Source organism: Ornithodoros turicata, chromosome 7, assembly GCF_037126465.1.
Source record: "Ornithodoros turicata isolate Travis chromosome 7, ASM3712646v1, whole genome shotgun sequence".
In the NCBI taxonomy this organism is placed as follows: domain Eukaryota; kingdom Metazoa; phylum Arthropoda; class Arachnida; order Ixodida; family Argasidae; genus Ornithodoros; species Ornithodoros turicata.
Genome location: NC_088207.1, coordinates 25,060,067 through 25,203,862, shown reverse-complemented (window position 1 = coordinate 25,203,862; position 143,796 = coordinate 25,060,067). Strand labels below are relative to the sequence as shown.

At 47.0% G+C, this 143,796-nt stretch overlaps 5 protein-coding genes across 10 annotated transcripts; 4 read left to right on the top strand and 1 right to left on the bottom strand.

Annotated features, from left to right (window-relative positions):
• The first annotated feature begins 40,369 nt into the window (after positions 1-40,369).
• LOC135399714 (uncharacterized) lies at positions 40,370-54,134 on the top strand. 2 transcript variants are annotated; one of them, XM_064631456.1, is made up of 7 exons: positions 40,370-40,575; positions 42,912-42,991; positions 44,881-45,024; positions 46,308-46,391; positions 49,126-49,158; positions 49,738-49,782; positions 54,065-54,134. In XM_064631456.1, exons 1-7 carry the CDS (start codon positions 40,449-40,451, stop codon positions 54,089-54,091), a joined length of 540 nt encoding a protein of 179 aa, XP_064487526.1. In that variant the 5' UTR covers positions 40,370-40,448; the 3' UTR covers positions 54,092-54,134. The 2 variants fall into 2 exon arrangements, with proteins under 2 accessions (XP_064487526.1, XP_064487527.1); XM_064631457.1 differs by lacking the exon at positions 44,881-45,024.
• A 4,337-nt stretch (positions 54,135-58,471) lies between these two features.
• LOC135399712 (CCR4-NOT transcription complex subunit 3-like) lies at positions 58,472-72,676 on the top strand. Of its 4 annotated transcripts, none has more exons than XM_064631453.1 (16): positions 58,472-58,576; positions 59,706-59,773; positions 61,314-61,388; positions 61,478-61,567; positions 62,550-62,774; positions 63,910-64,165; positions 64,851-65,107; positions 65,534-65,643; positions 65,705-65,811; positions 68,029-68,204; positions 69,963-70,157; positions 70,507-70,609; positions 70,766-71,006; positions 71,088-71,217; positions 72,293-72,418; positions 72,485-72,676. In XM_064631453.1, exons 1-16 carry the CDS (start codon positions 58,552-58,554, stop codon positions 72,581-72,583), a joined length of 2,283 nt encoding a protein of 760 aa, XP_064487523.1. In that variant the 5' UTR covers positions 58,472-58,551; the 3' UTR covers positions 72,584-72,676. The 4 variants fall into 4 exon arrangements, with proteins under 4 accessions (XP_064487523.1, XP_064487522.1, XP_064487521.1 ...); XM_064631452.1 differs by having other exon boundaries at positions 64,845-65,107; XM_064631451.1 differs by having other exon boundaries at positions 63,910-64,171; positions 64,845-65,107.
• Positions 72,677-76,412: 3,736 nt separating this feature from the next.
• Positions 76,413-82,854, top strand: LOC135400541 (uncharacterized). Its single transcript, XM_064632377.1, has 5 exons — positions 76,413-76,639; positions 80,099-80,178; positions 81,724-81,807; positions 82,004-82,036; positions 82,780-82,854. The coding sequence occupies exons 1-5, from the start codon at positions 76,426-76,428 to the stop codon at positions 82,852-82,854; spliced, it is 486 nt and encodes a 161-aa protein (XP_064488447.1). The 5' UTR covers positions 76,413-76,425.
• A 12,176-nt stretch (positions 82,855-95,030) lies between these two features.
• On the top strand, positions 95,031-106,221 carry LOC135399711 (uncharacterized). The gene is made up of 5 exons (XM_064631449.1): positions 95,031-95,153; positions 96,715-96,794; positions 99,541-99,624; positions 103,314-103,358; positions 106,003-106,221. Exons 1-5 carry the CDS (start codon positions 95,087-95,089, stop codon positions 106,027-106,029), a joined length of 303 nt encoding a protein of 100 aa, XP_064487519.1. The 5' UTR covers positions 95,031-95,086; the 3' UTR covers positions 106,030-106,221.
• A 5,029-nt stretch (positions 106,222-111,250) lies between these two features.
• Positions 111,251-132,919, bottom strand: LOC135400674 (proline-rich protein 5-like). Of its 2 annotated transcripts, XM_064632506.1 has the most exons (10): positions 132,787-132,919; positions 129,454-129,840; positions 125,275-125,361; positions 122,326-122,374; positions 119,052-119,106; positions 115,020-115,111; positions 114,559-114,637; positions 114,436-114,500; positions 112,806-112,971; positions 111,251-112,684 (listed from the first exon to the last, which is right to left on the bottom strand). In XM_064632506.1, the coding sequence occupies exons 2-10, from the start codon at positions 129,777-129,779 to the stop codon at positions 112,572-112,574; spliced, it is 1,032 nt and encodes a 343-aa protein (XP_064488576.1). In that variant the 5' UTR covers positions 129,780-129,840; positions 132,787-132,919; the 3' UTR covers positions 111,251-112,571. The 2 variants fall into 2 exon arrangements, with proteins under 2 accessions (XP_064488576.1, XP_064488577.1); XM_064632507.1 differs by lacking the exon at positions 132,787-132,919 and having other exon boundaries at positions 129,454-129,863.
• Between the last annotated feature and the right edge of the window lie 10,877 nt (positions 132,920-143,796).

The following is a 143,796-nucleotide window of genomic DNA, read 5'->3' as shown; positions in this document are numbered from 1 at the left end:
CTAGATAGCACTAAAGTTTATACAGGGTGGGTGCAGATAAAGTAGCCCTACACTTTCGCATTAGCGCGTTCCCTGCATACCGTACGAATTTCCGGCGGCGCAGGACGGTGCATTTATGCGGTGCAAATTGAGAAAAAGAAAAAAAACGTAGTAACCAAACTCTGCGCAATAAAATCGTTAGCAACGTGAACTTCGCTCCGCGTATTTCCAATGGGACATTGCAGTGTGCACGGTTGCATCGCCCTACCGCTGGGGGTGCCACCTACACAGAAACAAAACGTGATCTGTTACGCCTAGCGGTAGCTAGACGCAACTGTGCCGTGACCGCCATATTGACTTCTGCATAGGAAAATCGGGATGCACGGAGAGCAACGTTAGCGTGGAAACATTTTTGTTACGTCGAGTTGAGTTACTACGATTTTTTGTGCGTTTGTACCGGATAAATGCGTCATCCTGCGCCACCGGAAGTTCATGCGGTAAGCAGGGAACGCCATACGCGCAAAAATGTTGGTCTACTTTATCTGCACCCACCCTGTACATATCATTTATTTCGACAGCCTAAATGCGAGTCTACAGTTCAAAATGATAAGGCACCGTGGGGCTGATACTACTCTGCTGATATTACCGCAGTCAAGTCTGTCCTATGGTTATCATGACGATGGTGATGATAGTAGAAAGAATATGGAGGTGTATAGGCACCACAAAAAGTAAAAATAATGCAAAAACGACGTCAAGTCCACGAAAGAGGTGGTCAGAATAAAGATCAACTTCTATAGGAACACCTACACTCTGAAAACAGAACTTCACCGCATAGCACGTAGTGCGCAAATCATTGCCGCGAACGATACGGCTATCTGTTTTCATTCGAGGAAATATTTAGGCGTACGCCTTTTTGTGGCACTTACCACATATATCCAAACTGCCACAAAAAGGCGTACGCTCCCCTCTCTCCTCGAATCAGAAGCGATAACCCTATCATTCGTGGCAATGGTTGGCGCACAGCGTGCTATGTGGTGAAACTCATTTTTAAGAGTGCAGATTGTGGCAGGAAAGCCTTTCAATCTACACTCTAAAAACAGAGCTTCACCGCATATCACACTCCTCGCAAACCATCATCCCGAATGACAACGTTCTCGCCCTTCATTTAGTGAAAACGGGAGGCGGAGCCTATTTAGTGACACTTATGCTGTTCATAATTGTCACAAAAAAGGCGTACGCCTCCCGTTTTCAACAAATCGGGGCAGACAACGATATCATTCGAGATGATGGTTGGCTAGGAGCATGCTACACTCTTAAAAATGGTGGTGGTGGTGGTGGTGGTGATAGGGCTTGCCGTTGTCCTCTTAAAAATGGACTTCACCGCATAGCACGCTCCTAGCCAACCATAATATCGAATGATATCGTTATCTGCCCTGATTTGTTGAAAACGGGAGGCGTACGCCTTTTTTGTGACACTTATGCTGTTCATAATTGTCACAAAAAAGGCGTGCGCCTCCCGTTTTCAACAAATCAGGGGCGAGAACGTTGTCATTCGGGATGATGGTTGGCTAGGAGTGTGCTATGTGGTGAAGTTCATTTTTAAGAGTGTATGTGGTGAAGTTCATTTTTAAGAGTGTGCACTTCATCAGGATAAGTTCAGATTCTGCAGATTCTTCTTCTATGATCTTTTGAACTCTATTTTGACTAGGTGTATTATGTTGACCATGCTTTCCAGATTTCTCCTGTTTTAAGGATAATAGCTGCTGCATGTGTCGTAGCCATCCATTTGATTCTCGTCTTACTCAAGTAATACCCACGACGCAATGGAGAAGGTTATCGAAGCTCCAGCGCTCAAACTCTCCATACCACCACCACCACCACCACCACCACCACCACCACCACCACCACCACCACCACCACCACCACCACCACCACCACCATCATCATCATCATCATCATCATCATCATCATCATCATCATCATTATCATCATTATCATCATAATGTATTTGTCTTGTTTGTATTTGAGTTAGAACCTGATGCTTGGTAACCAGAGATCAACAATACTTACACAAAAGTTTGTATGAGCAAAGTTTGCGTTCAACGTGTTCTCAGGAGACAGGATGCTATGCGTCAAGCAGTGGCACAACTATAGATGCTATTGATATTTTTGTATAGCGTTGGGTAAACTTTCGTGTAACAACAACTTTCATGATGATTAGCCTAAGCAATTACGCGCTTTCGTGATGAATCCTCGCCACAAAAAGACTTCCCCAGCAGAAAGCTTGACGAGTCACATGAACACGCGTAAAATAATTCCCTGCGCAATTGCAGTTGTCGCATTTCTACACGTGCCTGCTCTTGGGACTGCTCGGTATGTGGCTGTAGTGCTTGGTTCACTCCGGACGAAGTCGGGGTTGTCGCAGATTAAATATTACTTGACTTTTCACGCTACAAGTCAGCAAGAAGACTAGTTCATTCCTTCTCTAAAATCACTATACTGAGACGCTGTGCAAAACAGGTACTGAATTCACACGACTCTTTTATTATCACCCGGATCTAAAATCAGCACTATGGATCTTAAATATCAAAGCTCGAGAACATGACTGACATAGTTTTCATTTATTTTTTATTTGTTAAAAAACAGTAAGTGAGTGAGTGAAAAAAAAAAAAAAAACAGAACAAATTGGCACCACCAGCGTGGAAGCCGGCTACTTCATACCACGTAAACAACTACGTAGATAGACACTTGGAGTGCAAACAGTAGTTTTCATAATCAGTGCTTGTATTTGTTGTTGTTAGCAGTTCTCAGCAGATCTCCCACTCACCGTCACTATACGTCCTGGCTATTGTTGTTGTTGTTAGTGGTTCTAAGGAAGAACACAGAAACATTTTATTAGAAATATTATCGATATTTTGAAAAAGACGAGCCGAAGAAATGAATCCCACTGGGTGGTCAAGCAAGTACGTACCGAAGAAACGCGCCGCGGAATGTATCTAGCATGCATCTCGTCCGGCATGCCATTCCACCGCATGCATGCACGTATTTCTTCTTAATTTTTTGTGTCTCCCCTGATTTATTTTCCTCGTTGTTCTGCTTTTGGGAATAGCAAGCCTACGTCATGGCTACCCTTTCCCTTCTTTTTTTATCAGCATTAAACATATCCCCCTCGCATCCCAGCATTCCTCACATTCATGAACCAGGTCCATTCCGCACAAAAATTTTGCACGATCTTTCGACAATCCGCGAATGTGACGACACGTACGTCTCCTCCCTCTGATGGACCTTGCAATATCAACGTTTTTTTTTTTTTTTTTTAATAGCCGAATGTATTCACCTGAAAGAAGGCAACTAAAATGATGCTGCGCATTTTTACAGCCCCGTCAGAATGACTCGAGGGCCACCGCAGGAGATAGAAGCGGTTCGTGAAGGAGCGCAGCGGCGCACTTTGATTGAGGAATGGCTGAGCCCTTTTTATCGGTGCGCGTCTTCTTTTTTTCTTTATTTATCTTTTTCGGAACGGCGATAATCGTAACGCGGTCTGTTTAGTGGCGCTCGTAAATGGAGTGTTTACGACTTTGCCGCATTCGGCAACTCGAACCGGCTCAGTGGGCCTAATGTGAAGGGACCGTCAAGGTTTATGACGCGAACGACTCTGGCAATGGACTAACAAGAGTTTTCTTTTCGTCCTGCGTGGTCCACGCACGATTAAATTATGTTTGAGCGACTATAGTACATGTTGTTTGAAATGCTGTTCATAATTGTCACAAAAAGGCGTACTCCTCCCGTTTTCAACAAATCAGAGTTGATAACGATATCATTCGTGATGATGGTTGGCTAGGAGCGTGCTATGCGGTGAAGTTCATTTCTAAGAGTGTATAATGCTCTTTGTGACGCTTCACTCTAAAAACAGAACTTAACCGCATAGCACGCTTTTACCGAACCGTAATCTCGAATGATATCGTTATCTGGCCCGATTTGTTGAAAACGGGAGGTGTACGCCTTTCTTTTTACAATTACGAACAGCATAAGTGTCACAAAAAAGACGTACACCTTCTGTTTTCGCCCCCTTCTAACCCCCTTTCCCCCTTCTAACCCCCTTCTTTCCCCTTTCTAACAAATTTGCATTTGCAGGTTTATAGGCAGATAACGATGTCATTCGAGATGATGGTTGGCTAGGACTCATGAGCGTGCTCGCCATCACCACCACCACCACCACCACCATCACGTACAGTTATCACTTCCTTACTTACATACTTACTTTGGATGCGCCCTTCGACGACATTGCCGTAAATGACAGGTGTCCCAAAGAGGCGTGCGCCCCGTTTCGTTAGAATGACATCATCCGGTGGTTTACTAGAAATGCCTTATGCTGTGATGTTCTGTGTTGGGGATGTACTGTCCTTGCGCTGTATACAAGACGAATCCTTGGAAACGGCTTGTCACGCAAGCAGGTTTCTGAAGATCCAACGCAGGATCTGCTACTCCGCATTCGCGAGTCGTTGCAGGCAAACGGTTGCAGAATACACGCGTCCTTGTGAGGGGCAGGGATTTCCCTACACCCCCCCAGGGGGGTGTACACCCTCCCTGCATTTTTGCAACACCCCCCCTGACATGTCTCAGGTGACTCCACCTAGCTCAGCCACCAACACGTTCTGGGAGTTCCGTGAGTCCGGCGCAGCGAATTACATCCTGTACTGTCAAACTTATGCTGTAGGACCACAGTCATGCAGATGATAGTACCATGCATTTGTCCAAAATCATTTGAAAGTGACTGTTCAATGGATATATTGCGCACATATACGAGCAAAAATGCGTACAGGCACGCAAACTCAATGTGGATCATCAAGAACCATTTGCGCCAAATGAATCAAGCAAGGTATTCTGCTTTCTTCGTCCGAGGTTTTCACCTTTGGTTGCTAGGTATTCATTGAGCTTCGTGAGATAAGGTGCTAGTCTTTTTTCTTTGGCGGTCGTGTGACGATGCATCTTGATGTTGAAATGTCGTTCATAATGAATCTGCATTCTAATGTACCGAGTTCTAACGTAATAACATGTACAAATAAAACGGGAAAGCTGTGCAGATATATCACAATAGTGTCACGATTCTCTCCGTGTCTAAGAAAAATTCCGTAAGTGGAACCTTCACCAAGTATACCCCCCCCCCTTGAAAGCTCGCCCCCCCCCCCCCCCCCCAGCAGTGAATTTCTGGGGAAATCACTGGTGAGGGGCACGCGATACACAGAAGTTCACCTCAGCGTCGAAAACATGACTGGAGCACTGCAGAGTTACTTTGTGGCCGGCGACTCTACATTTGTTGTATTCATGGAGTATTTGGTGAACTGTTGGTGTCATACAGCCATTTCCCAAGAATGAAAGCATGGCTTGGAGTCCGGCTTTTGAATCGATTCCTGGGCATGTGGGTATAGGAGGGAATCAAGCAGCAGACGAACTAGCGGACATAGCACACCTATCTTCAACACTACATCCGGTGACATACTCAAAGTCAGATGTTACATCTTCATTAAGGTCATTGTCGCAGGAAATGTGCAGACAGAGATGGGTGCAATTGCAGAGCGATTCGTCGCTGCTACATCGCATAGATCCGGAGCTGAAGTTCTGTGTTCCGTCTACGTTACCACGCTCTGTTCAGACGTTCTTACACCGGTGTCGCTTGAATGTGCCTTATGGCCGTCATTTTCTTCATAAAGTTGGAAGAGCCGACTCATCGAATTGTTCAGTTTGTGCAACAGTGGAGGATAGTGAGCATATTATAATGCACTGCACTAGGTATGCATCTCAAAGAGCTACACTGAAAGCTACACTTGATCGGCTAGACAGCAGGGTCTTCGATATAGTGAAGGTGTTGGGACTTTGGGCACCGAACACGAGGGATGCTGCCTTGGCGGCACTTGTGAAATTTGTCCAGAGCTGTGGGATGGATACAACCCTCTAGCATCCTGTGTGCATGATCTTGGGATAATTGTGAATAGTGTTTAATTGTGGACTTCTAGTGAACATGTGGATAGTGGACTTCTGAACAGTGAATAGCGAACTTGAGAGTAGAGGACCTGGAAAGTAGTTTTGGGGGGTGGGGTGGGGTGATAATTTTTGTTAGGAGTAGCAGAACAAGTCGGGAGACGAGTTCAATTTCTCCTTGTTTTTTTTTCTTACAAACAAACAAACAAACAAACATGACTGGAGCACAACCGTGGTCAGGAAGTCCGCCATATGTGCACACATTGCCAGCACGACGATATGACAGTCAATTCTGTACGTTTCATTTATTCTTTCAATCTCACTCTCATCAACAGTTCTGTCAGCTGTCATTAATTTGAAGTTCAAAGGACGACTGATCGAAGGCTGTCCTATAGGTGGAAACACCGTAAAGACAGTTATTCCAGATCAGCACCTGTTGGTCGCGTGCTGCTTTTGACAGAAAGATAGCCCCCCTCTCTTTCCTTGCGAAATAGCAATATTTACGCAGAAAAAAATGCACTCCCTCAGTACCTCTTCTGCCGCGACCACCACTGAAGTGTCGTTTTAACGCGTAACAAACGCATTCCAGAGTGGAGGACCACAGGCAGCGATTCGCACGTGCAATATGTCATCCTCAAGGTCGCAGAAGGCAACTTAAACTGGGCATTTTCTCCTCACAGAACTCTGACCCTTTCACCAAACCCAGCACTCTTCACGCTGACGTGACAATAGCGTTCGGAAAAACACTTCACTGGCGAAAAATAAACCCTGGATGGGTTCGAAATGTTGAGCATATTATCCTTCGCGCCAGGTGCCAGCGCGGGTCAGACCGGAAGTTTGCGAAGAAAAAAAGCTTGAAGTAATGCGTTTATTTACGTGTGCACAGCCTCCGATGGACAGAGAGGGAATATGGAAAGTGTTTGTGGACATTTCTCACGCCTCTAACAGCCGTGACTGGGTACGAATTGTGGCAGAAAATGGGGGGTTGGTCCGAGAAGGTCGAGGGTGTGAATGGCAGTTCCTTCTTGCTTTCTGGCCTTTGGAAAGGAAGGGGAGTATAGGGAAGTCCACGTCTTAACAGAGTTACACCCGATGCCGACTTGCATCCAATAGGAAGGACAGATGGCTATAGATGAGACTGCAGGCTGTCCATCTGCGTCACAATTCCCACGCTAACATTCAAAACCAGGTTTCTGTGTGACTGATTACCACCATCTCAAGTCCCCCTCTTCCCTTCCTATACTCTAGAATTTTAACACACATCATTCAGGCTCAAGGCCAACCAGAATGCGTTATCACAGCTGCGTTATGCGTGGCCAACCAAGCGTTATCACCCCTTCTGATTTGATGGGAGCTGGGCGTGTTTCTTTCAGTGACCACTCCAGTAAATTCATGGTGTCCTAAAGAGGCGTACGTATATATCTCCCACTTTCAACAAATCAGCAATGAGAACGATAGCATTCAGAATTAGTTGGCTGTAGGAAGTGTACTTGTTGGGTGAAGTTCTGTTTTCAATAACTTTGGCAAGCGACTACGTATTTCGATAACAATATCGTTGTGTGGAGCTCACTTCAGTGAAATCAAACAACTCAAGAAAAAAGTGCTGACGCCAGGACTCGAACCTAAACGCTCCTATATATGTTTTGTGCACTCTTATAGAAATGAACTTCATCGCATAGCACGCTCCTAGCCAACCATAATCTCGAAAGATATCGTTATCTGCTCTGATTTGTTGAAAACGGGAGGCGTACGCCTTTTTTGTGACACAAAACAGGAGTACGCCTCCCGTTTTCGACAAATCAGGGCAGATAACGATATCTTGTTGAAAACGGGAGGCGTACGCCTTTTTTGTGACACAAAACAGGAGTACGCCTCCCGTTTTCGACAAATCAGGGCAGATAACGATATCTTTCGAGATTATGGTTGGCTAGGAGCGTGCTATGCGGTGAAGTTCATTTCTAAGAGTGTGAGTAACCGAATCGCTCAGACATTATACCCATTCACTCTTAAAAATGAGCTTCACCGCATAGCACGCTCCTAGCCAACCATCATCTCGAATGATACCGTTATCTGCCCTGATTTGTTGAAAACGGGAAGCGTACGCCTTTTCTGTGACAATTATGAACAGCATAGGTGTCACAAAAAAGGCGTACGCCTTCCGTTTTCAACAAATCAGTGCAGATAACGGTATCATTCGCGATGATGGTAGGCTTGGAGCGTGCTATGTGGTGAAGTTCATTTTTAAGAGTGGTTTGGTGTCTCGACATGTCCCGCTGGACCCGTGGCTGGACCCGTTGGCCCGCTGGATTCGTACGCGAACAAGGTCGATAATTCACCAAGCTCTGGCACCCTATACTTCCAAGAAATACCTCGGTTCAAGCATCTGCCTGCAGCTCCCATTCCCTCCTGGACGGTGAAACTCCCTCCAGTGTCACCAGAGGTGCCAGGCCTCAAGTCAAAGAAGGATACTCCAGGGCCTGTTGTAATACAGCTCGCACGGGATGTGGTTTCTCAGTACTCCGAACTCCAGCAGATATTTACAGATGCGTCCACATCGCAAGAGTCGTCGACATGCGCGTTCGTCATTCCGTCATCGGGAGAGCACCGTGCGATACGTCTGTCTCACAGGACGTCCTCAACTGCGGCAGAGCTCTATGCCATCGAGGCAGCTCTCCTACACATAGCGTCAAAAGAAACCACTTCAGACCAGACCAGATCAGATCAGACCAAGGTTATTTTTTCTGATTCAGAATCTGGCCTCAAAGCAATGCAAGGTTCGACGACATCCTCACTTGCGCCGGTCGTCTACAGCTTTATCGCAGCATACAACTCTGCCGAAACAAAGGGTCACAACATCATCATCCAGTGGATCCCAGGGCACTGCGGTATCAGTGGAAATGAGAAGGCGGACCAGGCTGCTCGAATTGCTCACCATAAAAGAACTACTCACAAAATCTACTTCACGCAATCCGATGCGAAGTACTTGCTGGCCTCCTTACGTGATCGCCTCTCTAAAACCATGTGGACAGGCGACGTCATGAATCACTCGTTCCTCGCGCGAATCGACCCCAACTGCACCTACTGCCTCCCACCGAAGATGCCAAGGCCGTTAGAGTCCGTCATCCATAGCCTGCGACTCAACGTCCCGTTCGGAGCAGCATTCCTTCATAACATAGGTGTCGTTGGATCGCCGAACTGTTCAACTTGCGTAATTGTGGAGAACACGGAGCACGTGCTGGTCACCTGCCGATGCTTCGACTCTAGTCGGCGATAGAGTCACTAAATAAGCTACGCGTTCACTAAATAAGCGTAGCTTATTTAGTGACTCTAGTCGGCGAATACTGGAGAACGCCCTCGCGAAACTTGACAACCGACCATTGAGTGTTGAGAAGGTACTGGGGAGCTGGCCAAGGCAGCACCAGCAACCTGCGCTGTGTGCACTCACGACCTACCTCAAGGACATACGTGCTGACATAATCTTTTAATTCGTTCAGTGCTTCCACACGTCAAGCGTCCTGGAACAGCTGGTCGCACCAGTGCGACCTACGTTTCCATTTTTTTTCTTTCTATTTCTATTCTATTCCATCTTATGTTGATGATGGTAATAGAAAAAGATTTGGAGATGTAAGCCCGCTCACCGCGGGGCAAGCTGATCAAGACTCTCCAGATTTCCGATCAGGGATTCGTTGATTCTGGGCTTTGGAGGCTTACGTGTTATAGTGTCGCCCGTGTTTGTATAGCCTGCCTCGGCTAATACTCGTTGTTTACGTTCACTTCAGAACTGTGCAGTTATGTGCGTATAGTACAGTTTTGTCGCATATTCAAATCGTACAACTCCCAGCTTCCATAAATCAGGAAACCGAACGTTCAGACGGTCAATATCCAATCCAATCCAATCCAACGGTTTCTGCTGAGCGTCTTGCACAGTGAAGTGCTTTGTTTCTAGGGAGTAGTAGTCGTTTCAATGGGGCCTGTTTGGGTGCAGTGATAAGGTGCATTCGAAAGAGTTTTGTTTTAAAACCATTTTCGAGACGCAATTATTTTCGAAGAAACCAATTAGGAACGTATCTTAAGCCCTATAATTAACATTACTGCACAAATGTCACAAGGGTGGTGATGGTGGTGATGGTAACAGCTTGCCGTTGTTCTGGCCTCGCAGCTGTCACAAAAAGGCGAGTGCCCCGCGCATTCCGCAAACTCTGATAACGGCATCATTCTGTGCGATGGTTGGCTTTGAATGTGCCATTTGATGAAATTCTGTTTTACTGACCGCATGAACGTTGCTACGGCTACGGCGACGGCTACGTTGCTTGACTACGGCAAGCAGTCCCATCATCACCACCATCTGTTTTGAACAGCGTAGTATTTTTTTTATTAAGGATCAATGGGGTACCCCGTTACTGTGACGGCAACATACTTACTTTAAGTAACGCCCATAACTATTTTACCTTTTCTTCGGGCAAGCGAGACGTCGTCGAATTGTAACGCTCGTTGAAAAACAATCAAGGGAAGGAGTGCGAGAGCGAGTAATTGAGGGCGTGGTTTTTCTTTAACGCACTAATGAGCAGACAGTCGGCCATGCGAAGAGATGTACCGCCCATTTTTGCACTGCACTTTTCTCTCACACTCGTCGTTCCACTCAAAAACGGGGCGCAGCGAAAGGACTTCCCACAGATATGAGGGACGCGGGGCTAATGAAACGGACGCGCTCTGTTGAAAAAGGCCGCCGATAAGCGCTTGCAGCGTCCGTAATCTTAGAAGACGTTGTTGCAAAAGATGCGAGGCTTCAGCCAAGAATTTGTCCATTTGAAGCAGGCATGCGTTTCAAAGCCGTCACTCTTTAAACAGAACTTCACCACGCAACACGATGATGGCCATACGGTCATCACATTCCGGATTTGTTGAGAGCACCGGGCGTACCCCTTTTTGTGACATTTAAAGTAACTGTTTAAGCATCACAGAAAATGATTGCAGCCAATCAGGGAAGAGAACGATGCCACTTGGGATGATGATTAGCAACACTCTTAGAAATGAGGGGGGGGGGGAGGTGTCGAAGTAGCTTGCCGTTGTTGGCCGCGCTCAAGTGGGCATCGTTACGACTATAGAAAAAGAGAGAGAGAGAAAAAATAAAGGAGGGAGAACTTCACCTCATCGCACGCTCCTAGCAAGCCATCATTTTGAATGATATCGCTATCTGTCCTGGGGGCTTTATCGCTTCATCGTCGTTATACGGTCGTTATGAGCTAACGAGCGGTGGGTAATTCAAAAAAAGCGGGCGGGAAATTCAAAAAGATGGGCACGTGACACGGCCCCGGGGCAAGTGCCCCGTCTGCCCTCCCTAATTCCGGCACTGGCCCCGCCCCTCGTTAGCTCCTAACGCGTGCAAGTGATTAAGCCCCCTGATTTGCTGAAAACCCGAGGCTGCGCTTTTTTTTTTTTTTTCTGCGACAATTATGAACAGCATAAGTGTCACAAAAAAGGCGTGCCCCTCCCGTTTTCAACAAATCAAGGCAAATAACGATATCATTCGAGATTATGGTTGGCTAGGAGCGTGCTATGCGGTGAAGTTCATGTTTAAGAGTGTAGGAGAGCGGGTGACAGGGGACGCTTAAATTAGCCGTGGGCTTTCCCCAGACGCTTCAGACATATGTCCGCACAATTCCCTTAGAAGTCGGCCCATGACGCTCATTCCTCACGGTTAGCAGTGCGTGAGGACGCTTTGAGCACTCGCGCTCACATGACAGCAGGAAGCTATGACGTTTTTCGCGTGTTCCGCTGGAGTATTCTGGGGAATATCGCTCAAGTGAATACGGCTAGGAACGTGCTATGGTGGTAAGGTTCTCTTTCGGAATGCTCATGCTCCCAAACCGAATGTTCACCACGTCACGCCCTCCTTGCCATCATCGTTCTCTCCCCTGATTTGTTGAAAACGAGAGGCGCTCGCCCTTTTGTGACACTTACGCAGTTACCTTGCCACAAAAAGAAGTATGCCCCGCGCTTACTACAAATGAGGAGTGACAAACAATACCGTTCTGTACACAATGGTTTCCCTACGCCGTGCTACGGGGGTGAAGTCCTGTTTTAAGAGCACGGCGGCAGACTCTTCATCCTTTGACGCACACTGGACGTCCTTTGCCAGTCGCTTACGTGGGCCACCATTAGAGGTTGCATCCATCTGGGCAAAACGGTCTGCGAAGCGCCCAAGTCCAGGAATCCCGCGGCCCGCCTCATAACTCAAACAACTTGTCAGCAGGTTTTTTTGCTCTTTTCCTTCCGCTTACGCGTGCGGTTCACGTAACAATGCATCGTGTGCTGAGAATGTGTACCTGCTCCTGGTGGCGATCCGGCCAAACGAGACGAACAAATGAAAACTTGTTTGTTTAACGATTGTCGGCTTCGATGAGGGGATTCTGAGCGGTCAGACCGGGATCAAGGCCATTCCCTCCCTCCGGACCCTCCACCACCGATGAGCTAACATGGGATGTGCTTTTCCTCCTCGCTCTCAGCAGGATATCAAGCGGGCCTCGATTATGGCAATAGCGTGCCGTTTTTGTCAGAGCTAAACGATGAGTCGTTTCGCGAGCAGGGACTGCTGATCTGTCGGACGCTCGGTGGGGTGGTGGTGAATAGGATCTGCACCCTGACAACAGGACTTAACCGCGTAACATACTTCGTGATAACCATCGCGCAGAACGATATGATATGATAAGAGTTTATTGGTGACCAAGAACAGCTACAAGGGCCCAGATATTGGCCGTTATATTGGCTGAAGGTGCCGTTATCGCCTCTAGTTTGAGGACAACGGTAGGCACGCATTCCTGCTTGTACCCACACTGTTAAAATAGAACTTCACCACATAGCACGCTCCTACAGCCAACCACAGGAGTTTGAAACAGGGGGAGGAGCCTATCTGAGACATGCATAATGTGTCACAGATAGGCGCCTCCTCCCATTTTCAGCAAATAAGGGCACAGAATGATATCATTCGGAATGATGGTTGGCTAGGAGCGTGCTATATGGTGAAGTTCTATTTGAACAGTGCGCACTGCCAGTTTTGTTCTGCGTGGTAATTGGTTCCGACCGTGTTATGTGGTGAAGTTATGTTTCGTGACGACGCCCACTTCTGTGTGGCCAACAACGGCGAGCCTATCCTGCCATTACTCCCCCCCCCCCATGTTTTCAAGGTGTATCGTCGGTAGAATCGTCTGTGACAGGCAAGCCTGAGCTATTGGCTTGCTCGGTCCTGCTTGCTTATCGTGGGGTTTCCACCAGCTACACTCTTAAAAATGAACTTCACCACATAGCACGCTGCTAGCCAACCATAATCTCGAATGATATCGTTGTCCGCCCTGATTTGTTGAAAACGGGAGGCGTACGCCTTTTTGCGACACTTGTGCTGTTCATAGTTGTCACAGAAAAGGCGTACGCCTCCCGTTTTCAACAAATCAGAGCAGATAACGATATAATTCGAGATGATGGTTGGCTACACTCTTGGAAATGAACTTCACCACATAGCTCGCACCTAGCCAACCATCATCTCGAATGATATCGTTATCTGCCCGGATTTGTTCAATACGGGAGGCGTACGCCTTTTTTGTAACACTTATGCTGTTCATAATTTCACAAAAAAATGCGTACGCCTCCCGTTCTCAGCAAATCAGTGCAAATAACGTTATCATTCGAGGTGATGGTTGGCTAGGAGCGTGCTGTGCGGTGAAGTTCATTTTTAAGAGTGTAGGAGCGTGCTATGCGGTGAAGTCAATTTTTAAGAGTGTGGCCTGCATCTACGCCATTCTGTGCATAATCGTTCGTCTGCTTCAGCTCACTATATTTTCAATTGTTAGCGTTGTTGCTTTGTCTTGTTTGGAACCAAAGGGGAATCGTTATGTGTTGTATGCATGGCGAATCCTTAGAACGAATCGCCATTCAGAATGGTATCTACAATGTTAAAACAGAACTTCACCACATAGCACGCTCATAGCCAACCATCATTCCGAATGATATCATTCTGTATATTGATTTGTTGAAAATGGGAGGAGGCGCCTATCTGGGACAGATTATCTTGTCCCAGGTTGGCGCCTCCCCCCTGTTTTGAACAAATCGGAACACAGAATGATATTATTCGGAATGATGGTTGGCTAGGATCGTGCTATGTGGTGAAGTTCTGTTTTAACAGTGTACCTGATCCAGGCGGCGAGCTGCGTATAAGCCTCGAGCCTTCCGCTTCAATCTCATGCCCATCAGGGCTTTACAGGAATGGTGGACTTTTTCAGTATGTCACTGCAGGTTGTTGCCCTTCGTGTACACATGTTTTCAGTTTTTTTTTCTTGTTCTGAGCATACGAAGCCAAAACTTTAACTCGCATTCCAACCAACCAACTTCGGCAACTAATTATTCTTCCCCTATTTCCGTACCTCTCCCAAATTTTGCATAAACTTCCCCCACCAGATCATCATCACATTTATGTGTGTGTGTGTGCATAAACTTCCGTTATCTGCAAAGATCTTCATAGTTATAACAATAGATCATTTTCTTTCATCATCCATAATTTCGTTGTTCTAAGACTAGAACTTTACAGTCAGAGAGCATGTCAAAAGAACATGTTCCTCGCACGGTATGCGCTATAGACGAGGTCATTCGGACTTTTGACAAAGAGCGCTGTCTTTAGCTGGGTCAATTGAAACCAATCATATAAAAATATACTTGCGAACTAAATGTTCGATCGGAACTTGTCTCTGTCCCTTGCAACTGAAGCTTGGGTAACGATCGGTAAATTCGGGGAATTATGGCCAATTCAGCGGTTGAATCCCCGGGCATCATTATTATCTCAATAAAGTTGTTGTTCTCAGTGGTTGAATTCTGGACTTCCTAACGATAACAGGCCTACTTCGGTAAACTTGAGCTGGAGTTCGAATGAAAAAAAACAACAAAAAAAAAACTGAAACTAAATTCGAGACCCAACGACTCCCGCTACTCCCATAATGAACCCAACAAGAACAAAACGTAAAGAGAGAAAACCATCACCCCTTCCTCTCTCTGCATATACCGTCTCCTTTTAGTCCACCTGCACTTTTTTTTACAGTCCGTATAGTGGCACTTCAAGAGATGAGACATCCCCGGACACCGTCATGATGTATTTATTTGTTGTTTGTCTCTTTTGATGTCGATGACGCCACACATGAAAAATGCTATACTGCTGCCTCTCTACTTCTACATTCGGGGTAGCCGGCTTCCACGTTGGTGGTGCACATTTCTCAATTCCCCCCCCCCCTTCTTTTTACTCTCTCACTCACTCTACATACGGATGCTGTCGTATACGCTGAGTTTGCAGGTCGCGGGAAAATAATGGCTACAAAGATGCAACTATATTGGTACACAATTTCTTCACTAGTCGTTCCTGAAATTTCTCTTAAGGTACCAACAAGACAGGTACGTCTAAAAATCTCGCGTTTTTCCGGCTCTCGACCACGTTTTCGAGAACTGTTGCCAACTTCCAAGATTTAGCCAGCCAAGAGACCAAGCGTAGGACCACGGGGGTCACCAAGAATCACCGCGGTCCACGCAAACTGGAACGATAAGCGTTCCCCCTCCATGGTCGTATGTGTCGACCAACTTAGCCTGGGGCGTTTCAAAGCTGCATGCTGCGTTAGTGCAGCTTGTTTGTATTGCCTTCAAGGGAGAGGGAGACGAGAGACTGCAGCAGTCCCCAGAGCCAGACGTCACACTGCCCCTGAGACCACAGATATCTATCGCGAACTATCAATCACTTCAGAAGTTGGGGGAAGTTTGGAGCCATCTCGCTTCGTTTCTCTTTCGATATTTTTGAAATTTTCGCTATGCCTGTTTCTTTTAGTGAGATAAAATGCGTTCGGAGAATTGGGTCTGGTTCCTTTCCGTCTTGCAGCGTTTCTTCGGGATGACACGTTCTTCTCTTTCTTTCTCTCTCTCTTTTTTTTGTGTTTGGACAAGTTTATTTCAACAAACAGAAAGAGAGGAGGGAGTATATCAACTGGACTTTCGAATTGGAGCCTGTTCATTGAATACCACACTGAAGATATTATATGGTACCAGACAATTAAAATATATCCCTCGAAATATCTGGTGGTGTTGAGACATTCCATGTCCACTGCAAAGAATTTCCCCGCATCATCTCCATGATTTAGTCGTTCGTTGTGTCCGCTGGACGCCATGTTCCTCCCAGGCGTCCACCAGATGTGTACCACGTTATATTTTCGCCTTCTGTTGTTCCTGGAAGGATCTCGGCCACGGAATTCACGCCTATATTAACAGGGAACATTGACGGTGAAAAACTGCTCGGTCTGTATCGTCACTGGGATATGGCGACCGAAAGGTCCATCCCTTGTTCTTTCAGATCATGAAGACATCACCGTTGTTGTACCACCGTTGTTGTACCTGAATAACGCGATATTTAAGGTAAACCACACTAACCTTTCAACTTGGCAAGCAGATTTTCCGACCACTTTACGTCTCTCTCGTGCGTAGACTGATGGTGAACGTCGCCGTCACCCCTTTGTTTTGGAATAAGTATATAGGGCCTCAGCAACACAATGCTGAGTTTCGGATGCATTTTTGCATGTTTTTGTAAAATAGCGTGCGGCATGAAAGCAGGCTTGCGTTGCCCTCGTTGGCAGCGAGAAATCACGCAAACGTATAGTCTGCAGACGGCCGGCGACAACAACAACAGAAAGGCTTTCTTTTACTATAGCAGTTATTTTTACGTAATATGCTTATAAAGGCTATTTCCATTATTTTCTTGACTTATCAGCTGATCAACTTTTTTTTTCTGTTTGTTCACTGTTAGCCGTAACGGCGCTGCAAGGGCACTGCTGTGCGTTATGAAAAGCCGAAAATCCAATTCCAGTCGGGGTCGCTGCGTTCGTCTCATCCCATGCCATCATCACTTCTCCATCATTTATTGTTGTTGTTATTGTTGTTGCGCTCGTTAGGACTCTTTCGTCTTGGGTTCCCTATTTCTCACGCACGCCATCCCAAACGCCTATATCGTCTACTTTACAGTACATTTAAATTGTGGTTTGTGCGTGCATGTATCTCATTACCAACGGAGGACACAATGTACAAAGACGGCCAACGAACGGAGTCGATATACGACAACGAATGTAATTAATGAAGTCCAAGTAAGTTATACTGTATAGGTCGCTACGCTCCGTAGCAGGTTCCTCCAAGCCGATGTTGCAGGTCAGAGGCAACATTTAACCAAGCGTTGTTTGAGCAAGCATCTTTAATCATATACCTGCTCATGAGAGGTAGTTAGTCGTCCCGGGCTCATCAGCATCTTGAGTGCTGCTTCAGCATGCTTTGGAATGCCGGCAATCTGCCATGGTAATTTGGGGGGCGGGCCTGTGCGTGCATCATGTCTCTCTCTGTTGGTATTTCCTCCTTTCCCCCTACACGTGGGTGAGCGCGAGGAGGAAGTCGGGCCATTGGGCCCGGACGAACCGCCTTCGCGGGAACTGAAGCATTACCCATCTGCTAAAGTCCCCGTGGAAATCCCCGCGTGATACCAGGACATCGTTAACGCCGAAACGCTTGAACGGGGCATCTTGAACGGCAACGACGACAGAACCGCGAAAATCCGACATGTTATGTTTTCCCTTGTCGGAACTATTCCGGTTGTAGGTACACAGAGAGCTCACATCGAAGTTCGCCACATTACGTGTCTTTCACACACTCTTAAAAATGAACTTCACCGCATAGCAAGGGTCCCAGCCAACCATCGTCTCGAATGATATCGTTATCTGCCCTGATTTGTTGAAAACGGGAGGCGTCCGTCTTTTTGTGACACTTATGCTGTCCATAATTGTCACAAAAAAGCGTACACCTCCAGTTTTCAACAAATCAGGGCAGATAACGATATCATTCCAAATGATGGTTGGGTAGGAGCGTGCAATGCGGTCAAGTTCATTTCTAAGAGCGTAGTATCTCACACAAGGACAAAACAAGGACAAAAGTCGGTCTCGTCCTGTCCTTCGCTGTTTCATCGCACAATTTGTCATCGTTCTAAACTGCTGAAACACCAGGAGATGGCACAGTCGTTGCAAAATGTACTACACCATGCAGCTATAGCTTGCATGCTGCTACTATACATTCTGGATCTGGATACAGGATTCTGGATGTCCTGCCTTGTACATACGTCGCGGCAAACGGAGTGAGGACATAGTTCGAAACCCGTTCTGTGAGACAAATTTATTTGAACACTGTCACGACTGGCAAACACTACAAAGGAGGCGAGAACGCGCAGCACAGATAAGTGGAAAGAGAATGTTAGGTATGCATAGGGCAATACATTTGGCCGAGCTCGATTTGCTGGACCCGGTCAGCTCCCTGTGATAGAGTGGCCACGTTTTTTAAACAACTACACTCGTGTCTTGTTTTCGAAAGGCCCATCAATTAGCGTTGAAGCAGCGTTGACCGCCATGCATAGCGCATGCATGGAGCACCGAGGCCCCACCTTCGGTTCAGCGGCGAATTAATTTTCGCCCCCCTTTCCTTCCCCCCTCCTCGCCCCGGGGGGGGGAACGAACTCCCTCTCATGCCCGAGCTCAATTTACTTTGGAGCATTAATGCGTCGTATTTGTTTGCTTTGGGGTGTACATGACAAATTGATCAGACGTTCTGCTCCCACGGGCCTACCTGAAGGTTTCGAGAAAAAGAATCTTTTGGTGTTCGGTTTCGAGCGTTGCAGTATCCGGGATGGCGACTGTCTTACAGTGGTGATATTTTAAAGAGAAGATGCATCGGTGAATGTTTGGTCAGTTTTATTGCGGGGGTAGACCACGGAGTGTCTATGCATAATTTAACACACACACAAAAAAAAAAGAAAAAGAAAGTCGTAAACGGATGAATCTACTTGTGAATCCAATACGTACATCATTTTCCTTTTTATTATTATCATCAGTGTGTTCTGCTCGTTCTCGTCTGCTCTTATTGTAACTGCATATTGTAACGACCTGTCTCTTTTATTGCGGTGGGGACTATTGTATAGTGTGTCTGGTACTGTGTCGTAATTTTTAGTGCGAAATAGTACAATCCAAGGCCAAACAAAATTGAGAAATATACTTTTTACGACGCAAGGCTTTGATAATAGAGCGTCTCAAACGGGGAAGATAGGAAGTGAAAGGTATAGGGGAAATAAGTGATAGGAAGTGAAAGGTGAAAATGGTCCTATTACCGAAAAGGGTGATATAGTAATGGTGATGTTGCTTTACGATGTGCTGGAACTTTCCCACATGACACGCTCCTATATAGACATCCGTCATATATATATATAGACATCGTTCTCTCTCTAACAGCGTGAAAATTGGGGGCATACGCCTTTTTGTAATGCTTTGCACGTATGTTAATGATTATAGAAAGGGTACGTTCCGCTATACTGAAATCACGAGTCATAAAACGGTGTAGGACGAGTGTGTATCTCTATACAAAGGCATAACTCTGTGCGAGTCTTGAAATTCGTAACTGAAAAGATGTTACTCACACGGAATTGCTCCTCACCGACATATGTAGCCCTGTAGACTGAGTTCACGTGCAGTTAATGCGGGCCTGTATTTCGTGCTACTGAACACATCCCCCCAAATCGAGTGCCGCTCTGCGCCTCATAGGTGACATTCTGCTCCACATTAATATGCTTTTCCTCCTATCTCGTAAGGTTCTGCTCTAGGGTCGTACCAATACCGAGTTCCTTTTCTGGAAAGAGCAGTTGAAGAATGTAGAGGGTTGGGTCAAGGTCCACTTGTCAAAAGTAGCAACAAAAATATAAAACACTGAAGCTTTCCCCTTAATGGATACAAGCTTCCATACAGTGGACTGCATTTCGTCAGGTACAAAACAACAGCTATGCAGTTTAAAATATATATACGCTGGGATGGCACACACGTGAACGTACGAAAAGGGAGAGGGTAAACGATACAAATTAACAGGGGGATGACAAATACCACGTCAAGATCCACTTGGCAAAAGTAATAACAAAAATATAAAACAATGAAGCTTTCCTTTAATGAATGCAAGCTTTCATGCAGTGGACTGTGTTTCGTCAGGTTAACAGAGGGGTGACAGAGGGTTAACAAAGGGTTAACAAACTAACGGAGAGATGACAAATACAAATTAACAGAGGGATGACAAATACAAATTAACAGAGGGATGACAAATACTGTATTTGTCATCCCTCTGTTAATTTGTATCCTTTACCCTCTCCCTTTTCGTATGTTCACGTGTGTGCCATCCCAGTGTATATATATTTGTAACTCCAATGCTGGTGTTTTGTACCTGACCAAATGCAGTCCTGCATGAAAGCTCGTATCCATTAAAGGAAAGCTTCACTGTTTTATATTTTTGTTGTTACTTCTGGAAAGGTCATTAAGGCTTATATTGTTTCCACCGCCCTACCTGGAGTCAGATACACACACACACACAAAATGAAAAAAAAAATATACACACACAATCGAAAGGACCAACGAGGAGGGTGGTTAGTGGAAGACGCGAGCTTCGAGATAATGGCGACTATTCTTATAATCGGATGGGAAAGGGAATACTATCTATCTCATAAAAGCATGTGGCGACTATAAGTGGTCTTCGGTGTGGGGTCCTCCGTCGAGAGAGAAGGAGGTTGAGGAGGAGTGCCGCAGGCAGGCAGGCAGGCGGAAAGGGAGACATCCTGGTATAACGCAGTTAACCGAGTGATTAATGGGATGAACGTGCGTGCTCCTTTCCTCATTCCACCTGGATCGGAAAGAAGGGTGGACTGACTGCTGCGCTTGTTGGTTTATGGCTTCTGGCGCGTCCATCTTGTTTGTCATCGGGGATATGGCTTCATAATCGGGATATCTCCTGCAGGCAGTGCTCCATGTGTGAACCGTTCGCTCTTATCGGCAGCATATTTCGTCTCACTTCATTTTCATTTTATTATTTGCAGGGCCAATAAGGAGTTACATAAAGGGAGAACACTAGTCGCGCTGCGAAAGATAAACACAACGAGACAAATAAACACAATAACAACAAACAAACAGCTAAAATAACTATAGTCCAAGACATATTTTTAAAAACATAACCGGGCTATCAAGTATAGAAAGAAAAAAAAAACACTTTAAGACGGTAGATGTTGGTGTTGATACGTTACGACGTGCGAAGCATCTCTGATCAGAGGGTGTGAGTTCGAATTCCACTGCTGGTGCCTTTTCTTCAACTGTCATAATTCGAAACAGCTCCGCCACCAGATGACCTGGTCAAGGCCAAGCACCGCACAGAATGATACGTTGTCGTGAGTGATTTGAGGAAAGAGTGTGAGGGGAGAGAGATGCATATTTATTGAGAGAAAAAGAAGAGAAAAGACGAAAGGTTAAAGTGAAACGCAAGGTCGATTTGCTATTCCATTGGAAACGAAACTAGATACTTAGTGGGCGTACGTCTTTCCGCGCCATTAAAGGAGCAAAAATTTCTCAACGCGGAATGAAATTTTGATGATGCCATTACCTCGACACCAACACAAAAGGAACGGGATTCATCCGCTGCGTCGTTCGTGAGTTATGAGCGAAAGAAACCGCAATTTGTGCTTTCCCCCTTCCTCTCCTTCTCCATAGAGTCACTAAATAAGCTACGCTAAATAAGCTAGCTTATTTAGTGTACTTATTTACTTATTTAGTGTATATAGCGTACTAGTAAACTCCCACAGTTCAAAGCGGCGCTAAGCACTCTGGGATTTTCTGAACTCGTCTATTACGCTTTCCCCCTTCCTCTCCTTCTCCAGAAGGTCGACAATGTGGAGGGGGCTCCCGTTGGTCTCCTCAAACGAGTTGCCCAATCGTCGCGGGATAACGTTTGAGGATACCAATCCAAGGCCTCTCCGCATTGTCGGCCTTCTTGAGAAGGAGAGGAAGGGGGAAAGCGTAATAGACGAGTTCAGAAAATCCCAGAGTGCTTAGCGCCGCTTTGAACTGTGGGAGTTTACTAGTACGAAAGAAACGGGTGGCCTCCAAACCGGTCCGATTTCTCCCCTGCCGGTCCATTGTCCACGACGTGTCAAGGTCAGCGAAAGCAAAATGTGAAGGGTTATTCTTCGTTCCCCCGCTCAGCAAGCGCCCATGATGCAATGTGTGCGCAAAGAGCACTGGGATTTTCTGAACTCGTCTATTGCGGTTTCTTTCGCTCATATATCACAAACGACGCAAGGGATGAGACCCGTTCCTTTTGTATTGCTATCAAGGTAACGGCATCTTTCATTCGGCGAGGCAAGATTTTTACACTTTAATGTCCCTATAACACAAATGCAAAGTATCCGCAAAAGGCGTACGCCTCACGTTTACAATCTGCTAGGGAACGTAACGACGTCATCCGGATTGATGGTTGGCCAGAGTGCACGTTACGCAGCGAAGTTCCGCTTTTGGGCACAGTCGTCGGATGTCGGCACAGTTCCCTGTGAAGTCGGCCCAGGAAGCACGGTCCCTTCCTGCTATAGTCATGATGACGTTGCCCGGCTATAAGCGTGGCCGACTACGGCAAGCAGTTCCACCACCACCTCTACTGTTTTTTCCTTCTTTAATTTTTTTCAGAATGGAAATCTGCATAGACATGTGTTATTAGGTATAGCAGAAATACGTTCTTCTACTATCTGTTGAAGAAGTCTGAAAACGAGGTGTTCTTGAGATCTTATTTTCAGATTTTTGTTATCTATCGAGAAATATATGAAAGGCAGTGGAGATAAGCAAAGCAGTTGAACTCTAGTGTGACTCTACTTGAACCTATCTTTCCAAGTTAATGTGCACTTATTTTTTCTCGAGTTTTATCTGAGCTTGTACACTCTTAAAAATGAACTTCACCGCATAGCACGCTCCTAGCCAACCATCATATCGAATGATATCGTTACCTTCCCTGATTTGTTGAGACCGGAAGGCGTACACCTTTTTTGTGACACTTATGCTGTTCATAATTGTCACAAAAAAGGCGTACGCCTCCCGTTTTCAACAAATCAGGGCAGATAACGATATCATTCGAGATTATGGTTGGCTAGGAGTGTGGTATGCGGTGAAGTTCATTTCTAAGAGTGTAGCGCAACCTACGGCATAGGTGCACTATAAAAACAGAGCTTCACCGCATAGCACGCTGTGCGCCAACCATTGTCAGGAATGATAGGGTTATCGCTTCCGATTCGAGAAGACACCTTTTTGTGGCAATTTGGGTATATGGTAATTGCCACAAAAAGGCGTAGGCCTCCCTCTCTTCTCCAATCAAAAGTGCCTATCGTTCGCGGGAATGATTGGCGCACTACGTACCATGCGGTGAAGTTCTGTTTTTAGAGTGTGGGATCATAAAATATTAATACTCCCTAAGCATCAGTTCGTAAGTGAATAATAGAACGATATACGGATATAGACGCTCCCACGTTACTATTAAAATTGATTCCAAGGTTGCGGGTTTGAAACCCGCTGAGGAAGCAAGTAATTTTGTGACAATTAAGCTACAAGTTGCTTAGCCACGTCGTCTCCGTGAGTGACGTTAAACATCGGGGTTCCATATGGTGGTGCTGGTGGTGGTACATTGTTCAAAGGAAGAAGAGTGAGGTCTGCCTGCTCAGACAACGACTACTTCTTCTCCTTCATCCAATCAAAAGATGTCCAATAAAGGGACTTTATCATGCGAGGCATCGGAGGAGGAGGGCCAGGAGGAAAGATCGCGCCATGAAAATATCACCGAAGAAAAGCCAATACTATTCAAACGATGCTGGAAGAAATTTGGAATAATTTTTAGAAAACGCGAAGGAGAGCGCTCAAAGCAATGGTGCTAGCAGACTACACGAACAGACGAGCAGAGGAAGAAGAAATATTCTGTGTCGAACAGAGAGAATCTTTCCAATGCGCAGGGCATGACGTAAGGCACAAATGGTCACGTGAAGCGACTAATGCCCATTGCCACAGTTGCTTCGCGGCGCTAACGCGCTTGCGGCTCTACCAACATATTTCGCGCAATAGAATCGCTCGTACGGACAAAATGGTGTCGTTCGTGACAACGGTTTTTTTTCCCATACGTAACGTCACAAATTACTATTACTATCATTATCAACCGCGTTTCTGATGCTCCGCAAATTTGGAGGAGAAATAGCCGTCAGAACAAAGTATTCGTAGATTGAATGATATGCAGTGAAGAAAAGGCACCAGCAATGGGATATCCAAAAACAACAACTTTATTAGAAGATGATGACTGGGGAGTTTCATCGCCAGGGGCGATGCTCTACCCCATTACTGGGATATCCAAGAGCTGCAGTATTTTTGCAGCACTATGATTTCTCGGAAACTGAAGTACGCGAGCTTTGTGCTTCACGCAGTTCAACGGTTAACACAAGCACGAGGAGCACTGGTTGGTTGGTTGGTAAAAAAAAAAAAAAGGAAAAATATGGAGATGTTGGCCCAACTCTACATTGGGCCGCCTACTCCAGTGCGCTCATAGAAGCGAGGCGAAAGTCCTAACGAAGGACATCACAGAGTGCGAAACATGTCGATGTGCTGCTGGCTAGTCACCGAGTACCTACTTGAGGTCGAGATGGCCGGTGTCGCGTCTGACCAAGGCATCCTGGAGAACGTCACGACTTGCTGCGAATCACTCGCAGCTCAGTGGTATCTGTATGTGTGTGTATGTGTACTGTGGGTATGTGTGTAGTATATGTGTAGGGGTACTAAAAGACTCATGACCAATCTTTGTTTGCTCGTGGGAGGTTGATGGAGATGGTGGTCAAAAATAAAATAAAATGGATGGTGTTCAATTAAGAGCGCCGACTACTCCAGTTCTCGGAATTGGAATAGGAAAATAAGTAAATACAAGAACGAAAAAAAAGAAGCAGTGCACACAGGGACCACTGAAATCGCGTTCGTGGACAATGTAAATCCACCAACTTGCTGTCTGTAAGAAACCGCACAAAAGCAAGCAGGACTTTGGTATGTTTCATTGCATGTCAGGAACCTATAGAAGCTTCGTCACGGCAGAAAGTCTGCGGTCCTGTGTTGTCAATGTTTCCTGGGAACGTTGTCGATGCTGACGGTATCGTCAGGAAGACAGCAAACTATCTTCGGTGTTGTCAATAGAACCGCGTCACATTTAGCCAGCTGCGAGAGTCCTCCTTCCTAAGTGTATTTAGTGGTCTTCTCCTATATAGGACACATCAGCTGGACACTGGACACACTGTATAGGACACATACACTGTTAAAACAGAACTTCACCACATAGCACGCTCCTAGCCAACCATCATTCCGAATTATATCATTCTGTATATTGATTTGTTGAAAATGAGAGGAGGCGCCTATCTGGGACAGATTATCTTGTCCCAGACAGGCGCCTCCCCCCTGTTTTGAACAAATCAGGACACAGAATGATATCATTCGAAATGATGGTTGGCTAGGAGCGTGCTATGTGGTGAAGTTCTGTTTTAACAGTGTAGGACACATTTGTATAGGACACACGAAGCCGGTGGAACAGCGTGCTGAACGACTTCGAAAGAGATGGCGGCATAAGGTAAGAGTCAATTCTGGGCATACCCAAGTGCATAAGAGAAGGGGCGAGTCTGTGTTCTTTAGCCAGTTGGTGACACAGTTCAAGGGTCTGCATACACTTAGCGCTAGACTTGGGGAAGTACGAGTACATATATAGAGCAGAACTCAGCATGCGAGATGCATCCCAAGCAGCATATCTTGGCCCAATATTTGGCCAAGATGTTGTGCTGCTTGGGATTTCAAGAGACAAGACATGTCATGTGTCCTCAACAGACACACATAATCGGGTACACTGTTAAAACAGAACTTCACCGCATAGCACGCTCCTAGCCAACCACCATTCCGAATGATATCATTCTGTGTCCTGATTTGTTCAAAACAGGGGGGGGGGGGGGGGGGCGCCTATCTGGGACAGATTATCTTGTCCCAGATAGGCGCCTTCTGCCTGTTTTGAACAAATCGATGCACATAATGATATCATTAGGAATGATGGTTGGCTAGGAGCGTGCTATGCGGTGAAGTTCTGTTTTAACAGTGTAGTTACGGAAGCACGCGTTACTGAGTCCATATAGTAGTAGTCTTCTGCTGCAGGGCACATAACCAATCTTCCGTCCTCCGTCGAACGTCCGTTGTCAACGCGGCATTCAAAATCTTCGTAGCCGAAACGAGCCGAAGCCGCTGCCGAAGCAATTAGACGTCCATGAAGCAGAAAAAGAAAGAAAGCGGAGTCGTCCATCAACGAATGCAGCATAAACAAGAACGCGCTCACGCAGAAAGAACGCGCTGGGGGGAAGCTTTGTTTAAACAGTGGGCGGGGTTGAAACGAAAGACGATATTTCACCTGCCGGTTACTCTCGCCGTTCAAGGTTCGTTCACGCTGAGACCGAGGAACATTAATTTCCTCTCCTTTGAACGCCCTTCATCGTCCCAGCTTCAAAAGGGATCGCGTTCTGGGAACGTTTTGGGAACAATAACAACAACGATTACCTAAATAGTCAGCGAGGATATGCGAGAAAATGCGGTTTTGGGGGGAAAGAGCCTTTGCAAGTGCGCCGTGCAATGCGCCCTGCAAAGTCGTTTGATTGTACTCTCTTAAAAATGAACTTCACCGCATAGCACGCTCCTAGCCAACCATCATCTCGAATGATATCGTTATCTGCCCTGACTTGTTGAAAACTGGAGGCGTACGCCTTTTTGTGACACTTATGCTGTTCATAATTGTCACAAAAAGGCGTACGCCTCCCGTTCTCAACAAATCAGATCATCCGTGATGATGGTTGGCTAGGAGCGTGCTATGCGGTGAAGTTCACTTCTAAGAGTGTGCACTCTTAAAAAGGAGGGGGGGGGGGGGCGAAATAGCTTGCTTAAAAATGATGGTGGTGGTGGTGGTGATGAAAGGGTGATGGTGGTGGTGGTGATGGTGAAAGGGCTTGCCGTTGTCGGCCTCACGTAGGGATGAAAGGGTGAACTTCACCATATAGCACGCTCCCAGCCAACCATCATCCCGAATGACAACGTTCGTCTCGCCCCTGATTTGTTGAAAACGGGAGGCGGAGCCTATTTTGTACTGTATTACGTACGTATAGTGGGTACAAAATAGGCTCCGCCTCCCGTTTTCAACAAATCAGGGGCGGGAACGTTGTCATTCAGGATGATGGTTGGCTAGGAGCGTGCTATGTGGTGAAGTTCATTTTTTACCCAACAACAACAAGCCGGTTTTCGTCACCGCCACCACCTCATTTTTTATGTTTTTATTTTTAAGGGATCACGGCTCCATTATGATTACGATTCATTGCTCTAAGAACAGAGCTTCACCGCACGACACGCTCGTGGCATGACCGGCATGATATCGCTCTCTTTTTTGACGTGTGGAAAATAAGAGGCGTAAATAGGCGCGTTTTCGTGGCAATTTGGCCATACGTCCCAAAACATCGCAAAACATTGCCAAAACGAAAAAAATAGGCGTCCATCAGCGTCATGTCCGAGTGAATAGAAGCATCCGTTGGTTGGTCCTCCAAGGTGCTGCTCTGGACTGGTAGGTCGTGAGTTCGAATCCTGACACATAGGCTGTGCATGTCTGAGGTTCCCCCTGGGTTTTACTTTGCAGACGGATGTCGGCACAGTTTCCCCTGAAGCCGGCCCAGGACGCATACTAACCCCCCTTCTCCCTCTGCTTCCTACTGTCCTCTCTTCATATGGCCACGTCAGTACAGCGCTCATAGCCACGGTTGCTTCGCGGCGCTAGCATGGAGTTAAAAAAGGCATCCGTGTTTATGCAGCCTGTCTTGAGAGTGTGCAGTTGGAACACGTTCCTCGCCTCCACAGTCACCACCTTAGTTTGTTCATAATAGGATTCCGATTATTGCTAGTGCCATGACGAAATGCGTAGAGTACCGAAAGCACAAAAAAATGAAAAATAAATAAATAAAATAAACATAAATAAAAACCAAAAAGCTACAGTTTCGTAAGTTTATGCTCTCAGCGAAACGATTAGCGCTTTCACAGCAACTCGAGACATTCCGTTGGTTCACGGTGAAACTTCAAGCTGATGCAGCAACAACAATAATTTTATTTTTGTGATGATGATTGGAGTGTTTCGTCTCTACAGGCGGTACTATGTTTGAATACGACTTTGTATTTTGTGTCGCACATTGCAGCAACTGCCCACAAACTTTGAACGCGTTTCATATTAGGTTTTGTATATAGATTTGTATCTCAAAATATTTTTATTTATTCATTTTCAATATCCTCAGGGCCACAATGGCACAAACAAGGGGAGGGGCTTGATATAATGGATAGAACAACAACAACAAGCATAGATACAATACGGCGCACAGGGAACAAACAACGCATAATGCAACACACTGGGATGGCACAGTGGGCAGGGTCACATAGAGAGCAATTGAGCATGTAAGGATTATAGTGCACACGCACATATTTTTATTCATCTAAGAAATAAAAAGAGAAAAGAAGGAGTGTACGAAGGAAGAAGAGTAACGCAAGACTGGTGGGAGGTGGAAGAAGAAGAAGAAAATGTCTGGTATGCTTGCCATAGCTTGAGTCTACATAGGCTCTCAAGCAAAGACGATACTCCGACTGTCTCTTCTTTACGAAAGGAAAACTGAATCTCTGTTCACCTGCAGCTCGACGTGTACAGAAACGGATGTTTTCTGTTTGCGTAGACTTCTAGGCGACGCCATCTACTGCATCACTTGTATACATAAGAAGAACCCAGAAGAAATTTCACGAAGTCATTCGCTTTCCCGCTGCGTGGCCTGACTTCCAGGCTGGAGTGGCTGTACTTGCAGAAAGACACTCCATCACTGTCACGGAACGAGGACCTCGATCTGCTAAGTTTGTTTTGCCCTCCACTTCGCAGAAACTGTCAATTGAAGAGGCCCCGGCAATGCAGGATACGTTTCATCAACCAACCACGCATATGTATGGCACAAGCATCCGCCGTCGGTCGTACCAGTGTCAATGACTTCGCCATGGCGGAGTTCGATATCGCAGGAAGATTTCGCCACAAAAGGGTTCTGTGTCACAGATGTTTTTTTTTTTTTTTTGTCGGGGAGGGGAGGGGGGAAATTAACAAGGCGTTACGAATCGCTACACAATGTCGCGACATCTATAAGGGGTTACTTTTTATGGAGTGTGTACTGACTCGAGGAGCCCCGGTAGAGAGCAAGAAAGAAAATGTGAATAAGAAAGAGAGAGAGAGAGAGAGAGACTGCCTTCAATACGGCGCATGTAACGTACATGCCAAAATTTCTTTTGCACAAAAAGAACACTTTGAGCTGCGTGCAGTTACGTGTGGAGATGGCACGCTGTTTCATGATTTTGTGATAGTGGACGAGTGGATCCCACAGCAACCCTTTTCGGGAGGTATTGGGGAAAATCAGAGTGTGATTGCGGGTGGCCAGGATGCTCTGATCCTCATCTGATTTGATCGCGCTACCTATATAGCGTACCAAGTAGCCGTTACTACACACAATTGTTTTACGAAACGAATAACCGACTAAGCGAGATAATGTACGTTCCCAAGTTCGAGAATATACCTTCCTGAATTTCAAAGTCCTCCTGAAGAACTGCCAATGCAATGCTAGTATTTCCTTCTTTCTTTCTGTCTCTATCTTTTGTTGTTGTACCACGGTGGTGCCCTCTAAGGCTAGCGTATGGGCACACATCCCTATGTGTCCCACATTATAGAGACGCTTTAGCCTGAATCAGTGGCGAACGGCAACATAGTTTTTTTTCCTTCTTCTTCTTCTTTTCTAGCAACAGCTCAAAAGCGATCACCAACGGCGACAACTTTGTAGGTCCGTACGTAACAGTAGTGGAGAGAGAAGTTCACGAGAAGAGAGAGTGGAGAAGCAGGATCACGGATCGGAATATGGCTCCACAAGAAGTTACGATACATAAACACGTTTAACACATGCCCAAAGACACGGCCAATAACCGCCATAGCAGCCACCATAACCGCCACCCACTCCTTTTTCTTTTTCTTTTTACCCTGATAATACGCCTGCATATTTCACTAACTCCCCCGACTCTTTCTTGCTCGTTCCCATCCCCTTCATAAAACTCGGATGTCCCACGTGACACATGTAAGGAGCACTTGGTGCCAGTGCATACAGACTGTACATTTCAACCGCAAAGGAAAGAAAGAAAGAAAGAAATACATTACTGTCGTCACAGAGCGTGAAGTCGTGTTTGCTTGGTGGGAATGGTGCAGTGACAACTGGTGAGAGTTACGGTGGAATTATGCTACAGCTCAGTGATGTTATAGTCACCTCCCGGTCCGCTCTCCGCATACAAAGTGGCTTCATTACTTTACAAGAAACGCAAACAGCCTGCCATAAATGGAAACACAGGGGTAATGTGCGCTTTTCAAAGCGAAATCTCTTTCCGTTTAGCTCGAAGCCCAGGTAGTCTGGGTTTCTTCTTCTTCGTTTTTCAGTTTTATCACCGCGGATCAACTGTTGCCATGAGCAGCGTCCACACAGCCGGGGGTATAGGATTTGAACTCATCAACACCCAGCCTTTGTGATGACCTCGCACGTACCCCACCAGAGGACGTTCTATTAATTCGGCCATGCCGCTGTACTCGATTGTACCTCATTACGGCCAAAATCTCAATACGGCCGAAGGTAGTCTTCAGTCGAAATGAGACTACTTTTGGTCGTCATGAGACACCTTCGGCCATAATGAGATTTTGGCCGTAATGAGGCACTTGGGGATTAAAGGATTTTCGGCCGTAATGAGACTTCGGCCGTACTCTGTGTCGCGAGTGTCACCATATGCGTGATGGACAATTTTGCGAAGCTTTTATCAAGGAATGCCTGCCTGGGAATGTTGAAACATCTAATCCGCCCTGTTTGAAAGGCGGTTGCATCTTGTCCTGACCTCCCGCTCTCGTTTTATTTACATTATTTGTTTGTTGTACATTTGTTTACAGTACCGTCAGTGGGGATTGGGTACTTGCACAATGTTACTATAGATCACGTTGAAGATTATATTGTACACAAAAATAAAAAATAACAGACTGAATCACGAACCAGGTGGTCAGTGACAATACTTGTGAAATGTAGAGCATCTTGATTGCTTACGACAGTGATACATGGAATGTCATTCCAATCATCGTTGTGTTTTTTTATTGTTTCATTTGCTGCAGTTTTACCTCGATTTTCACAAGACATAAAAAGAAAAGCGGTATGCAATGAGGTTGGTAACAGAAGGTAACAAAAAATTATGATTTCCCGCACCGCATTCATGGGCTGTTTGCTGCTAGTACATGATCCGGCCAGGGATTACGAAATTGAATGTAGGGGCGTGCAATTGCACCAGCATTCACATTATATATTCTGTTAAACGCTAGAGGGCAGTCCTGTACCTCTAAGGAAATGTCCGAGAGCTCCGACTGCAATACACTGTTTTCACCCCTTCATTCTTTTTCATTTTTTATTGTTCGTAGTTTTTACGAAAATATTACCATTTTCGTCGTCCTTCCGGCGATAATAAAACCGTTTCTCACACCGTATATATGCGACACTCCTATAACTGTCACCCCGAATAAATAATTTCCTCCGCCATAAATACATGACTCCGGAACCGAACAGCAACATTCCTCCGTGTTGCTCCGCCAGATGGCAGACTGGTGTTTTTACTGTCGCTCTGTCGCGGTTGGGTCGTTTGTAATAGGCGAGAAAAGTACACAGTTTGCTCTGGTTTAATGCGAACAGGTTGCTGTGTATGCACGCCCTGTGAAATGTTTGCACGACTTATTTATTTCACGTGGCACGTATAACAAAAAGAAGAAAAGAAAAAGGAGGGAGAAAAAAAAAAGAAAAAAAAAGAAACGGGGCTCTCATAAGTGCTATATAGTGACAGGTGTGCTCGCGATATACGACTCGTGAGACTGTCATACGTGAGTCACAGGTAGAGACCACGTCGAGAACTCAAGACCGTATACGCGGCGCTATGGGTGAACGAGCCATATATATTGGCGACGTGTTGTTTCTTTTTTATTATTGCTTTATTTTCTGTGGTGTGTTCTGTGTTTGTGGTTATTTTCTTTTATTCTTCCGTGGTTTGTACGTTTTTGTTCATCCTCCATTCTATCTTCGAATGTGTACACAGTAAATGTTTACACCTTTCGGGTGTAAATGTGTCTAGTTCTTCGGCAGGCACCTTTGTGGCGTAAGTTCAATTACCGCACGGGTGTTACGGGGTGTTCTGTAAACACCGTTCTAATTGGTGTATTCTAGAAAGAGCACCATTTAAAGGGGGGAAGGGGGTTAATTTAAAACATAACACTGTTTCAAGTGGGTGTTTTGTAAACACATCATTTAAACGCTGTTATTGCACCTAGAACACTGCACGGGCTCCTTTTACCCGAAAGCCCTATAGCCGTGTCCGAGCCGTGGGCTGGGCTGGACTACGCCATCTTTTTGCGGGCCTGGGCCACGCTCGGGTTTGACATTATGGCCCCGGGCCGGTCCCGGTCCCGTACAAAGTCGCGCCTAGGTCGGGCTCGAACCTAGGTTACCCCACTGTTGGTTAGCCAAGGTCAACTTTTACAGCCCGCTACAGTGGACCGGGTCTGGCCGGGTCGCGTAGTTTGAAACCCTGACCGATAAGGCCGGACCGGGTAGTCTATACATTTCTCGTGCTCGGGCCGCGCCTGAGCCGGGAAACCTAGAAATTCTTCGGCCTCGGGCCTGGCCAGGTATGGAGCCGTCGGACCGGGTCCGGGCGGGTAAGTCAAAGGAAGGCCTGGCTCGATCGGGCCGGGCACGCGCATAATAATGCGGCCCGTGCAGTGCTCTGGATGATACCATATATACACTACCCTTCAAACCTACGCATCTACGCATAGGCGTGTTTATGCCTTTCTGCTCATATACATACGGCATGCAACGCGACAGCTTTGAAAACAACTGCACAACCTGAAGGCTATGACTTTGTAAATGATGAGCAACGACTGCTGGCCTCATGAGACGGATCTCTCGGACATATCCAAAATATGGTACTTTCCCTTTTGTTTCCTTCGGGTTTCTTTTCGTCCTTTTCTACACTCTCGGTTTTTATCCAACCAAGGTATATATCAATACAATACGGAGTGTGTCATCTGTCTGCGCAGCTCCCCAGTTTCCCTCTTTCCCCTGTTGCCCGTGGAGCGACCTCATTGGTCCCACTTCTCCTCATTGCGGCCTTGTGATTGGACAGACACTTCGTCACGTAGCTTCTTCTAACTTCGCCCTCTCCTCTGCGCAGAGATGAACTGTCGCAGCGTATTGTTGAACTGCACACTCTAAGAACAGAACTTCACCGCATAGCACGCTCTGCACCAACCATTGCCACAAACGATAGGGTTATCGCTTCTGATTCTAAAGAGAGAGTGAGGCGTACGCCTTTTGGTGCAATTATCATATATCCAAATTGACATAAAAGGGCGTACGCCTCCCTGTTTCTTCGAATCAGAAGCGATAATCCTATCGTTAGTAGCACTGGTTGGCGCAGTGCGTGCTATGCGGTGAAGTTCTGTTTTTAGGGTGCAGACAGAGAAGAGCAAAAAAAAAAAAAAAGAAAGAAAAAGAAAAAAATGTGCAAGACATTTGCTAGCCTGACAAAGTTATTTATTGCTTAATGAGAATTTACTGGCCCGCAGAGTTCCATATGTGAGATTTGATCATGCGTATCGTGCACATTTCTTCTTTGCGTCCGCGCTTGCAGACCGGAAGCAGGAGGCCTCTCAAAGTACTACGCATTACCTTGATATGTTTCGGTTGGATGGATGTTGACTGTTATCCCCAATATTTTTGTTTTTTTCAACTGGTGTTAATACATATAAGATAATCCTCTCTGTATTTGCTGTACAGAAACGCGACATATGAAGCTTGACGCACACACACTCACAGAAACATAAAACAGGCTCAGGAACAGCTCGGTCCTGTTCCAGTTCCAATTAATACATAATATGTATACAAAAGCGCAAACTTAAAAAAAGAAAAGAAGGAAATCCTAATTTCACGCAAAAGTGACTGCTACCTGTCTTGCCGGCATTTGTGCAGTAAAGTAGTCATCGCAAAAACCTTCGTTTTGAGCACGCGTTGCACATGCTGCCATAAGCGAAAAGAGAGCCACTTACATTAAAGGGGTATTAAACTGCGAAAGCCCAGTTCGTAACTGTGCAACGTGCACACGACCAAACGGATTCTGTGCAGCATATACGACACACATGCCGGCAACAGAGTTAGCAGTCACTTGTGCAGTAAAATTACGGAAATTTTTCTTACAGTGCAGGAAGAAATGCACTCCGTTATTATTCGGTACACTTATCTGGGCACCGGGAACGTTCTAAAATGTCTTTAGCTGTTTTGCACACCCGTGATCAGCCACCTCGGCAGTGACCCGCTCCCTTCTCGGAAACATTGGGCTTCACCCTCTTGGCGCTAATGTAATTGGTGCAAATAAGCACTGATACGCGGAGGTCTCTACCCTCTATACCAGCGCCCGTGGCTCAGTTAGCGTGCTGGCCATGTCACGTCGAGACTGGGAGGTACCCGGGTTCGAATCCCGGTGCCGGCTGTGCTGTCTGGGGTTTTTCCTGGGTTTTCCTCAGACGCTTACAGACATATGTCGGCACAGTTCCCTTTGAAGTCGGCCCAGGACGCGCATTCCCCCAGGGCGTGAGTCGTGACGTTGCCCACATACGTGAGGCCGACAACGGCAAGCCCTATCGCCACCACCACCACCATCTACCCTCTATACGGCATTTACGTTTGTATTATGATCGTTTGAAACACGCTGTTTGGATCGCGACGCAAATCGATCGACTTTCCCTGTTCGAGTTAACAGCGGTTCTTGGCAATGGGATTCTTCGACATTTGTGGTCTTTAAAAGTGAAACTGCGTGAATATTAATAGTCATATTAATTATGCATACACACACACACAAAAAAAAGGGAATGAAAAAAAAAAAAAAACTCTATGGCCCACGACAGGGGTGGAATACCAACTAAACGAACACCTGAGCGAATATGAAATTGAATTCGGACTAATGACAAGGAGATGCGACTAAAAAAATAGAGTGAGAATAAGTCAGTATATTATTGCTTATATTGGTGCAGTCAACCCACTTTGCTCAATATTGCTCACTGCAAGATAAAGGGGCATTCAGTGCGCACAGAAGCAACATTCCCCAGTGTCCTACCATGCGAAATGTGCTAAGTGCCTTGGCCGACCTGCTCGAATTTTAGTGCTAGGTGACCTGTGTCCCATACTTTCATATCTTTTGTTTGAAATAAATTCAGTTTGATCAATAAATATTGCTTGCTGCTATAATTATCATTTTTTGGCTAATGTGGGACGCCTAAATTGTTTGCATTCGGCGTTCACTTAGACGCACCATATCGGCCCCTGATATGCACACTTCGTGAATCGTGATCAAGATCAATTTTATTTCAAAAGTAACATTTAATGTCACAGCAGAATCAAAAATGTGTCATCGTGCATTAAGCATACAGTTACCCAACGTGGGCTGCACATCCCTGGGTTTGGGATGTGAGGGGTGGTAGATATAGAATAGGCGATATAAACAAAGAAACGAACTATTCTTTGTCGGTGCAACGTACGTCAAATCTGCTTGTGTCTGCTTGCGTACAACTTCTATGTTCATGCGTTATTTATCCCGAGGTGATTGTGCGCACTGCGTATCAGTGCTGCCAAGCGCACCGCGCTCTTCAACATTCTGCTCGGCGCGGCGGAAACTTGCCTACACATACTCAGTGACTCACGCCGTTACACTTCAGCAATTAAACAACACGGGAGAACTGCCAGCACAACCAGTATGCAGAACGTCAAGCATGTGCGCCTAGAAATAATCCAAAGGCAGCGCCGCCCTCTGTCGTAGCGCCATCAAGGCGAGGGCCATGGCGAGGGCCCATCAGTCAGTGAGTTATCCACTAGATGGCGAGCCTTCCACGAATGCTGCTCGAATGCTACCCTGGAATGCTACACTGGCTGCACTGGTTCTTTCCAAGCTCAAACTTTCCAACCAACAAAACAGGAGTTCCCATCTCCCCATGACCCCTTCAAGAAAAGGCAGATGGAAAGTTGCAAACCGGAGACTGCATTGACAAAACTTCCTGCGAAGTAGCGGTTTTCAACTTGTTCAATTAGCGGATTCCCTTACACTGTCAGAACGACTTCAAATGGGGGGAGGGGGGGGATTTGCACTATCAAGTTACCGGACCTTTGGTTGGGAACCACATCATCTAAGGCACTGCGTGGATAGTAAGGTTATTGTTTCCAATACCGCTTGGGGGCGTGATTCCAAAACTCCACCCAGTACAACAGATCGCGTTTTCAGCGGATGGTACCTGATGACCTGGCAACCTGCGTTACCATGGCAACGTCATGACGCTACAGAACTCGCCGAGGTTCGCCGAGGCACGGCCCCTCGATCCTCGATCGGAGCAGAGTGGAGCGATCGAGGCGCCGTGGCCGGGGGGATATCCATGGCGTAGCAAGCAAGCAAGCCAAGAGCGCCAATATCAAAAGCACGGAGGAGAAGTCAGCGGCACCGAGTGAACAAGAGAGAAACTGATGTTCTGAGGCTGGAACCACATAGAAGGGACAGATACAAACAAAGCCTCATCTGGCACCGAGTGTGTTGCCTCTCAGCCGAACTTGTTGTGTGACACGCTGAACAGCGAGCAGCGACAGTGCGGCAGAGTGTGTGTACTTTCCAAACGATGGAGTCTCGGTTGGTGCTGATTGCTGCTGATTTTACTTGTTATGCTACTTGAAGACAAAATGAAGCGTACGCTATCTGTGTGAAACTGATCATATTCGAGGATGGAATTGCAGCTTTCGATGCTTTTAAATGTGATGCTCTGCATACGAGCATTGAGAGCAGTGATTTATCCACACCTCCCCCCCCCCCCCCAACACCTCCCCCAAATGTTTGACAACACCCCCTTTTTTCCCCCTGTGTACTACTGTTAAATGTAACTGCACACCCACCCCCTGAGCTCGCGGTTCTGGATAAACTACTGACTGAGTACGTTGCAGTCGCAATATTAAGCGAGATTTATGTTGTATATAACTGCCAACAACAATACTGAAAAGAATCCTAGTCTAAACCCAGTTGCGCTATACCAGTCTATTCGTCTATACCACTGTGCAATGTCACTCTCAGTGCCCAACTCTCACGCTCAACGCACCTCATGCTTTTCTTTTAAAGTCATCTTCTGTAATCCATCTCATCATTCTTTCACTGTTTCTTACTCATCTTTTCTTTTATCATCTTTGTCTTTAATCTGTCTCATCCTTCTTTCACCATTTGTTGGTCTATCCTTTACTTCCCAGTTCGTTTCTTTTCTTTTTTATTTATTTTATTCTTCTTTTTTCATCTCCATTCTTCTTCATTTCTCTCTTCTTCATTCTTTTCTTTTATTTATTTTATTATATTCTTCCTTCATCTTGATTCTTCTTCTTTTCTTTTTTATTTATTTAATTCTTCTTTCTTCATCTTCATTAATTTTCTTTTTGTTGCGGAATAGCAAGCCGACGTCCCGTTTGGCTGACCCCCGTTTTTTTCCCTTTCGTCTAAGAAATATATCCCCCCCCCCTTCCACTCTGAATCGGAAATTAAAAATGTCACATTGTGTCCTCCGTGTGATATGAAATCATTTTTGTTGCATAACTGAAGAAAATATTGTTACGGATGAAAACAGACGAGCGAGACGGCGAATAATTGGCGAACGCTTTATTCTAGCTGCTTAGCTGGTTAACACAAGAACGGTAGTTCTTAGACAGAACTAAGGTAAAGAATGCTCCGACTGGGAGCTCACAAGGTGATACGTGGCAATATCGCTCTTTCATTCTGAACAGTTTTTATTTTTTTATATATATAGCCTCGAAACAAAGCTAATGTGTTCTTTTCTATTTCCTTTTTATTTTTTTTACACGCATGAGTCTGTTATTACGCTCGAGGTTTGATTGAATAATCTCAGACTGATGCACAAGCTAGCGTCGAGTAAAGTATTCACGATTCCGGACACATGTTGTTATAGCCTTAGTTTGACGCTCATCGTCGTACTATATGCACCACGCGTGCTGAACCGCACGCGAATCTTTTCTCGCAATTCAATTCAATTCTAATGTCGATGAACATATCTAAAGGGCACGCTATATTATACGTCGTTGCAAAAGTACTTTCGAGGGGGATAATTGTAATCCCCTGAGTTATTTCGTATGTACCATGAAAAACTATGGCGTGCTTTTTGAGGTTCTTCCGACTGTTTACATATTAGGGTAAGGTGGGGCAAGATGAGACAGGGGGGACACGTGACATTCTTTGCTCGACGCCGCCTGTCTTAGGGACGCGTTGCTCCATGTGCTTGAAACTTTACTCATAGGTGGCTCTGCATGCTCGTGTTATCGCACGTGAGAATTGTCCGGGTTGGTTTATGCATTGAAGAGAAAGAGAGAGGAACAAAATCGGTTTCTTCTGCCTGTGGAATGGCAAGACCCTCGAAAAAGGCGCGATTTTCTGTTGTTTTTTTCTCGACATCTGTGCAGCGGCGTTTCGCAGGCTTATCCTGTCAATGTAAGTCGACATTCTATTTCTTTATTCATTCATCTAGATAAATGCAAAATATGGGAACTCTTGCTTATCCGGTGTTGAACAGAAAAATTAATGCATCCGATGACATGCACGGGGCAAGACGCGACAATTTAATGTAATTTAAATTTTATGCAATTTAAATTTAATGTAATTTAGAAAGGGACAAGTCAACTATTAGGTGGCTTTATGGTTGTTCCTCAGAGATTTCTTTTTTTGCATATTACCTAGGATTTTCCAGCAAATTTTCGTGTTTCATAGGATATTTCCAGCAAGGCAGAAGCGCACGCACCAGCGACACATCAGACTATAGGCGCATTGTTTGCAAAGGACGATGGAGCAAAATAGCACCGGGTTCTGTGAGGTTTTATGGCACATCATGTGGGCTGTGGGCTCAAGGGGGTTGTGTAGGGGCCAACGGGCTTTACTTTGTCAGCTTGGATTGCAAAATGTAATTTGTATAGTTCATTACCACGGCGTGTCTTATCTTGGCCCCCGCAATGTCTCATCTTGCCCCGACGGTTGGGGCAAGATGAGACAATCTCCATTTTTGAATTTCTTGTTCTGTGTTTATTTTAGACCGGCGACTATCGTTTTGCCGTTAGAAATTAGGTCTGAATGTATCGGTCTTCAACTAAACATGAAGAACTGCAACTTTGCTTTCGACAAAAACAAAATCATAGGCCATGTTGTTTCTCACGCTGTCTCCCTGAATCCAAACGGAGTACAAGCCCTCCTGCAAAGTGCAAGTAAACTACTTTCCTCCCTTCTTTCTTTCTCGATAGCGATGAGCGATTTGATTGTCACGCGGCAGCACGCTGCTCTGCTCTGTCGAGATCGACGATTGTAGCAATGAGTCTGTGGTAGACCCCCAAACAGTACATACGGTGTTGGAATACAAACCAGTGGTTACAGCCCAGTCTTGTCGCTGAAGGCGGTTTTCTTGTGACCCTGAGTTCATGTATGTTTTTGCACGGATTTCGTTCATCCTATCCTAAAACAATGCAAAGTGTTTATGAGACATGGTCATGCAAGGATGCACGGACAAGGGAAGAAGACCAGGTAAGTCGTCCCATGATATAATACACTGCTTTGGATGTACAACATTCGGGAAAATAACTCTCCGAATCATCCAACCTGTGAACGCTTGCAGACGCGGAACATGTGCTCCTCCAATATGTTGGCCACGAACGACGACGGCGGTCCTCTTTGTGTTTGCCCGTAGGCAACGTTCCAGCAAGTCTAATGAGATTGAGAGAGGTATACTTGTCCCTTGGACCATCGCATCGTTTCAGCGTTTGATTAATGGAAGGTCTTGGACACTTCCTTGCTGACACAGGACGGGTCTGTCGTCTTTCAGCGTGCCATATGATGTGAATGCTTGTGCGGTGCATTTAGCTGCATCACACGAACCGGACACACCCGCTTTCATTTTCCCAGCACCTGACTCCATCTGCAAACAGATAACAAACCCCTAATGCAAAGTAGCAGTTCCTAGTTTTGTCTAACCAACCTATTGAACCCTTTGGAGACGTACACTTCCTCCGCGCCGCCTCCTCGCTGCCTTGACCTGAATGAGACTGTCACAGCTGGAAGCACAACTAACAGTTACAGGAAGACAGTCGATGTTTGCACTACTGGAGAAGATCAGGCTATGACACCTAGCGCGCATTTTCCTGAAGGCTTATTGTGTATCCAGATGGTGCCTGGCAAACATCCTCGTGTATTCTCATGGACGGCCTCAAATGTTGTTCATGGATGCCGCCAGCTCATACCTAAGTGCATTTCATCAATATCAACGGTGCTGCAGACGAAAACGTATCGCCCTGTCCAACAAGCAGCTTTATAATGGTGTTTCTGGTTGTTTTAGTTGCTCTGTGCCTGGTGGAGTGCAACGCCAATCACGATGTGAAAGCCTTCACGAAGAGGCTCACGAGCTTCGATGACAGCACGCTGACAAAGAGTTGCAAGAAAGGTGCGTTATGCGTACAGAGTCCACCTGATATGGTGCTCGCACTGCTTTTTTTTTTTAATTTTCGTGTTAGCACAGTGAAGCAACTGTGTTTATGAGCGGCGTACAGACGTGGACAGATGAAGAGAGGACAGCAGGAAGGAGTGGGAGACAGGGGGGTTAGTATGCGTTTTGGGCCGACTTCAGGGGGAACTGTGCCGACATTCGTCTGGAAAGTCTTCGGAAAACCCGGGGAAAACCTCAGACAGCACATCCGGGGCCGGTACCCTCACTGCTTAGGGTCTGACGTCGCTACTGTGCTCAGCAGTCTAGTGCTGTCCAGCGGACACGAGTCTGAAACGGAGGAGAAAAAGACGGTTTGTGGAGTGCGCTGTCACGAAAATATTTGAAGAAATGACTGATTTAAAGAAAGAACAATGTGAAGAGATGATTAAGTTATCGACACCTAAGAGACACCTTAAGAGCTTTCTGAAAGGATGTGTGATCCACGAGAGTCCTAAGCAAAGAGGAAAAAGGAAAGTCTTAAGGAAAGAAATCACAGAGTGGAACACAACTTGGCGATAAACGACTTACCACACATCTCGAGCCTAGACATGCAGGACTAAAGCTCAGCACACATAGACAGTTAACTATTATTATTATTTTGCCGTATAGGCCTAAGTTAAGGTGCCAGTTGTGTAGGACGGTATCCCGTAGGAAGATCAGCAAGTTCCAGGTAAAGTAGCATAAAAGCGTGCGAGCCGGTGAACAACGTGGTGGTGGATCCACGACGACGCAAGCCTGAAGCTGAGGCTGAGCATGAAAATTAAACAGAACGAGCTGTCCAGCGCTCGTTGCGTACTGCTGTTTAATTTTCGTGTCCAAGCTCTGGCTTTGCTCGTCATGGATCACCACGTTTTGTTACGTCTCTTATACGCCTCGTATTCTAGATTATTCATGAGAGGGCTCGAAAAGAAATGTTTCAGGAGGTGTAGAAATTGGGATCACAAGCGCTGGGACGCATATTCGCTCAAAAAAGTATGCGTGCTGCACAAGAGCAGTTTCATTGCGGATTCCATTGGGTGAGCAATTTCTGTCCCGCGCTGGGAAGGGTCTCGTGCATCTCCCAGTGGGGTCGCACACGTTTGATTTGTCAATGGAATGCTAACGTTCAAGATACGATGTGCGCGCTGTGCATATAGCGCGTGACCTGCGTGCTTTCTCGGGTTTGCTTTGGCTACGTGAGGTTCAGTGAACTGCTTCGGAATCGCACACAGCGGGACTTGTACAGTATTTACAGCATCATACACAGCGGTCTATACCTATACCTATACGCGCGACTATACCTGTACTATACCTGTAAGACACACGAGTAAAATGAAAGAGAAAAGAAAGCTCGAACATAACGACCTCACTTATCGCGCGCATGCCTCCTCTTCTCTGTCGCGTTGCTGAGGTAATCGCTGGGTCAAAAACTATTGCTCCTTGCACGGAGCAACATTTTCCCCCCGCTCCACTTATGGAACACTCAACGTATGCCCCACTTCTGCCAATGGAAGAGTTTTTGCCCCTTCCAGGGGCAAAACATTGCCTCAGTCTGCCAATGTAATGAGCCATCATTCTCTGGTCCGGTCAAGATATTTGCCTCCATCGGCTGCCAGTCTGTGGCGTCATCTCATCCGCCCAATAGGGTGTTTTCACATGACGTCAAACGAGCGCGCTTGGCCGCCGTGGTGGTGGTCACTTTTTCGGCGCAGTTTCCAAGATTATTGCTCGAAAACGAAGCTTTGAATGGTGTTTTGAAATCCGGTCGTGTCAGTACCGTTTTTTTTTTTATCGCGAAGACACTTCGTCATTGTCGTTCTTACATTTTCCTTTATGAAAACTATGGTTGTCGTATTGGAATATAGTGCAGTTCGTAATCTTTCAATGCCGTTAGCACGAAAAGTGAGCACCAGTGGCAGGAGCTTACGAGCATGCCACTTCACTGCCACGTCACAATGTGACGTAGGCGAAAACTCCCTAGTGAGGGGCGCGTTTTCTTTCTTTCCTTCTTTTTGCGGTTGTAGTCCGGGGAGCGCGTCTCGCATCTGACGCAGAGCAGTCAGCCGGTCGCCTTGCTCCATCGTTGTAGAAGACGATTCTCAGCAGCCAATAAAAGTGCTCGGATAATCTGACGTCACCGCACGCCATCAGGAGATGGGAGAGAGAGTCGCCGCTGCATGCGAGCACTTTTGTTCGAGGTGCTTCCATGCTTCTTTATGGGAGATATTAGTAAGAAAAGAACAAGAGTCGGGTGTTTAATAAACTTTTTAGAGTTGTACGACGAACTAACTCATCACGGCTTCTTTCTCTTTCAGTTTTCGACAACTGCGCCCTCCGTCTGTTCGGGATAATGAAAGTAGTTGACCTGATCAGCCACAAGCTGGACGAGTTTTCGGTAGAGCCAGTCCCTTATACTTTTATTTGAACTTAAAATATTTGCTAGCACTATAATATTGGTCAGCTCTTCAATAAAACGTAAGTATACTGGCTACCTGTGAAGGGGTAATCGCCCTGGTACTCTCAGAAGTGTGAGGTGTATTGATAGGGAGGGTCACTGCAGTAATGGAAAGGCTTTCAAAGGGCCGATATCATTCCCTGCAAAAAGAAGGGCTGATATTATTTCCTGCACGCCTAGGGCTTAAGACGGAAACAGCGAGCATTTTGTGCACAATGTGGTGCAATGGACATACTTGATGTGGATAATTGTCTAGAGGTAATTTACAGGGTTTATTCACGTGACGTAATCCGCAGGAGCGCGCCACTGCCGAGGTTTGCCGCCATAATGTAGGTCCACAGGTCTTGACCGCCCAGACCTTCACCCACATCGCGTTCACCGTACACTTCGTGTTTCAAAGTCACTGTACTGCATTAATATTATTTGTACCATGATTCAAGTAATTTCCATGTTTTCAGGGCTGTGCGTTGGAATCAGTCTATTAGGACTGTGTGATCCATTGTGCGCTACGTAACCGGTGATTTTGCCTGTGGTCGATAGTTGTTGCGAAAGCGGCGGGTTTTTCTTTACTATTTCTTTCCCTTTGGGGGGAGGGGGTCTGTTTATGGGAGTAGCCGAATTTATCGTGTGACTAATTCAATCTCTCCCTTTTTTTTTTCTCGCAACGTCATTAGTCCTCTAAGTAACAAATGGCTGCGAACTACCACTGGAACCAAACTTCGAGGGGCCTACACCATGGCAGCAATTTCGCCTTTTCGAAGCTAGTGCCCTCTGGAGGAGTGACGTCAACGATTAAACTCTGTTAAGAAGTTTGACATTCAGTGTACCGGTAGGCATAGTGTTGTTGGCTCAACTAGAATAACGACGGACAACAACCGTTCTAGTTTGTAGCCAGAGCCGAACTCAGCTGTTTAATATAGCGCGCCACGATTCGGGGTGCGCTGTCGATGACGGTAGTGGTGCCGCTACAGCTGCCGCCCTCCTAGGGAGTCGCCGTAAAGCGACGACTGGTGACTAGGCGCCTGGACTAGGTTACATGGGGACGGGAAGGGGTCGAAGGGGCTGGCGACGGGTCCCCAGGCTGGCTGGTGGGAAACGGGGTGGAGGGACCAAGCGATGCGACGGCCTGCAAGGTGGAGGCGTCGATGAAGGTAGGTTTTAGACGGTGGAGGGAGTGGCGTCACTAGGGGGGTGCGGTCCGCACCGGGTGAAGCGCCGGAGGGGGTGACGCGCCGCACCAATACTGCCGCTTCCTCCCGTTCTCTGTGGCACGATGACGCCAAAAACAACAAGATGAGCCTTCTGCGAAGCACTTTTTTTTTCTGAGTGTGATGTAATATGTTTATCGTGAATCGCCTGGTACGGAAAGGTATCCATTAATGGGGGCATGGGGTGGGGTGGGGGTGGCGCAAAGAGCTCCCGCCCCGGGTGACGCGTACCCTAGCGACGCCACTGGGTGGAGGGAAACAGTGTCTTCCTTGCCGTTGACGAGGAGCGTGAAGTACGCTGGAGTCCCCCGTTCGACGGGATAGGGCTTGGAGTAGGGTGGCTGTAACGTTTTTTTTTACAGCGTCGCAGCGGACGAATACATGCTAGCAGCGGTCGAGGTCGGGGCGTTGGAAGGAGTTGGAGATGTGACTGGAGCGGGCAGGGGTTGGGCGGAGAGCGTCCATGGCGTGCCGGAGACGGGACAAGTAGTTGGCGGGAGACAGGAGCGGCAGGCTAGGCGAGGCTTCAAGGAAATCGGCGGGAAGGCGTAGGGCGGCACCATAAACAAGATCAGCAGTGGTGCAGCCAAGGTCGGGCTTGAAAGATGTCCGTATGCCCAGGAGGACGAGTGGCAGAGCTTCTGGCCAGGGGGTGTGCTGGACGGCGCGGAGGGCGACCTTCAGCTGCCGATGGAGTCGCTCAATGAGTCCGTTGGATGCGGGATGTGTTGTGCGGGAACGCTTCGTACCGAGGATCCGCATAAGGTTGGTAAAGAGGGCTGAATCGAACTGAGGACCTCTGTCAGTGGTGATGACAGAGGGGACCTCCGAAGCGTGAGATCCACGCGCTGATGAGCGCCTGGGCGATGGTGGGGGTGGTAGAATCAGTGATGGGGAGGGCTTCCGGCCAGCGCGTGTAACGGTCGACGATGGTGAGAATGTACCGGAAACCGTTAATAAATGGTAGGGCTCCAACAAGGTCTATATGTACTATATGATCGAAGCGGCTCGACGGAAGTGAGAAAGCGGAAGGAGCCTGCGAGTGTGACGATGGATCTTGTTCCGCTGACAGGATAGGCAGCACGGTTTCGCACAAATTTTCTTTACTCGAGTGTTGTCTGTCCTCCAAAAATTCAGTCTTGCAACATCTCAACATTGTTCAACAGTATTGTAGACACTTGCGCGCGCTCGATTATCGATAGCGATGCACATATGCATTAGCTCGTACCTACGATATCCAAGACATAATGAAAGCAAGATTTGCACTGACACTCGATCTTTAGTAATGCTTTCCAAATTTTGTAAAATATCACCCTGGAGATGCAATGTTACGCCACCAGGTTGAATGTTCATAGCGCACACCTTTAAAGGTGTGAAAAAGTTTACAGTGTAAGTAGCGCGGATGCCTGGGTGACAAAGGCGGTGGAATGATGTGAAGACGACACGTTGAAGGGGAACGGGGACAAAAGGACGTGGGCGGCCCTGGGACGTGTCGCAGGCGACAGCCGTCGTGGTACCAGGGAGGTTGAGGTTGAAGCGCGAAAGGCGGCGAGTTCACTGTCAACGAGCTGGGCCATGGTGTCGAGCGAGAGTGGTTCATGGGTGGAAGTGCGCTCGACTTGAGTGAGCGAGCTCAGGCGACTGAGGGCGTCGGCAACAGTGTTAACCGCGCCGCTGATATGCTGGATGTCGGTGGTAAATTCTGATATGAAGGAGAGATGCCGGACTTCCCGGGGGTGTACCCAGTACCAGAGGACGACAAGGCGTACGTCAGGTTCTTTTGGTCCGTGAAGACGTTACTTTTTAATTCACGATTTAGTCTACCGTTTGCTATGTACGCTAGTTGAACTTTCAAACATATCCGAGAACAGGAATGCGCAGCACATATGGGTGGCTTGAACGTACACCAAGCTAAGAGGGTAGGTGGCGTAGCTTGATGTTGACAAACTGTGGGAACTGTAAGCGGTCAAGAGCATTGCGTGTCATTATGTTTTCGCTGAAACTGTAAATGAATACACCAATCTATGTCTCTGCTTTCCGCCCCTTAGGAAATCCCGTGCGTGAAAACACTACTTGATGAAGGCTTTCCCGATTACAGCCGTGAGTGTGAGATGGGCAACATATACGGTGAGGTAAGCACGTATCTTTTTGCTCCAAGTAGTAAGTAGCAGCTCAAGATCGCATGGAGTGCGCTCCTTTTTTACTATGAGGTGTCACACCCCTTTTCGGAGCCTGGCAAGCGGAGCAGTTTGCATGTGAGAAGGTTCGAAACCATGTTCCATTCTTCAAGCAGTCTGTCAGGAGCCACGAGAGCCAATCAAATTGACAAAACTGTCAGGAGAAATCAGTCATTGGTTTGGCCCGATCTCCTCTCGTGACGTCAGCAGACCCGCTGGTTGCGTGGAGAGCAGCTATGAGCTCTCATTGGCAACACAAAAAATTCGTCTGCGAACCGCTCTTGCGCTTTTGCTGCGCTGGGCTATGACACGAGCAACACGTCGCAGCCAAAAACTAAAACTAAATAAATAAGTATGGAGGGCGTTTCACTGGTCTTTTAAAGGGGCTATCGCATCCGGAAACGTCGGTATGAGACCGATGCAGCAATGTTTGGCACTGCTTCGCAGTCTTACTTGGCCGAATTCCTCTTCCGAAACGGCTTACACATTAAAAAATCGGGTTCTAAAGATTTGCACTGCCTTTGCAGCTGAGGAAGCCCCAACGGTAGTAACATCATGATGACGTAGCGAGGCACACAAATGGGAGCGCAGCGCAGGCGATTGTGTCTGAGCCCATCTGCTTCGCGTTCGCACCTCAATAAGTGAAGAGTCCTCCTCAAATACGCCGAGTTTCGCTTAAGAGTGTGACTGTTGTGTGACTGTGTGACTGACTCACACTGTGAGTGTGAGTGTTCTGACGCGACCATGTCGCGTGGAACACGGTTCTACCTTCCTGGCTGTATGAATCCAGAAACGACGTTCCACACAAGCCGATCACAGATCTCCGCGGCTTGCAGGCGCCGGCCAGCCCGCCGCTCGCCAAAGGGCGATCCCTGTTTGGACTGGTTCGTGTGAAGTTTTCTCCGATATCCAGAGAGGGAATTCCGGCCATGCTCCCCACGTTCAGCGTCTGCTATTGCCTGCCATACGTTACATCAAACTGCACAGAAACTACACTAATTCGCGTCAGCTTTTGCAAAATATTTTCATTCGATATTTTCATTTTACCATGCAGAATATTCTCGCTTTCCGGTGCGTGATAGCAGTGCAAAAGAATTTACAAAGACAGTCGGAGAAAGCAGCCGTGCACGGCCGACACGATGCTCCCGTGACGTGCTGAAGGCTCCGTGCCTTGTTTCTTTGTTTTTTTCTTCGCAGCTCTCGCACCGCTTGTACATGCTTGAGCTGTGTCGCTGTACGCCACTGGTCACGTGAGAGGAGTAGCATACGTCACGACGTCCTCTGGATCTGCGATGCGCTCCTTTCACGAGGAAAATGACTTTTCCAAGGTGCGCGGAACAGAGACCTCGCGCTCGCTCTGTAAGTCACATACGGTCATCGTTCTTTCGCGGGAACTCATTTTATTCGTTGGAGAACACCCTGCACCGAAAACCGAAAAAAATGTTTGGGGTCACCTCAGCCCTCCTTCAATTTTTTAAGGACGTTTTAGGACGAAAGCCAAATAGCGTAGAAATGATGCTACCCAAATGCGCTTATACAGTACTGCTATAGTTGTCCGCCATACGATCGATGCGGCTAGTGCAGCCTATCACTTTTTTCCCCGCCTCCAGCACCACCAGCACCATCACTGTCTTCGTCGTCATCATCGTCATCATTGCCGTGGCGCATTCCATTGACAGGGCTGGGTTAATGTTTTGCCACGCGAAGGAGCAAAAACTGTTCCATTGGCAGAATCGGGGCTTGCGCTGAATGTTAAGTTGGCGGAGCAGGAGCAAAAAATTTGCTTCAAGGACCAATAATTTTTGACCCGGCGATTTCCTTGGGACAAAGCCAGCGGAGCACGACAGCGAAAAAGAAGCAGTCGCGCGATAAGCGAGGACGTGATGCTCGAGCTTTCTTTTCTTTTAATTTTTACTCGTGTATCGCGCAGGCCGTCCTGCGCACGACCTACTAGATTATAACGACCATGTCACAATCAGAAGACCCTATGAGGAGCCTGTCCGCACGATCCGCTAGGGGCGCTACTGATCGGCACAACACGATTGGACGATGGAAATTTGAATTCTGAACGTGCAGAAGCGTGTGTACGACTACCGAAGCAGACGACAGCGATAGCCCCTATGAAAACGCGTAGAATGATGATGATAATCAACCTCAGAATGAAATATCTGTGGAACGTCCACCGCTTGTACAGAAATACCAAGGTAAGCTGAAGTACAAAGTATTGTAGAAGTTGAGGAAGCAATAACTGGGACGATCAGAAGCGCCACCGCTACCTTCCAAAAATGCGGCGCATAAAAGGGGTGCGCCTGACATGGTCGTTATAATCGAGTAGGTCGTGGTCGTGCGTCCCTTTTGAACAGCGGAAAGATGGCGCATTTCCCTTTGTGCTGTGCGGTTCCGAAGCTGTTTGCTAAACCCCACGTGGCCAAAGCAAACCCGAGAAAGCACTGCTTTCTCGGGTTTGCTTTGTCAATGGAATGCTAGTATTCAAGGTACGATGCGCGCTCTATGCATAGCGCGCATCGTACTTTGCATACTAGCGTTCCATTGACAAAGCAAACCCGTGCGACGCCGCCGGGAGCATGCACTGAAACCCCATCGAGCGCGGGGCATGGTCTTCGCCATAAACTTCATAGCTGCTGTTTGTCAAATTTGAAAGCTGGAATAACGTACTCACTCTTTTCAGGCCCTCGTGTGCTTTGGTGGTCCAGATGTTTCGGTAAGGAAAACAGCCTTATACTGATAGGGTATGACTTTTTCAGGCTAAACACGATTCCTCCCGATTATCCCCTCCCGAGCCAGTTTCGGACCAGTTCGTGTTAAACGCGATTTCTCCACGACTTCCAAACCACGTATTGTGTTGCATTACGTGACGTATGACTTAGGAGTAATCTGTGCACACATCCGGTGAAAATATTATTTGAGTGCAACAATAAACTATGCGAAGCCCATTAATATGCGACAATAATTCGAGAGGAATGCAGGTTTGGCCAATATGTGACCGTTTAGTCTACGGACAGTTTGCTGTGCAGAAAGAAAGAAAGAAAGAAAGAAAAAAAAAACAGATAATACTCGATTGCATCAATAGCACTTGCTCTCAACCCGAATTCCAGGTTTGAAAACAGCACCCGATTTCTATTTATTTTTAATTATTTTTTCCCCCCCAAGGTTCGCAGTCGAATCGGGCCCGTTTTCTAGTCTGCCAAAAGAGTCGCGACGATAACTAAGTTATCTATTGTATAGGGACCTTTGTTTCCTTGCCATGTTGGTGACCTCATTTGTTTCGTTCGCGACGCAGGCGTTCATAGGTGACGAGAACGCTAAGGCCCTCAAGTCTGTTCTGGTAAGGAACTACGCTTCATACGTTGAAACACAGACAGCATGGGATGACACACTGGATTCAGGAACATTTGTCTGATGACACGCCGATTATTGGAATATTATCGCGAGTGTGGTATCCCCGTCAGTTTAGCGTCCTGGGTCGGGACCACAGGGAACTACCGACATTTGCCATGAAGCGACTGAGGAAAGCTCGCAGAAACATGCCGGACTTCTGTGCCGGGAGTCGAACCCCGTTCACCTCCCAGTCTCGGTGTAGAACTTCAGTGTCTACTATTACAGTTCACAAATTGTAAATAGCATTATGGCATTCAACAGTAAACAAATTCACCTCTTTTCTCTTACCAAGCCTCTTTTCTTCTTACCATTTACGTCGAACGCTTTGCAACCCATCCCCTGTGGTGATAGCAAGAGACAACGTTTCCGGTGGTCGTTCCTTCCTCTATCCCCTGTGCCCCTGTATACAGGCTGCTTTTTAAACATTCGTTACAGACTTTATATATATATATATATATATATATATATATATATATATATATATATATATATATATATATGTAATGCTATGAGAGTAGCATACCGTTATTGCAGGTGGGTTACACGGTATCGATATACTATGCAAGTACTAGATGACCAATTACTCAAAATTAATCAATTATCTCTTTAATTAAGCGCATGCAGGCAAAAGTGAGACAGCAGAATGAGAGACAATCCTCGTTGAAAGCCGTTTTAATTTTCCTTAATATGAAACGTGTGCACGTACGTTGAAATGTACATAGTCAAATGTTGCTACGCAAATGAGCCGAAACGGAAACCGTGCGCATCAGGAGCGCAAGGCAGGACAGCGATCATTCCATTGTTTCGGTTTCGGCTCATTTGTATCAAACTTCGGCTACAGTGGCTAGAAGGAGAAGTGTGCCGGGCGCCGGGAAATAAGCCCACAAAACTGCAATGAAAGGTCCAGGTGGCGCTGGTCGCAGTATGCGAGTTACCTCCCGAAGGGCTCCTAGGAGGGAAGTTGCGGAGTTCGGCACTAAACCCGAGGATTTCACGAAAAGGAATCTTGTTGGTACTTGATTCATGTCCTCTTAATTATGCAGCGATAACTACGAGAACACGAGCACGCGCAATTTTTAAACAAAGAAAGAAAAAAAATAGAGTTATGACCGTACAGTACTGAACACATTTATATTTTACCGAGACGTCATAGTGAATATTTTCAAATGGCATATTTTCAAGCAAAAATAGCGTATTTTCGTTGAACATAAGTGAGGAGGCAAGCGAGCTGCTGTATACATGTACGATTGAACGGAAACATCTCGTTGATTTCTGTTCAAGCGTATTTTCAAATGCTTCCGTCGCTCTCTTTTTGACACATTCTCCTTATTCAAGAAAATTTGAGAAAGAAAGAAAAAAGAGATTTTGTAAGAGAATGCAGTCGTGTGACTAAAAAGATATGAAGAACACGTCTAATCAGTTCATTGCAGTGCACGTCACAGCCAATTTGTTCAAGCCTTAGATTGGTCAAGGACTTGCATAAATAACAAACAACGTTGGGCTCATTGGTCACGACATGGTAGGAACCGCACAAAAACACGGACTAGAAGAAGCCGACAACACCAGCGCTGTCTTGTGTCTTCTTCTTCTAGTCCGTGTTTTTGTGCGCTTTCTACCATGACTTGCACACTGAAGTCAAAGATACTGGGGGCGTAGAGCTTCTGAGTGGAAAAATATAACGTAAATGCTGCTTCCAGCACTGAAATGAGCTTGGCCAGTCCATGGCCAGGGTATAGTAGACGTCGAAGCAGCTGGTGAACTCACTTTCTTGGATCTGTGCGGCTTATGAAAATGATCTTCTAGTTTATATACAGCTCTTATAACCATGACCTATCCAGCCTATCCGCTCCCAATCTAGCAGACAGGAACCTGAATAAAGGTGCGTACAGGGTTTATTATGCGCACTGTATACATTTTCTAAACAGGAATTCTTAACCACTTTCTAACCAGCCCTTATCAAATTCTGTATCAAGCACACTGCATACAGCTTTTATACGGCAATTTTTCCGTGTTGTAACCAGTCCAGACTAAGTCTGTGTGCAGCAAAAAGGGAATTTTTAACACGGAATTCCATTTCATTTTTTTCTGATGCGTCATGTCATTGACCATTCTTTCATGCGCCGTACGTTGACAGAGATTGCAAAATCGTTTCCATCACTGTTGATGCACAACAGGTTGAAGTTGTGCACCTGCGCACCAGAATCCAGGTTTATTTTGATGGGCGCACGTCCTTTGTGAAATACTTCGGCGCGTCCGGAAACAGGGCTGGAACGGCATCGTCCGTTAGCAGCGGCCTGTCCCTCGGAATTTCAACGTTTTCGTCGCCAATGATGTGCCGAAGAATCCTCATGGTATACCCTTCCTCGAATTACCCTTCACACACAACGCAGTCAATTGACAGTCCTTTCTCCGCGCGCTTTACGTTACGCGTCGACTCTTCTCTGCGAATAGTTTACTTCGGTGGTCGGAACAGGAAGACCTCATGTTCGTCCTTACGGTGGCATGGACCATGTCGTGAAGACTGGATACCCAGACGAGATTTCAACGTACGTTCGTTTCAGCATTTTTCTTTTCTTTTTTTTTAACAGAATGGTTGTCAACGAGGATCGTCTCCTATTCTGCTGTCTCACTTTCGCCCAAAAGGCCCCGATTATGGAATTAATTATTGAATATTTAATATTTAGTCATCTAGGAGTCACGTATATACTCTCTTCGACAGAATGCCCGTCTGGCCGTATAACTAAGGTTCCTTGTTTTTGGGAGCTTCTTTGTTGGCATATTCGAACGATATTTTTTCACGAGTTTTTTATTTTCAAATAATCGGAGTTTTTCGTCGTTTACTTTTTACATCGAAATTAATATCCGAATATCGGGGAAACGAAGCGACAGCTGTGTAACGACACACTCACAAATGAAATAAGTTATACTTTGCGCGACATCTGTTTCACGATCACCTCGCGGTGTGAACATCTCGAAATCCGGATAATCCTCGTTAAAAAGTCGAAAGGTAGACTACGTTTGCGTCCTATCTTTACTGTCTGCGTTGCAACAACTAGCTGTACTCTCAAGAAGACAATTTCTATATCATCTCTCGTCCACTTTGAGGAGGAGGAGAAGTATGACTCAACGGTACAGGAGAACCTTTTTATAGACGTTGGACGTTTTACAAATACGCGCTGTCATCAAGTTTTCGAAGTAGAATTGGAAAATGGCTGAAATGAACTCGAGAAGGCCTCACGACGAGTCACGACGAGAGTCACCAAATCGGATACCCTCTTCTGTGACTCCAATGTCGAGGTACTTCTAGGCAAGGATGGAGTTCACCCGCATTATATCCCTGAAGCGGAGTTTTTCGGATATATCCGAACTGCTCTAAGTTTTACTGGAATATATCTCTCGCGTTTTTTCGGACTAATCCGAAATCCGGGAACATTTACACCCACCTGTCAAAAAAAAGAACGGGATCGATGCCTTGCTCTCGCAGCTTTTTATAAAAATCTATAACGAATAAAAAGACCCGGTAGATCTCTTCTTCTAGATGTCTTCAGGATGTCCCGATGCTTCACCAATCCTTGGTCGCTAGGACGTTATACACGGCGTCATTCGAACGGTGACCCAGGCAAACCAAAAGTACGAGGTCTCCTACGCTGAAGTTTCGCATATTGTCGCACAGTCTGTAAAATTTTCTCTTCACGCGTCGTCTGTTGTCCCGCTGACACTCTGCAGGGTCGTTTTCTGTGCATGGAGTCGTCAGAAAAATCGAGTGATCAAGCTGCTACACATCAGCACAACTTATCAAGCAACGGATCATTACCTGTTTCCGCCTCCATTTCGCTGCTGTCAGCAGGAAAGCAGTTAAAAAGACAGTAACATATGCCAAAGTTTCTCGCGAAATTAAAGATGTCATAACCTTGACCCCAACACAAAAGGAACGATATTCATCCGTCGGGTCGCAATGTACGCTTTCCCTCTCCCTCTCTTTTTCAACAAACCCGACAATGCGGAGAGACTACGGATTGGTCTCCTCAAATGAACTCCCACGATGATTGGACAAATCGTTTGAGGAGACTAATGAGAGAGCGTTTCGCATTGTTCGCCTTCTTAAGAAGGAGAGTGAAAGCGCGCGTTGCGGTTTTTTTCGCTAATGTGCAGGGCGACAGGTTACTTTCTGGCGATGCTGCGCGTTACATTGGGAAAATGTGCTGACAATTTTATATTATTACTTTCAGAAATGCATGGAGGAAGCTGTGGCCTGAAGAAGAATGGTTCAAACATTCGCAATAAAATTGTGGGACACAATGGAACGGTCTGTTAATGAATCTCAATGGGAAGGGACATGGAGATGCCAGCAAGATAACGATGCGCAGTAAATCCTAACAGTAGCACAACATGCTCCATAGCAGGGAGTGTATTCGCAAACGTATTGTCTCAGCCCAGCAACTTATCCGTGGCAAGATTCCTTTGTGTTACGTCTACTCCACATCAAAGCCAGCGAAGGCCGTTCATGCAAACGGAACAATCAACAACCAGGAGTATAGAAATAACGGCAATCTGTAGGCATGTTATTTGACACTGTGAGGCGTACGATGCAACGGTGACTATGAGCAGCATACAGACGTGGAGAGAAGAGAAGAAGAGACAACAGTGGGAGAGAGTGATTGGAAGGCTTTTGGGGCGTCCGCAATGTTTTTCTTGCTATTTGCACATGATAGCTGCCTTGATTAGGCATAACAAGCCATCTCATCCTTCTTTGACTGATTGTTAGTTTCTCCTTTATTTCCTAATGCCTTTCTTTTTATTCTTATTTTATTTATTTTTGTTCCTTTGCGGAATAGCAAGCCGGCGTCCCGTTTGGCTGACCTTTCTCCCTTTTTCTTTTCCTTTGTTCTAATAAATATATCCCCCGCCTCCCCTAACCAGGACGAAGAAACATAGTACACGTACTGAGACACGTACTGAGGCGTAGTTTAAAGGAACTGTAGCATCCGGAAAGGTGTGTATGGGACCGATACGCTAGTGATCGCCATGGTTTCACAGTCTACTTGGCCAAGTCAAGCAGCACAATGTACTGAAAGTCGAGTGCATTAGGGGTCGAAAGAAGTGACAGGGCGCTGACATTAGGGGTGAACGGGTAAGTGGAAGGCCTTGAACAGACTCGTGAAGCTAAAGAACATTGATAAGATACATACCGCCCACCCCTATTGCACTCGACTTTCAGTACATTGTGCTGCTTGGGGACTTATTAAAACGGATTTTAAAAATTTCGCACTCCCTCTGCAGCTAAGCCAGAATGACGTAAGCTGGGAACACGAATAGGAGCGCAGCGCAGGTGATTGTCTCCGAGGTCGTCTGCTTCGCGTTCGCTCCGAAACATACTAGGTGATCAGACCTCGGTCATACCGAAACCGAAACTGACCCACTGAAGAGTGATAAGCCGACTTTCGCTTACCAGTGTGTGGGTGCTGACATGACCATGTTCCGTGGAACACGGTGTTACACTCCTTGCTGTGCAAACACGAACGCATTCCACTAGCCGATCTCAGACCTCTCCGCGACCTGCGGACGCCATCCATCACTCCCGCCCGGCGGTCGGACGCCAAGGTCTCTCTGACGCTCCCTGATTGGCCTTATCCGAGTCAAAGGGCGCTCACTGATTGGCCTTGTCCAAGCAACGTTTGCAGAGAGGGAATTCCGGAATGCTCTCAAGATCCGTCGTCTGCTCTTGTCATGCGTTGCACCAAATTGCACAGAAACAACTCCACTAATTCGTGTGGGATTTTCGGCGTCATTGTCGGTGATGAACGAGGAGTAAAATGACATTGTAGTTTCGGAATCGATCAGGACCGACGCAATAGTTCCTTTAAAGGTGATTTGCAAGATAACTGCAAGAGAATATACAATTACGGAATAAAATTAGAGTATTTTTGAAAAATATGTGTCATGAAATTATCGCTTCGACGCTCCAAGCTATGCCGTCGTTTTCGGGAAAATTTTGGTAGATTAGATTAGATTAGTAGTAGAAAAAAAAAAGGAAATGTAGGACGCTTGATGTGTGAAAGCACTGAGTAACTTAAAAGCAGTACCAACAACCTGCGCTGTGTGCCCTAGCGAACTACCTCAAGGACAAAATTTCGGTGTCATTGCAGCCCGCATCGGAAACAGCAGACATTGAAAAACGATCAATTTGATTGACAGGTCGAGCCTCTTTTTTAGGCTCCTTCTAATGGCCAGACTAACTTTTAATGCACGACACTGTATTAAACTAGGGTGCACCCTACATTGAGCCAGAGCCATTTATAGGGAGAGTTTGGCCATTCTCTGATCTTTTGCCGCCTCGTGGGTGGAGCCTATTTTGACGTCAGAGTCATCGTTGCGCCGCCCAAAAAGACTGAATCCAAGCAGAATCCGCTTATCAGCCATCTGATGCGCGCCATATTGATGCTGTCCGTCAGCATTGTTGTCGCAATGAATGCAATCTACAGGAATAACCGGCTTATGACCCACAGCCGCCTCTGATAAGGGGGGTTTTGTTGCCAAACTGAAAGAGTTCAAGGACGAAGGGCTTTCGAAGGACAATGTACGCACGTGTCTTCCCTCCTTGCATGGTAAACAACGATCAGCATCAATATGGCGTCGGCGACCGGATGACAACGGAACAACAATAGAGCACGTGCTTAGAGAGAGGTGGCTTAGCCGTGACGTCGCATGACGCGCTTCAAGTGAGGCTCCTCCTAATGGCCAAACTCTCCCTATAAACGGCTCTGCATTGAGCATACGCGTAGCGCCATCAAGCGTGTTACCTGCCAACTTACCAAAAAGCATTCGATCCAGTGCTCATTGACAGATTCAGACGTTACACGCTTGGTGGCGCTGTTCAGTGGCTTCAATCTTCATTGAAGACTGCCCGCTTGACAAGGGTATTATACTCTCTTTACCAATGACTCTCGGTGCTCCTTTCGGTGTTGTCATTTCTTTTCTTTTTTCATTGCATCCTCTTTTCTTTGGCATAGCACAAACAACAAAGAACACCTCAGTTGATGTTGATGTTGGCGGGAAAAAAAATTATAGGGAGAGAACACCTGAGTTGTTCCGTGAACGGCTCCTACTTAGCTCATTTCGCTTGATCCTCATATCTTCACTTATCTAATTACACGTGTGATTGGGTAGGGTATACTGCTCCCCAGCCGTGAAATACCCCTTGTTATAGTCGTCATTTATCTATTGCTGTTGTTAGTGAGCAATCCTGGTGCATTCCTCCTCCCTGTCCTTCCGTTTCCTCTGTATAGAAGCGGACATGAGCGTGTCAATTCAACGCCAAAGTACCGCGAAAGGGTTAATGTGAACGAGCATCTTTGAGAGGGCAACGTATCCTTGAGTGTAGTGTTGGGAACGAGAAAGATAAACGGGGAAGAAGTCTAAACTAGACGGAATAAATACAAATTAACCGTTGGGTACAGCCGCTGCATATCACACTGTCAGATCAGTCCCAGGACGGGTGCAAGGCATGATAAATAGTGTAGTTTTCATTGCACCTCTTTCCCCTTTTCTTTCATGATGTGTCAGCCCCCCCCCCCCCCCCATTGTAGTCAGTTGTTGTCATAGTTGTTGTCAGCCATTGTAGGTGCCCCACGGCGCTTGTGAACTTTTTAGGGACGTGACGTCAAGTAGAATCTCGGTCACCAGCCTTTGTTGTTTAGTGGAGAGGTTGGGACAGTACATACACCTCCACTTTCCACGTACGGCGGTCGTCTTTCCGTGGCACCCGAGATGGGAAGAAAAAGGAAGAGGGCATCGGATCATTTGCGGAAATCAAGATTTTGAACTCCAAGCCAAGGAAGATGTTGTCGTATGCAAGTATTGTCGCGTGACAGTTATGCTGGCTGTGGCTGTGGAAGAGGTGCGGCGCGCATATCGGAGCATGTGCGATCGCGGCGCCACGTAAATCTGAAGAATCCTCGTAACGAACAAGGCAAGCAAACGTCTTCCGGTCATTTCTTGCAGCACTTGTAATTGCTATTCGCCGATAACTCTCGGCGTAAACCATGTACACGCAAGCAAAAACATCGAAAAACTCCGATTTCATGAAAATCAATAAACATGGAAAAACATAAGCCGAATCCGCCCAAACATAAACATCGAAAACGCGGAACCCTAGCTATTATACAGGTAACCAGAATGCACTAAACTGCGATAATACTAATAATGATAAATGATAATACTGTGGTAATACAGGTACCCAGAACGCACTAGTACGCACCACAACCGACAAGCCGACGGGCGATAACGAAACGGCGCAGATGTCTGACGACGCCATAGCCTACTTTCTTTGATAAGACTCGTGACGGTCAAACTCAAAACTCAAAATAGTAAAGGAAAGACAACAATGATCAGCAAAAGATTTCACCTGCTAGCCCGCTCGAGGCTTTCTCAGGTGCACGAGTGCATGGGACTCTTGTTGCCGTTAGTGATGGTGATAAGAAGAAGAAAGAAAATGACGTGTTATCATGGTACGTACAGAGGCACACGATCATAGCAGGTGTGATGCATCGTTGCCAGCACCGAACACCTATGGCCTTTGATAAGCGCTGACCCGAGGTTCTAGCAAGGTCGGAAGATGATGATACCGAATGCCACGCTAGTAGCCGATAGGGTGCGCTAGAACCGACGTGCTTTTCCAGTGGACGCACTAGTCTTGTAGACAGCCTGTCCTGCAGTCATGGGCGATAGAAGAAAGCTGCAAGGTAAGGAACGGATGTTGTCATATGTACAGTGCCACAGACAGAAATAACGGGTTGTCGCCTTATCTATTTCGTTGCATGTGCACCCGTGCATGTGTATGCTATGTGGTAGCTGCAGGAAGATCGGCTTTAATATTCCATCGCTGGCCACCTTTGCACTGTACACTATTGTTCCTTGCAAACACTAGGTGTAAGGCTGTCCAAGGCACGCGAAATTTTGGATTTTCACGCAACCTCTACAGTGAATGTTCGACTTGTTCCAAGATGATGCGCAATGCAGTCGTTGGAGTTTTGTTTGAAGTATGAAGGTCAGATGGATTAAAAGGATTAAGTAGTGTTAAAGGTTTTGTATACTACCCTAAGGAGATGACAAAACTAATCGATTATCACTCATCGACCATTATCCTCGGAAAATTCGAAAGCATTACGACGAATGTCGGCACAGTACGCCTTGAAGTCGGCCCAGGACGCATACTAACGCCCATATCCCCCATTCCTTCCTGCTGTCCTCTCTACATCTGTGCGCAATTGCTTCGCGGCGCGAACACAGAATAAGAAAAAGCTCTTGGGTAAAAATATTATAAGAAATCCTAAAATTTGAAAGGGGCTAATACTTAGTACAAAAGCGAGGGGTCTTAGACAGATGCCAGTGTCTCTTCCTGTGTTGCGATCAGCTGCATCCGTGGCTCGAGCTGTCGACTGATTTAGAGACGTGACTTATATTCCAAAGTAAAATACTTGTAAATGCCAACTACGAAATTTCATTTCAAATTTCATTAAGCAAACCGTGCATTCATATACCAGCGACATCCACGCGGAATATTCTTGTGAAAGAAAAAGCTGTTCACGGGGCGGAACTTTCTCAACCCGAACATTTGCACGGCGCCGAAATATCTGCACTTTCCGTACAGATAGGCCTCTGTCGATCCGTACTAGAGTCTCTAGACCTGTTGACAGCTCTGCACGCTTTTAAATGTCGAGAGCCTACATCAATATTTCGAAGTTCTAGTTTATTGGCTGCACCTGTGCTCAGGTCATAAAGTGTAGTGTGCTTTTGGTGTGTAGTACAAGGTAGAGGTGTTGTGTGAATAAATTACTTTAACGATTTTTTGCTTTTGTTTTCTTTTGATAGGAGAAATAGACCGGTGTATAAAGAAAGTCAACGAGGGCGTGGAACAGTTTGAGGACATTTGGCAAAAGGTGGGTTGTCTGTGCAGTGCGAAGCAGAGTTAACCGGAACGCCGCTTCGACCGGCGGAGCAGGGGGAGAGCCACCCTGGCGGCGCTTAGGAGAAATAAGGGGAGATCTCTTGTGCTACCACTATCGCGCGGATGCGATGCTGTTATCTCATTGGTACAGGCCTCATTGGTACAGGTACTTGGTGCGCCACTAAAAGCCGAATCATCATCAGCATCATCATTGATACAGGCGAAGGTGGACAGCAAACCCAATAAATTTGCCACTAGACTCCGTGCATCTATGCTGAAAATGTCCCTCTCAGCGACCGCGACCACCTTCGCGCGTATCAATGAGATAACGGTTTCGCATCCGTGCGCGATCGGCCAGCATACACGTTTACATAATTTCCGCAAAACCAAACAAACGTCGCAATGATAACAGTTCAGGGTCATGTCAAGTCAACAGCTCATGACAAGGCGGACACCCCCGCAGCACCAGTGGAACAGTCGAAATGCTCTTTCCCTTTATTTCTCCTAAGCGCCGCTAGGGTGGATCTCTACACGCCCCGCCGGTCGAAGCGGCGTTCCAGCTACCTCTGCTTCGAGCTGTACGGCTGGAAGAAATTTGTTCAAAAATGTGTGTGAATTTTGCAAAAACCTTTATTCATAACAAGTAGAAAGGTGGATTGGTTGCGTATCGCAGACACAGGCATAGCGGCTGCCACGATAGAACGGAAAGAAATAGTCTTGAAGCCCCTCTTCAGCTAATACTTGGCCATATTGAACGAGCTTCCTCCCATACATTGTCAGTTGAAGCATGCATTTGAAGGGTTATGACGAGCCCTAATGGACGGAATATAATCATCATTATTCAGCATTATTATCAAAGAAGTCAAGAGGACAGGAATCGACCAACGCACCAAGCTCGGCTGTCAACAAACTTTACTGTGCGAGTATATGTACCCAAGTCGTGACATCATCACTGAGTGTACCAGCTCCCGTGGCATAGTGGTTAGGGCGATCGCTTTCCACGCCGAGACTTTGAGGTGACACGGGTTCGAATCCTGTCACCGGCTGTGCTGTTTCAGGTTTCCCCTGGGTTTTCCGAAGACTTCCCAGACGAATATCGGCACAGTTCCCCCTGAAGTCGGCCCAGGACGCACACTAACCCCCCTCTCCCCCACTCCTTCCTGCTGCCACCTCTCTCCATCTGTCCACGTCTGTATGCCACTCATAGCCACAGTTGCTTCGCGGCGCTAACACGGAATAAAAAAAAAATCACTGAGTGTGACACAAGCTTAGAGAAGTATGCCGAAAAAGAAATATTTCCCGTCGTTTTGTGAGAGTACCCCCTATGGAAGATTATTGAAAGAGCGGAGGCAGTCGCAGCCTTTGGTCATGCAGGCCCCTTGTGAGCGTTCGCAGTCCGTTTCGATGTCAGCCTGTGCTCTCTGAGCCTCTCGTTGATGTGTCTTCCAGTCCGTGTATACATTCCACGTGTCAATGCAATTATGAGCACCGTCTTTATTTTTTGTTGTGGCGCTTATATTTTCGTGCTTCAGGTCTACAGCGCCACAAACACCAGTCAGAAGGAAAAACACGAGACTGATCTCAAGAAAGAGATTAAAAAGCTGCAGGTGAGAAGCCTTTCCAGAGCGTTATTGCTTTTCCTCCAAACTCCAAAATGTGGTTTCTAATACCTATTTTTTGTCATTATTCCTCGCAGAGGCTTCGAGACCAAATTAAAACATGGATGGCATCCAGTGAAATCAAGGACAAGCAGGCGCTCATCGACAACAGAAAGTTGATCGAGACCGTAGGTATCAAAATGTTACATTCGACGAACGCGTCTACTCTAAAAAAGCATTCAGGTGCTCTTCTAGTACTTTCGGCCTAGTATCTCGAATTTAGAATTTGTTCTATGACAGCAGGCATGCAACTTTGCATCAGGCGTCCCAAGCAGCGCAATATCTTAGCTCAATGTTGGTTCACTATCGGTAATACTGGACCAGTGTCGGCCCAGTACTGCCAATATCCATCCAATATTGGTCAATATATTGTGCTGCCTCACTTGTCGTTTTTCCTTACATTTCGATGTTCAGCGTGATAGGCCAACCTCTTTGAAGTGGCATATCATGTGGCTACCACGGGGAAACGTCCCATGTCATCATCACTTTTCCATTTATTGTTGTTGTGATAGGCCACACACAATGACGTCACGTGGTCTCGAGAACAAGTGGGAATGGGAGGTGCTCTCGCCCGTGCGACGTCAGAGCTTGACGTGGAAGTGTGTTCAAAGGTTTCTGTCTCCTGAACTAGGGCACGTACAAACACTAATTGGCTTTCACTCAATACCCTGGAACTCCAACGGCGTTGTTGCACGGGCACCGAAGTGCAAGCATTTGTACGATTTCCCTCTTCCTCTCCTTCTGGAGGAGCGTGACAGTGCAGAGAAGCCTCTGATTGGTCTCCTCAAACGAACTACCGCGATGATTGGACAAACCGTTTGAGGAAACCAATGAGAGCCTGCTCCGCATTGACGGCTTTCTTGAGAAGAAGGAAATCGTGTATTGCGATTTCTTTCGCTCATAAATCACGAACGACACAACGGATGAACTCGTTCCTTTTGTATTGCTGTCAAGGTAACGGTATCTTTCATTATGCCAAACGAAGTTTTCGCACTTTGGAGCCCCTTTAGGCGTTGTAGGGATGTGCGGTGCTCATATGATTGTGCTTCACCATTTTGATTGCGCGAGACTCTGTCCGTCTCCTGAAAGTACTGCTTGTTCGTCCCCCAGCAAATGGAGCGGTTCAAGATAGTGGAGCGCGAGACGAAGACTAAGGCGTACTCCAAAGAAGGGCTTGGAGGAGCTCCGAAGGTGGACCCTGCGCAAAAAGAGAAAGAAGACATCACCAACTGGCTAGCAACTTCTATCGACAGCTTGAACATCCACGTCGACCAGTTCGAGTGCGAGATCGAATCCCTCATGATTGGCGCCAAGAAGAAAAAGAACGACAACCAGGCGAGTACCACTTTGCTCCAGCAGCGGTTCGATAAAATTGGAATCCCTCACCACCACCACCACACACACACACACATAAAAAGAATCTATGATGAGATGGGGATGATGCCCGAGTGCCAATTGTAGAGAATGAAGGATGATGATGGAGATTGCAGCTTAAGTGATCAAAGCACAGTGGAGAGAGAGGCCCGTTGATGTCAAACTCCCAAAAGTGACGGAGGCATCTCTTCTTCACCGCATGTGGCTGAACGTTGCGTTTACCGCAGTTATGAGGCAGCGCCTTGGTCGTGTGCCGTCGGACCTTTGTGCAACATGCACTGCGTGCGCTGACCTGCACTACCTCCTTATAGACTGCCTCGTCTACTAGCGGGAACGCGATATCTTGCATCGCGGGATGCATGCAGTTGACCGCCGTCCATTTTACCATCGGCAAGATGCAGGGCCTCTGGTCCAGTCCCGCTCATATGCATTCGAATCCCATTAGCTGGCCGAGATCTTGAGCTCTGACATAGCAAGCCGGTTATCGTTATATTTAAAGTTCGCGCGCTCCAAAGCCGCTTTCGTAGGCTCGCGCAAGAGCTTCTGGCGAATCACGGCGGCTGTCTGGTTTTTTTTCTGGGTTTTCCTCAGACGCTTTCAGACATATATCGGCACAGTTCCCTTAGAAGTCGGCCCAGGACGCACATTCCCCCAGGGCGTCAGCCATGACGTCGCCCAACACTGTGAGGACGACAACGGCGAGCACTTTCACCACCACCACCACCACCACCGCCACTGCCCGGCATTCCTTTTCTCAAGGTCGCGCCCTCATTCTTTCTTGGGGAGTGACATGTCATCGTTTTTCCAGAGAGGGAATTCCGGGATATTCTCAACATCCGCCGTCTGTTCTTGGCATTATTTCATCGAATACTAGGCCACTCTTTCGCGTGGGATCTTCGATACCGTGGTCTGTGGTCCACGAGGAATGGAGTGACACTGTAGTTTCGAAATCGACTGAAAGAGATGCGACAGTCCTCTTAATCCTTAACGGCACTTTGAGACATTCAGTTCACAAATCAATATAAATTTTCGGTTAACGGAAGGTACAAGTTCTTGTCTGCGACTGTCATTCTAAATTGGGTGACTTTCATTGCAGGACCGCGTGGACGAGCTGAAGTGCCTCCTGGAGAGGCACCGGTACCACATCCTCCAGCTTGAGACCGTCATGCGCGCCTTGGACAATGACACTGTAGAAATAGACAAGATCAGAACGATAAAAGAGGACATTGAGAACTATATCGAATCATGCCAAGAACCAGACTTCGTAGAGAATGAGTATATCTACGACGACCTCGACCTGCAGGATATGGCAGACTACTTGTCCAAAGGATCTGCATCTGCTATTGACCTCGGTCAGGGTTACTACCTCTACATTTTCGGGAGAACATTTTTGAGAGCGTTAACTAACTCCACTGAAGGCTTCGTTTGTTTGTTTGTAAGGAAAAAAACGAGGAGAAATTGAACTTGTCTCCCGACTTGTTCTGCTGCCCCTAACATAAATTCTCACCCCACCCCCCAAAAAATTACTTCTCAGGTGCTCTACTCGCAAGTTCGCTATTCACTATTCGCAAGTTCGCTATTCACTGTTCATATGTTCGCTATTCAGAAGTCCACTATCCACATGTTCACTAAAAGTCCACAATTATCCACTATGAAGGCTTCGTGTTTTAACATTTGGGTAACGCTTGCAGGTGCAAAGTCTTGTGAGTTCGAGCAGCTAAAATATGTTTCCATGAATACGAGCGTTTAGCTCGTATTCATGGGGGTCATTCACTGGTTGTCCCTGGCACTCTGAAAAGTTTTCGGCACTCGTATGATTAGGGAAGATAGTATTAGAAACCCCAAGTTAGTTCGAGTAGAACGTAGTTCGACAAACTTTGATAAGTGTTCATCTGTAACAATGGTATCAATTTTATGCATACCGCTAGTTCGGCAAGCATCTACAAGTATCACACTCAGTCTTACAAAGATTATGTTTACGATGGACCTGATTCTTCAACCCTTCGTGGCTTAGGGAATGACTCTATGCAGGTGCAGCGGGACAGCTAAGTGCCTTACAGAACCCTACTGAGGTTGCCAACCCAGCAGACCTCCCAATGTCTGAAATCGTGGATGATGCACGTGACAGTGGAGAGAGCAGAATAGAACCCTCAAACATCTCCATTTCCTATGGAACCGCCAATCCAGTCCTCGGTTCAGCAGACATAACGAGCTCGCCGCAGAAAATTCAAGAGTGCAGCGTGTTCAGCGAAGGCGGACCTTGCGATCCTTGTCACAGTGAGGAAGCCCCGACGGTGAGATCCGTACACCACAACGTCATCAGGGAACAGGTCGAAAGAAAAGCTGGGTAAAAAAAGAAAACAAAAGTGCGAAAGATATGGGCGCAACAACAAGAACAACAAATACATCTAGTGAACGATGAGCGAGGAAATTTTCGAATTAATTCTCGGCGCAAGACATTAAAAATTCAAAAATTGAGTGCAAAAATTCTCCTCGTGGAACGAAAAATTGATACGAACGGAGTTGATCCGTTGCGTCATTCGCGGTTTATGAGTGAACGAAACCGCCAATTTATGCTCTCCCTCTCCTTGTCAAGAAGTGCGACAATACACAGATCTCATTGGTCTCCCCAAACATCGCGGGAGATGGTTTGAGGAGACCAGTCGGGAGGCCTCGCCGCGTTTTAGTGCCCCTGTAATACGATGCTTTCGTTTCTTCAGAGAGAGAACAAAGCAACAAAAGTGCCGGTGGGCTCTCACGTGCCAGTTACGGCCAGTACGAAGCAGAGCAGCAACCCTCCCGTGGAACGACAGTCTTCTAGGGACAGCACGTACGTTCCAGATGCTTTGCTCACGAGTCAGCATCTCGATCACAGTGTTTACTTTTTACAGCATCCCGCTGCCCCATTGTGGCGCCCCAAACGTCGGCTCGTTGAGGGACAGTTCGCTTGAAAGCCACAGTCCGCCACGTGCCGCACCTGCGGCAAGAACCAGTCACGGTAGGCCCTGCTGTTCTTGTGTGTCCTCTTTCAGGTTTGGAAAGAACACAGGAATCAGCCTGTGCAGAAAGAAATTTTGAGGGCGATTAGTGCAACTAATGGGATGACAATGCGTTAGCATTAAACTGTAGTCTTGCTTCTAATTGCTTCTCTTATGTTTCTTTTCTGCTTCTTATATATTTGTATACTTTGACTAGTAGAAGGTCCGGGATTCATTGGAGAACGTCGCAGTTTAAACTGCCTCACGACATGAGACACAAGCTCACCTGCTCGCGAAACTCTCGGAGAACGCACGCGACACGTCTGAACACGTCCAGGGACGAGGCGCAACGCGCAACTGACGATGGCTCCAGCTGACGAGCTCCGCGCTTCCACGTGACGGAGAAGAGCGAATCAGCTTGCGGAGCGCAACCTGCTTCGCTCTGCTCCGTCACGTTCCGCGCTGTACACGGACACCACAGTCACCTCGCTACTACACCGGCTTTTCTTCAAATTTCAGCTTCTAATGCTAACGCATTTAAAGACAGGGGGAATCATATCACGTCGTAACCTTTGATGCTCAAGAACAAAGCCGACAAATGTTGCTCTGTCGTTTTGCAACGATGGCGTTGAAAACTGTTTACCGCACAAGCCAGCCAGCCAGCCTTTAATCTACCTCATCCTTCTTTCATAATTTGTTAGTTTTTCGGTATTTCCCTAATTCTTTTTCTTTTTCTTTATTTCTTATTTTTTTATTTCTTTTTATTTATTAATTATTATTTCTTTCTTTCTTTAATTCTGATCTTTTCTTTTATTTATTTATTATTATTTCTTATTTCTGGAATAGCAAGCCGACGTCCCGTTTGGCTGACCTTTCCCCGGTTTTTTTCCTTTTCGTCTTATAAATATATCCCCCCCCCCAGAGAGAAGGATAGCACACGGGGCGTGTGCTTCCTCCCTGGTATCGTTTTCTTCCTCTAAGGGTTGTGCTGTCTGCAAAAGCGCTGGGCGTGAAGCTGGCTGGAAAACTGTGTATAAAAACAGGAAGATGATTGGAAGTATAGAGAGATAGATAGGTAGGTAGCGCAGGAAGTTCTATACCCTGTCCCATTACATATGGGCTGAAACCGAGGTGGACATCGTCCAAGAGAAAACTGAGCTCCGTCGTCCGCACGGGCGACGTTTTTGGGCGAGGTATCATCGGAAGTGAGTATGAAAGCAGCAACGTCAGAGGTAGTTGACTGCACGTGACCAGCTAAGCATTACGTATTCCTTTCGCCGCAGGAGGATACTGAATATTCCGCCTTCCGCAGCTAATCCGTTCGTGTGGAGTGCTAGAATCCCCGATCTCAGGGTCTCAACGCCATTCTTCATGTACTAATTTTGTTTCGTTTCTTCCAATGTCGATTACACTTTTGGCATTTCTTCCACGATACCTTCTTGGAGCGTGCTTTCCTCCTCTCTCTCTCCTCCGCCGATATCTCGCTAAATGAAGTCGCTCTTGTAGACACTCGGTTACGCATGTACTACAGTGTCTATATTTCGCATGTCTCGCGTACGACATTGTAAGAAAAGTGAGATATATGCCAGCAATTTCTACCGACCACCTGGTTTTCGATTTGCGAATTCTCGATTGACTTTTCTACATTTCGTATAGGGGAGTGTGATTCTGTCCCATAATCATTCATGTATATATAGTTGTTGTTGTTGTTGTTGCCGGTGTGCATTTTAGAAGCGTTCCGAGGATGGCGAAAGCAAAGAAGAGATACAGTGAATCCTCGTTATTATGACCATGGTCGTTGCCGAAAATTTTGGTCATAACGCGGAATTGTCACATTAACTGGGGTGATTTGCAGAGGTTTCACTGCATTGTTCCCCAGGAGTATGGTCGTAAAGCGCGTATGTCAGATTATCGGCGGTCATATTAACGAGGGTTCACTGTATACGAACGGTACGCACAATTGGACACGATCGATAAGTTCACAGCGAAGTTGACATCAATCTTAAGCATTACAATACGGGCTCAGCATCACATCAGACACATTCACACATCACTTCACCGTAAAGCTGGTATAGGATAGCATACACAGTTTCTGCATCGTATCCCAACGCCTCTTGATGTTCCACTTTCGCGTTACAGCCTTGAGGAAAGTTGTTCGCTTGTAGTGCTTGGCTTTCTCGAAAACGAGTTCTATGGTGCCGTTTTAAGTGTGGCGTGCACCCACTATCTGTACGCAGCGCCGCCGCAAACACACAGAGTCCTTAACACGGTGCCGTCAAGTGCGAAACAACATGCTAAGAACCTGAAACAACAGAGGACATCCACACCGCAACACTCTGAAGAAGACGTTCTTGACGCTGTACTTTCATGCTCACCACTAGGAATTCACGAGGAGTCGTCACTTCATAGCACGGTAAGCATGTGCCAACAGCAGTGAACGAATTGGACTTTCCTTCCTTCCTCTCTTGAGAATCGTTCACTCCAACTCCACCTGAATCACCGGTTGAGAGAGTTAGAAAGAGGAATGGCGTAATTCGTGCGCCATACTTCCTACAACGGGTTGGGACACTTTGATAAATGGGTCATAAAATAATGGGTCATAGACGCATTGTACTGCACGCCAGAATGTCGAGGGAGAAAAAAAATTCTTCTACGTGTCGTACTCAGCGAGGTACAGGATCCTGGAACACACTCTCGAGCAATGCGCTGACGTCAGAGAGGACAGAGTTGCTTCAATCCTCATTGGCGGATGTAAGCACGTGACTTCTCGTGCGCTGCCTCACTGGCGGCGACGAGGGCTGTGCTACAGAGCTAATTGGTTTCGGTATTCGCGTTGCCGATTTTCTCCGCTTCTATTACCCTCTTCGCTGTGAAACTTTCAATGTAGGCTCACACCGTAAAAAGCACCGTCTTTAAATTTTTTCTCAGATAATCAGAGATGATCTGTCGCAACCCCTTTAACCGATTATTGTTGTCTCACAACGGAAGTCCACAGTTCAATGCTTCCCTAATAGATTTGCGGCCGTGTGCAAAGTAATTTTATATATCTGACCTAATCTAATCGGATTTGGTGGCATGGCACAAACTGCAAAATTATTCCAGGGTCCAACCAATGTGGCATCGCTCAAGACCACTGTTGTCTCGCGATGCCACAGCATATCATTATCATCATCATGGCGGATGTGATTTAAGTAGAGCCAATCATATATCCATCTTCAGAATTCGAGAGAAATATAACTTATCACGACGTCCTTGCTTATTTAAAGGGGCAATGTAAAGACACTTATTAGTACTTCTCGTAACCCTGTTTCGTGCGTCAAGAATCCCATCCTGAGCCACAATGTAAATATTTTTTGCAGAACGGGCTCCTGCCACTGCACAAATTAATATGAAAAAAAAAAAAAAAACGCAATCAAAAGCCAACCATGACTGCGGCGTTCATGGGGGCCCGACCCGATCTCTAGGCGTGACTTAATCGGTGTAACGTCCGTCAGCGAAGCGTGCAGTTGCGAAGACTTATTACCACAGAAATGTTACGGACGCGACGCGACGCTACATGCTGCGTACTCTGTCAACACGAAGAAGGCCTCTAACTCCCTCGCCCACGCGATGACGTCAGCCTACTCGGATGATCGACTGATGGTGTCGTCTGCTTCACCGGGACACTGGAAAGCCGGGCTTTCGAGTAATTAACCGACACCCATCCCAGTAAGATGACTGCTTTGCCCTTGAGTGTCTTGGTGGTGTTAACTCTGTACGTCACCAAATGACGGCGTCACTCTTTCATTTGCGGAATCTCTGAATGAGCTGACAGCTTTCTAGAGGGTGCATGCGCTTATCAAAAACCCTCCCTCTCCCTTGCGCGCGATTACGATCCGACATGAAAGTTTCACCAACTCACCTGTTCTTTCCACTGTTGTATGACTTTGTTGTATCAGACCCCTGACATCAAATGCAAGGCTATTGCTAAGTTCCTCTCCAGCACTGGACCAATGAACGAACTCTAATAGGGCACTTTTCCATTATCATCCGTTTCTCATCTCTTCCGCAAGAGCAATGGGGCAGCGTACCGCCATAGCAGCGGCGAATGACCCACCACATCATCACCCCCTTTATGTGTGTGTGTGTGTGTGTGTGTGTGTTGTCGAACGTTAGCTTTTTTGTTGTCCAGCGCAATAACGACGACGCGAAGCCATGTAGTTCCGAAGTACAAGCTGGGGCGTCTACAAGGACGGGGAGTATTCAAGACGGAGTAAGCAGTGCTCCCCTTTCCACCTTGTACAGTTTGGCAACCCAGGCGGCCAATAGGGAATCCCTTGGAACGCGAACCGCCGCCCTGAGCGAGCACTTGCCTGACAGAGGAGAGGTAACTACTCGAACCTCTTACGTGGCCAGCTGTGCAACGCTGGTTTTCAGCCGATATCTACTTCAAGGAAGTCCGACCACAGGATTAGGGGTCGGCCACGCCACATTCTAGCAAAATACTGACTGGCTTACGATGACGTGTTCGAACTTTCCTATGTGTAATCCCAGCATTGGTAACGCCTTGCGCCGTGCCCCATCTTGGACAAAGACGAGCAGCTCTGCTAGCGTTGCACATCTGACCAGAAAGCATAGGAGAGAAAGAGAAATTCCTAGAAATGTTTAGGCTTTCATAGGCGAATACCTGTAGTGTGCTAACATATACTCCGATTTCATTATCCTATCACTGGTAGATGGTAGTGCAACCTATCAAGCCCCAGCTGATGGGGTTCAGCGCTGGCTTGCCGAGCCGACTTCAACCTACTCAGACACAGCCCCCCGCTTCGTATAATCAAGGTAACGTAATCTTTCAATTCTGGGTCAGTTTCGACATTTATGCAAAGTCTTTTGACGCGTTTCGACAACACAATTTCCGCCGAGGAAGAGTCTCCAACCATTAATGGTCGAGTTGCCTCATACAGAACGTCTCAGCATCTTATTCTCCTTGATTAGGTTTGTTCGGGGGCCTCTCCTGGTATGATTTATCTCATGCCTCCAGTGCTGCCAAGGGAATGATAGCATCATCCCGTCAGTCAGGACAGCGGTCGGCTACGACGGAGGCACACATACCGCCTTTACTAGGGATAGCGCCCCTAGGCACTGTGCCCCTGTCCAAGGAGTGCTGCCACCAGCTGCGCATGCTTGATGCTGCGTCCATGCACATGCCTCACCCATCGGACTCCGAATCAATTCGGTACGTGCTTCCCAATGTCCTCTGTGTTTGGGTGTAGTGTGTTTTGCCTGGACTGGGCCTAGGACCGTATGTGCATTTCAGGATATATACAACTCGACATCAGTGCGCAGTGCCGAGCTGCTATCCCATATCATGGCCTCGTGGCAACACGATAGAGTTGTTCCAGAGGATTCCGACCGAGGCTCTCTTTTTTGCCTTTTATTACATGGAGGTAAGTCAGAGGTTCTTTTCTCGGAAACTGGCAACAAGAAGACAGCTATGGGCATACTTTATTTTTGTCGCCGTGCTGAATGTGCGACTCAGGTTGGCATGGTCGATGAAGTAATTGCCACGCGTTTGCCGTGAATTTTGTTAGAAATGAGCACGCATTTTCCGTCTGCTATACCGCTGTGACCTTGCGGGCGACAGACTTCGGGTGTCGCAGGATCGTGCATTCACTCCTTTCCTGTGTCAAGTGAGGGAAACGATTTCGCCATGGAGCGTGTGCCCTCTGTTTCTAATTCATAAGCAAAGGGAGCACACACAGAACGCGCATGAAAGAAGTGGACGGGACAGCTGCGGTCTCCACGTCTTTCGTGTGTTGTACGCACTCCCCTTGATGTTATATTACGCCTCGCGAACTCGCCCAGCTTACTGTCGTTTCTATCTTTTCCCAAACTTATAGCTAGTGCCGCTCGTTGGTATATTCCGCTCGTTGGTGGTAGCCATGGTCGTGCTGAAGACTGGGAGGTGGAGGGTTGGAATCCTACCACCGGCTGTGCTGTCTGAGGTTTTCCCTGGGTTTTCCAAAGACTTTCCAGACGAATGTCGGCACAGATCTCCCAGAAGTCGACTTAGTGGTTAGAAAGTGGTTAGCGTGCAGGCCATGTCACGTCGAGACTGGGAGGTACCCGGGTTCGAATCCCGGTGCCGGCTGTGCTGTCTGGGGGTTTTCCTGGGTTTTCCTCAGACGCTTTCAGACATATGTCGGCACTTAGAAGTCGGCCCATGACGCACATACCCCCAGGGCGTCAGTCGTGACGTTTCCCACCTCTGTGAGGCCGACAACGGCGATCCCTTTCACCAGCACCACCAGGCCGCAGCAGAAAGTGAGCTCCCCTACTGCTTGCGCATGGTGGCGCTGCAGTGCTTCTCCTAGCGCGTTATGGCGTCTCCTTATCTCGAACGGGGTATGTAGTTGACGGATTAGACCTATTTTGCTTCTTAAGTTGAACGCGACAAAACATAATAATCTAGAGTGAGCAATGCATAAGGGTCGCAGTAAATTGTTTGGGGTGTACCACCAGGGGACAAGGGCGCAATACATGGCGGCCAAAGTCCTCAAAAAGAGAGCGTGGAGGTTCCACACAAAATACATGATGTGGTTCCAAAGACACGAGGAACCCAAGACCATAACGGACGAGTATGAACAGGTAATATAGTCTCCTTCCAGCGCGATCTTGTCCCCGTTGTAGCCCTTTCCCCTTTTTCATCCACAGGGGACGTACATCTACTTCGACTACGAGACGTGGACTGAGAAGCGCAGGGAAGGTTTCACCTTCGAATACGAGTTCTTGGAAGACCGAGATCTCAACTGACCTTTCCTTTTTTTTTGTTCTACCCGAGTGAAATACATATTGTTGGTTTGTCGCTTTCCTGCTTTGTCAGGCAAGTGAACCGCGAACAGGAGAGTCTTGAACTCGTGATTGATTGAACTCGCACATATAGCAAACGTCCTCTTTATTAATGCGTTAGGGTTAGGAGTGTCAAAATGGAAAAGCTATACCTATATATGTGTGTGTGTGTTTGTCCGTGTATGAGATGGTGAAGCCTCACAGAGGCATCAGTATAAGTGAACATGTAAAGCGGATATAAGAGGGCAAATGTAAATGGAGGTAAATGACTTGAACTCGAAGTCGTCGTAGGTAATTAAGAGTAAGAGGTAAGGGTCCTTGCTGTACCGTGTCTTCGATTACGGCTGTACAGTCTCGAGGCAGTATTGTTGCAGTACTGCTCCTGAAAAGATTTTTTAAATCCAAGTGCGGCACGTGCAACATGTCGCTGTCATTTCATGGCTTATTTGTAGAGGAAGTGGAAATTCCCTGGATGGTTGAATCTGAGACAGGTCATTTGAAGTACTGGGCCCGTTTGCACGAACGTTGTGGTTACTCCTCAGTGCTGCCCTTGGTACTTTTGCCTGCGTTAGATTACAGAGGGGCGTCGAGGAAAGTACCGTGCGCAGAAAGCACTACCGAAGCTACCGTCACATTCTCCGACCAGATTGTCATCGTCATGTCATAGTATAAGTAATCTGCCTTGCGGCTATTACGGCTAATGACCATTCTCCATGGGAAGAAGACGAAGAAGGAAGGAGATATGCGCGAAGGCGCGAGGAAACGTTTTATTCGCTCCGCAAGTTCGCGATGTCAATGCGCATGACGTCACGGTGACGTTTTTAAGACGCTCCTGATTGGCCGGAGGAACCGTGTGCGCGCTTCAAGAAGGCAAACAAAGGAACATTCGATGCACGGAGTGACCCCGGAAGGGCTAAAACGGCTCTGATTTCTGTATTAGAGGTCGCACTTTTCGTTGGGGATGATCTTGGTTTCTCGACGAAAGACAAACGGAAGTTTAATGCAATATGTTTGCTGAAGTTTGAACTATTCGGCTCTCGTATAAGTTCGCTCGCGCGAGCATCCTGCAAACATTTTTCTCATTGTGTTCAAATTACGGTCTCGCGGAGTAGGCAACTATTTAGGCCGAACAGCGAAGTCCTCGTAGAAATAGTAAATTTAGTCATATGGAAGCTCTAATGGTCTAACCTACCGTGAACGACAGGGAGACTACAACCATGCCTCAGCACGCGTACGAACTTGCATCTTCCACTGTGAGGCAACTGGAACCTGATACTGAGGCAGTGGTACCCGAACGGACAATGATCAAGCTCGTTCATGGTAAAGTATGAAAAGTCAGTCAGCAAAGCACTGTAACCAGGCGTTGGTATTCAGACTGTCAGTGGACGAAGTCGAAAGAAGTTTGTCGTTCGAACAGTTCTGGGAACTCGAAGCCATTGGAATACCTGTCGAAAAAGACGGCGATGCGGACGACTCAGTTCTACAACGCTTTAGGGAGACGGTGGAACAGAAAGATGGACGATATGAAGTGTCACTTCCAAACAAGGACGAGCAATCTGGGAAACAACCAGGAAGTTGCTCTGAAGAGGCTTGGTCAACTGACAAAGAGGCTTACCAGAAACGAAGAGATGATGAAGAGATACGATCGAGGTATAAACAAACAAAAACTTTATATACAAGATGTTGAATGGGGAGTTTCATCGCCAGGGGCGATACTCTACCCCATTGCTCGTGGTGATGCGGGGAATGAAATAATGAGCCCCTTCAAGAATGTCTCCTATACAACTTGGTTCCAGGTTTCAAAAAAAAAAAAAAAAAAATACAAAAGAATCAGATGGAGAAAGATTCAGCGAGTAATACGAACGTTAAATGCATTCAAATAGCGAGCTCCTTCAGAACCTGCATTGTCTTGCCTGCTTTCTGAGTCTATGAAGTGTCCTGGTCCTGCAAGAGGAAAACGTCGTTCCGCAGCTGATCGCGAAGTTTTCTTTAAAAGCTAGAGTCACTAAATATTGGTACGGAGTATCGCATTTGTTTTCCGCACCGGAGCAGCCGTTCGGTGTCCGTGATTGCGCCGATCGTGTCACGTGGTTTTCCAAGAACGCGCCGTCCATGTTGAGTCCCCTCTATCAAAAACCGGTTTCATCGGTTGCGAGCTGGCTCGACGGCGCGCTGTTGGCGCGGAGAAGCGGGAGATTGGCGTCCCATTGCTAGGCGATGCACCGGCGCCGGACCCAAGGTGGCGGGCTCACTCGCCGGCGTGGCTCAATGTCTCTACTCTGCTCCCTATTTAGTGACTCTACTTTCACCAGCAGAGCAAGCTACAGTAGTATGCTACATTAACTGTTGCACCCTTCTCGAGATAGTCATTCATACCTTCTTTTTGTCCCAGAAAACTGTGGTCATGATATTTCCCACTGATCGTTGAGTTGTGACTCCGATCCATGGACTGTCGTTTTGCTTCAGGATTGTAGTGACGCAACCATGCTCTGTCAACTGTAACAAGTCGTTCAATGAAAGTGTCACTGGCACGCTCACAATGTTGTATCATCCATTTGGAAGCATCCATTCCGCGATGTTTATGGACATTCAACCATTTCGGCACCCACTTGGATAACATCTTCCGCATATCCAACTCTTTGCATAATTAGGAGTAGATTTATACCCCAAGCAGCACAATGTACTGAAAATCGAGTGTAATAGGGGTGGACGGTATGTGTCTTATATCAATGTTCTTTAGCTGCACGAGCCTGTTCAAGGCCTTCCACCACCCCTATTGCACTCGACTTTCAATACATTGTGCTTCTTGGGACGCAAGGTGTGTAAGGACTTGGGGCCTGTGAGGACACCTAGACAAGGGTAGGCATGCTCATAGTGCCCGCATTAAGGGAGGACGACCAGATTCACGGTAATGGCTTAGAGGCAACACGAGACAGAGACGGTACGGCAGAGCAGAAACTTTTACTCTCTTGTAACTGGAGAGATGTCAGTGCCAGGTTGAGTGCTTTGGAGAGCCTGGTGTGGCGCCGCAGGGCCGGGTACTGAGACCAAGTCTGGGACTGCGTCGGTGAAAAATTCCGGGGCTGTGCACCGGAAGCCGGGAGCGACTGTTGATGCGACGATGCACTAACCCAAGCGTCAGCAGAAGCAAGTCGCCCATGAAGGTCTACAAACTGCCTCGAGGAACGATGTTCTCTTGCCAGCCAGAGTGCAATCGCTGTTGAAGCCCGTCTGCATCTTTATTCGATCTCGTGCCCCTGTTCACCACCCATGCGTCTCTTTCCTCACAATGTCCTTTACCATGACAAGGTGAGTCCGCCCAGATTTGCATGGCTACATGTTGCATGTAGAATTCTTTATGAACCACAAACGCAGTGCGTTCTTTGGATATGCCTCAGGCCTCCGTAATTGTTTTTAAGCCGTTTATTTTACAGCGCGCGGGGACCACGAACCATTTATTTTCAAGTTTGTTCTGCAAAGTAGACTTCGATCAGTTTACATGGAAGTGCAAGATGATGTGCACCGTGTTGATTGAACGGTGAACAAACGCACGTGGAACACAGAGATTCGCTCGAATTCGACGGGCAAATAAAGCAGAGAGTAACCCAGATACGTTTGCTCACCTCGCACTAGAACACTACCTGCAGTCGACGGATGACTTTTCATATTGGCACTTTCCTTCCTGATGGGCTGTTGGAGCAAGGCTGATGATGTTGTTCAGCTTTCGCTCTGCACACAGCACTTGCCGTTCGACTTTACACGTTCCCTGCGTATCACCTCCCAAGGTCATTGTTTGATTTTTATTTATGTTAGAGCTTCTCAATACGATGAGTGTTAGGCTCATGTCTGCGCTTCTTGTGCTGCAACGTATCTGGAAGCTGGAGTTGAAAATGCGTGGGCCTTCCCTGTTCGTCTTAGGATGTTGCTTCGTCGTATGTCTCTCTGCATACGACCGGGCAACATTCTTGAAAAGAGTCAAGGGCATGAATCCTGGACAATTCTCGCCATCTTGCAAGAAAGGTAAGGGGAATAGTTCTCTTCCAATGAGAAGGCCAGAGTAAGCAAACAAACAAACGAAAAAGTTGGTTGGCGTAGCTAAGGATAACAGAGGGCGTCAGGATAGTTACCCAAGCGCTTTTGGGGCACCAAAGAAATAATGAGTATACTCACTGCGTGCTGCAGAAAACACGCGCGTGTTTCTGGGCATGAACAGTGAGGACCTTTCCCAGACAGAACGAAACCACCTATGGACTTCGAGGGGATATCCTTCCTCGCAAACACGGATCTCCGCATGGGGGAGACATTTTTTTCTGCGGACGTCCTGGCGACATCCATGTGGCCTCGCGGTCTATACATCCTGTAATTGCAGCATGTTGTGCATGCTCCATAGTGAGTCCAGTTGCTGTAACCTGGCACGTGGATCTGTAGAATGGTCAATTATCGGAACCGTCACCGTTTCGTCTTTTTTGCATCGTGCAATTTTAATCTGGATTACCATAGAATGAGTCATATATCGATTAAGATCGCCTTTTGTTCGAGGGAAGCACGCTGAATTGCAGTCTCGACATTACAAGTGATTATAGAAATACGAAAGCAATTAGATGGGCTGTGAGAAATACAGCTCTCCACTTCGCACGCACGATTTCAAGATCCAGATTGAGAGACAATAAAAGGAATGCGTGCGATAACTACTTGCACTGGCATCGTTTTGCCTGTGCACAACTCGGCCCACACACGAGGAATTCTTGTATTACAAATTTACAATGCTCTTTAGCGTATTATTTTATGAAATGTAAGGGATCGAAAGCCTGGTGTTTAAAGAAATAAGCCGTAACCTTCTCATCCTCCCCCGGGTAATGCAAACAGCAAATTTACATGAAAGAACTGATGTTCTGAGGCTGGAACAACACATCAGCAAATTTACTTTTGTTAGTGGTAGTACACTGTCTTAGGTCTGATCATTCCTTTTCAGTACGACAATCGTAGAACATGGAAAGCAGTCACTTAAATTGTTAGCCACTGCTCGAGAGCCAGCAGTAATCCTGACAGATATACAGTCAAACTCTATAATTACAACGAAACCCAGGGGACAGCAAAAAAAATTCGCAGTAAAGGCATTTTCGTTAAAAAGGATGTCCATTATTGGACCTATAGGGCTCCAGCGGGACCGCAAAAAAATTTGCTGTAGTGGTATTTTCGTTAAAAAGGTGTTCGCTATAAAGGAGTTTGACTGTATAACCAGCCCCCTTCTGGGGTCACGTGACTTCTTTCCTAGAACAGCTTTACCCCCTGCACTCTAAAAACACAACTTCAGCACATAGCACGCTCTGCGCCAATCATTGCCACGATTAACAGGTTATCGCTTACGATTAAGGAGGGAGAGAGGGGGCGTACGCCTTTTTCTGGATATAGGATAACTAGAGAGCGGATTTTTAGTCACTAACAAGGGGCGCTCTTGACCGCATAGCACGCACTATGCTAATGATCATCGTGAATATGACTCTGTGTCCTGATTAGCTGATAAAGTTGGCCCGCACCTTTTAATGTATCAACTTTCCTCCCAATCTGAAGATAAAGCGATATGATTCTGCAGGTTGGTTTTCCTAGAGCGTTTTATGCGATGAAGAGCGCTACCTGTTGGTGCTAAAACTCCGCTCTCTAATAATAACTGACACAAAAAAGGCGTACGCCCAATCTCACTGCGAATCCGAAGCGATAACCATATCGTTCGTTGCAATGGTTGGCCCAGAGCGAGCTATGCGGAGAAGCTCTGTTTTAGAGAGTGTATGCAGTGGAGCTCGTTGACGCTCGGTGAAGCCATGTGACTCAGTGGCTGCAGGTCATTTTGCGCTTGTTTGTGAACATTTATTGTCGTTTTTTTTTTTTTTCACTTTTCACGTTGGATTGGTTAGGTGGGACCTCTATTAAGACTCTACCTGCATAACTTTCCCACAGTTAATTATTCTTTTACAACACTTTGGGGTAGTGTTGTTGTTAAAACACTACCCCACCATTGCTCACACTACCAACCTTCCCGAACCGTACGCTTCGGATCCCTTAACGAGGTGGACCCTCGCCCCCCTCTCTCTCACAAAATTGCTTGGTCCCTGGCCACATCCAGCCCACCAACGCTCTGCCCTCAAAGCTCTCTTGACCTTTCTGGATACCATAGGACTTCGAACCTTATTGTGGAGGGGCTCATTATTTTATTCTCTGCATCACCACCAGCAATGGGGTAGAGTATCGCCCCTTGCGATGAAACTGCCTATTCATCATCTCACAATAAGGTTGTTGTTGTTGTGTTGTTACAACAAAATTACCCTTTATAATTGCTGCAGCTCAACTGTGTGCTAATAATAATCCAGTTCGATTTAATAATAATGACTATATGTGCGTACCTATTATTAGCCCATGAAATAATTACGCTCACTACAAATTTTGCACTATGTTCATATCATTTGAAATCACAGGGACAGAATATTTCACCGCGATATTTTTCCGATCCACATGAGTCACCCGACTATCGGAAAGTGCACAGAAGTCTGCCACGTTTACGACGACACCGCAGCAAAGCGGCGGCAAATTTAACCGAGAACTTTGCCCGTTCATGACGACCTCCTCTCTGAATCGCGACGAAAGCGACACGGCCAGCAACGGTGTCCGCCAGGGATCTCATTACAACCCTAGTGGTTTTTTGTTACCCCCCCCCCTGAAATTTCTGATATGGCTCGATACAGCTCGGGCACCACCCATCACCCCATGTCACAGTCACGAGTTACTTGTCGTTGTTCGGCAAACCAATGCATATATCTGTGAACATGCATCCGTGACCCTAAAGGTCGATTTCTGGGGAAAAAGGCCTGAAAGATGAAAGAAACTGAAAAGGTTAGCCAGCTGTAGGAGTCGCACCCACATCTTCTGGATTACCGGTCCAGGGCTCTACCAAGGGCCTGTCTGCAAAAATTACTCCTCTGCTACTGCAACGATGGCGGCCTTCGCGTTTTTGTGACAGCTTCCTTTCAGCATCGTTGTGAGAGCCGTGGCCACCAACGGCGTCTCAAAGATGAAAGCGGTCGCGTGACAGCCCCGTTGCTATAGCAACTTCGACGACTCACGTGATGCGGAGCGCAGCAGCAACGCGCCCCAGGTTTCTCTGTGGGGTTGCTATTAGCCTCTACAATAGTGACGTCAGTGAATAAACTGAACGAATCTTCCCGCAGCAACTGATTAAAGAAGGACAGTTTGCTAAAAGACTTTGAGAACGGTATAGGTTCGTGTCCCTCTGCTGACATTCGGTGTAGCAGTGAGCATTTGTTTTTCATGTTTGCGACTGCACCACGTGACATGTGCAGCCGCGCTTGATCCTCTCTTGCTTCATATTACACGCATTATTGGTGACAGCATGTGCAGCAGTGTAGCGTGGGATGGAGCTGAAAATGTGTTGCTCAATCACGAATATTTCATGCATGGTACTCCTAGTCTTCATGAAATGCTTCTCAAAGCTGGTGGGACTGATGAAGATGCTGGACTTCACGGGAGATGCATGGCGCAAGTATACGGTAATATGACATATCTTAGAATGGGGGCAAACATTTTTCTTGTCTTGTATACTTCGTTCTACGCATATTGCCTGTATTCCTCAGGCAGCGTTCACACGGGCCAACTTTCTTCACCAACTCGGACCAACGTATTACGACCAACTTCGAGACCGGTGCCGTCTTCGTGTTCTCACGTACCAGCTCGGCAGCTCCCCCAACAAACAACCTTACGTCAGCTTATTTCGTCGCGAGAGCAGCATTCGCTTGAAAAATGCCTATGTGTGTGGTTGTACGGCGTTTAGTTCTTTAATTAAGAAACAACAATTATTTCTCAGCTACTCCTACACCATTTGTAGCCAATGCAATTTATTATCATAAGGTAGTACTGCACTCTAAAAACAGAACCTCACGGCATAGCACGCTGTGCTCCAACCATTGTCAAGAATGATAGGGTTATTGCTTCTGATTCGAAGGGAGAGGGGGTGTACGCCCACTTCCCTTTTCGAATCAGAAGCGATAACCATATCATTCGCGGCAATGGTTGGCACACAGAGTGCAATGCGGTGAAGTTCTGTTCTTAGAGTGTGCACGAACGAAATCACATCGCCCTCAGGAATGCACTTCCGGTATCTATGTGACGCTGTCACGTGGCAATGCTCCTCTCGCTAATTGGTTGATGCACGACCATCCTCTGAAGTCCTCGCTGAAGTCCTTAGAAGTCGGCCCAGGACGCACATTCCCCCAGGGCGTGAGTCGTGACGTTGCCCACATACGTGAGGCCGACAACGGCAAGCCCTATCGCCATCACCACCACCACCACCTCGCTCGGCGACCGATTCCCACCAACACGAGCTGGTCACGGTTGGTTAGGGGTGTCGGCCGACTGCCACCAACTCCGAAGGTTGGTCCGAGTAGGTGCAGGAAGTTGGCCCGGTGGATCGCTGCCCCAGGCTCAAGGAAAATGTTGTCCCTTTCTACAGTTAATCAGCTCGTTTGCACACTTCTCGCTCGTGCTTCGATGGAATGAGAATGCCTGCAGGTCGTTCAGTGTGTGGCATGGTAGAAAGCATTTAAGATCCTTAATAATAGCGGGTATACTGTTCTGTTTACGACACACAAATAGGCGGACGCGCCTTACGTGCTACTCCAATCGGATTACGACCACGCGATATGACATGTTATTATTCCGCGAGGAGACGGGCACAATGGTGTACACCCGGGAGTAATGGTTCTAAAGCCGTGTTCAACTTAAGTAGTCCGTCTGCTCCCAATATATTTCTGTGATGCAGATAGGATGGTTGGACACAGAGAGGCCATGCTCCCTCCTTCGCCACATCACTGTAATGCATCATATTCACTCTGCTTCCGCATTGCTGTTAAGACTGGCCTCATGACACCACGCGAGCCCTCCCTGCCACTCGCCTATACTGATGGTGCCTGGTGGCGCTGCAGTATTTCTCCTGGCGCGCAATTGCGTCTCCTTATCTCGAACGGCGTATGTAGTTGACGGAGTAGATTCTTTCTTTTGAACACAACTAAAGTATAACCCAGATCTATTATTTGCAGGAAATCGAATGCGTCAGCAAGCTTCTGAGCGATGGGTTTCCTGATTACACCGTAGAATGTGCGATGAATTCTATAATGGGTCAGGTACGTATTGTTTGCTTAATTGCCTCGTGATTGGGTACGCAGTGATAATTTCCTTCCCTTATTCCACGGCCAATATGTATAGGAATGGAAGTATCACCGCATTCCCGAGTTATGGATCTATCTATGACTATAGGCAATTATCGGTTGTTTTGTCTTTTGCTACCGAATGCCACATGTAAAACATTAAACATTTCAGTTCATATCGTGCTACAGAAGTCCGGCATTTGCGGTGAGTTCATATTCTGCCAGTCTCGGGATTACATCATTTCAGCTGGACTCTTTATGTGCCTGTAATACCCATGTCATACGGCAAACTGAATGGCATTCCTAGCGAATGACAATCGCACCGAATGTCATTCGTTTGTCTTGCATCGAGCTACACGACAGGATGTCATTCGCAAATGATGTCAATGTCGATCATTAAAACACCAGGGCCGACCATCTGAAGTATTATACAGGAACATTAGTTATGTTTCTATTTATTTTGGTCGAAACTAGCGAAACATTCGATTATTTCACAAAATCGTTGCCTTTTCAAAGACACTTTATTGGCTAAGTACGACAAGCAAAGACCACTAAGAAGCCTATCTGCACCGCACTTGGCAACGTGGCGACTGGGAACGAGGGTGGTTCTCCGAAAAACAGCGTTTAGACATCCTTCCTTCGTGTCAAAAGTTACCAAATTCGTAATAAAATATTGGAGTGCAACTTTTCATTCGTCTTTCATCTCTTCGAACGGTTTATTGTTGCTGTTTTTGCTACCGCTCTACTGCGAGGGTACGTTGTCAGTGTGAGAAAGAAAAGCGAATGAGTTCCCCGAACTCATTCGCTGGGCGAATATCATTCGCATGTATTGCCATTTGATTTCACCGTGTGACACGAATGTCATTCAGCGCGAATATCATTCGATGGGAATGACATTCAATTTGCCGTATGACATGGGTATTAGACATTGTGTTCGTACGCTTGCAGGAGTACGCAGGACCTGAAGACATGGCAGAGCTTAATCCAGCCCTGGTAATCTCACCCTTCCTCTCTTATGTTTGAAATCAATGTGAGCTACTACACATCACTGCATGTGTGTGCGGGGAGGATTTCTCATAACAGAATTGCAGGGGACATCTGGGTCAGAACTAATTCGAATCTCTCCACATAATGCAAGAACACCTTGAGCTCGAGGAACGTAAAAGCAGGGAAGGGTAATGGTAACGGAAACAGAAACGGTATATTACCGAAATTGGAGGTGGTAACGATAACGGAAACGGAAACGCATACCACGGTCCGCCATTACCGGAAACAGAAACGGAAACGAATTTATCGTCCGGTATTGAATTCGGGTAATGACTATTCCTGTTGTGCGATGACATTTGAGTGACTTTTCATTTTTTGTTTTTGTTTTGATGACTCCATTCCCTGTAATGCTCTAAATACTACACGAAAGCGCGGAAGGAAAGCGCAATTTTGGATCTCAACGTTGCATCCGTAGCTTACATCGTCCCAGTCTTCATAATTCCATGACATCAACACATCGCTATACTCCACCATAGCACGTGGATGACAGCCTACTATTTAGTTACTTATTTTGTACTTTGTTCTTTTTTTTTAAATTTCACCGTGGCCATGACAGCATTATTTACTACTGAGAGCGTCTCCTTATGAATGCTACACTGAAAGAAGGTTACGCCCATCTGGTGTTGCTGGACTCCGAGTGACTGAAGACATGTTCCTACATTTTTTTAAGTCTTGCAAAATTTGCGCATCACAACGACGTAAAATTACTTGTGTTGTGTGTACGCGTGACACCGAAGGCACTTGGGCAAAACAGGGTGCTGACAGAGCTGCAAGGGCTGCCCTCTCGCAGCTCTGTAACAACCGTTCCATTACCGGAAACAGTAACGGGAACCTAACGGAAACGAAATTGAAGGGCCGGTATCAGAAACAGATAACGGAAACGAAAATATAGCAGTAACGAAAATAGAAACGGTAACCAAAATATGTCCGTTATCCTTCCCTGCGTAAAAGACGCCACACACACGAAGGCTCAAGCTCAAGGTTTTCTTGCACTATAAATCTTCACCAGCTAGCCGCCATCATCTCAGTTCTCTCCACGTAAAATGGGATTAAGTATCGCGAGCAGTGAAACAACCCAACCGTCATCAAAATAAAGTGATGATGATGATGATGATGATGACGGAGAAAAATATGGAGACGTAGGCCCTACTTAGCTCGAGACAGGCTACTCCAGAGCGATTATGTTAAAAGAGTTCTGCACAGTCCGTAACACTCTGCTACTACGGTGTTACCTATCAACCTATCCAACCTCACTGCTCAGGAAGCCTTGTTGCGTATTATCGATAAGAAGTGGATAGAGGGAAAACTGCCTTCCAGTTGGAACATCTCCAAGGTGATTCAACTTCCGAAACCTGGAAAATACCCCCGAGATTTGGCATCGCCCAGACCTATAAGTATGTCGGGCTGTGTCTGCAGGCTGCGTCTGCAAAGTTATGGAAAAAATTGTACTCAGCCGCTTAGAATGGGCACTAGAGAGAGAAAAACTGCTTCCAGAATGTTTTCCGTACGGTCCGATGTACTGTGGACGGAGTATTGCATCTGATGACGTTTGTGGAACATGAACGTGCTCGTCATGTATCACTGCGGCTGCGTTTTTTGACATCAAACGAGCATACGACACGGTCAGCTACAGCCACGCCCTCTATGCTCTGTACGGCCGAAGGATCCGCGGTCGGACCCTCCGTTGGATAGCAGACTACCTCAGCGGCAGGACAGTGTATATGCATACTGGAGATGCAGATAGTGATCATCACGATCTTTCAAGCGGAGTGCCTCAGGGCCGCGTCCTGAGCGCCTGCTTTTCAACGTGGTTACGGCACGTTTACCACATTGTCTGCCCAGAAATGTGCACACTAGTATGTACGCCGACGACATATGTCTATCCAATACTTTGTACTTCATCTCACCTTAGTTTTTTTTGTACAAGCGGTGGATGTCCCACGAGAGATACGCACTTGCTGAAGTTGTAAATTGACTATCATCATCATTTTACGAGTTTTTTATGCATACAGTAACTATTACTGTCATCTGCAACGGTCGTATGTCCGCTTTTGCGCGTTCAAAATTCAAATTTCCTCTGTCCAGTCATGATGGAGATCTCGCGGGCCGATGCGTGGCGCCCCTAGCAGATAGCGCCGACGGCCCTTGCATAGGAGTTGCCGATTATAACATGGTCGGTATAATCTAGCAGGTCGTGGTTAACACATTGCTCGTAACACGCACACAGAGCAGGACCACTTGGCACGACACTCCGTTTGGCTGACCTAGAGTCACTAAATAGAGAGCAGAGTAGAGACACTGAGCCACGCCGGCGAGCGAGACCGCCATATTGTGTCCGGCGCGGCTACGTCGCCTAGCAATCGGACGCCAATGTCCCCTTTCTCCGCCGGAAAACAGCGCGCAGTCAAGCCAGCTGGCAACCGAGGAAACCGGTTTCGGATGGAGCGGATGGAGAGGACTCATCATGGTCGGTTCGATCTTGGAAGGAGGAACCACGTGACACGATCGGAGGCCCAATCGCGGACACCGAACAGCGGCTCCGGCGCGGAAAGGGAATGAAATTTTCTGTAGCCCTATTTAGTGACTCTAGGGTGACCTTTCCTATCTGTCTGCCTGACTTTCTTTTGCCCCTTTTTCTTCTGTTTTCTAATAAATATATCCAGTCCGATGATGCTGTGGGTCCCCTCGAGAAATCTCCCCGAAGTTAATCCGTTAATTTTCTCCTTTCCTACTTTTTATTTTCCTTACTTTTCTTTCCTAAGACGTTTCCTTTTGCATTCGCATATGTATGCATGTGACATGATAATTGTGCAGGACTGCATGGAAGAAGCCATGTCGTGAAGCAGAGGCGGGCCTCCTCCTTCTTACCTCTCTGACATACTCCAGTGGGATGTCCGAATCTGATCAAGAATAAACCATGGTTCACTGCAGCCATTTCACCTCTTACATGAAGCAATTCTGCTGCGAATAAATGTGCCCACTCAAACATGTGCAGCAGCAACCACACACAAAACAGTATATAAATAAATAAATAAAATTAAAAAAGGGCGAGAAAAAACGCTCTCATGGCGCGAATGTCGGGGAGATATCATCCTCACCCAGCCCCCTCCCCCAATTCCTAAGTAAGTACTACCCAGCAGTGGTTGATGTATAAACTGCAGGGAATTCTGAGGTTATGGTTGCGTTCTAGTCCCTTTGTAGCACAGGAAAAACTTTTTCCTGTATCGGAGGGATTTTGTCGAGAGTGTCCCGTCCGTTACACTATCGCATCTTCGCCCCGACGCACTTATCCGAACAACTTTATGTAGTCGCGCCACCGCAACCTGCCCCACCCCCTTTTCAATTCTCACTTTTTACCACCACCTTACCGCTCTCTCCAATAAACCGGAACATCCTCCTACGCTAAGTGCTAAGTGATATTCGCAGTATACCTGAACTGACAATGCACGCTCCCTACCAATCCCGAACTACGTAAGAGCTACAGTCACAAAAGTATATCTCCGCCCAGCGGAGAATGTAGTCCGCATATTGAGAGGCTTAACCATTGAGGGTGGGTCATAGGAGAAGATGGCGGACAATGATAAGCTGTTTCGGTTTCTGTACTCCCAAACTCTGAAATCTCGTTGCCTTAGTACATTTTCGCACGCCCAATTATTCGTTTTTAACATGTCTCGCATGCGTGTGTCGGTACTTATGCAAGTTATCCTGCTTTTCACTTTGCGAGGGGAGTCAAGTCACTCGGTCCTCGTTTACATCTTACGACCATCCGCTTTTCAAAATCGAGTATATTTCCTCCGCGTATAGCCGCCGGACGTATGTGCTTATACGATCAGCGCCAGCTGTTTTTCGCCGTGAGTTTGAGTTTACTCTGATTTATGAATCTTTATACAGCGTTCTCTAAGATGTCTGTCATTTCCAAATATCAGGTAACCTGTTCACGTGTTGTTTTAACACTTTTTCGTAGCCATCCCTCTCTCATTCCTTCTGCAAAATCAATAGGTTTAATAAGTTTATTTAACTTTTACCCTCGGCAAGGTGCTGGGACCTTGGCCCAGTCGCGCTCATATGCATCAAGGTATCCGTCACTTTTGGGAGTTTCAGTCATCAACTGGCCTCTCCACCGTGCTTTGATCTACCGCATCATCTTCCTTCTCGTTGGGGCAGCGCCTTGCCTGTTGGCCGGCATCAGCCCCATTTGATCGTCGTCTCTTTATGTATGTGTCTTCAGGACGTCTGCCGAAGACCTCTAAGTAACAGAGTTGGTTAATAAATGTTAAGTGATTAGTCATCTGGTAGTAATACGCTTCGGAAAATCCACCTGACCGTGTAGCTTACCTGCAAAGCTGGCATCTGTGCTACTCTCACAGCCTTTCTGTATACAGAGTGTTCATTTTTATCCGTTGCAGATAAAAAAAAAAGGTATGAAAGCTACAAAGAGGCCGTTTTGCAGGTGGGTTCTGCGGCAATTCTCGTTGAAAGTCATTCTATCGTTCAAAAAGCCGGAAACGAGCGCGTGCCGTGAAATACCGAAACCAAAACCGCGCGTCTCAGGAGCGCATGACCTTTGCCGACGGAAGCTTATTGGGGCCGCGAAGTGGTTGATCTGACCAGCAGTTGAACGCCTACTCCAACCATCCCCATCGCCCCGAAGCACGTGGCCCTCTGACGTAGAATGAGCGCTGTCCTCCCTGAGCTCCCGATCGACGCGGTGTCGGTGTCGGCTCATTCGCAGAACAAAATTCGGCGATGAATATTTCAACGCACGTGCACGTTTAAGGATTAAAGAAAAGGAATGCCTTTTAACGAGGATTGTCTCCCATTCTGCTACCTCGGTTGCGGTACCATACCTCAGTGCATGTGGGTTAATATACGGTATGAGTGCGATGACGATGAAAAAGATGAGGCATACACACTCGCACACACACACGACACACGCAAATGAGATATCACACGCGGGCGCGTCGTAACTGATGGGGATAGTAGTTCATCCGGTCGGCCACCGGAGATGAAATGCTGTGAAGAACACATCTCCGCATTCATGGCAACAGCTCTGAGGTCACAGGAGTTCAAGCAGGTTAGAAGACGTCAGGAACACATAGAATTAGTGCAGGCATTGACAGTGCTGCACAGGGTTAGAACAAGGACCCAAGATTGCTGCAAGGCTGAGCGGCTTGTTGTTGATACGAGTCAGTTGGGACTGGAGCATTGACCTCTCCGAACTGTATAGAGGGCAGTCGATGAGGACGTGTTGAATGCCTGCCACTATATGCCGCAGTTGGAACACGAGCTGTTTGGAGCATAACCTAATCTGTGTCTGAACTGCGGTGTGAAATCCATAGTGTGGCGAAGTCGATGCAGAAGGGAGGTGAGACAACGGAGCAAACGGCCTGGGAGGGAAAACGACAAAGTTGGATCGACGGCGTGCAACAAGGACCTGTCTGTAATGTCCCGGCGATATTGTTGGGACGCCATTGGTAGGCTCATCGCCGACAAGAATGCCCTCCTGTCACCACGGGTCAACGTATTCGGTATCGCCGCCTGGCATTGTCTTTCAACAGCAGCCACTCTGTCAACCTCTTCATTTCCGCTTAGTCCACAGTGACCTGGGATCCACTGAAAAGTGATGGAGTGACCTACGTCGCAGAGACGCTGAGCGTCGCTGAGGATGTCCGTGACGTGTTCAGAGGAGTAATAGTTTCTGACCCAGCGATTTGCTTGAGGCAATGCCAGCGGAACACGACGAAGGTAATGCATGCGCGCAGCCGGTAAGTGAGACTAGTGATATGTTGGTGCCTTCCCTTTCTTTTTCTTTCTTTAAGCTTAAGTCGCGCAGGTTGTCGTGCGTCTCTTGCACTTCAGGAACATGGCGCATCCCGCTGTGTGTACTTCAAGTTATATGCCGCGATTCCAAAACTGTTTGCTGAAGCCCGCATGGCCAAAGCAAACACAGGGGCACGTACGACGCGCCGAGAGAGCGCCACACATTGAACGAATGCTAGCATTCCACTGAAGAAGCAAACCCGCCCAGCCTGGGGCAAAGTTTGCTCTCCCAATGGAACAGGCAGTATGTTACACTAAACGATCCACGTTTGGATTCACTTCTGGAAGCTGTGCCAAACGACAACGGGTGGAGAGCCCTGACACAGGTGATGCCGACAATCCGCAAGACATGAATGTTTCTGGTAACCCCATGGACAATTCGGTACCAACCGCCCCACCGGACAGATGAGGTGAACGCTGCCAACACTGCTCCGTTTCCACGGAGATGGTTCTCTCTTCGTCTTCGTACGGTCTGAAGCGGCTGCCCGCAACCTTTTGCCAGCCAAGGGTTTAGCTGGCCTTCCTTTCCTACCATCAATATTTATCGTATGCCAGAAATATGGGCAAGATTTATTATGTCGCGAAAGAACCCTCGAACGACGATATCTTGCTCTACCTCAAAGACGCAGGGGTTATATCTGCAAGGCGACCGACTCGGCATTCCATGGCAAAAAATGGGGGTAATGTGTTCACTCTGTTGCGCAGCGTCATCCTGACTTTTCAGCCCACAATCCATCTTCCCCACCGAATTGCCCTCGGATTTCAGACCTTCATTGTTCATGACTACTGCTTGCGACACGGTCTGAAATCATAGCACCCCGTGGTTTATTTCATCTCAAATCGCGAGGTGCTACAGTTATTTCAAGTAAGAAACGCGTGCAGCATATGATGCACCTTTAAATACAATACTGGAAAACATTTTCGAGGGCAGTCAAGTAAATATGGGCTACAGAACTACTGACAGACGATTTCAGACAATCGTGTCGCGAGTAGTACATATAGGGACCCATGCAGTGCTATAACTGCCAACGATTTGGCCATATCGCTCGAAATTGCAGAGGTGCTACTACGTGTGGTATATGCGCTGGGCCTCACCAAAGATCAGACTCGGCAACAATAAAAGAGAGCCAACGTGTGCTAACTGTAAATCCGGCCATACCGCATCATTTTCTTTAGGTCCTGTGAAACCCGTTGCGACCAAAAGACACCAAGATCGGATACTGCGACTTCCGTCTGACGCTCCCAAGGGTGGTAGTACTACTTTTACTTCTGCTATAAATGCAGAAGAGTTTCCTGCACCCCCACTTCGACCGGCACGAGGTGAATGGAGGTCGCAGAACACTATCGCAGCTAATCCCATCACAAGCAGCCACCCAACACTTCCTGGTCTATCAACGCAGATTACACGCACTTAAGCCAGTCTGGCGGAACCAGCAGGCACGAGAAGACAGTTACCATCATCAGCCACTCAAGATGTGCCTTCTCTGGGACTCTTCTCTGCAGTATACTCGCGGCACTTAAGGCAATTGTCACTGCATTTCCTTGTGCGTCGCAACTTACCGAGGTCCAAGCGCTTCTGGTACTGGAGGCATTATCTTTACCTCAGCATGACAGCATGGCATAGATGGGCCATAGCGACGCAGTGTAATCCTCGAAGCCTGCGTAACAAGCTCCCTGATTTTAAAGCACATCTACAGCAGTTCCCTTTCATTCCTTTTTTCAAGTAAGTTCCCTTTCATAGCTGTATGCGAACACGGCATGGATGCTGCACATCGCGTTAACGGATACACAATCTATCGATCTCATCAATCCTCTGAGAGCAGAACAGCGATACGATCGTAATTACCTCGTTGCTGCGCCAATAGGGTCAGTCAGTCATCACGCTTATGATTGTCACCTGCAAGATCCGACTTGGGCCCATGCTGTTAACAGTCGTGAGCATCTATATACGTCGCGCTTTACACGTTCCGTGGAGTGACCTCGAAGGCTTATTTGATTCACTGGAAGCCCGGGCGCTAGTCTTGGGTTACTTCAACGCTCATCATACGGTCTGGGGAAGCCGAACGACGGACGGCAGGGAAGGAGGTTGTTGGAAGCAATGGAGAATCGTCACATGTGCCTACCAAACAATCGCGAACCAACTAATATGCGATTACCAAAGTCACTCGATGTGTTGTACCTTTCGTGGTGCTCAGTGGACATAATCGCCACATGTCGTGTGCTACGGATGTCGACACCAAAGGCATCGACCATTTTCCTCTATATATTTTGCACGATAAAGTGCCTCTCTCAGCAACTACTGGAGTGATTTCTTTCACGAACCGGATACTCTTTTGTGAAGGCCTCAGAACATCTGTGCACACCGGTATGTCACCAGAGGCTCTCTCGCAAGCAATTAGTTGCGGCATTCGGGACGCGATGGTCACGTTTAAAGGGTGACAGGACACGTCGGTCATTCTCAAGCATTACGTCGCAGAAAGAACGGCTCGTCGGACAAGACAAATTACTGATATTGTGGCGTACTGCCAACACCTTTCACCGTTTGACCCGGCCACAAAGATCTGGAGGACAATTCGACCTCTGAAGAAGGCGGCCCCTCAAAAGAATCATCTCGCAGCCTTGGTTATCGTTAAGGGTGCGGACGAAAACACGCTAGCGACGGACTTCTGTGTGGTCCTAACGACACCGGCAGCTGCCTGGACGACTCTCCGGTATACACAGCAGTTTTGTCCAGAGTTTGACGACTGAAATCTACCAACACTGGTCAAGTCCACCGGAGGTTATGGACCGTGGCCGTGAGAGACAGCGTTGAAACTTGCGAACGTGGGCTCGTCCCCGGGTCCCGATAAAATCACCTATGATGCACTACGCAACCTTGACGGGCGGTCACTCCAAACTCTCCTTCATGTGTATAATACGTCTTGGCAAGGATCTCTACCACTTACCTGGAAGGAGGCATTAATTGTTCCCATCCTGAAACCAGGCGAGCCCCCATATGTGCTATATCTTCCTTCCGGCCTGTTAGCCTGACAAGCTGTATGGGAAAACTGATGGAGAGAATGGTTTTGCATCGTCTAGACAGGTGGCTCGAAAAGCAAGGTGTGCTTCCTCACGAAATGGCTGGATTTCGTCGCCACCGAAGCTCCATGGATCCCGTTCTTGACCTAGTCTCTACAGTCCAACATGCTCGTGCTCACCGTCGTGGACCGTCGTATCGATTTTCCTATATAGACATCACGCGCGCATATGATACAGTCACGCACATTTGTGTGCTGCACGCCTTACGCTTTTTGGGGTATCCGGTCGACTGTTCAGTTGGCCCCAAGACTTCCTTACGGACCGAACTGTCGCTGTCCGTACATCGCAAGGCCAAAACCCTAAACATCATGTTCATCAGGAAGTTCCTCAAGGAAGCATTCTGAGTCCGACAATCTTTAGTGTGCTGATGGCGGGCCTAAAATTGATAATTACTCGAAAAGTCGCGTTCTCTGTCTATGCAGATGACGTTGCCCTTTGTACAGTAGGAAAGTCGCGACCGGCCATTCAGCGCCACTTGGAGCTAGCTTTAAATAATGTACACAAGTACCTCACGCAACTTGGGATGGACATTTCGCCCAATAGAATAGAATAGAAGTAGAAAGAAAACAATGGCGACCTAGGTCGCACTGGTTTCTCCCGAAAAGTGCGTCGAGCCTTTTTTCACACGCAAAGCTATGACAAATTTACCTCTTTGGGTGGTGTCAAGAAGCTTGAGCCTGTACGGTTCCATCGCTTCCTTGGCGTGGTCATGGACTCGGACCTGCGCTGGGTTCACCACATTAAACACCTTGAAACCAAAGTGCAGCGATGGCTCCCTGCAATGTAACATCTTTCTGGCTCAGGATGAGGCTGTGATCAGCGCTCCCTTCTAGCAGCTCACACGGCTTTGGTGGGGGCGACTGTGCTTTACAGCCTTCCAATCCTTCACAGGATTTCCACGACATCATTGAATACCCTTCGGATCCTGTTTGCTCGAAGCCTTCGTCGCTGTGTTGGAGTTCCGAGAATGGCTGAAATACGACAAGTCCTGGCTGAAGCTGGTGAACTCCCGGTTGAGGTTCTACGTGAACGTGAAACGGCTCGGCACTTCCTCCATTTGCGTGCGCACATTCCTTGTCATCCACTCCTCAGGAAAATTTGACACCGCCCTGGAAGCGAATTCTATCGAGTAGCGCAGAGGACACGCCAGAGTCTCACTGGCTTTGTGGCTAGCGATGCAACACCGCCGGAGGCCCCCTGGTCCCTGCCGGTACCACCCACCTTCGCAAGTTTTCCGAACCTTCTGGAACGAAGAGATCAGATTCCCCCTCAAGTCCTTCGAGCCCATTTTTATGCTGTGGTAGACGAGATGTTTTCTACGTCTGTAGCAGCATATATAGATGGCGCATCCAGAAATAGCAAGTCCGCCTCGGCATTCGTCATACCATCCCAAGGCGTAGTGCAAGGACGACGCCTTTCGCATCGAACCTTATGAACAGCTGCAGAACTCTGTGCCATTATTTTCTTTCTGCAGCACATCGTTGATTTTACCCCGCGGGAGTTGGCAGTCTTCACTGACTCAAAATCTGCACTGAAAGCGATTGAAAATTCTGGCGTACGAGACTCATCCGCGCACCCATGATCTGTTAATGGCTTAGCACCTTGTGTACGAAGCAGGGCACAGGCTGGTTCTCCAGTGGGATCCAGCCCAATGTGGTGTCGTGGGGAATGAACAATCGGACAGCGCAGCAGAAGCAGCTCTCTCGTCTCGGAGACGGACGAGTATCGACGAGAGGAGACCGTCGTTCCCTTCTTCGACGCCTCGTGACACCCTTGATTTCCCGCCTGTGGGACAGTACACTGTCCCACAGGATGGCTGCCTAGCAGCATAACCCGCCTGCCAAAATTGCATCAGCGCTGCTCTCAGAACTTTTTCGTAAAAACTCTCTGTCGAATACAAAAAAAAAACAGTATATACAGGTTTTTACAGATTTAGTTACTATATAGTAACTAAAATCTGTAAAAACCTGGAATCCCCAGTGTGTAAGCGAAGAGTTACTTTATCAGAAGAAATGAGGGAAGGAGGGAGAATTAACAAAGGGAAAACGGGGGTGTAAAAGCAAGTTGTTTCGGGAAATAAAATCTTCGCTACCAGTTCAGTGATCCGTGTGTGCGTGTGTGTCGTCCCAGCACGTGGGGGGTTCTAGCTTTTTACCAATTTTAATTAATACTGATGGTCCTCTGCTAACGACGCTCGCGCTCTTTTTTGCTCAAGGGAGTATTTCGAGTCCACGTGCGGCATTAATCCTTTCGCAGCAGGAAGGAGCATATGGAGGAGCTCAGTATTTGTTTATAAAGATGTGCTTATAGTAAATAAAGAAGTTCCTTGACAACTGGGCACACTCCATAGCTGTATGAGTACACCAAACTGGAAAGTTTCTCGCCGAGTGTCCAGCTGCAATAACAGGGTGCTCTCCCGAAGACTTCACGCGACCAATCCATCAACCTCGCTTCTTGCTCTCAGTTTTAGCTCTCAAATTATTCGGCGATTCCCAGAGAAGCTGGACGGAGTGCAAGGCAGTATGATGTTCGCCGCTGTCTTTGTGGCCGTCGGATTGATTTCCGCAATCTGCGCTCAGACTCCAACCGATCAGAGCACGTTCCGCAAGAAACTGCTCAGCTTCAACCCCGTTACGTTCACTCCCGCTTGCAAGAAAGGTAGGTTAAATGGATTCTACGATAATTATCATCTACGGGTGCAATGGTACGTTGACCTCCTCCAACTGATGACAGTGGCCGTCAATCTAACCTTACGGGAATGTAAAGATAATTGATGTCCTCTCTAGACGTGCCAAACAAGGGGGGAAACACTGAGGAAGCTGGACAAGTGGGGATGACAATGGGGGGGTTTACGGACTGAGAGGGGGGGGGGGGGCGACATCAAAGTTGGGGTTTGCGTGCACTTTATGATACAACAGCCCAAACCAGATCAAATATCAGGTTTCACTCAAGTCTCTCCTCTACTGATGTTCTGTCGTGGCTTAATCGGGCTTAAATGTTGTGTTGTTCTAATTTGTTGTTCGTCCAGCCTCTACATTTTACGTTGCTCCCTTCTATTGCTGAAGCGCTTAAGGTTGGACGTTATGGGGGAAAAAAAAGAATCACATGTGACTGCCTTTGGGGGAGGGAAATGTCTGACCCTAACCAGTCAAGTTCTGCCGCCGAGACACACTAATAAAAGCAGTACAGAAATGATGGAGAAACGAAGAGAATGACGTCGACACCAGCCAGTTCCTTCTGCGTGGCAAGGCAAATGTGCAGATTAACAGTTCTACCCAGCCGACGCATATTTTTACCTGTAACGCGTTGGATGGTACATAATGCCAAAGTTGCTCAAAGGGAGAACGGCAAAGCCTCGGGCGCCTTTGCAAGCAGAGGTGGGGAAATTACTTTTATTTTGTGATCTATTACCATAACTGATAACTTTTCAGAAGTAATGAATTACATTACTCATTTTTGTCGTTTCTTAGTGTCATTATTCTGGCCATTACAATCTCCCTAGTCGTCTCTAATAAGGCCGTGCATTATAGGTATCAGCCACCCGAATATTCCCCAAGTCGGGGAAAGATAATTGGCTTTACATTTCCTTCCCATACTATTGTGACATTACTTGTGCTTGTTCACGTTTACAATTGATAATTTACATGTCTGCTTTGTATTGGTGTACTCACTTGTAGGCTCTATTCCAGCTGTTGTCATGCACCAGGTCAAATAAATCACAATCACAAATCAAAAGAATCACGGGCACGACAATACGTACGCGTATATTGCCAGCATTAGACAGGTTCGTCTTCATTTTCATCAACTCAGTAGGCTGAAGCGACCGCAAGAACAATAGAGGCTAAAACGACCGCCAGCAAACGAAGGTATCGCCATTTACCTAGGAACCATTTACCTGTATTTTGACCACAGACCGATGGCACCAGCAGTGTGTTCGTTACCGAAGAGGCGTATACCCATTGAAAGCTTCACAAACTTCAAACTCTGTTGGTATTGCCCACCCTGCATGGCAATAGCTCTCCGCTGCAATGGTAGCAGCGGTGTAGCGGTATTGCATCAGAGATCACGCGAGTATCACTTCACTTCTCCCTCCCCTTCTCCCCTCCACTTCTCCCCTCACTCCCCATACATTCTACGCACACTCCTCAAGACAGGGGACGGTGGAGTCAAATAGATGGGAGAGGGAGAAAGGAGAACGGGGCCAGGGAGTCAACGGTAAAAAAAAAGGGGGGGAGAGGGGTCAAAGGCGCAAATAACTTCCCCTGACTCCCGTTGTTTTTCTTTTTTCTTTTCCTCTCTCTCTCTTTCTCTCTCTCTCTCAAAGTGTCCGGCACGTAGCATTTACAACGTAACTTCGCCGTGTTTTCTAATGATGTAGCTTTTCTACCTTCGATGCAGCTTGGTATACATCAAGCCATTTCAAATAGGAGTGTCATTTAAATTATTTCAGGCTAAATGAGTGGAGAAGTACAGTCTCGTTACGCTTTTGGTTCACTATCTAGATATCAGCTGCATCTGAAATTTCATGCGACCACCACTTTTTAATGCGTGCGACACCCCAGTGTTTCAGCGCCGCTCGTCCCAGCCAGCCAAATATAGCCTGGTTCTGGAGGTACGAACCGATTTGACTTTTGTTTTGCCCGAAACTTCTAGGCGACGGACAAATAAAGATCAGAATCAAACTCCAATCACCATCTTATTTTCTCTACTCCAAACCATCATCATCTTTTTTTATTATTATACCCATTATCAAAATTGAAAAGATTGGTTGGTTGCAACAAATACCACTCATTGACTACCCGTATGAATGGGAGGCAAAAGAGTCCGAACAGACCGGGTTAAGGTGATGTACACTTCAAACAGTCATACGTGCATGACTCTATGTGCCGCAGAACTTCTTTACCATTGATTCGCCTGGTTCTTGATCTTTTCACGCAGTCTTCAAGAAATGCTTCAACAAGCTGATTGGTCTTATGAAGCTCATTGATGTAGTGGAAGAAAAGTGGGACCAGTTTGTGGTTAGTATACAATCCACCTATGCACAAATAAACGTGTCCGCAACGAAAGATGTGGAGATTTGTTTGACTGCTGCACGGCAGGCATGGAGCAGTAAGCGGTAAGCGGAGCTGAACGTTCACGTGACATATATAGTCTCGGTCGCAAATGCGGACGCGGTACCAAGGGCACGTACCTTGTCGGAAACACGTCGGTCATGTAGGTACGTGTTTCTCGCGGCATTGTACAACTTTTGAGTTGGCTTCTCGCGGAACGAGAGATGACGTTACCTTAACCGTGTATTCACATGAGCGACATTCCCCGAAATACTCCAGCGGAAGATGCGAAAGACGTCGTGGCTTTCTGCTATCACGTGAGCGCGTCCGCTCAACGTCGTGTCTTCACGCGCACTGTTAACCGTGGGGAACATCCTGCAACACAGCCACAAGATATTCCGTAGCAGACGACAGGAAAAGACGCTGACGGTGTCGTCTGATAAGTGTCGTCAGCTAACTGCGCAGTATGCGCCACTCCCTCTATTTCGGCACAGTGGAGAGTTGATAGCCCGTTACCAGCTTAAGGGTATAAGCAGGTTCCAACAACCATTAGAGCTCATAGTTTGAGGTAATTTACATAACACTGGGCAAACGACCAATGAAATTGCAACGTGGTAGATATTATGCATAACAGTCGGCCAATCAGGAGTCTCAATGTTTGGCTGGCCTTTCGGCCGGTCCTGGCTGCCATCGGCTTCTACTGGATTTCAGGCCTGCCGCTGTTATCCGGTATTCAAAATAGCTAAGGCGATTTTTGGCTAAAAGAAACATTTATTTGACACAAAACACTGATTCAAACATCTGATACATGGGTGCACTGTGCGTACAAAACCCACTGCGTTTCTGACACACTGGAAAAAAGTTCGAACTTGAAGCAGAGCGAACTTGTTGACATGACTCGCTGCTTGCGGTGCAACATACATTACAGCGAAGCGAAAAACGCTTGTGTGGCACGTAATCCTGTCTTTGTTGTCAGTCCTCGAAATCGAACGGCGCCCGAACTTGCTCTTCACACTCCAGCTCATGAAGCATTCCGGTTCCGCAGTTGATAGACTGTTCGTGGGATAATGGTTGTGTGCAGAAACAGCACAACACGCGTAGACTCACGCACGAATAAACCCCCGAACATATTTCTGCAAACTGTTCTGTCGATTGACACCACAGGACACATAAGGACGCCGTGCCGGCCGTGCCGTGCAGTGGTGCTATTTCGAAACTATGCTGAAACGGCCGAGACGCTGCACGCACATGCGCGCGTACAAAAAGCGATTTGTCCATACTTTACTTTAGTGGTCCATACTTTAGAGCCGCGTCCGCGGGTACCTGAGGAGGACTCGTATAAGTACTTAGCCCTTTTTCCTTCTTCTTCTTCTTCTAATGGCGAATTCGGGTGGTAATTTGGGAGCAACCTCTTTTGCCAGATTATGGTGAGCTCACCATAGCCAGATCTCGAGCAGTCATGTTCGCTTGGTCAAAATGATGCAAATCTCGCATGTTCGCGTGGCGCTTTCCGAGCGCTCGGAATTTGCTAGCTAGCACTTTTTTTGCCCGGTCTCAAAACGATCGAGCAGCAGATTGCTCAACTGTATCCGGTGTCGTCACATCCGCACTGCAACGGTGGCGAGTGCCCTCATTGGCCCGCATGTTGAAATCACGTGGTTTAGCAGACGACAGAACTCGAAGACTTGCGACCGCGACGCCCCTAGCGTGATCCAAGTACCTAAAACCGCTAGATTCTTAGCAATCATGTTCAGGTGGCAATGGTCACGTCATCCAGCTCGGTCGCCGACCTAGCAATTTCCGAGCGCTCGGCCGTTTTGCTACGAAATGACCATCCGAACTCGCTATATGAGTAGTGTGGGTAGTGGAGAGGGACGTGCTCTAGATCTTCCAGATCACCGCAGTGGAGGCATCTGGGAGAGTCACCTTGTCTGAAGCGGTAACGCTACCGAGCTGTCACAGCGCCTTGGCGAGTGGTGTTTCATGGCATCCGGAAAGCGAGCATCGGATCTGTTGCGAACCGCCGGATTGTAGCGAGGCCGATCCCAACACCCTGGGGCAGGAACGTAGGCAGAGGCAAGGAGTACAACGAAACAGAAAGTGTATTTACAGAAGTATACAAGAGTTCTCATCTTAGCAGTTCAGCAGTTAGTTCTCGGCAGTGGTTCCAGGAAAGCTGACCTCGTTGTGTCCTCTTTAGACCCTCATGAATGGGCTCTCGAGCTGTGGGGAAGATGGCTTCCCGAGTTGTGGGAGGAAGACGAAAAAGCGAGTCGTAACAGATCAACCCTTCTAAGCATAGATGGGGAAGAATGTTGTTTTTTCCATTACGGGAAACCAGGGGTACCACTATAAACGTAGACGAACGTCCCCCATGCTGAACAGCTTCTCCATAAGGTCAGCAGGGTTAACATGTCACCCGTAATTTCGAGCCGAAATGACGTCAGTGTCCTCGCTTCCGTGTCAAGCGCCTCACAGGTTCTGATAGGCAAGGTGCTTTGTGATCGCTACGTGTTTAATATTAGTTTCCCAGTCACTTCGGAAGCAGTACGGGTGGCTGTTGCGCTGTTGTGAAGGGCTGACTATTCCCTTAAGGACTAACAATGCCACGTATTTCTTGTTGCAGCCGTTCTGCTCAATGTCCTTATAGTAAGGAGTGTTTAGTTTTGCCAGAACAGTATAATCATGACCTGATGGCAGCCTTTGGTTGCAGAACGTTAAGTGTTTCAAGAAAGCACTGGATGAAGGATATCCCGACTACAGCCAGGACTGCGTCATGGATGGATCGTTCGGAGAGGTAGTATACGTGACGTTCGTTATCCGTCACACAGACAGACAGGAGGGGAAGGAGACATTAAAGTGTACTCACTATAGATGTGAGCCAAAGCTTTGGAATTGGTTGTCTAAGTTGTGAGCAACACCTGTCTTGTGAACTCTCCTGCTTCGGTGGACCTGTTGGTGGCGTGTCCCCCCTATTGATTCAAAGGTTCAAAGGAAGCAATTAGATAGCAGTGCATACTATAGTTGCTTCTACACGCCGTCTTCTGCAAGAGACGTGAAAAACGGTTTGCCGTATGCTCAGATCTCGGCGCACGTGAAGGAGCCCTCTCGCAGCCAAAACAAACGAAAGCATAAGCACAATGGTTACACAGAATAAAAAAAAACACAAGAAATGAACAGAGTAACAAACTCTCGTCTGAAGAGGTTACTCTGTGAACTAGGGAGCTCATTGAAGGTATGCGAACCAATACAAGTTCAGCGGAAAGACGCTATATGCTCTACGGAGGCTCCAACGAAACGAAGCCTCACTTAGTTCACTTACCACATTGGCGCTGTCTAGAGGACTCAAAAAACATGTTAAATAGACTGTGATCCGCTACGAGAAAAGATTATATTGCACTTCTCTCCATCATATATGTGCCGGAGCTTCCCGCAATGTGGTTTCGATCGTTAGGCCTATTGAGCTTTGCCGTAGAATACGCCACGACAGTTTGTCTCTATGCAGGGGAAAGGGAAATGTTTGGAGAAACCACTTGACCAAGTGTCTCCCCACTCACAAGGGGCAATCAAGCGGTGTTCGTACACTGGCATGGGTGTACGAGAAATCACGTGCAGCTCACCTTGAAATTCTGCCACATTATTTGGGAGGGGGATTAATGAGGTCCCTGCACGGGTGATAGGGAAGAGAGAGAAACTGGTGACCAAGCTCTGAGCAAGGGCCTGGCGAAAGCACATCCGGAAAACTCGGCGAGTTCGCCCAATGCTCGCTGCTGCTCGACCTTGCAAGATCCGGAAGTGACGACAGTGATTCTTTGCAGTTCCGCGTGTAAACAAGCCTCCTCCGCAGTGCAAGAAAGAGTTCTCCGTCGTGGAGACAGTTGATCTCAAACGACCGGCGAAACACGCCAAGCCAATCCCGGTCGACCAGTGTATCACGCCAGTGTAGTTGCCCCTTTCGATGAGATCTATTTATGACGATATGTGACGTGTGTAACCTCAGTTCACGTTAGTACACAGATTAGATGGAACATATATATGAATGAAAACGTAGGACATTAACCCAGAGCGTCCATTGTGTATATTCTTTTTAAATATTCTTAATGTCGCGGTTTCTACAGTAGGATTAATGGGACATTCCGCGAAACACCCTGTGTCCACACCAAAATATCCCATAAATCGATGAAACCGTCAAAATCATAAACCGATACCTATAAACCCATATACCCATGAAATCATAATCAGGATTTCGTCGCCACTCCTGAAAATTTCAAGGAAAAAAGTGTCTGTAGATTGCAGGTTTTGCGGGTCATTGCATGTTACTGTATATGACAGCGGTCCTCGCTGTGAGTGTGAGGCCACTCATTATTTCATTTCCTTATATTACCGTCAGCAATGGGGTACAGTATAGCCCCTGGGGATGAAACTCCCCGTTCATCATTAAAATAAAGTTGTTTGTGAAGGCTATTGTATGTTATTGGACGTTATCCGTCACCTTTGGGATTTTCTGTCATCAACAGGCCTCTCCACCCTGCTTTGATCACCTGACTCCTGATCTCCATCATCATCTCTCACTATTACACAAATGACATTGGGGCAGCGCCCAACCTGCTGGCCGGCATCAGCTCCATGTCATCATCGTTTCTTTGTGTGTCTGTGTGTGTGTGTGTGAACGTTATTGAAGGCTATTGCTCATCATATTCTGCTGTTCTTGTTGACCTTTCTCTGCTACACTAGTGACATGAATACCCTTGTTTCAGATGGTTCGTTGCTACAGAAGCGAGGAAATGACGGCAAGTGCTATACTGGGAACGACGGTGGTGGTGACGTCGTGGGTGGTGACGGCGCACTGTTTGCTTGCCTGTTATGACTGCACGCTCCTCGGGGAGGGGGGGGGGATCGATTTCGATACTTGCCTTAGACTATGTGGGGGTACCCAGGAAAAACATCCAGGAAACGTAGCCGGCACGTGGATTCGTACCCGGGTCCCTTCCCGTTTTCGAATCCAGGCACCCGCTGTGCTGCCTGGGTGCCGTATTGAGTTGACAGGCAGATAGCTAGACTTTTACGAACAGTGTACAGCCGGCCGCAATATTATTTGGCCCACAGGGTGAGCACTCTATACCGTTCGCTAGCATAGGACACTTCAAGGGTTGTTTGCTGTTTCCCCATTATTTGGGAGAGGGTCAAATGAGTTCGCTCCGCGGACAATAGGGGAAAGTGAGAAACTAGGGAGCTGCGCAGACAGGTGACCTTCTTACACAGCGTATTACATGCCGCAAAATGTGTCCGCCCTTAAAGGTGGTGCCCGCGAGGAATCCGGAATCATGAAGTTAATATGATATCTAGTTGAAGATGCCTTCCAAGAAGAAAACCTATAAAAAGTTTCGCAAAATTCGTCAGTGTTTTTTTCGTAAAACATCAAAAACATCGAATTCGAAACCAACTGCCAGCTTCCGGTTGAAACGGCCCTTCCCTGCTCCGCCTCTTCCGGTGACGTAATTGGCATTGCCGGCGATATTCCCAAGCGCTCAGCTGACGGCGTCGCCAGGCTGGCTTGCAATCCGATGCCACTGAAAGCATGAACGCAGATGTTTCTAGCGACTGTTCGGCAGCAGATTACGAGTCGCAAGACCGTATCTTGTAACGGACAGCCTGCATTAATCACCGACTTCAGTGACGTCGGTCCGCACACTATTGCTTGAATTCAGCTGCGAGCGCACAGCCGGCTGCAAAATCCGATTAAATTCATTTTCGTTTCCAACTGTTTCAAAACGGTATATTCCAATTTACACTTCACGCCTTTTGGCATGGCGTGTTGTAATAGTGTGCAATCATGTACTGCGTAACGACGGGCCTAGGTGCGGTATTCGTTCATTTGAGATCAGGAATCTGAGCAATTAGTCCCAGCGTCCAGGGGATGGGCCTTTGAGTAGCATTCACAGTATCGAGCTGTGGGGTATCCCGTGTGATGATTAAAAGAACGGACGCGTGCTAAAGCTCGTCCGGGATGGCATAGGATTTTAGCGGGCCAAGGAGTGTCTGCTGTACCGTGTTGCCAGGCGCATGTAATGTAATGTGAGGGATTCAGCCACGCGTACAGCCTGTGTAGGTGCCTGCTGCCGTAATACAGCCCGTGCATCAGCCCTTTCTTTCGCCACCTTGGTGAAAGAAATATACCACGACAGAGTACGATCAAGCGTGGGAAATTCTAGACTATCGTCGCAAGGTTTTGTGTCCTCCTAGGGATCCCGATTTCAGTCTGAAATGTGCAAAATGTGAATTTACAATCTGCAGAGTGTTTAAAACCTTATGTCAGCCAAGGATGTGCATGTTAGGGGCGCGAATGGTTGCCGTCTATTGCTCAATACGGTGTTTCCTTTCTTGAATGCTTTCTGCTACTTGAATGTTTTCTGGCTGCCACCGCACACGAACGACGTCGGGCTGCGCCTTTCTTTCGTAATGATCCCCTTCTTCGTTCAATAACAGGTCCTGATGGGGGACGAACATCTGCCTCGTGTCCACACAGTGTTGGTAAGAGCGTTATTTTGCAACCGTTTACGGAGTGCTTGCGAGCTATAGATTTCACGTCCTCGTTCGAAGCCATCACGCGTTAGTATGCGTCGTCCCACTAGGCAGAGCGTCGAAACGAAACGTTTTTCGGTTTGTTCCGAGTTCGGCCGTAAAGGTTCGGTTCCGGTTCAGCTCCGGCAGTAAAACGGTTCGGAACCGGTTCCAGGTTCTACTGCGCTACAAAATTATAGGTAGCCACTAAAAACGATACAAGATGTCTCACGTTTCAAGTTGCATTTTTATGCATTTATTTCTGTTTTTCGACCAACAGCCCTTTCAGCCCTTCCCCAAACAACGTGCCGCCAATCTTGGCAGGCAGACCGCTCGAATCTCCACACCACCCCCCACCACACGCCTACCCGAACCGAACCGGTATCACGAACCGTTAACCAAAGTTTTTATATCGGTTCGGTTCCGGTTCAGCTCCAAGATGGCGCTAGTAATTACGGTTCAGTTCCGGTTCAGCACCAGCTAAAAATTACGGTTCAGTTCCGATTTTCGGTTCCGGTTCGGTTCGACGCTCTGCCGCCAGGTAGCGCCCTCTGTCAACCAACATGTGACGAACATATCACATTCGAAGGATGTTGTGACCCGACAGCGCTATGCGGGCTACATGCGTTTCGGAAAGGTACAAGCTAGGGGCACCGAACCTTGCACTTTCCCAGTGCTTTGAAACCTGTAGCACGAACCCAACGGCTATGGGCGAACGTCGTCTTTCGCGATGGACCTTCAAGTCCCGGAGCCGTCGACTGACTTTGAGGTTAGAGTTGTGGTCGATCGTAGCTAACACGTTCCCACCCTGTTTAGGGTTCGTGGTGACGTAAGCATGTGGGCTGCTGTCGCAACGGTGCCCGACTGAGATAATGATGATTGAGGACACTTTGGAGTCGAGCTGTTTCCGCTTTGGAGATGGGGCGCAACGTTATCAGCAACATTTGTCTCGGTCGCTTGATCGCTTCGCAGAACAGAAACCGGAAGTTATTGCCAGTGACGTCACGGTAGCGAAAGCCCTGACTGTAAAATTGAGTTACCAATATTTGGCTGCGAGTTTAATTGAAATGTTTTGAACGGTGACTGTAGGCGTTATAAGAAAGCGTCTGACAGCGTTTGTTCAGCTTTGGTTGGGGGCCGTCTGTTATGGACGTCAGTGACGGATGAGTAAGACTAGTCGACATTTGCCTGATTCGTGGCGCCCATCATATGGTTGTGACGACAGACCCGCCGTGAAGAACAAGAATATTCCGCCGCGAAGAACGAGGAAAAGAAGGATATACGGGAGCAAAAAGGGTTTTCGGGGGACGGGAACGGGCTTCAGATACAGTGCTGAGTGAGCGAGTAAATGAAAAAGAAAAAAAAAAGAGAGAATTGGCACCACCAACCTGTAAGCCAGCTATACTCCATACCACGTAGACAACTCAAAAAACATACACTAGACTCAGATACGAATAGTCACACAAAGTTAGAACAGTCAACATTTAAAAAAAGAAAAGAAATGGAAACCAAGGCACAAAAGTCAAAACTTATCGTCGGCACCAATATCATGCAGGAACGAGACCAGGGCACGCAGCGCAAACAGACTTTCATGCGGGGGTCGGGCACCCAAAACCGTAGATAACCCAAAGAGGGCGGCTGTCTATAGGGCCGCGAGCGAGCGCTGACGTTTAGATTGGTCATCAGAGTATCGCGTGCACAACACCAGTATATGCTTTGAATCCTCGAGGGCGCCATAGTCAGGGCAGTTGAGCGAGTCTGCCTTCCCTAACTTGTGAAGCAGCCGAGCAGTATAGGGAACATTCAGCCGGAGCCGGTGGATAAGGCACTCCATGGGACGAGGAAGAGACTAATAGAGGCGCGGAAATTTAACTCAGGGTCGATGGTGAACAGCACAGAGGACCGCGCACTGCTAGAAAACCACAGGTTCCTACTGAACCGCTCTCGAAGGGAACGAATGCATTTCGCGTCCGATCGCAAAAAGGACACCTTCCGCGTAGACACCAGCTGGTGTGCCCGACACGTTGCAGCGTCAGCTGCGTCATTTCCTTGAATTCCACAGTGGTGGCTCGAAGTTACCTCGTCATTTGTTGTAATGCTGCCTGCTCTTGAACTCTGTGACCATGCCGAGCGTTTTACAAAGGTCCTTCGGCTGAATAATTCGTAAACAGGTGGCGCTATTAAAAAACTTTTTTTTTTCTTTCGTGATCATCCCTGAGACATCGGCCAAGAACTGAACCGTGAGCTGCTCGTTTGCATACGCGCAAAAATTAAATGAAGTCCCTAACTTTTAAAATGGCCCTGAAAGTTTTTCCTGAATGTTCTGATCAGTGAAACAAAGTCTCCGAACGTGTTCGAAGTAAAGTGTAAAAGTTAGGAGATTTATTTAACGAGCGTATGCAAATGAGCTGCTCACTGCACAGCTCTTGGCCGGTGTCTCAGGGATGACTGATAAGAAAGCTTTCCGATAGCTCCGCCTGTTTACGAATTATTCGGCCGGGGACTTTCCTTAAATACCCGGTATACTCTGAGATATGTACGATTTCTTCTTGTCGATTACTATCGTAGAGATGGGCAACGGTCTCATAACCTCACTGGATGTGTTGCATTTCAGAACTGTATGGAGGACGCGGTCAAGTGAAGACCCAATATGATTGGTACACTTCGTTAGCATGTATTACACATACTGCTTCATAGTGAACTGACATTTAAATTTTAAAGAAAAATGTAACCTTTTTCGTTATCTTTATTAAGGTCAACCAAGACTGCAAGACACCCTCTCCCTGATTGAGTGTAGGTACTGATTCTGAACAATAAAGAACGCACACAAATAATTCTATCTGCGCCGTCTTGTAAATCCATTTCATATACAGAAATATGTCAACGAAATCCTGACATTTCTGGCTGACACTTCACCCTTTCACACTTCAAGGCTTTAAAGTTGTGTGCTACGTAATGATGTGTGTAAGGTTCGCAGGAGCACGTTAACGCAGAAGCTTGCCCATAAAAACACACAGATAAGGCACAGAAAAGATATGCAGTCAAACTCCTTTACAACGAAACTCAGGGGACAGCAAAAACGTTTGCAGTAAAGGTATTTTCGTTAAAAAGGATGTCCATTATTGGACCTATAGGGCTCCAGCGGGACCGCAAAAAAATTTGCTGTAGTGGTATTGTCGTTAAAAAGGTGTTCGCTATAAAGGAGTTTGACTGTACTACTCACATGCAATGTGAGTGGTATAGGGACCGTGCGACAACTATATGCACGGGTGTGGCATCCAGTGCATTGCTCTATAGACGAAAGCGTGCTGGGCGAACGCAAGGCATCCTGGACAGGTCCTGGTCGCACGTCACAACAAACGTCAAGGCACACGTCACCTTGAAGATGGCGGCGCCCGTGATCGGCGGCCAAACTGTGTGTAAGCGATGCGGTTGTCTGCGCGACGTTTGGATGCCTTTCGATCACGGTAATTATTTTTATCCGATAATCTCGCAGTCAAGCGCGCAGTTTTGCACATAAGGCCTCCTACTGTTGACGACTTCCAAAGACGTGCACCCAGCATGCGCAGCCTGCTGGGAGGAAGCAGACATAGCGCACCTACTACTGCACTGAAGACGCTAGAACACTGCTCGCGACGCCCTCAAAAGATGCCTGACTGCACTGGGACACGCACACATAGACCTTCCGGTACTTGGCCCTGTGCGCCACTCCCCTCAGTGGTGCATAACTCGAGCCTTGCTCGACTTCCTCCAGAGTACAGACCTCATGGACCAATTACGATTTGACCACAAGCCTTTCATGTCATCTACACCTCACTCCGCCCTCGTTATCTAACCTTTGTTTTGTCTTCATCTTTGTATTATATTTTTTTAGGAGTAGCAAGCAGACCTTAGGTCAGGCTGACTTTTCCGAAATAAACGTATATCCCCCCCCTCATATGTGGAAGACAACAACAACAACAAATAAGTTAATGATAATGAATGGGGAAATTCGCCACGTAAGGTGCGGCCCACTACCCCAAGGCACAATGGGGTAGGATGAGGTGTGTCCTGATGGTGAGGTGATGAACGATGCTAAATAGGGTCGATAGTCAGTGGAGTCAGTACGACATCAGAACGGTAGGCAAAACCACAGCACAAAAAAACACACACAAACAGCACACAGGTACGCAGGCAGATCATAGGGTAGAGAAGAGACCAGTGTCCCGGAGAAAAATCTTGAAATACAAAAGAACTTGGCGATGGTCAATCTGGTTAGACCAAGGGCCGAGAATGGTTGCCAATGTGAAAGGTGCGGCCGTGATCGACTGCAGGCGACACTGTAGGGGCGGAGGGGGGGGAGCTGCCCTTTGAGAGGTGTACAGATGGCAGGGAGCACATGCTTGGTATCCGCCAAAACAGCACAGCGAGAGCAGAGCATCGAGTCAGAGCGGCCGATCAGATGCTTGAAATGGGGGTTGAATGCAACCCCAAGACCAAGCCTTTGTATCAGCGACGCAAAATGGCGAGGCACACGAGAAGGCATGGTGAAGCCAAAGTCAGGGTCCACTTCACGCATCAGACCTCTTGATGGAACGTCCCGAGACCATTGAGCATGTGCGAGAGGCCTCACCACATCATTTAGGAAGGTTCGCCTGTCGCCTTTGGGGAGGGTAATCCGCACGCTTGGTCGGGAATGATACGCAGCTGCTACAGCCTCGTCACCCTCTTCATTGCCGTGGATGCCGCAGTGTGCAGGAACCCACTGGAAGTATAGATAGAGTGTACGCTGATCTCAAGACGGCTTAGTTCCTCCAGTACGTCCACCACCACAGGCGCAAGTGATCCACGATTACCCATGTTCGCTATACACTGGAGAGCTGCCTTGGAGTCGCAGTATATCACCCAGCTGCTGCTAGCGGCGGATGCAATGTGCTTGAGGAAGAACAGAATGGCATGCAACTCTCCAGACGTGGATGAGGTGCGGTGCGAGTGACGGTATACGTGGCACGACGACATAGTCGGGATTGTAAAGGCAGCAGTGGAGCAGTGTAAATTGGTCGACCCATCTGTGAATACTGCAGTGTGTGAAGGGTAACGGCAGTGCATCATGTCTAGCGCAAGTTGTTTCAACACGGGTGCTGCAACGTGATCCCTCTTGCTCTTGAGCCCAGGAATGGTAGTGGAGATCGAAGGTATCGAAAAGACCCACGGAGGGGACCTGGGGACGACTGACCTTCCAACAAACGCCGGTAGCAAGGGCTTTACAGCAGCGATGCAGTGAGAAATGTTGCTCTGCCTCCGCCTTTTGAGCTTCGAAACCAAGGGGTGACGACGGTGTTCCGCGACGAGGCGTAGATAATGGCGCACGGTTTCTCTGAGACGTAAGACCTCTACTGGGAGCTCGCGGGCCTCTGCCACCACCATGCGCGTTTCAGCGGCGCGGGGTACACCGAGGCAGATCCTCAAGCTTCTGGCCAACATACACCGAAGCCTCTGTTCAGATGTTCTTGAGATGCCGTGTAAGACCGGGAGGCTGTAGAGAATGGCTCCCTGAATCAATGCCCCATGAATCGATAGGAGCGCTTCCTGATCAATCCCCCATGCAGCGCCAGCGAAGTGAGAAATGACATTGGTCCAGCGTTGAACTTTCGCTTCCAGGTACCTGATATGGGCGCTCCACGAGAGATTGGCATCCAAGATAACACCCAGGAATTTGTGGCACTTCACTTGGCTGAGTGTATTATTGCCTAGCGAAAGAGGGAAGGCGCTCATGCGTTTCCGCGTGAACGGGAGCACAACTGTCTTCTCAGCCGAGATGTCCATGCCAGCCTTGGTGAAGTAATGCTGAACAGCATCCAACGAGTTTTGAAGGCGGCGTGTAATCGCTGGCCTTGATTTACCGGTGGTCCAGATGCACACATCGTCTGCATATGCAGAGAGTTGAACTTTGCGATGAACGCAACGCTTGATATCCGCCATAACCAAATTGAAGAGGATGGGGCTTAATACACTTCCTTGAGGCACGCCTTGGGTCAAAACTGTTTTTTGCGTGTCACCATCCCGAGTGCGGACGAAAATGGTTCTGTTGGACAAGAAGTCAGCCACCCAGACAAAAAGCCTGCGAGACACTCTAGCTCGGAGGAGGGTGTGCAATACATAAGTGTGGCTGACCCTATCATAGGCACGTTTGGCATCAAGGAAAACAGCCTCGACAATCCTCGTGCAGCTCCATAGCAACTTGCCACGGGCATTTCATGCAGTTGAGATACGCCCGAAAGGTTGCTGCTCTAATGCCTACTCTGTCACAGCTCATTCTCACTTCTGAGTACATTCTAAATTCCACAACAAGTCACATGAGACCTTGCACATAGCTTCTTTACTTGAGTGGCTGCCCCCATATTTGACAGCGCCCATCAGTGAGTCTCTCTCTCTCTCTATTTGCAAAATAATCTACTTGAGAAAGAAGAGCTTAGACTAAATTCTTGTCCTCACACAAGATCGAAAACACCAAAAAGACCATGGAAGCTGGTGGTGGTGATGATGACGAAAACCGGCTTGCCGTTGTTGACTTCACCAAAGCAGCACAATGTACTGAAAGTCGAGTGCAATATGGGTGGATGGGTAGGTGGAAGGCCTTGAACAAGCTCGTGCAACTAAAGAACATTGATAAGACACATACCGTCCACCCCTATTGCACTCGACTTTCAGTACATTGTGCTGCTTCGGCACTTAAGTGGGCTGCGTCACGACTGTAGCCAGGATGAGATGAGATGATATGATAACATATGAAGGAATGATGACGGCTGAAAATTAAGATCTAGGGCGGTCACTGCCAGAATTGGTGAGCAGTCCGAGCAGTACTTATAGTCTTTGAGCGAGGCAGGATTCCTGGAGAAAGCAGACGAGGCTTCGAATTTTTGGAGAGTCTTTTGGTGAAAGAGCATCTAGTATGTAGGACCGTCATCCACCGTACAACTCCTGCAATGACCAGTGTATTTCTCCCGCACCGCTGCATATGCACAGCAACGAAGCAAAGATGCGCTCGATAGTTTCAATTTGATGACAATGTACGCAGTTTGCGTTGTCTATAGAGAGCCAATCTTGAGTAATTGTGATTTAGTGAGAGCGCTTCTTGTTTGCAACCTCAAGAGAAGGCTGTGTGTACTGCGGGAAAGTATTTTCCACGGGAGATTAAGTCGATGATTTTCCAGGATGTCCCGGGTCCCAGGGTGCTGCATAAGAACTGCCTCATTGATGACCAATTTTCTGTCGCTGTCTCCCGGGGTTGGCAAACTAGGGCTAGTGCTGTGGTGTGCGGCAGACCATGGAAGCAGGTGTATAGACAAGCCGCGAATAAACCAATCGTGAGTGGCACTGCTACAGGTATAACCCCCTTCCCCCCTCCCCCAAGATGAAATAGCGAACAAAGCTGACAGGGTCACGTGCCAACGGAGCAAGAGCTAGTTACAAAATATGAGTTGGCAAATCACCTGTGCCCTCGGGTGAATGACCCCGGGTGGGTCTTCACTATTCGCACAGCTCTAGAAAATACTACGCGATTGAAACAGAGTACACAAATACATTTCGCAAGAAGTGCTGAAGTAACATACAAACAACAACAGATAAATTAAAGATGATGAATGGGGAAATTCTCCACATGAGACGCGGCCCACTACCCCAAGGCACAATGGACAGTATGGACATACTAAGATACCGATAAAAGTATTTAAAATACCGTATTTTGAGTACGGTACTCGAGATACGTACAAGTCTGCAAGTAACCTATATCGTTCTTTTCTTTTTTTTTATCTTATCAGATAAGCTGATTAATGTCTTCAGCTGGAGCTCTATTGTGGTGCTAATTGAAAAGTAGACAGCGGAAAAGTCGAGATTTGCTTTTAATACATAGTAACAAAAATGTTTTCTGGGAGCGCGGTGACATAACGTAACAATCCACTCAAGTGGTTCCGCGTGAGAATCCTGTACGGACAATAATCTTTGAAGTACGATGCGGTCAAATATTGCTTATCGTCCCATCCTCTGGTCCTGAGTAGAATATAAAACAGTTCAGTTTAACACATAAGAAATTGTCACTCTAAATACTGCATCACTGGGCTTCAGGCCAGTGCCCCCCGGTGCAACAACAGCAGTAACAAATACATTATGATAGTGGTGTTAATTTCTCATCGCTGGAACTGCGGTAACCCATTCCATTATACGCGGGATATACACAGGATCGATGTGGGAAAGAAATGCGTGGACCACACACACACACACACACACACACACACACACACACACACACACACACGTGCACACTACAGGTGTGGCATATTATGGCTGGAGGCACACGCGGACGAATATAAAATGTGTCATTCATGCTCAGTGGATATACAGACAACTACAATTCAGTTCAGCCGACAGGACTGTCGTAACAGGAACTGTACGCAGAGCCGCTAGTGAAGCGACCCTAGGAAAGCCCACCACCCCTGGTGGGCCAGCATGCACAATACCCCAGAGCAAGATGACACCACGCTGTCACTCGGATCACTCGGTATAAGAGCACGCAACGAACCAACGATCGCTGGTGCTCTCTAAAGAACGTCATCTGACATTTAGCAGTGCTCCCCCCCCCCCTCCGTTTTCATTCGACAGATCTTTGGTAGTCACAGCCGAGCAGCAATGATCTAGGGGCCCCTCACTTTCTTTTCGGTGCATTTGATGGTATCTTCTCCTCGACAGAGCCCGTGCTGGCACGCATCTTGTCAAACGAGTGTCGTCCTAACCAAGTGGAATTGAATCTGTATCCTCGAACAGGTGTTAACTCACGGAGCATATAGTGGAACAAAGAGTTTGGCAGTCCACGCTGAGTAGGAGGAAGATGTAAACAACCAGATTGTTATCACGTTGAATGCACACATGTCAGTGCTGTCATGTTGAACGCAGACGATGTTCTTGTCTTACTCTTATGGACGCGAATATGATGGCATAAATAAAGCATCCCTAGCAAGGTGGTGGTTGCAGTGCAGTCGATGAGATCAGACCCACGATGGCACTTAAATGAGGGCTACGGCAAGGACCTTCTGTACCGTTTCTGTTGGTCAATTAGTGCCTTCTGAGAAGCACTACAGGTCTTGGTTGTAGCCAGCAATGAAACTTGCATGTTCCCTCATGCGGTGTCGTATAAAGTCAGGCCCACCGTTAGAAATCTGGATGTTTTCTTAAAGCTGTTAAGAAAAGTTCGTTGAGGGTTTCGATCTGGCGCGGCTGACCCGTCATGGGGCGGGATATCTTTCTTACGACTGGAACATCATCTGCAACAAAGACAAACTCTGAACATAAGTTGGATAGAGTGGAGAACTGTTGACAACATGCGTTACTGATGCATTACATGAAAGTCACAAGACACTTGTGAATGGGTAAAGGTCCGCTTACCGGTTGATTTCTTCCTCGTGACGTAATCATGTTCTGAGGATCTGATCACGGGCTGTGGACTTCCTTCGTACAAGCCTAGAAACCCGAGGAATGGAGATACCACTCTCGCGACGAGACCCTCCAGCTTCAGTTTCGACTTGGACGGCGGGTATGTTTCTGAGACATTCTGAAAACAGAATTTGAAAGCTGGTATGGATCAATGGCGGCGCAAGCACAAGCAGCAAATCCTTCCGCGTATCTGCACAAAATACAAGATCAGGGTCGTAAATATTTTTTTGAAATAATTGTTTTATTGAGTTTGATTACGGAAGGCGCTCTGGTAGTGGCGTTAAATTTCAACAACAGAAGCAAGGAAGCGTCGAGCTGTGGCTCAGGATCGCTCTTGAAAATCAAGGCGGCTATTTCGTGACGATATGTCAACTCGAAGCAAACTTCTGAGCACACCACTTTGCTGCAACGTCATGGATTTCCCGTGTACATTTAACCATATGACTTGTTTAACGGCAGTATGCACGGCGGTTAACACAAGAGTTAGAAAGCAACATGGATCATTGTAGGATGAACTCCATCGAAACGTATGGCGGATGATTTTAGAAGGTACATGCCTGGGTTATAATCATAGGAAGGACCATGGAGTAACAGAAAGCATAAAAAATTAAGGCATACGTTACAAGATAGAAAAATTTTGAATGTGTAGTGTAAACGTTTATCAATTTGTTCAGGAAGGAGGCAGCGGTCTTAGATAAGTGGTGTATCATCCACCGATAGCCTACGTGAAGATGATAGCATGGTGATAGCGCGGTCTTGACTGCTGGTTTCTTTTGTAGGTGTCTCTGGTGCGTTTCCTCTATCTTAGTCAGTGCTGCGCTCTCTGTGGAGAGCTATGTTGTTTCGAAGTCGGTGCACACACGACGAGAGATGCCGAGCTGCGTTTCGTTTCGATGTACTGTTTTTATTGTGGATGTTTTGTTGGTGTACTGCGGGCATCATATGTCAACACCTCAATGTTCGACGGTTGAGCAGTCATGGTCTTCGTCATCTTCGGGAGAGGACAGAGAATGAACACTGGCGACATTATACTTACAGCGGACAAATCCGTGAGTCCCGGTGTTTCCTCGTTCTTGCTTAATAACGACTAAACCCTGAACATCGTGGCTGTTGCAGAGGCGTTGTTTGCCTTCCACACCATCAGTCGTTCCGTTCAAATGGCGGCAGCTCTTAGTTTATTACAAACGGCTTTTTTTTTCAGTACTTTTCGCCATATCCCCCTCACACACAAACATCAGTCTTTCCACATTCCCTTATGGTTGAAATGTGATCGCATTGCTGGCAATTTAAACTTTTCGTTCCTGTTACTCCACAAGTCGAATCCAACATGACAGAATCTAGAGGAGCACGAGAAATTTGAAAGAAAAAATAAAAAAAATGTGTGACAACGCCGCCGTGAGCAGATGTACTTGCCATAAGGTTGATGTTTAAAGAATACATAATTATAAGAAATAAAGAATGCCCTGATTTGCGCAAGACGACTGCACCAAATCCAGTTAGCATCATCGTTGTATAACGCTCCAGCTATATGAGCGAGACATCCTACATGCATAAATCGCAACTGTGTAAGCAGTATACTTACATAAACGGTCAACAGCATATGTTTAATGCCGGGGGGAATCGTACACTTGGCGTTGTCCAGTAGATCTGTTAACGACCGTTGGTTCAGTATACAACGTAAAACGAGACAGACTACAAACCTTACCTTCCAACTCTAGCTTCGTGAGGACAACGTCTCGAAAGGCAACAAGGAAACATTGCCTCACCGTGATGCCTCCCTTGCTCTATACGTGTTTTATGCAGAAACCGATGATGATGATTATGGTAGGAGGAAAAGAAAACTCATTAGAAACCATTAGATGTACAAATCACTGTGTTTACATTCACTAGTTGCGTGCAAACAACAGAATGTAGTGTCGTAATACAATTAAAGGGACACCGAAGTGGATTTTTTTTCTCGCGGAATGAAAGTTGTCCGACTGTCACAAACTGATGAGCACCATTCCTTCTGTATTCGTATCACTGTAATCGCATCTTTTATTCCGCGAGGATACATTTTTGCGCGCTATAGTGCCCCTTTAATGTTACCAATGTTGTAATACTGCTCTGTACTGCTATAATACAGTACGCCGTAGCGTAAACAAAGTGCGACGTCACGTTACTCACCTTCACGGCGTACATGATGAGGTCCACTGTTGGAAGAACATGGTTGTGTAATTTTTCCCATTCTTCCGCGAGCACGGTGAGCAATAATGTTCCTGAGAAGAAAGAGAAAGTGAGGAAGTGACCGTTTGAGCACATCTCTAATGAGGTGAGGGAAAGAGAAAGCAGGCAAAGAAGAGATGAACGAGAACATGGGCGTATACCGAGACGGGGATGCCCCCCCCTCCCCCCTCCGATCTGGAAGGTCACTTGTGAAAATTGTGCACTGTTTATTCATAGGCCGTCATGATTGTTCTTAGATGTCATAATAATATGTCTGTCATAAGGGGTTGCACGCTTTGCACGAGGGTAGATATTTCATTGGCGAATGTGTTATGACGATCTCATTAAGCAGAGACTGTGATTGGGAGCAATCATTATAAACACAATGTTAGATTTACAGCAAAATATCGACATTCTCTGCATCATGGCCATGCTGAACACATCGTGCATGCCACACCCTGGAGGAAAAAAAGGAAAAGACACCTGCAAAATGTTGTCAACGGTTGCTTTTTTAGCGTGTGTTAGACGTTCCCAAATCAATACGGCGAATTCGCGTGGCCATTTCCTGGCCATGGTCGTCGTCATTTCTTTGCCATACTTTCTTGGCAGCAGGAATCCGCCAGCTAGCACTTTTTTCGCAGGGCTTCGCCGGCCAGTGAGTTCCCCAACTGTATCCGATGTCGGATTGTCCAACTATATCCGGTGTCGTCACATCCGCACGTAGAAGTTACAGGCAGAGATGTGCTGTGACAACCTTTATATTAATTTAACTATAACTACTAACTACTGCGTCAAATTGTATTTTAACTAGTGTAACTACATCACAGCCGCACTATATAGTTAAAACTACTTTGAAACTACTAGGATGTAGTTGTTTAACTACATTTGTAACTACTCTGATATTTTGTGCGCGTCATTATGTCTACGATCACTTAGGCGTAAAAATAGCGCGTGTGTGCATGGGAAGCTAGAAGACAGTGAGCTCCCACACTCGGAACAATCATAGCACAGCACGCGCCCCTCCATGCAATACTGATGTAGTGATATGTCATGCAATGATACTGACATGGCCTCCAATCTGACGACGGAGGGAGCGTACGCTTTTTGAATGTGCTGTGTGTGTCGATCGTTATGTACCCTGATTAACGCAAAAGACGTACTTTCCGCTCATGTGCATTTGAAACAGAAAATTATGCCAGTGCGCTCTGTAAAATGCGTACTCTTTATTGCAATACTTCTGCACGCTTTGCTTGCGAGTGCTGCATGCGTGTGATACGCAAATTGAAAAGAATATCATAGGTGCCGCTAGTAAGCACAAAGAAAGAAGCTCTCTTGCTCTCTTTGCTCCAGAGTGTTTGTGACACATTATTGAGGGTGAGTAAGAATCAAACTGTTATTGACAAGGAGGGAGAGACAAGGGGTAAGAAGTTCCTCGTCGTCCCGTATGGCCACTCTGTGTCTCATAACCTAAAGAAGTTGGGGGAACGTTTTGGGGTTATTGTGCTGTTTTGGTTGTCAAGGGTCCTGCACGAAAGCCCTTGTGAGGTGCACAATCATGTTAAGCCGTTTGTGTCATGTAGATTAGGTGTGGTGTACAGTATCCCCCTCTCGTGTGGTCTATTTTATATAGGCAAGACGGGTCGGTGTCTCAATATTAGGCTCAGAGATCATGCGTCATCTTTGGGTGGCACACCCTCGGGACATCTGGCCCTGCATTGTAGTAGACGTGGGTGCGCAGTGCGACTTTTCAAGACACCGTTGCTGTTGCTGTGTCACCTAGTGCCTTGACGAGGGAAATTGTAGAGGCCTATGCTATCAGGAAGATGGGTGTTAAGTGCGTTAGTCAGCCGTCCGTGGCCTTATCGGAGAGGGAGGTATTCTTCCTTGATAGCAGCGCATGGAAACCCATTATCTCCGTATGGGATGACTCTACCCAAGCAGCATAATGTACTGAAAGCCGAGTGCAATTGGGCTAAACAGTATGTGTCTTATCAATGTTTTTTAGTTTCACGGGTCTGTTCAAGGCCTTCCACCTACCCATTGCACACCCCAATTGCACTCAACTTTCAGTGCATTGTGCTGCTTGGGTGATTGAGGCTGTTGATTGCTGTAGGTGGCGCCGCGGCGTTCCCGCCGTGCTTGTGTGAGTGTTTGTTTTCTTGGTCACATTAAAACCGCGTTGTGAGTTGCGCCGGTGTTGTCCCCATCCTTCGTCCTTGTCTGTTGTGAGGATTCCATAATGTTGTATGATGCCAAGAAAGAAGGCCGTGAAGCACACGGAAGACTAAGTGAAAAAATGCGAAGTATATATAGTTGTGGCCCGCTGTAATCTAACTAGTGTAGTTAACTACCAAAAGAATAAGTTTAGCTAGTACTTGTAATTACCATTTCTGCAAGTAGTTTCTAACTACTTTTTAACTACCATGCAGTAGTTTAACAATTGCACATCCCTGGTTAAAGAGGTTGAGACACTTTCATAGATGTGGTTCGTTTCATTGTGGACGCATTGTATCGTATGCCAGAATACACAGGGAAAAAAGAATTATTCTTCTACGCGTTGTACTTATCGAGATACAAGCCCTGGAACGCACTCCCGATCAAAGCGCAGACGTTACAGAACTCGGATTTGCGTCCATTCCCATTGGCAACCATGAGCACGTGACTTCTCGAGCGCTGCCTTACTGGCGACCGGTGAGGTCTGTGATGTCAGAGCCGCACGAGTTTCGGTATCCACGCTGCCTATTTTCTGCGTTTCTATTGCCCCCCTCGCCGTGAAAGTTTCGATGGAGGTTCACATCGATACAAAGCACCGTTTTTTCAAATTTATCTGTGGGATAACTTGGGATGAACTGTCGCAACCCCTTTAACAGTTAGCAGACGACGGAACCGGAGCACGAGCGACCGCTTGTCCCCATGTGCTGCGCACCCATGTGTTCGACATGTTCGGACGACAACTGTCACGTGACCTGACGCGGTCGCCAGGCAAGCAATTTCCAACCGCTAGGCCGTGCTGCCACGTTTTGGCCAAGCGAATTCGCCAATAGAGAGCACTTCTCATATCAACGACCAACGATAAATAGTGACGAATATTCCACACATCCTTGTTCTATGCGAGTACCCTTATCAGGACGAGAACACGCATTCCCATGTGATCACTATTCCTCTTAGCTTTTCCTTCTTTTCAGTGCTCCCTGCTTCCTTGAGATCAGTTTCCGTTTGTGTTCTTGAATATGCCAGCCCAATGAATGAAGCTGCCTTCTTCGCCCATGGCAGCAAAAGCCTCGGTTTGCTTACTTTCGACAAAGCAAACACAGTTTTGTTGCTTCTCTTTGTGTTCTATTGAATGGAGTACGTATTTTTCTGTTGTCGTTTCATGTTTCCTGTCTCCGTTGTACTTAATCTTGTCACTATGTATAAGCATAAACCAGCGATAGCGCTGGTTGACACCGAATATAGAACAGACCTTTCGAGAAAAGCGCCCGCGCCCCCAAGTGAGCGGCGCAAGTTGGGATGTTTGAGAGACGATACTCTGTTGTGTGTGTGTTGTTGTTTTGCATCCTGACAGACCACGTGGGATGTGATATGTTTAGCGTTTGTTGTACTTTGTGAACAATGTCGCGTACGTACTGTTGCTATCTTTTGAGTGTTTAAGGCGTGCTAAGAGTACAATGGCCTGCTGTTGATACACTCGCTACCTCTTCCGCGTCCGTTACAATTGACAAATTCTAACACAAAACGCAATCGAACGATCACGTTTCACAAAGGTGCAACCAGAGCGTCTGCAATCTGCACAGCGTCTGCGCATGCGCCGGCGGCGGCAAACAGGAAACTGCGCCGCTCTACCTTCCCGTGATACCACGGGCGCCACAGCGGCGCTGGCTTTTCTCTATAGATCTATTCCACGCCAACTTCCTACCTATAGGGACTCTATCGAGTGTATCTGACGCTTTGTAAGCACAAACGAGAAACACTACATTTGAATTAAATACTTACTGTCTAATTGTGAGAGCTCCTCGTGCAGTGACCCGAAGCACATTTCCACTTCTCTCTGCAAGGGGGCCATAATCAGCATGATCGGGACGGAAATGCTCACTGTGTTTCTGCATTTTGGGGAATAAAAATAGGCGCGACGAAATACCCAAGAGCACTTATTTTAAAGACAGCTTTAAAAGGCCAACCACCGTCTGTGGCTTTATAGGACCACGTGAATAGGACCACATCACGTGACACAAAGATTTTTGCGAAAACATACCGCAGTGCAACAATGGTCCTATAAAGCTACACCTCACTGTACAATGCCCGAAGATGCAGCCGTTTTAATTTATTCCGTGTTATCACTGCGAAGCAACTGTGGCTACGAGCTGGGTGCAGATGCAGATAAGTCTGACAGATGGAGTAAAGGCTACTCCACGCTGTTGCATTTTGCGTTTGCGCCTAAAAGTTTCGTTTACAGGCTTTTCATCGTCAAAACAGGTTCACGTTATCGCTGTCGCAGTCCCCGTTCACATCATCGCGTCGTAGCTTTACGTCGCTCCACTGAACGAGCGTAAAGTCCCTAGATCACTCTGACCTCTTTAAACGAGCGCCGTTCACAGCGCACCCGCTAGGGAGAAAAGGGAAAAAAAGGGAAAATGGAAACTCTGCAGATACAGTGTTCTCACCGCGCATACAGTGCGCATGCGCTTGGCTTGCGATTGCGGACAGTGGTCGGAACTGTGGATTGATTTTGCCCACCTGATGGTTCTTTAAACAGGCAGTTGCTTCGAGGCATAGAGGAAGGAAAAAGGGGAGGAGCCCTATTGCTCGAGAAGTGACGCCGAGATTGGGGCCACTCCAATGACACCACCGCTCGCTTTCCAGTTTCAGTTTCATACATCTCTATGGGAGCCCCCAACGCAGAGTTTCCGAATACTTGGAGAAGTGTGGTGGAGAGAAGTGGCCCCCAAAGTGGCGACCTAATTGGGCTATTCAGGTAACGTGCCCCCCCCCCCCCCCGCGTAGCTCAAAAGAAGTTACAGCTCATCACCTATCATGACGTCACTTGCCCCACGCTTCTCTCTTCTGTCGAAGAGCCGTTGGGGCGCGTCCTTTTCTTCTTTCCTCCATGCATAGAGGAATGGTAGACAGTACCATTGTCACCATTGGTTGATACTGGTCAAGTCGGTGACGTCATCAATTACTACTTTTTCGGCGGCGGCAGAAAGCACTAAATTTGGCGAAACTGAAAGACTGAGGCTCGTTCTCGTTCTTTACGTGTTGTGTTTGTCTGTGTTTACGTTCGGACAATGGTTCTGAGCGCAACGCTGGGTGAAAGAAAGTGCGAAGACCAACAGAGTATTTGGACTACGAGAAGCGATGCTCGAATTATAGGCGTAGCGGTGTTCAGTGAATATCCGTCCAGCATCTATGTCTTTGTAGTGGCATACCAGAATGGGAACAGAAAAGACTCTGACGCCCATCCGATGGCACCTATGCAGCTGGCATAAAAGAACGGGTGAATAGGTCTCTCGGAGAGTGAACGCACCTGCTTGTACAGGGAGACACTATAGAGTTGGCCTTGCTTTTTTTTTTTTTTATGTCCCTTCCAAATGTTCACTCACTGAGGAGCGAGAATGCTGGAATTAAAATAAACTTTCGATTAATGATGACATAGGGTCGCATTTGTTGCGAAAGCAGCACATGACTTGCGTAGCACACGCACATATGTGCTGGAAGACTGTCGACCACGTGAGAGATTACCTAAGAACAGCAGCACAGCCCTTCCTAAGTTAGGTTATATTAAACTCCAGCTGTCAACGGCAAGAGTACAAAAACACATCTTAATCGTCTGTAGTGAGACACTTTAGAAAAATAATCATTTTTTCGCAAATATTTGAGTGCAGCCGCCGCCGACACTGCCGTCATTGATGACATATCACTTACTTGACCAGATCCATTCATTCCTCGCGGCAACTGCACGTTTCCCCTCCCCTCCCCCCTCCCTGGACTGGATAATTCGTAAACAGGTGGCGCTGGCTTTCTTTTTCGTAAAGGTCTCAGCTGATTCCGTCAGATGGCGACACGGTCGAACGCGGCGTTGCAGACGACTTCGCGCAGTAGTCCTTTATATTCAGTTCCGCTTGTTCACTTGGTTTCGATATCGTAAAGAACTGAGTGGTGAGCGGCTCATTTGTATACGCTCGTTAATTAACTAAACATCCCAACTTTTAAAGTTTACTTCGGACGCTTTCAGTACCTCCATTTTGCGTACCGAGACCTTCACCGGAAACATACTCCAGGGGACGAAAAAAAAAAAAACGCTGCGACACTTAGTGACTTTTTCGAGTAATTAACTGGTTTCGGTTTGCATATTTCTTCCCGGAAATGGCGTAACACTGAACTATTTCGCTCTACCATCCGACACTAGCTTACTTTTTCGTCCCTTGCGTTTCATTGATCTTTCCGTTCTCTCCTGGTTCGTTTCTACATTCAAGCCACACCGATACATTACACTGTGCTGCGCGAAAACGACCAGCAGAATCCGCCAATAGGGGCTCGGTAGCCGATCGAATGCAGATACGCGGAATGCAGAACCCCGTGGAAGTATCAATCCTGACGGTTTTACTCACACCGGCTGTGCGATCTGCATTGTCGGCTGTGCTCGGTCGGGCTTCATCCCGCAACTATAGGTCGGCCCTTTCCCAAAACTTTATTCAGGCTCACATCATGGCAGGCCGTACCCACCACTCACGCCACATCGTGCCACCACCATAATCCATCATTCGACATCAACTTAGAGCCCATCAACATCACAATCCATCATTCGCCATTGCAACCCACAGCCCATCACTGGGGGGGGGGGGGGGGTCGAACTAGCTTGCCGTTGTTGGCGGCACTCAAGTGTACATCGTCACTGGACTTCCACATCACACCTCATTGTAGCCATTCATGGAAGATTAGCTACGACACAATTAATTAATTAATAATTGGGTGTTTACGTCGCGAGACAACTGAGAGCTACGACACAGCATAGGCCATCAGACAACATCACATCATTCTGATGGCGGATGATGTCTGTGAAGGCGATCATGAATGAACCGCCTACCCCACCTATATGGTCGCAACGTTGGTGTCAAGAAAACACGGTCACTCTACCACAGACGTAAGTTGGCTTCAGGACCCTTCAGATGTTACCGAGTGGTTGTACGAAGAAAAGCATAGCAAGAAGAAAAGGAGGAGGTCATCGAAGGCCAGAACTATCTTATGCGTATAATCATAGGTAACTTACTTTGAAGGAATCGTAGATGAATGGTGCTGCCTTGGACATGCTAAGTGCCCTGAAATATCATTGAAGAAAGACATTGAACCGTTGAAAGCGCAACACACTCGACAACACTCTTCAAGACATACCATAAGGTCCCGCCGTACTACTAAGCCTCGACTTCGCTGTTCGTAACCGGATAAAAAAGCGCGTACTTTTCTTGAATGGAGATCAACTCGAAAGAGGCATGCAGCAACAAGAGAGATGATAATTGAACTCTAGTCGAACACTGATTGCGTATGGCACTTCTTCTGCTGCGGTCCAAGGCCACTTAATTAAATTCCACATAATTGAAGGCAGAATAGTACAGCATGAGAACCCGTAACCCGTCGTCGATACCCACGATTTTCTGCTTAGGAACTTCGTGAGAGACTTATCGTTTGAATACTAGTGCCAAAAAGGGGCCCCGACATCATTTCGTCTCAGGTTATTCCGGATTAATATAAAATGCAGTTATTTTGCATTGATAGGAACATTCATAACAAGTTTTACAGGAAATGTTGTAATAGACACGTAGAAAAGCGGCGCCATCTCCATATTTGTCTTTCCTAACTCCAACTCCAAAACCGGCTCCTCGAATACCGAAACTCACGCGCCTCTGACGTCACAGCAGGGGCCTCCTCCAGTAAAGAAGCGCGATAGAGGTCATGTGCTTAAGACAACTACTAGTGGGAATGGCCGGAGCTCTGATGTCAGAACTTCGAGTGCGTGAGTTCGAGGGCTTATGTTTCGGCAAGTCCGAGACGTAGAAAATAACAATTCCTTCCTCCATACTGGAGATTGCAATAAATGTGCGTGATGTAATGAACCACATCTATCAAAGTGTTGGATTGGACTGAATTGTATTGGATATGAAAGAAAAATATGGAGATAGTAGTCCCCACCCAGTCAGGACTGGCTACTCCAAAACGTGTTTGTGGGTGGAATAATAGAGCCAGAAAAAAAGAGAGAAAACAAACAAACAGAAAAGAGGCAGAGTGGGTGTCAAAGTGTCCTAGTCCCTCTAACATAAAGTGCTTTAAGAATATTAAGAACAGAAGGGTCTAAGAAAGCATCTCCAATGACTCGCTTCTGTCTTTCCTTTTTGCTTTCTCTGTGAGGTCATTGGTTGACTGGAAGAGCTTAAAGGGCCACTAAGGTGAAAACGTTTCTCATCGCAAAATGAAAAGATGCCGTTACCTTGACACTAACACAAAAGGAACGAGATTCTTCCGCTGCGTCATTCGTGATCTACGTCGTCCACGGGCCACCACATCTATGAGCGAAAGAATCCACAAGTCAGGTTTTCCCTCTCCCTCTTCTTCTCATGAACCGCGAGAATGAAGAGGAACACCTCTGATTGGTCTCTTCGGACGATATCCCGCGATGATTGGACAAATCCTTTGCGGAGACCAACGAGAGCTAGCTCCGCATTGTCGGTCTCCTTGTGAAGGAGAGGGATAATGAAAGAGTGAATATCAGGTACTTTCGCTCAAAAATCACGATCGACGCAGCGGATGAATTCCGTTCCCTTTTTGTTGGTATCAAGGCAACAACATCTTCCATTTCGCGAGAACATATTTTTGCGCTTTACTACCACCTTAAAGGGGTTGTCACACTTCAATACATGTTTGATACATATGTTTCATACATGCATTGTAGACCAGCGGCATGACCGGGCGGGTTAAGGCGTGCCGCACGTTTCTGGTAGCCGTGGTCAAGTCGAAGACTGGGAGGTGGTGGGTTCGAATCCTGCCACCGAGCGTGCTGTATGAGGTTTTCTCTGGGTGTTCCGAAGACTTTCCAGACGAATGCTGGCACAGTTCCCCCTGAAGTCGGTCCAGGACGCATACTAACCCCCATGTACACCATTCGTTCCTGTTGTCCTCTTTCCATCTGTCCACATCTGTATGCCGCTCATGGCCACAGTTACTTCGCGGCGCTAATAGAAAACTATAAAAAGCTTATCTTTGCCGCCGCGACCATGGGGAAACAATGGCGCAGTATGTCAACATATGCTGCGGGCGCCATTGTTGCTCCTAGGTCGGGGCGGACGTTACTTTTCCCAATCCAATTACTTTAGTGTGTACCTGCTCATGAGCACTGCAAAAGATATCTACGTATCGCTCTTGAGATAAAAGTCCTTACACACACACACACACACACACGGATGTATCAAAACATGACGTCTGAGAAGCGAGGGGTCTAAGGCCATTCTCATTGGTAGACGTACGCACGTGATATCGCTCGCTCTGCCTCACTGGCGGACACGCCGGCAGTGATGTCAGAGCCGAATGAGTTTCGGAACTCGCGGTGCAGGTTGTTTTTTGCATCTATCCTGCATAACTATAGAGCAGAAGCGTTAGAATTCCTTCAAAGTGTTCATGAAAGTTCGCTTCACGTTGTGGGTGTCAGGACGTTGTTTCAGTTGGCGTGCACCTACATACAAGTACCTGCAAATAGACCTGTCGCTGTTTGTAAACAAATGACGTCATCGTGCTCGACAGCGCCACCAATTTGGTAGAGCTGAACTACGCTCGAAGCTAGAGGCGAACAAGGCCTTGCCCGAAAGCCACGGTCTTGGGGGGATTACTGTCGTCCCTGAAAGGGACGCCACCTCCGGTCCTACTTTTCTTTCAATAGGAGGCAGCGAACAAGTGCCCATTCGTGGAACCCAGCCCTACCCTTCGGACTTGTTTCGGTTGCAGTGCGTCTGCCAACGTCATGATGACGTTTCTCGGGCCAGAAGACGTCATAGTCGCATGGAAAAGAGAGGGCGCTGCTGTTCGTGGACGTAAACGAAATTGCTCTTCTGTCCTGTGATATGGTGTGTTGTGTTGTGGAGTATTGTGCATGCGTTGTGTTGTGTTTCTAACGCTTCTGTTCGTTAGCAAAGAAAATTAATTTCAGCAAAAAAATAAATAAAAATGTGCTCACCGGACTTTCTCGTGCAACATCGCCAGTTCTCCGGAACCCAGGCTGACACGTCCAGACTTGAACAGGGACTGGATAGCTTTCTGGAGTCTGCCACGTTAAACACGTTCGAGATTAGTTTCATAATCAGAAGAGCGACGGAAATTCGAACTTCAATATGAAATGAAATTTACGTAGCTCTTGATATGCGCACGTTGAACATAAATTTGCTTAGAATTGTACAAATGGATCGCATAAACTCAACGATTTCTGTATTGATACCACGGCGTTTTTCTAAATTCAAAATGCAAAAAAAAACTTTATTTGAACATGATGAATGGGGTGTTTACGGAGTTTCTAGGGGCGATATTCTACCCCATTGCTGGTGTTGATGTGGGGAATTAGATAATGGGCCCCGTCACAATAAGGATCCAAGTCCTGCGGTGTCCAAATAGGCCAAAATAGCTTTGAGGCCACAGCGCTCGTGGGTTGGATTTGACCAGACACGAAGCAATTTTGATAGACAGACGAATTCGGTACAGAAAGTCCAAGCTCATCTATTCGAAGCCTAAAAATAGCATTTCGTACTGACCTATAGTGCAATGCAACGAAAGAGTTTTCGTTTAGTTCAGTGAAATAACATCAATAACAGGAAACGAAAAAGGAAGAAGATAAATTACCCCATGCGATCGAGTTTTCCAAATACTATGTCATCTTGACGACTCGATTTCGAATAAGCTCCTAAGCGATGTTGCAACACATTATTTGCGTACATTTATGGCGGAACGTTTTTTCTATCGATGAGCGAATGTAAAAACGACGACGAAACCTGAGACAGGGAACAGAAAATAACAACACGACACGTCCTCAACACGAACGTGTCGTGTTGTTATTTTCTGTTCCGTGTCTCAGGTTTTATCATCGTTCTTACGGCGGTGGTGGTTAAAGGGCTCGCCCTGTTCGGCTTCACAGAGGTGGGTAACGTCACGACTAACGCCCTGGGGAATGTGCGTCCTGGGCCGACTTCTACGGGAACTGTGCCGACATGTGTCTGAAAGCGTCTGAGGAAAACCCAGGCAAAAAAAACAGACAGCACAGCCGGCACCGGGATTCGAACCCGGGTACCTCCCAGTCTCGATGTGACATGACCAGCACGCTAACCACTGAGTCACGCGAGCTAGCTCGTCGTTTTTATAATGTACCAGCTCGCCTACCCTTGCACTTCTACCATGAACGAATGCGTTTTAATGTATTCTCACGAGGACCATTACGCAGTGGCCTTTCTGATTACTGCACCCCAGGACAAAAAAAAAAAAAAGAGTAACTTTCGTCTTCGTGTGGACTAGATACAGCGTCAGAACCATTGCTCTCACGGAAGTCTGCGATGCTTAGCGACCGTTTGGAATGCAGGGGACACGATTTCGTGGTCAAGGGACTAAAGTTGGGAGGAATGGCAATCTTCATGACTACAACCTGTGTTAAACGCAAGAACATCGAGAAATGTGGTTCGTCAACTGATTATTTCATTTCCCACATCACCACCAGCACTGGGGTAAAGCATCGCCCGCCCCTGGCGATGAAACATCCCCATTCGTCATCTCGAAATAAAGTTGGTGTTGTGGTGGTTCGTCAACCCTAGCGGAGTTCCCCTGCAGAGGAAACTTACACTACAGCGCCAGGTATAACGAGGTAGACTGACGCTGCTAGCTATTGTAGCAAACTGGAAAACAAGCATTAGGGTGAGGCGTAAAAGTGCCCTCCTTGTTGAACACGACTGCATAGAAGCTGTAATTGCTCCATGATAGGCAAGCCTGATAGGCAAGCCAGTAACTGCTCCTTTCTTGTTTCTTGGAGTGAGCCACTATGCTTGTGTTCATCCATTCAGCTCGCACGACCAGCGAGTCAAGAGTCGTGACGTATATGAGAGTCACCGTACGTCACCGGCTTCAGTGACACGGATCGATGGGAGAGTCACTGGAAGTCGACTCTCGAGCACCTCGAGTGTTGAATCCTCGAATTCTTGAGCGGGAGTCACTGTCACGGGACGGGGATGACGTCACGAGAGCCGTGCCGCGACACAAATGAACGCATCCAATGACTTACGACATGTGTTCTGAAGCAGGATATAAACTACATTCTTAAAAACGAACTTCACCGCATTGCACGCTCCTAGCCAACCATAATCTCGAAAGATATCGTTATATGCGCTGATTTGTTGAAAACGAGAGGCGTACGCCCTTTTTGTGACAATTATGAACAGCATAAGTACCACAAAAAAGGAGTACGCCTCCCGTTCTCAACAAATCAGGGCAGATAACGATATCATTCGAGATGATAGTTGGCTAGGAGCGTGCTATGCGGTGAAGTTCATTTTTAAGAGTGTACTGTTACACGGGCAAATTTAGTGTCATTTTCGAGAAGTGCACTCCAGCAAAGCGAATGCCACTTTCACTACGTGCTTGCTACACGGCCTATGTGTCACGTAAGCGATGATGACAATCACGGTAGATGAGATTAAACTGGGACAAATTTTTTAGGCGTGGGTCGCACACTAAAAACTGAACTTCACAGAATAGCACGCTCTGCGCCAACCATTGCCACGAATGATATAGGTTTATCGCTTCTGATTCGAAGAGAGAGGGGGTGTACGCTTTTTTGTGCCAATTTCGATACATGATAAGTGACACAAAAAGGCGTACGCTTCCCGCTCTCCTCGAATCAGAAGCGATAATCCTATCTATCGTGGCAATGGTTGGCGCACAGCGTGCTATGCGGTGAAGTTCTGTATTTAGAGTGCGCAATAGCTTCCTGAGAATGCTCTTCTTTGATTTAGAAACACTTCCGGCAAATCTTCCTCCAACTTCTTCCTCTACTTCCAAAAGATGTCGTGTGAGAGCACGCGAATGACACTAGTTGCAAGTGTCGTCACTCGTTGAAAGTAACACTAAATTACTCCGTCTGTGACAGGGGTATTAGTGAGTTCCCCAAACTCGCTTCACTTCGGCAAACCGAGTGCGTAGCCTCGACAGCAGGCTTTGTGGTACAAGTAAAAATATTGAGAAAAAAGGCGAGGGGTCCCGACACCACAATATTTCATTGTTTATTGTTTTATTATTTTTTAGATTTTTTATTGTTTTATTTATTTTATTTTGTGTTTTATTATTTCAGTTACATTTATTTATTTATTATTTAGTAGTTATTTAGTTTCATTTATTTAGTACAGTGTGACATTTTGCCAAAAAAGAGATGTCATTATTCTCGTTAACAGCCAGTGAGAACTTCGCGTTCTCGGCGATCCTAGAAAGAGGGCTCTGCTACAGGGCCCCGGTTCTAGCATCTTTTTCATGTTTAAATAAAGAAATACATGGGAAATGAAATCCGGCGGCGGCCATTGTTGTTGTGGCACATGTATGAGGGCAATTTTTTAATGTTGGAAGAAGACTTGCAGGAGGTGTTTCTAAATAAAAAATGAAGAGAAAAAAACATCATGAGGAAGGTATCGTGGCGCACGCCTAAAATTTTGCCGCTCTTTATTCTTATCTGTCGAAACTGCCATCATTGCTTAAGTGACACTTACTCAAGCCGTGTAGCAAGCACGCATAGTGAAAGTGACGTTCGCTTGGTCGGAATGCACTTCACGAAAATGACACTAAATTAACCCGGGTGACAGGCGCGTAAATCGTTAGTGCACCTTCTGCCGAGTGTCACTAAAAGATGCCATGTGACAGAACACGAATGACACTAGAAGTCACTCGCTCAAATTGGCACTAAATGAGTTCATCCCAAGCAGCACAGCATCTTTGCCCAATATTGGTCCAATACTGGCAACACCGGCCCCATATTGGTCAAAGATTTGTCCAATAATGGCAATACCGGCCCCATATTGGTACAAGATTGGTCCGATATTGGCAATACTGGCCCCATATTGGTCAAAGATTTGTCCAATAATGGCAATACCGGCCCCATATTGGTAGAAGATTGGTCCGATATTGGCAATACTGGCCCCATATTGGTCAAAGATTTGTCCAATAATGGCAATACCGGCCCCATATTGGTACAAGATTGGTCCGATACTGGCAATACTGGCCCAATATTTGTACAAGATTGGCAATACCGGCCCAATACCGGCAAAATATTGGTCCAAGACTGGACCAAGATGTTGTGCCGCTTGGGGTGTGACGGGGATATAAAATGTGGGCCTACCTAATCCAATCGCTGTTTTTGGGCAGGATCCCTTGCCCAGTCGACGGCCGCTGTGGGTCGCTCGATTTCGTCACCATAAGCGATGCCGGTCGACGCTGTCTATTCAGTGCTTCGCTTTCCGGAAGGTTTCTCACGCCGACGGATCCGACTACGATAGCCTGCACGGCGAGCGCTTCCGCCGTTGGCAGCAAAGGCGAACTGGACGTGTGGGTTCCGAAGGCTCCAAACGCAGAATGCGTTCGGCGATGGAACATGGGACTCCTGCCGAGGAGGGCTATCATTGTGCTCTTGCGTAGGTCGTCGTGTTGAAGAACTGACAGCGGCATCCTCTATCGGCCGACGCCGCCTCCAATGCGATTATTCACGATGGCTAGACGACTGGACCTCCTGAAGGAGTATAGCGATAGTTGAGACGGGGACAAGCGAGGCCTGTCAACAGAAGGGCACCCTTTGTGTCGCTATCTTGCATCGAAAATATTTACTCGGCCGCGTATCACTTGATCGATAGCCGCTGCGCGCTCACGATCTCCGACGTCATAGATTTGCATTCCGGATAAGAGGGGCTCGAATGCTCGGCCTTCTTTGCGAGTACGGTAGTATATGTATCAGTGTGTACGACTCCTGCACAGAGGCGTTCGCGAATAAAACTCGCGCGATGAGCCGATCAAGGCAGCACATATTTATTTCATCAACTTTATTGGTTGTGAAATGTTATCATTCGATAACTGAATGTCGCTCCCACATAACGGATACGGAACGATAACAGAGTGTCGCTCCCCGTAGCAATGGTGGGGGGCGAGAGGGGCAACCTCCCTGGGCGCCCTCGCAAGAGAGGGCGGCGAACGGCAGGTCCTCGTATGTTGTTCGTACAGTATAGAGCGCGAATGAGGAGAATTTGATTTTACGGTATCAACGGAAGGCGTACACTGCAATCACAGCTTGCCACCCTACACTCTTAGAAATGAACTTCCCCACATAGCACGCTCCTAGCCAACCATCATCCCGAATGACAACGTTTTCGCCCCTGATTTGTTGAAAACGGGAGGAGGAGCCTATTTTGTGGCCATTATGCACGGCACAAAATAGGCTCCTCCTCCTGTTTTCAACAAATCTAGGGCGAGAACATTGTCATTCGGGGTGATGGTTGGCTAGGAGCGTGCTATGTGGTGAAGTTCATTTTTAAGAGTGTAGGCGCCGAGGATGCACGTTCAACTTGTCGTGCATCCTCGGCGCCTGGGACACCGCGTGAAAAATTCCAGGGCGGCCTTATGTCATGTAGTTTTTTGTTTTTTTTAAGCGACTGGCCTAAAGGACTCATTGTGACCCCGACAGCTCCCTCGGGCATTCCCACCATCACGATCAGGATCACCGTCGCCAGACCGATCATCATCGTCATCACACATATTAGACCCCCTAGCTATGGGGTAGCGTTCCACTCTTAGAGTGGAAAACGTCCCCATTCCATTGTCACAATAGAATTGTTGTCGTTGTTGAATTTACGACCTCGGCAGTGCGAATGAGCGATTTCTTTGTTTACAGAGCTTCTGACGGCAGTGAGAGGGGGGGGGGCACGTTTACCCTGCTCCGTGCGTAAACTCGCCTGTGGACGGCTCTGGTCGCTCCTATCGATAAATGCCCGGAGCGGTGTCGTCATGGGGCATGCATAAAAATTGAAATGTGAATATCTATACAGGGTGTCTCAGTTAAATCCCCGGGTCAAATAATTCGCGAATGGGTGCACCAATCGAGGAACTTTCTGTTTTACAAGTATCTGTCCGATACCATCTACAAGCCGCGCACCGTGTGAATGAGGGCGAGAGGCTCAGGATTTAAATAAAAATTCAAATGAGTTTCGTGAAAAACGTGACTTCTAAAGCAGTCGCGCAGTCGGCATCAAAATGGGTACTACCCCTCGTGGGACACCTTTTAGAGAAAAATCTGCCACCGAAGCGGGTCATTTGTTGCAGTAATTAATTGGTTTTTCGGTTTACATATTTCAGTCGAGGCTGGTCGCGGTGAAGCGCAAAGGAACGGTCTTCCACTCCCTTATCCACCAACGAATTACGTGTTCTTGAGCTTACTTCGCAACGGGGAGTGCTGAAACACCCTGTATATAGCATAGGACATGTCCAAATTCCCGCATAGTTTGCGTCTTCCGAGCCCCCCCAAAATATTTTTCGCCTGTATATTTTTCTCTTCTCACCCTCCCCCCCCCCCTTTTTTTTTCTTTTCTAACAATCCAAATCAAAATTTTTCTGTTGTTAGAAAATATCAGGTTCCGACACCCAGGGTTACACGGGCGTAAATAATAGAGATGCATGCTTGTCGCGTTGTCCTTTGAAGCGTAAAAGAAACGTCATATGCTTATGCAACAGGATGCTCTCGCCTACAGGATGATAGTAGAAGTCGGGTGCTACAGGAAACGATGGTCGCTGTTCGTAAATTGGAAGTAAAATGCAGCGCTTCTCTGTTATGCCATATGCTACACGCTGCAATCCATGGGCCAATCGAAAGGCCCACTCATCAGAGTATATTCGAAAATTTTTGTTATGGTAATAGAAAAATATGCCCACCTGCCACGCGCTACGGTTTTCAAAGTAGGCATCACCACGGTAAGCACTTCCTTCGATACTTCGAACATTCAAATCTGATACTCCACAGATCTTCAATTATGCGTTTTCTAACCGCACGCGATCTGTTGGCATATTGGGGAAGTTGGTGGGGAGTAGACGACGTTTTTGACGCCTTTCACGCCTGTAGAAAGGCAGTTTTCGTGAATAAACACCCGCTTTTATACCACAGGCTCAACTGAAAGGTGTAATAAGAGTGACGAAAAAAGCGTTGACAAAACACCCATCTGGAACAAATTGAAACCAATTGAAAATGAATTTGAATCACAAATCGCGCGCAGAGTAACTCCAAAAGTAACTCCATCTGCTCTGCAAGTTACTTGCAACAGCAGTTAAGATAGAGCAACAATTATTTTTCCGTCGAAAGTAATACGAGAACTAATTGGGTGACTTGCAGTTAATTACTTTACAGGTCTGACAACACCGTGCGGATACCCTGCTCTGCCTTCGCGTCCTTCTTTTGACGCGATGTTTAGAAGAACATATCGAAAGCAAACGCACTTTGCCTGCCCTGTAGAGTTAACACATGCTGCTGCGTAATTGTGTATTACACAATGCGGAGCTACAAACGTAAATACGATGCGAGCGTTCCAAGGTCAGCACTGCGTTTCCGCGGCGCACATTTTCCTCATAGCAGGACAGGCTACAACTGAGTACAACGTGAACTGTCATACTTATCACATTTGCAAAAAGAAAAACTTACCGGTGTTTTGCTGCACCGTCTCTTCGCGAAACGCCGACAGAGAGATCTGCGTAGGAGAACGCTTCGTACACATGGACTGTCACTTCCTCGTGTAACGCGGAGAAGAATGGACAACGATGCTTGTAATTTGATAACAACGGGTGGTAAAAGAGGAGGCGATTACAAAAGACGAAACCTCTTGCGGCGAAGTTGGCTGCGCTCGATGGCTGAACGGCCGTCGGGCAAAATCAAGGGCTCCCAGGTTGCAAGCAAGTCATTAAAACGACATGGAATGCGATGCTGAATTGAATGCTGTGACACAAGTCGAGTTTGGGTGTGGAGAACGAAAATTTGAGAGCTCCCGCGAATACTTTTTTTTTTTTTTTTGTCGTTGTTTTTTTTTTTTTTTTCGTTTTTCTGAGTTATTCTGGTGTGATTTAGTGAGTGTCGAATAATTTATTACGAGAAACCCGATTGCCGTTATTGATTACATTATCAGTGATTGGTTGCTTCCGGGATTACTTTCGATGTTATTGTAACTAATTTAGCTGCGTTTGCAAGTAGTTTTGTTATGCACTTGAAGTTACTTTTCGAATTACTGCGTACGTTCTTTGTCGTGCTTTGCATGCTAAAAGGTAATTTTTTCGCCGTTTCGCTGCGCCATTTTTAAGACATTCACGAAAATCCTGCAATGGTTTTACAGCATCAGTTCAAGCATGTCCTTTATACTTTTACCTTTATACTAACCTAACCTTTATACTAACATAAAATGAACATAATTCATCGGTTGCATCCTTCGTCGGTGCAACTGATTAATTCCGTTCCTTCTGTCTTGGTGTAAAAGTAACGACATCTTTCATTCAGCGAGGAGGAACTCTTGCATTGTAGTGGTTATTCGAAACTTATGCTGAGTACCGTGGCAGAGCGACAAGATGGCCACCATGCCTGCCTTTATTTTCCGGGCAATTCACTCGCTGCCTACACTCTTAAAAATGAACTTCACCGCATAGCACGCTCTTAGCCAACCATAATCTGAATTTTTTTTTAGAAAAATCTGGAAAAATTCCTTTTTTGTGACAATTATGAACAGCATAAGTGCCACAAAAAAGGCGTACGCTTCCCGTTTTCAACAAATCCGGGCAGATAACGATATCATTGCAGATTATGGTTGGCTAAGAGCATGCCATGCGGTAAAGTTCATTTTTAAGAGTGTAAGGAAACGAGCGCAGGCGCTCCAAAAGGTACAGATGTGGTCATTGCACAGACCTTCTGTCTCTCATTGTTCAAAGTTAAGTGATTGAAAATGTATTAGGACAGTGCCCCAGAGGTTTGCTAGTGCGGCAGTAAGGTGACACATATGACCCAGAGTGCAGTTTATTTGAATATTAGAATAGAATATTTGAACCTTATGGGTATAAACGTACGTCGTCATGATTTCGCCTTCACTTATTGTTGTTGTTGTACTCCTCCTGGAAGCACTTTGCTGCTGGATGCCCTTTGTTTGTATCTATACGTTAGATACCACGTTGCTTACCATCCAAAATATTCGCATAGTGATTTCAATCATGGCTACGTAAGAACTTTATACCATCTCTCTACTGTAAAATAACAGAGCCAGGATTATATCACAGGCTACTGAACAATCACTTCAAGCCAGTATGAGGGGCTTGCACAAAGGAAATAAGGGATAAGGCACTATGTGCAAGTGTCATTCGGTGAAAGTGACACTAAATTAGTCCGAAACTCCCCATTCATCATTAAAAAACAAAGTTGTTGTTGTAAATTAGTCAGTCTTACAGTGGTATCCGTTGATATCTTCCGCTGTAGCGCTTGCCGATATGCGTACTCCTAACCATTGCGCAGTGTGCTACATTTATCACTTCTGATGTGTGGAAAGCGCGGTGCATACGGTTTTTCGTGACACCTAGCAGGTGTCACGCGGGAACTATAGTTTGAGTGCATAACATGGTACGGAGAACATGCTACACTACACCTGCAGTGTTGTCATCGGTGTATGTACCCACTCGAGGACTACACTGTATGCATTGCCGGTCCGCTACGCGGTGTTCTCTACACAAGGGAGTACACAGTCATCTCTTCGAATCAGCCTGTGCACGTTCAGTATTAAGTCATAAAGACAAACAACAACGGCCTCATTTTATGAGAGGATCGCCTTTTTTTGGGTAGTAGTAGTCATTCAACCCAAGTTTTGCACAGAAAATCCACGGCAAGTATTGCACTTTTTACTTTAAAATTACTGTACATTATTTTTAAAATAGTACATAATCTGACTCAATGCAATACTTGTCGTGGATTTTCTAAGTAAAATTCGGGTTGTAGAAAGCAAAATAACTAAACAGAAAAGGAGCAGACAGAGAGAAACAATTTATTTGAAAATTAACGACGCCATCTTGAAAAACGTACCGTAATTTCACGCGTATTAGCCGCGGCTTATGCGCGATTTTTTTTTCTCATGGGCGCTGTGCGGCTTATCCACCGGTGCGGCTTATCAGATGACTTTTTTTTTTCAGGTATTTTCCCCATACACTGATTTTAACGAAAGGGTCGACAGTGTCTCCGGAATAGCACTGCCCTGCTTATGCACGAACAGTGCTTAACAGTGATGGGTCCACATTCGAGTAGATTGCCCCCATGCAGCTTTAACGAAAGTGGTGACAGTGATTCATGCCTTCTGGAAGACCACCGACCCATCAATACATGAAAAGCGCCCAACAAGGGCACAATCCGATCTTGGTAGAACTCTAGAACTGACCTCCTTTGTTGTACACTATGCTGATCCCGGAGTATGGACCACAGGGTTTATGGCATTACTCTATGGTCTCTTTGTCGCACATAGGAGTCGTCTCGTATTGCCCGCGGCTTATCTGCGAGTGCGGCTTATCTGCCGGAAATTTTTCAAAACGTTCCTAAAAACGCGTCCTGCGGCTTATCTGCGCTGCGGCTTATACGCGTGAAAATACGGTACTCCGGTGCGGGCGGCTGGGGCAGGACACTTGCAGAGATCGAGAGATGACCACGTAGTTGCGAGGCATCACACCAGATGGCGCCGCTTTCATGGCTCTATGTGAGAAAGACAGAGAACAACAAAATACAAGAGGCAGGTAAAATTGCAACACTGCTCGACAAGTCTAAGCATGCCAGAGCGTGGGGAAAAGGCCTAACCACTACCGCAAACGCCACGGAGAAAACACTACACATCGGGGAAAAGGCTTAAGGCAATCGACTAGGCCTAACCACAGCGTCATCACCTACAGAATGTAACGCCTAACACAAGACAAGAACCATAAAAATACTAGTCACACAACGCTGAACATGCTACAACACGAACAAAAGGACGCTACGGGTCACTGCTAAACAAGTCTAAACATGCACGTACAGGGAATATTCGTTACGACGAACATGCTACAAAAGGCTTAACACGAGCAAAGAGCTAGGTAGAAGTGTGTCAAGACCAGGCACATCGGAGGAAAAGGCCTAACCGCTATGGCAAATCGCTCACCTTTTCCGACGAAGGGTCCGATCCCGACGACAGCCAGGGATGAAGTAACGCAGAGTGGGGACGACGGAGCAACCGACCACACATCTTCTCCCTACGATAGCCAGTGGCCGACTGACGCAGGCGCCACTCTACGAGTGCTATGCATGAGCGCACGCTCCTAGCGCCCTCTGCGCGCTCCTAGCGCCACCCGTGGCGACCGCAATTGAGAAGTAACACGACCGTACCTGCCAGAGGCTAAGAGAGTAGTGCACCGCCCTCTGCAGGACTTGCTCATTGGTCGTGACGTCATCTCATTGTCCCAAGCCTACAGTGTTTTTTTTTCCTTAGCAGCCAACACAACTCCTTGGGACAAGGTCCATCTGCAATGAGGCCATGGCATGACGTCATCACTCAAGCATGCAGCTGCATGATTCAAGGGCGCGTACACTGTAGACAGGGGACCTATTATTTATTGAATCACTATCCCAAGATTATTTCCTTTATTCTTCTCTAACGATTGCATAGGAAGCAGAAAAACTATTGCAGAAAAGCACCATGCATGAAAGCTGATCGTAGGAATTCCAAAGTCTTACTAAATGAGACTTGCAAAAGAACAAAATATCCTAACACGTAACTCCATCAATGGCTAATAAGAGGACTAGGCATTCAACAAATCAACACAGAGTATGGGTATCAAGGAGCGCTGAACGATGCGTCTACTCCATCCGACAGCCAGGCACAGAACTAAATCGTAATGCTTTTTTCTCCTCTATAAAGTCATGCATCTGTCCCTCTTGCGGTTACTTTGTGAACTAATTTCATCGCGAAATTATTAAGAATCGTTCTGGTATTATTCCCATTTAAATCAAGGGTGCAGCAGCATTAGCGTCATCGTCAAGAGAAGAACGACCAACATGAACCTTTCGTGTCCATAAAAGCAAAATACAAAGCGTCAACAAAGGAAAGCATGCAGGTCAGGACATGCCAGGAGCGCTGTTAAACAAGGGAAAATCACACGACTGCCGGGCAACAGAGGAAAGCAAACACAGAAAAACACTTGAAAAGAGTGAAAAAGACACTCATCATCATCGGACATGTACACTGCATTCCCTCATTGTAAATCCCCTCGACACAAATTCCACCATTCACCAGTGACGAACCACACAACCGTACCCATCAGAAGCAAACTGCATCCCACCCGAGGCTACTCTTTTCCACTAACGGCCAACAGAATTGCTAGGAACAGAATTAACGCGTCCACACCCGTCAGTGTCCAAGAGAGAAGTGAATCCTTGTGCCCTCTGCAGGCCTTCCTCATTGGTCGTGACGTCAGCCTATTGTCTCAGGGCTAGACTGTTTTTTTTCCACTAATGCTCAACTGGACAAGGTCCACCTGAAACAAAAGAGCCGCGGCATGACGTTCATCACCCAAGCATGCGGCTACGTGGCTATGAGGGGATTTACAATGAGGGAATGCATTGTACGTGTCACATGATGAGTGTCTTTTTCACTCTGTTCAAGTGTTTTTCTCTGTTTGCTTTCCTCTGTTGCCCGGCAGTGGTGTGATTTTTCCTCGTTTAACAGCGCTCCTGGCATGTCCTGACCTGCATGCTTTCCTTTGTTGACGCTTTGTATTTGACGCTTTGACGCATGTTGATCGTTCTTGTCTTGATGATGACGCTAATGCTGCTGCACCCTTGATTTAAATGGGAATAATACCAGAACGATTCTTAATAATTTCGCGATGAAATTAGTTCACAAAGTAACCGCAAGAGGGACAGATGCATCACTTTATAGAGGAGAAAAAAGCATTACGATTTAGTTCCGTGCCTGGCTGTCAGATGGAGTAGACGCATCGTTCAGCACTCCTTGATACCCATACTCTGTGTTGATTTGTTGAATGCCTAGTCCTCTTATTAGCCATTGATGGAGTTACGTGTTAGGATATTTTGTTCTTTTGCAAGTCTCATTTAGTAAGACTTTGGAATTCCTACGATCAGCTTTCATGCATGGTGCTTTTCTGCAATAGTTTTTCTGCTTCCTATGCAATCGTTAGAGAAGAATAAAGGAAATAATCTTTGACTAGTGATTCAATAAATAATAGGTCCCCTACAGCGTACGCGCCCTTGAATCATGCAGCTGCATGCTTGAGTGATGAAGTCATGCCATGGCTTCATTGCAGGTGGACCTTGTCCCAAGCAGTTGTGTTGGCTGCTAATGAAAAAAAAAACACTGTAGGCTTGGGACAATGGGATGACGTCATGACCAATGAGCAAGGCCTGCAGAGGGCGGTTCACCTCTCTTTTAGCCTCTCGCAGTTACGGTCGTGTTAATTTTCACTTGTGGTCGCCGCAGATGGCGCTAGGAGTGCGCAGAGGGCGCTAGAAGCGTGTGCGCATGCGTAGCACCCGTAGAGTGGCGCCTGGGTCCCCTGGGTCAGTCGGCCGCTGGCTCTCATAGGAAGAAGACGTGCGGTCGGTCGCTCCGTCGTCCCCGCTCTGCGTTACTTGATCCCTGGCTGTCGTCAGGATCGGACCCTCCGTCGCCGCGGGGGAAAAGGTGAGCGATTTGCCGTAGCGGTGAGGCCTTTTCCCCGATGTGTCTGGTCTTGACACACTTCTACCTAGCTCTTTGCTCGTGTTAAGCCTTTTCTCGCATGTTCGCCGTAACGAATATTCCCTGTACGCGCATGTTTAGACTTGTTTAGCAGTGACCCGTAGCGGCCTTTTGTTCGTGTTGTAGCATGTTCAGCGTTGTGTGACTAGTAAATTTGTGGTTCTTGTCTTGTGTTAGCTGTTAAATTCTGTAGGTGATGACGCTGTGGTTAGGCCTAGTCGATTGCCTTAAGCCTTTTCCCCGATGTGTAGTGTTTTTCCCGTGCTGTTTAGCAGTAGCGGTTAGGCCTTTTCCCCGCGCTCTGGCATGCTTAGACTTGTCGAGCAGTGTTGCAATTTTACCTGCCTCTTGTATTTCGTTGTTCTCTGTATTTCTCGCATAGAGCTATGAAAGCGGCGCCATCCGGTGTGATGCCTCGCAACTACGTGGCCATCTGTCTCTGCAAGCGTCCTACCCCAGCCGCCCGCACCGGAGTACGTTTTTCAAGATGGCGTCGTTAATTTTCAAATAAATTGTTTCTCTCTGTCTGCTCCCTTTCTGTTTAGTTATTTTTTTCTACAACCCGAGTTTTACATCGAAAATCCACGACAAGTATTGCATTGAGTCAGATTATGCACTATTTTTAAAATTTAAAGTAATTTTAAAGTAAAAATTGCTAAACTTGCCGTGGATTTTCTGTGCAAAGCTTGGGTTGGATGATTGGTTTACTGTTTCATGGATGAGCAGTGATGGCATTCCTGTCACCATTTGAAGGTTGACTTCTCTTAACATCTCTGTGTACTGCGGTCAAACCCACTTGAAGGAACATCCAGCGTTGCTTAACGTTACGTTTGTTTTCCGCTAAATTTAGCGGAACTTTTCGATTCATTTATTTGTGCTGCTGAAAAGGCACTTTTAAGGCTCCGTTCAATACAATAATCCAACAAAAAAGAACGAAAAAAATACAAGTGCAGTCCCGCTGCTGAGGAAATTGCCGTGCTCAAGCTCGATTCAAGAAGGTGCAACCCACACAGTGCCGTAAGACTGGTTTCGGTATTCTTTTTGTTGGCATTGCCATTCTGAAAGTCGACTTCACGTCGTCATCAAAACGGATTTGGTGGGGCAAGGCAAGCTGCGATGGCCCCATTAACCTAACCTCACATCATAGACCTGGTTCGTTTAGTGATAATTCAAGTTAGATTAATTGCAGCTTCCATGGCAGCCATGGCAGCTTCCCTTGCCCCCCCCCCCCAACTCCGTTTTGATGATGACATGAAGCCGACTTATACAATAGCAAAGTCAACCAAACGAATACCCTGGTTTCGTATCGAAAATGGCGAAGAAGTCAGCAAAAATCATGCTAAACAGCAAAGAAACAAGTGCACAGTTCACGGTACCTTCAATTTCGTTTTCCCACAACACAAATAAATGAATCGAAAGGCTCCGGAAATTTAGCGGAAAACAAACGCAGCCTTAACCAACGCTGGATGTTCCTTGAAGTGGGTTTGACCGTACTACACGGAAGTGTTAGGTGAAGACAAGTTTGAAATGGTGACGCCTGCCAAAAGAATGCCGCGGTGACTAAGGACTGTTATCTCCTTTGCGGTGGTATGACTGAGATAGCTCCTTTGTGCCTGAGGTTTGTTGTCAGCTTGTTGCAATGACTGCCATCCATAATAATAATTGATTGCCTGCCAAGATATTTGTAACGTCGACGATTATATCGTCACGACTATAGCCAAAAAAGGAGGGACGGAGGATGAATGCTGGAGATGCGTACAGAGGGTGCATGAGTCCGTCGGGGACCAACCTATCAAAACAGGCATAAGTAACATATGACGCAAAAATTAGAATGGTGCAAGCGAGCTGGTGTACTGTTGAAAGAGGTAACATTTCATTGAGTTTGAGGAAGACACAAGGCGATGAGGAATGCACAAGTCTTGCGTATTGTCCTCATCGTCTTGTATGTTCCTCAAACTCAAAAGTTTACCTTTTTCTACCTAAGCAGTAACTAGAGTTAATTGACCAAACTTAACGAACTCATAACATATAACAGACGTAATCTAACTACGGAACTAATTGTTTTGGTTGTTGCGGTGTGTCCAATTTGCGAGGCCTTGCGTCTAACGATTTCACTCACTAAAAAGATTCTTTCTGTGGCGATGTTTGATATAAATCATGCTAAACGCATGCACATCCCTAAAACAGAGGTACAAGACTATACACCCTTCAAAATGAGAGGTGGAGCCTGTTTTGTGCCATTATGCACGGCACAGAATAGGCTCCGCCTCCCGTTTTCAACAAATCGGGGATGAGAACGTTGTCATTCGGGATGATGGTTGGCTAGGAGCGTGCGCGGTGAAGTTCATTTCTAAGAGTGTACGGGACCATTTTCTCCTTCCGTCTTATGAGAGGCATGGTGGTTGTGGAACTGACATTGCTTCTTACTGAAATATGAACTATGGAGCTTCGGCCACCACAAGGCAAGGGAGTGACCAGTATTCCTCTCAGCAGCTGCATTGCACTGACACTGCCGTCACAGTTTCAGAATACAAAACATAATGTAGTTGAGAGTAAAAAGCAGGGACACACGTGAAACATGGTTAGAATACATCAGTGCTCCTTACAGATATGTGTGGTAACAAACAGTAAAGAGCGTTTGGAGCGCAATAAATACTCACGCTTCCTTGCTTGCTTCCTATTGTTCTCTATGAAAACGCACCGCCCTTTTGAGTCCACCAACATGGCGGCCGTTATCCGTATGCCTCTCCACTGCGATCCTCTCTCCCATCCGCGTCTAGCATTTTTAGAGATCAGTGCGTACAGCCAACACCATCTGGGTACAGAAGGCCTTGCTAATGCGTCCTCTCACTCCCTCACACGTAGACGTATAAAGTCAGCCAATAGCTGCAGCAGGCCATGATGACAGCCAATCGCTGCAGACGATTTTAAAACACAGGCTTTTTGTGACTACCAGTGGCCGCCAATGCGACTGATGGCGGATCGTTTCCATAGCTACGGCCACTGAAAGCGCGGTGTGGTTGGTTGAATCTCAATTGTTACGTCACGCCGCCCAAGCGACCAGAATTTGTATCTACGTTTTCCCGCCCATTTTAGTCCATGTGCCGTCTGATTTAATCTAGGTGCCATCTGAAATAATTCAGGCACCATTCAGTTTAATCCGGGTGCCATCTGAAATAATCCAGGTGCTATTCAACTTAATCCGTGTGTCATCTGAATCAATCCATGATGTTTTTAAGCACTATGGCCGTGTATTCACACGAGGGACATCCCCGCAGAATATTATATTGAAAGGAAAAGTAGAAAAGGAAAAAAACTGCTATGGAAGATCTTGTGACTGTGCTGCAGGATATTCCCCGCGGGCAGAAGAGCGCGAAAGGACATGACGCATATAGCAGACGACACCATTGACCTTGTCGTCTGCGAAGGAATATCTTGTGACTGATCTGCAGGATATTAAGTAAAAATTCCAGGGTCAGAAGAGTATGAAAAGACGACGCATATGGCAGACGACATCATTGGTCACGTCGTCTGCTACGGTATATCTTGTGACTCAGCTGCAGGACGCGCGTCATGTCTTTCAGGGAGCATCCTGCGGCTGAGTCACAAAATATTCCGTAGCAGATGACAGGACCAATGGTGTTGTCTGCTATGTGCGTCATGCACTTTCGTTATCTTCTAACCGCGGGTAATATCCTGCGGATCAGTCACAATTGCATCATGCCTTTTCGCGCTCTGCTAACCGCGGGGAATATCGTGCAGGTCAGTCACAAGATATTCCGTAGCAGACGACATGTCCAATGGTGTCGTCTGCTATACTACTGCTCGGCAACTCCCGATATCTCGGCGCCGGGAATGCTCAACATAAGACGCAGCAGAACTTCAGACCAGCTCCGGTGGCGCAGCGGTAACGCGTGCGCTTGGAGACTGGGAGGTCCGCGGTTCGAATCCGCGGGCCGGCTGTGCCGTCCGGGGTTTTTCCTGGGTTTCCCTCAGATGTGTAATAGGCGTATGCCGGCACAGTTCCCCTGAAGTCGGCCCATGGACGCAGCTATCCTCCCCCCGAGCGGATTCCGCTCGGTCTTCCACTTCACCCTTTCCTCCTCTCCACCATCTTTCCCTTCCCGAGAAACATGCCGCCTAATCAGGCAGGCAGACCTCTCGGGTTCCTCCCAACGACACTCCTCCTCCTCCTCCTCCTCCTCCAGAACTTCAGTCCCGTCAGCAGCTTTTTACTGTTCCTGCCCCTACATATGTCTGTAGGATATTCTATGTGGATGTCCCTCGTGTGAATACACGGTTGTAGTGCTTGAAAACACCATGGATTAATTCAGATGGCACCCGGACTAAACTGAATGGCCCCTAGATTATTTCAGGTGACACCTGGACTAATTCAGATGCCACTTGGACTAAAATGGGCGGGAAAACCTGTAGATGGCGTTGGTACAGAACACACAGCAGACGACACCATAGGCCCAGTGGCGTCTCCTGCGGGATATCTTGTAGCTGTGCAGCAGGATATTCCCGATGAAAGACATAACATTGAGCGCCACACGTGGGAGATGGTTATGACGTTTTGCGCATCTTCCGCTGGAGTATCGTGGAGAATGTCGGTCGTGTCAGTGCCGTGTATGCCAAAGGGAGTCTGGCCATTAATGGGACCTGCCTATACCTGGAGCTCCGCCCACTTTTTCAGCTCTCTAGCCAATCACGAGCCTATTAATCCCAGCTATTAGCTATTAATCCCAGCTATTAATCCCAGGCTATCCAAGCTAGTATTCACTGGGTGCCGACATTTTAGGGAAACTGGATTGGATTGGATTGGATTGAATAGGATATTCCCTGGATGGAGAAGGGCATGTCGGGAAGACGCAGAATAGCAGAAGTGCAGAAGTAGCAGAAGCAGATGTGCTTGC

Excerpts from the sequence above, each read along its gene's own strand:
- LOC135399714 (XM_064631456.1), top strand. The coding sequence starts at position 40,449 with ATGGTGTTTCTGGTTGTTTTAGTTGCTCTGTGCCTGGTGGAGTGCAAC. Across the intron at positions 46,392-49,125 it reads TGGGCAACATATACGGTGAG|GCCCTCGTGTGCTTTGGTGG; the intron begins GTAAGCACGTAT and ends CACTCTTTTCAG. Across the intron at positions 49,783-54,064 it reads AGGCCCTCAAGTCTGTTCTG|AAATGCATGGAGGAAGCTGT; the intron begins GTAAGGAACTAC and ends TATTACTTTCAG.
- LOC135399712 (XM_064631451.1), top strand. The coding sequence starts at position 58,552 with ATGGGCGATAGAAGAAAGCTGCAAG. Across the intron at positions 61,568-62,549 it reads ACAGAAAGTTGATCGAGACC|CAAATGGAGCGGTTCAAGAT; the intron begins GTAGGTATCAAA and ends TTCGTCCCCCAG. Across the intron at positions 62,775-63,909 it reads AGAAAAAGAACGACAACCAG|GACCGCGTGGACGAGCTGAA; the intron begins GCGAGTACCACT and ends CTTTCATTGCAG.
- LOC135400541 (XM_064632377.1), top strand. The coding sequence starts at position 76,426 with ATGTTAGAGCTTCTCAATACGATGAGTGTTAGGCTCATGTCTGCGCTT. Across the intron at positions 76,640-80,098 it reads CTCGCCATCTTGCAAGAAAG|TCTTCATGAAATGCTTCTCA; the intron begins GTAAGGGGAATA and ends TGGTACTCCTAG. Across the intron at positions 80,179-81,723 it reads ATGCATGGCGCAAGTATACG|GAAATCGAATGCGTCAGCAA; the intron begins GTAATATGACAT and ends TATTATTTGCAG.
- LOC135399711 (XM_064631449.1), top strand. The coding sequence starts at position 95,087 with ATGGTACATAATGCCAAAGTTGCTCAAAGGGAGAACGGCAAAGCCTCG. Across the intron at positions 95,154-96,714 it reads GGGCGCCTTTGCAAGCAGAG|TCTTCAAGAAATGCTTCAAC; the intron begins GTGGGGAAATTA and ends CTTTTCACGCAG. Across the intron at positions 96,795-99,540 it reads AAAAGTGGGACCAGTTTGTG|AACGTTAAGTGTTTCAAGAA; the intron begins GTTAGTATACAA and ends CTTTGGTTGCAG.
- LOC135400674 (XM_064632506.1), bottom strand. The coding sequence starts at position 129,779 with ATGCCGCTGTCAGTTCTTCAACACGACGACCTACGCAAGAGCACAATG. Across the intron at positions 112,972-114,435 it reads ATATGCTGTTGACCGTTTAT|AATGTCTCAGAAACATACCC; the intron begins GTAAGTATACTG and ends TTCTGTTTTCAG. Across the intron at positions 112,685-112,805 it reads CACGAGGAAGAAATCAACCG|ATGATGTTCCAGTCGTAAGA; the intron begins GTAAGCGGACCT and ends TCTTTGTTGCAG.